The sequence below is a fragment of the Globicephala melas genome, chromosome 3 (assembly GCF_963455315.2).
Source record: "Globicephala melas chromosome 3, mGloMel1.2, whole genome shotgun sequence".
NCBI classification, from domain to species: Eukaryota; Metazoa; Chordata; class Mammalia; order Artiodactyla; family Delphinidae; genus Globicephala; species Globicephala melas.
Window position 1 is genome coordinate 36,405,577 of NC_083316.1, and position 144,179 is coordinate 36,549,755.

The 144,179-nt window shown below is 36.5% G+C and overlaps 1 protein-coding gene across 2 annotated transcripts; it reads right to left on the reverse strand.

The window, feature by feature from the left end:
* Positions 1–15,879: 15,879 nt before the first annotated feature.
* FGF10 (fibroblast growth factor 10) lies at positions 15,880–98,283 on the reverse strand. 2 transcript variants are annotated; one of them, XM_060295758.1, is made up of 4 exons: positions 97,925–98,283; positions 97,138–97,833; positions 23,002–23,105; positions 15,880–18,787 (listed from the first exon to the last, which is right to left on the reverse strand). In XM_060295758.1, exons 2-4 carry the CDS (start codon positions 97,457–97,459, stop codon positions 18,590–18,592), a joined length of 624 nt encoding a protein of 207 aa, XP_060151741.1. In that variant the 5' UTR covers positions 97,460–97,833; positions 97,925–98,283; the 3' UTR covers positions 15,880–18,589. The 2 variants fall into 2 exon arrangements, with proteins under 2 accessions (XP_060151741.1, XP_030737836.1); XM_030881976.2 differs by having other exon boundaries at positions 97,138–98,283.
* Positions 98,284–144,179: the final 45,896 nt, after the last annotated feature.

Consider the following 144,179-nt stretch of genomic DNA (forward strand, 5'->3'; position numbering starts at 1 on the left):
CGTTCTACTTTGTTTCTACTGAATCAGCTACAACCCTAAAAGATACACAGCAACATTCTCCAAACATTAGTTTGGTTTTCAAAATTCTTGGCTCCCTAGGAAAAATAGATCTTGCTATAACACTATTCACGATTTGATAGAATTCACATAACGCTGTTTGATTCTTCATTTATTCACTAATTTAAGAAATAGTTGTTGAGGACAGACCTTATGCCAAGTATGACCTACAGACATATAAAGTGCTCATCTTTATTAATAATCATGGAAATTATTTTCCATGATTATTAATAAATGGTAACAATGAGATACCATGTCACAGGACCAGGTTACTAAAAATATTTTTTAAAGTTCTCAAAGTTCAAAGTGTTGGTGAGAATGTGTTGTGATGGGAACACTGTGGGAGTATAACTATTACCATACTGTGAAAAACCACTTAAATAGTAAATGTTCATACCCCAGCAGTTCTGCTTTTAGGTGTGTGTATACTAGAAGATGTGTTTACAGGAGCAAAAGACAGAAACAAGCAAACAAGCAAAACCAAATCCTTTACTACTGGAATAAATAAATAGTGGTACCTTCATAAAACTATGCAACAATGGATATGAATTAACTGCAGCCAACTTATCAACATAGATGAGTTTCAAACCCCAGTTTGGGAAAAAAAGTAACAAAGTACATACAGTTTGGTTCCTTTCATAGAGAGTTCAAAAGTAAGCTTAACTAAACAATAAGTTGCTTGGGCATACATCCATATGTGGTAAAACTATTGTGAAAAATGAGGCCTTGATTATCCCAACATTCCCTTCCCTTAGTATCTTGCTCCTCCTTCCTTTGATGGCACTATTTATTCATTTTGCCTCTCCTCTTTCTTCTCCTCTAATATTCACCTGTTCAAATCTTACCTGTTTGTAATATTCTTTCACCACGATCCTCTTCCAGAATTTACCCAGTCTTTTCTGTAATATGTCTTTATTAAATTATTTGTCACATGATACCTTTTATAAGTTTATCTTCTTGTCTATGATTTCTTTTTTATATTGCTACCATCTCAAAGACAAAGGTCATAAGGCCTTAATTTTTACAGCCTCACAGCCTTTAGCAAAGAATTGAGAATAAATACAAATTCTCACACATGTTTTACTGAATTATATTTTGACTAAAAGTCACTTTATTATAAAACCCTTAAAGAAAGCCTCATAAAGAACTCTGATGTGTGTCTTCAAATTTTAAAATATAAAGAGGAGGATTGTTTTAGAGGCAAAGGTATGAAAATTAAAATAGTGAAAATGGAATTTAGGAAAAGGATTCACAGTGTGTGTGTGTCTATGCACACGGGCACAACTTGTTAGAGTTAAGCACAGAAATTTGAAATTTTATAAGTAATAAATATATATGTTTCAACATAAAATCATGTGACAATAGAAATATCTCCACGCCTCTATTTTCAAATTATTCTTACCACATAAGAAATATATTTACTTAAAAAGCTTTACTTTTCAAGCTCATTGATAAAACCTTACTTTGAAGAGATTTTTTTTTTAATTTTTTCAGAAACTACATGCTAGTTTACCATGTCAGATTGGATTGCACTGTCATTGTTTTTAACCTTGTAAGGAAACTAAAGCTTGTTCCAGAGAAGTGCAAGTTCTATTTTCTAGTTGTTTGTGATTCTATTAGTAAAGTTATCTTTATTCTGAAATTTTTATAGAAATCTTTTAAAACCATTTGTCCATCTTGTTAGAGTTAGTTTAATTAAAACTAGATAATATAACCTGTAAATCTAATTAATTGGCCACATGCAAATTCCACAGTATGCTAATATTTTAAAAGCAAATACATCACTGTCCACCTTCTTTCTCTGAGGGCACCTCACCTTGTAAGTAAGTGCTCATGACCATTGGACAAAGGGCCTATGGGAAGTCAACAGGGTCTGTGTATGTTAGGTATTAGCAAAGCTTTGTTTCCGTTTTACTTTTTCATTTAAAGATATAATATGCAACACACAGATTATTTTGTGGCTTGTATGCCCACTTTCTAGAGCCTATGAATTAATCTAGTGATTGTCAATGGAGGGTAGGGAGATGAAGAATCGCCAAAGAAACTTTTTCACAATCAACATGTACATATACTTCTCCACTACCCCTGGTGAGGATCGTGATATTAGATTCTAATGGCCTTTTACCCATATATAAAGAAAAAGAAAGTTCCATAAATGTAAAGACAACTGGCTGTCCAGAATTGAAGGTTATAAACAACAGTAATTCCCCCAGAAGAGTATTCTTTTTGTGTGTTTCTTCAATTCCGTTTTTTTCTTCTCCCACTTCTTAAATCATAGGCTTTCAAAAAAAATTATGTGTAGGCTATCATTCCAATACATGAGAAGAAATATCCATATGAAAAGAGTTGGGAGAAATAATACCAGAAAAGTGAAAGTGCTAGGTCATAGAATTATGAATTTCATTTTTTATGAACTTTTTGTTATTACTTTAAAGCCAGGCTGCCAAGGTCTGATCCCCTCCATCACTTAATTTCTCAGGGCCTCTGTTTCACTATCTCTAAAACAAATGTGTTGAACTAGTTGATCTTTAAAGTATTCCAATGTTAACATTATGTAAGTTGTATGTGTCTGAAAAATTTAGGGGGCAAACTACTTTTTCACTTGAAACAAATACTGGTTAAAAAAAAAACCTTTTAGGTGTTCTTCTCAGAGTTCAAATGATTTTGTGTTTATTGAGCATTTTCCATAATCTAGAATCTGTGCTAGGAGCTTTACATGTATTGTTTCCAATCTTTATAGCAATATTCAAGAAAAAAATTACAATCCCTCTTTTATAATAATTCATAGCTGACACTGAATTCAGCTAATAAGTGACTGAGCTGGGATTTGAATGTACGTATGGCAGACTCTAATGTTTGTATTCTCTCTACTACATTGAGATTGTTGAGGCTAGTTCTTTAATAGACCTGTGAAATAGATTATGAAAACCTATGTATTCTCTTACTTTATCTTGGGTGTGTGTGTTGCGGGGGGGGCAATAATGAGAAGAGGCAAAAAATGATAATGATTTTCATCATTGTACAGTATACTCCTATATTACTGAAAGGAATGGAAGATCGTTCTTTCTCAAACTTGGCCACTAAGTTTGGTTTTAGGCTGACCTGCATAACAAGTAACATGAAAAATATTTTCTACAGGTGTTTTTTATTTTCCTGTATCTTTGTAAACTATTGTGTATGTGTGTGTACACTATCATATATATTTATTCTTGAATGTAATTCCACATAGGTGGCAACAAGTCTGTTGCATATTTCATGCTCATTTAAAAAGAAATCTTACAAGATTTCCATGTATTGTGGAAAGATCGACATCTGTCCCCTATTTAATTAGGTCCATCCTGGTTATGTTAAATGTGTTCTAGCTCCCGTTAAGAAAATTCTCTAAACATACATGAAAAAGAACCTTGTTAAAAATGAATTGTCAGCAAGAAACAGGAGAGATTTAAACAAAGAAATTCCAAGGAAAGCTTAACAGAGAAACATCTCAAACCTGAATGCTTAGACTGAATAAAATTATAGCCCTTCCCCTTCACCTCTCATGACTAATCCACACCAAAATGCAAATGTAACTTGAAACCAATTGTTTTGGAGGCTTCAGAAGTTTGGTTAATTTTTCCTTCCTGTTACTTTTCACTTTGAAACACCTTTTGGCTTCTGGGATCTGACTGGAGCCAGGAGGGGAAATGCCAAAATTCTATGGGGAAGGCTTGTTCTTAGGGTAATTTAGACCTAACTTGAGGAAGTCAACTTTTGCTATAAATTTTATGTTAAAAAACTCTGAAATTTCCAGTGGGTTGAACAAATGCAAAAATTGCAGATAATAAAAGAAAATTTAGATAATAATGCAAAAGTAAGGAATTATCAGACACTTCATGGGGGTGAGGGGTGGAGTTTAAGCTTTAGATCTTGAAGCTTGGACCCTCCCCTTTGTTTTACCATTAATTCAGTTATTGTTTTCAAACTTTTCCTCTAAATGTCCCTACCTTAAATATATGCAGCAGTAAGATCCCTTCATGCCCAATCATTAGGGATATACAAGCCTTCTAAGGGTGTGCAAATACTTTTTTTTCATTCACTCAGCAAATATTTGCTTGCCATCTATGTGCCAGGAGCTAGTCTAAGTTCTGGGTATATAACAGTGGAAAAAAAAGAATCTGACCTGTGTACCTTAAATTCCAGTGGGGATTAAACAAATAAATATATGTTAGATTGTATTAAGTGCCATGCAGAAAAATGAATCTATGTACAAAAATATTTTATATACAGTGGTTGGGAAAGGCCTTTCTGAAAAGTGACCTTTAAGCAGAGACCTGATGGAAATGAGTGAGTGAGCCATGTAGATACCCTAGGGGAAGCATCCCACAAAGTAGGACTAGAAAGTCTGAAAGTCCTATGTGTTTATGGGTTTGAGAAGCTGTGAAAACAATGTGCTGGGGAGGAGTGAACATGGAGGAGAATGGTAAATGACATGTTCAGGGTATGAGCAGGAAAGAGATACTCAACTTTGAGTCTAGAGTACATGCGTATACAGAAAAGAAACAGTAACCAGCAGTCACTGAAATTGATGCTGTTCTCCTGTGACTTAGATGCACAATTGAAAGCGCTCTGCTACTTGAGTTTAGAATTTCAGTCTTCCCTTCACCAAATTTGTCAGGACAATTGGCAGGAATGTAATTTAAAAAGAGGAAACCTAAATATACAAGAAGAGGTAGAAAGCTTGTTTAAACAAGAGGAGGAGACAATTGGAAAAAATTAATTCCCCCCTAATTAAGCTATGAATTTTCAACAATTGAATCAAATCCCAAAATGATGCTTGCAATCCCTCTTTTTCTTTTCCCTTCCCTAACCTCCCTCCCTTGCCCTTCCTCACTTTCTATTTCCTCCCCTTCCAAAAGGTTACATGCTGTATGATTACATTATATAGCATTCTTGAAATAACAGAATTATAGAAATAAAGAACAGATCAGTGGTTGCCAGTTGTTAAGGATGGGGTGTAAGTGAGAAAAAGTGGGCGTGGCTATAAAAGGGCAAGATGAGGGATGTATATGGCAATAAAAATGTTCTCTCATATTGACTCTTTTAATTCCAGTATCCTGGTTGTGATATTTGTCCTATAGTTTTACAAGATACTACTATTTGGGAAAATTAGGTAAAGGGACACAAGATCTGTGTGTATTATTTTTTTTACAACAGCATGTGAATCTACAAGTATCTGAAAATACAAGTTTACAAATTTAAAATAATGAGCATCGTGATGCTGGAAGACAACCGACACTCTTCCCCTAGCATCTTTCTGTTAAGGCTGTTCTGACACCAAATCTTCTATGGCGTGTTTATCCCTTGGTGCAGTAAAGCAACAGTATCCATAATTTAAATTCACTGGTAATCTCTTAGGCAAGCAAGTTGTGATGTACCCAGCTCAGAGCAGGAAAATCACTCAGAAGAGCCAAAATAGTTTTCCGAGGAGCAAGATAATCTGAAAGTTCATATAGAATAGAAAAGGGCCACAAGGTACCTTGGAACATTTTTGATGAAGAAGAAGTTAAATAGGTCTCTGTTTTCCCCTGTTTGCCAAGAGACCAGCAGAACATGAGATTTTTCCATTTCACCAACTCTTCTTCAATACTTAGTGCTATCAGAATTTCAAATTTTTCCTGATTTGATGGGTGTGAAGTGGTCTCTTTTTGTTTTATTTTCTAGAAAATTTTAGGAGTTCTTGATATATTCTGCATACTAATCCTTCTCAATATTATGTGCTGCACATGTTTCTCAATCTGAAAAGCTGAGATTATGTGAAATAGTTTCTATACTATAGATTTTATCTTGTTTAAAATTTTGTTAAAACTTGCCTGAAACTATCTGGCATTATAAACCTTTAATTATTACAACTGTGTGTTGCAGCTGTAGGAATAGACAAAAATTTTAACAGAGAAAACTAATCAAGAAATATTCCCACACATTGAGTTTGATTTATGATTAAAATGGCTGTATGTCCCAGTTTGCATGGGACTATTCCTGGGACTTATGCCTGTTGTCCAAGCATAATTATTAATAATGCACTTTTCAGTTTCAAACACCTTTTGGTTTAGATGGAAAATATATACAGTCATCCTATATATATGAGAGAGGTGGACCTAGAAGTAAATAGAGAGATCATTGGCTATCCATACTGAAGAGAATAAAATTTTATCCCTATTCAACACTAACAAAAATACATTCCATATGAATTAAAAATATAAATATGAAAAATCTTCATAACTTTTAGAAATAATTATAAGAGAAAAGCTTTACAACATTAAGATGGGGAAGAATTTCTTTAAAATGACATGAAATTACAAACCACATTAAAAAAAATTATCTTTTGGAAAAACTTTGGAGAGCAACTTGACAATGTGTGCAGAAATTCAAAGATGCTCAAACCCATCTCTAGATACACAATGAAGAGACCTTTTGACCTTGTACACCAAGGGATGTGTATGAGACATTTACTGCGTCAGTGGTCATAAAAATTTAGAAACAACATGTATGTGCAACAGTTTGAGGATGGATAAATTGTGGTATTTTCATAAAATGGAATGCCATGTGGCAATTAAAACAAATGTACCAAGTAAAAATTTGCACAGAATTGTATAGGAGGAGTATCTTTTCCTTTCCTCTCCTAATTGACTCGGTCACTTGTTTTCTACATCTGCATCCCAAGGTTGCTGAAGACAAATGTGCACATCTCATCAAAGATTATTTTTGTGAAAGTGAGAAAAGAGGGACATTGTATACTTTTATATTTTAAGATTTATTAGCAAACTCAGAATTTAAAATAAAGCCTGTGTATAGCATGTTGTATTTTAGCCACCCAATTATATCTTAGATATAACAAAGAACAAGATCTTCAAAAAAATTCAAGGGTGTATATTAGAACTTAAAACACTTCCAAAATTTTTACCCTATCCTATGTTAAACTCATTAAGTAATATAAAAATATAGTAGTTCGTATAATATTTTAGAGCCTCCACAAAAGAAACATTGCACATATAAGGTGATTTAAATATGTACTAAGTTTTCTTGGATCAAACTGTTAGTTGTACCCCATGACTACGTGTAAGACTTGTTTTAATCTAAGTTTATTTTTACATCAAAAGTCTTGTAATCCCTGTATCTATTTCTGACTTTTGGTTATTGAAATATTTCCTCTAATCCATTAAATGAATAAATCCATTAAAATAATATTTACCCTTGTCTCATGGAGGGTTGAGTGTTTCCACTGGGCTTGAGGAGTGTTTCTATTTTTCACCTTTGGTTTCACTACTGGCCACTGTAACTTTACCTCTGTGTTAAAACTGGCTAAAGGAATTTCTGTCCTGAAGCAAATCATTTGCTTCCTGAAATTGGCAATTTGTTGTTGAGGAACCAATCCAAGGAACTCCAAGGTCTGGGTCATAAATAGTATCTAAGGTGAAGGGGAATGGTGGTCTTGTTCTTTGTCAGCTCTAATTTTGCTTCTTCATCTCTGAGCAGAAGATCTGTCTCATATGTCCCCTTATTCCTCCTTTTGCCTCTTTTCATGCCTCACAGATGATAGAGTACTTAATGGCAGGGCGTTGGGGCAGGTATGATGGCAATGAGGTTTTTAGTAGAATACTTAAGGACCTTTTCCCTTCTACTTCATATTTCAGTGAGAATTGGGTTATATTGCTGATACTATGAGTGGTCCTATTTGAGACCTATTTGAATAATTTATTTAAACATGTCTTTCATAGAAATACCATACTTTGCATTTTATTCTGTATTTCTTCAGAGGCATTCAGGGTGTGCTCATCAGAATATAAACTGACAAATACCAACATGCTAAATAACAGTGTGGAGTGCCCTTTGACTTGTGAGAAGCGCTGTACCTCGTTTCTTTGACTGGCTTTTGCTGTGTGGTAATTGTCAGGGAAACATCTGGTTACTGTCACATATTTTAGTATCCGATCTCATTGCATGACATTTTGTTCTGTGACATTTAGTTCCCACTTGGGACTTGGAACTGGAAACCTAAAATTAAGTTTCATTTCCAACATAATAATAGGGAATTGTCCTGGTTAATGATGTTTGAGGTTCCCAGTAATGGAATTTCAACATAGCACATTGGAAAAAATAATAGTAAATTTTTATCCGTGATTTTCTTTACAAAAATACAAATACTTAGACAGGTCCCAGAAACTGTTTGGAGGGGCTACTCTGGAACTTTTCTTAGTCTTGAGAATATTATCCTTTGCTTTTTAGACTCATGATAAATAGAAACAAACTCTCTTAATGCGAAGTTCATATACCTACGTATCTCTCATTTACCCTTTACATGGACATTTTTTATTCCTGTAAGGAAACATTTAGGAATATTCAATTTGAAATGTTTGAGTATACTTTTCTAACTTAGGTTTTCCACAACAGAATTGTGTCTATCAGGCATTCTCTCTGCTGGTTCTTTCATAAAATGGAAAGGAAAGATTTTAGACAAATTTCCATTTTGCCTCTGCTTGATTTTGGCCATTAGCTTAGTGCCCATGTGCCTCTAGTTCATATCCTGGACTAGATGGGAAACCCATTCTTTCCTATGCTGTTGGGTCAAGGTAGTCCTAACAACTGCTGCTTCTCTCATCAATTTTTTCCTAGGAAGTGTTGTGTGTCCTTAGGTTTCTCCGTTGGACTTATTAAACTCACATGTTATTTAAGTTAAAACTGATGCAACCATCATTCAGAAGAAGGGGTAGCTGGTTTGCTACAGTATTGTTGAATAGTCTCCACCTTAAAAACAAACAAGCTGCACTTATAGGATGTTTTAGATCTAGTTCCAGAGGAAACAGACTCTGTGGTGGAGATTTGCATGTAGGAAGTTTATTGCAGAGTGCTCTTGGGACATCTTTGAGGGGTGAAGGAAGCAGGGTTAGGCAGAGTAAAAAAAGTTGATCTGGGATGACGTCTCAACAAATGTTTCAGCTGGTCCCACAGGGCTGACCCCCATTGAATTATTGGTAATTGAGCAAGAGGACAAGCGTTTTATATGTGACAGTGAGCTGTCATTGGATGTGGCTGCCATAGAGGAGGGGCATGCAACTTACTTTCAGCATCTGGGGAATGAGTGCCCAGGTCCTGAGAAGGGTATATGGGCAGTGCACCACCTGATAACTAGGCAGGATTCTAAAAGCTGAATTGTTGTCTTGGAAACAAAGATGATAGGCATATTTCCCCTCATTTCCCAATTTATTTACAAACATATTAAGAATTTAGCAGGAGGTAGGTGGCTGCACAGTGCAGAATACGCAAGATATTTTTATCTGGTTTTTTTTTGTGTGTGTGTGCGCTCCCTGTTCCCTGTGTGTTTAATAGCTATCACTTTCACTTTCTATGAAAATGAGGCTTTGTTGGGGGGAAGAAAGCTGAAATATTGCTAAACCATTGCTATATTAAGACATATATAACTTTTCTAGAAACTATCATGCTTATAGTGCGTACCCTTAGTTTCAAGTGAATATTTTAAAACATCAGTCCCTCTTGGTTCTTAAACCAAACTTCCCACAGACAGTGTCATCTCCATAACTGAAGTAAGAAAGCTATGTCCGTTTGTAAGTTATCTTGGCCTCCTTTGTTCTGATGCCTCAGAAAGCCCATCTCTCCAGGGGAGAAAATTGAGGTTCAAAATCAAAGTACCTCCTCATGAGCTTGCCTAGGACCCAGTAATCCACAGTGCTGAGAGAAGCATGATTTTAACATACATTGATGGTGTAGTCAATGGTCAGAAAAATGTTTCCTGGGAAGAAAGAAATAATACACAAACTGAGCCTGAAACCTGTGTAATGAAGTAATCTCTTGAGTGAATGTGGAGATTTTCAAAGTCATTTAGACATGATTTTAACACATTAGGAAATGTTTTATAAATATTTACCATCGACCAGCAAGAGGGCAGAAAATCAACATGTACTGAGTACTTACTGCTTGCCGGTCATTATACAAGACTGTTAGCTAATATAGTAACATTCAATCCTTACTACTGTCCCAAGTGTTATGAATTATTATCCAAGCTTTTTGTTCATTCATTGTTATCTTAAAAGAGGTAACTTTTCTATGTTTACACTGCTAGAAAGTGGCAGAGCCAGGTTTAAAAAATAGTCTCTCTGATTGAAAAGTACATGCCATTCCTCCCAAAAGAGTATCTTATAAAGAGAAATGTGTCATTTAAAATAAAACACCTTCATTATCCTTAGAATTACATTTCTGAAAAGAATTGAAAAAAAAATGGGTTGTAAATGGTGTGGATCTGATTTTAAAAATTAATGTTTATTTTTTATTTTGGTAGAGTGCCCATATAATAGAGAGAAGAGTAATTTTGGAATCAGGAGATCTGCATTCATTTCCTGGCAGTGAGCTCTGGGAAAGAAAATGAACTTCAACTTTATCACTTACAAAATTAGGGTGTAAAAGTAGGATGTAAAAGTAGAATTTCAACTAATTTACTGCATTTCATACTGGAGACAAATCTGAACAAATCAGAACTATGTTGTGTCCCAGAACCAATCTGTGATATTTTGAATGTCAGGTACTCCTGTGGTTACATGAAACATTGGTTTAGCATTGGGTTATCCCAGAGTGATTTTATCTCTGTAGCAGACATCTATTTTGTTGAAGGCCTGTTAGCTTTTTGCTTGTTTATTGTACAAAAGAAGATGGAAGTTCAGATGGTAAAGAAAGGAGGATAAAACACTGAACACTGTAGAAATCCTGCATATTATTGGCTTCTCCAGTAAATGATCAGAGAAGGAGAAATAAATGAGGAAAGAAGGGTTGGCAAATGTGACTATAGTTACAAAATGTCCTTGTAGTTTTTTGGTACATAATACAAGCATTCCATTGTTTTATACAGCATTGGTTCTGGATGGATTTACTAAAATTTTTGGAGAGGGCACCCGTTTTACCCACCCATCTTGTAGTTGCACACAGTAGGATGACAGGAACCTATTCAATCATGTATTTGGATTCAAAAGTTGACTGTGCAGTTCTCCTGGGAAGATTAAGATTTAAAAAATGGAAGCTAGGGTTATAAATTAGTGTGTGTCCAGGTAACTACCTCTGGTGTAAACAGCTATATATGGGATGAAATGGAAAGTCACTTGGATCAAAACATGCTTGGAAGGAGGTAGGATCTGGGTAAGAGAACAGCTGATTTCTAAGGTAAAGAATATTATTAATAAAAATATAGTCTCCTAATGTTCTACTCTGAAGTGAGCAATATTTATTTTTATATATAAATTTTGATATATTAGCCAATTCTATTTGATAGTCATGTCTCCTTTATAGTCTAATTCCAAATATTTTTGAAATAAATATAATTATTTAGATGTTAACTGATAAAATTGTTATAAATTACCAGGAATTAATGGAGGCTACCATAAATAGGTTTATATTTGTATGTACTAGTTTGATTTTGTTTTTTGTTGTTTCTCTAGTTAACAGAGAAGGTCAACATTTAAAATTATAAGAACTCCCAATAGAATATCTATTCATCACTAAATTTTCTGGCCCACACAGAACTCATCTAAATTGCATATTGAGACTTAAGTCAGATGTATTTATTTGATTTCTGTCATATTTGGGGTCATTGCGAAAACTATAAAATAAATTTTTGTAGAAAAGTGTGACATGATTCTGGGTATATTACAAAAATCTATGGGTTTATTAAGTAAAGATTTATTAAGCAAAACTGTATATTGGATTTTGTGGTGACATGGCTTAGGAGTTTGTTGAGATTGATTGATATGAAGGTTAGTGTCAAACAATTCTGTTGTATTGACAAGAAAGCCTTATGCTTCCAGATGTGCCAGAGCACCTCCTAAACTTGAGTTCTAAGGGTCTTAAGTTACAGACTCTGTGTTAGTTTTCTCGGGCTACCGTAACAAAGTACCACCATCTGGTTGTATTAAGCAACAGAATTTCATTGTCTCACTGTGCTGAACGCTAGAAGTCTGAAATCAAGATACTGGCAGAGTTGATTCGTTCTGAGCACTATGAGGGAGAATAGCTTCTAGTGACTTGCTGGCAATCATTGGTGTTTCTTGGCTTGTGGACTCATCACCCCAATCTCTGCTTTCATGTTCATATGGTGTTCTCCCTGTGTGCATGACTGTGTTCAAGTTTCCTGTTTTTATTAGGACATTGGTTATATTGGGTTAGATGTTCACCCTAGTCTAGTTTGACCTCATCTCAACTAATCACATCTGCAAGGACCCTATTTCCTAATAAGGCCACATTCTAAGATACTGGGACGTCAAACCTTACTAGGGCCTATGTTTAAATTTTGTTTTAATTTTTTCCCAGTAGTAGGAATGAATAACTTAAATGATTTGGAACCATTAATTTTATCACTAGGGAATATTCATAAGCATGGAGAAAATATAACTTAAAAAAACCCATAGGAGTGTGCAACAATAATTTCAGGTACTCAATATTGTCTCCAACAATCTCTACTAATATTACTGTGGAGTCTATACTCATTTGATACAGCTGAAGTAGGTATTAGTTTAAATAAAGCCTATATTTTTCTTGTGACTCTAATAAGGAAATAGATTTGACATAGCTATTTAATGTCACCTGGAGTCAAAAATTAAAAAGAAAGATAAATTCTTGCAGTTGAAATATGGTGATTTGACTATTTCTTAGGAGATCTTGGAGGATGGAATGCAGAACTTTCCTAGGGTAAGATGAGGAGGAAGGATTGCAGATACTGACTTTAAAATACCAGTATTTTTAAAAAAATTTATTTAGTTTATTTATTATTTTTGGCTGCGTTGGGTCTTCGTTGCTTTCTCTGGTTGTGGCGAGCGAGGGCTACTCCTTGCTGCAGTGCGCGGGCCTCTCATTGCGGTGGCCTCTCTTGCTGCAGAACACGGGCTCCAGGCGCGTGGGCTTCAGTAGTTGTGGCTCGCGGGCTCTGGAGCCCAGGCTCAGTAGCTGTGGCACACGGGCCTGGTTGCTCCGCGGCATGTGGGATCTTCCTGGACCAGGGCTCGAACCCATGTCCCCTGCACTGGCAGGCAGATTCCTAACCACTGCGCCACCAGGGAAGTCCCCAAAATACTAGTATTTAAAAAAAAAATACTACTTAGTTTCATTTGTTTCCTACATGAGGGTAAGCTTGCATTGTAAAATGAATTTTACATCCAATTTTCAATTTATCAGGAAAACAAGTAAGATGTTGTTTGTATCTTTACTTATTTGCAATACCATGTCAGTGTTTCTCTTTCGTTTTTCTCAGTTGGAAAGCTCCCTAATAAACAGATATTTTTAATATCATTTTTGTAGATATTGGCTTAAATATTATTGTTTAGCATATTGATAGTGTCATGGGAAAAATGGCAATTGAAAAGTCTGGTGTTTAAATACCAGATGTTAAAATATTTTTAATGTTGAATTGATAACCCTTAACCCAAATGCCTCCTGTAACCATAAGAAGTGTCTTTTTTTGATTTATAATACCTCACGAAACACTGATTTTAATTTACTGCTCCTTGAAAGACCTGAGAATATTTGTATTGTCAGCAGCTTAAATTGACCACAGAAATTATCACTAAATAATTTCAAAAATCGTGAGATTATTTAGGCATTTAAGATGTGTATAAAGTAATTAAAACCAAACTTTAGGAGGGTTAAGGCCTTACCATAGTTGGTTATTCTGCAACTGGGGTCACTGCCTAAGTTGTACGAAGGCCTATGCTCAATTTACAGTTGTAATAAGGAACATGGGATGTCTTGATTCTTCATTTGCTGTTCTCATCTTTAGAGGATGCAATTGCCTATATTAAAACATGAACATAGGCTCTTTTGTGGAGGATAATAAAAACATGTAAGGTAATACATGCCACATGCATAGATGGTTGGCATATGGCTTTTCTCTTTGAGTATGGAATTGTTGCCCTTAGCTGCTATCATGGAACAGCCACATGGAAATGTTCATTATTAGTCACTTAGGAATGAGACCAGTTCCTTTGATCTCATTAGTTTGATCATGATTATTCCATTTTAACATGGTGTTTTGTAAAGGTGTTTTCAGTAGATTATTCACTTGCAAGGGCATTTTGTGTTTTATTATTTTCTAATCATCCGAAGAAAAGAGATATTGATGTTATAAAGCTTTTTTTCTCTCATATTGAATATATACAAGACATAGTGAGAGACATAGAGCACATTTTCACTTTTTTATTTTACGATTAAAAAAGAAACAAATGGCATTTGAGTTTCAGATTTTTCTCTTCACGTTGATATATTTGAAACGACTAGTACATACTCTTGGGATAAATGTAAAGAAATACTTATAATGTCATGTTGTGATATAGACTGATATTTAGTATGAGAACCACCTTTTGATTCAGTGCAAACTTGCATTCATCTCAATGACCAGTTTGCAGAATTATAGTGAGCGTGCCTATATTCAGGGCCCTATTCTTGGCTTTAATACAAAACAAAATGAATACAATCTCTCCCTTTTAAAAAATGCCTTTAAAAATCTTGATCTCCCTGATTTGAAGAAAAAGATGATGCTTAATTAGAATTAGCAAAAAATGCAAGATTGTTGGTAGTCTCATTTATATAGATGTAGCTAAGAACTGTTGTTGTTTTTACACCTGCCCCGCACCGCCCTTTCCTTGGTACGCTGTTATTCACCAGTTCCAGTGGTGTGGGCTGCCAAAATCCCCACGGTGTAGCTCTGGATCATGTAACTGAAGCTTGGCCAACCATAGTGTCCATATGCCTTGTCCTGCTGTTTCCTCTGAAAGTTGGTATCTTATCCAAACTTGGCCAATAAGAGGCATACCTTGGATGTTTCCGTTTTGGAATCTTGAGAAAAGGAGGTATGGGGTTTTGGGCTTTGGAGTTGGAAGAAATGAATTGGAGGCAAGCGGTAGCCAAGCAGATAAAGCCAATCAGAGGTAAGAGTACCGGAGAGGAAGAGGATTTTAGTTGCCTCATGTCTCAGTTCTGGTGGAATTCAGAATTGCCCTTTTCCTTCCAAGATCTTTCCAAAATACGCCTCTTTTTTTCTTACAGCTTAATTTAAGTTTAAAAAGTCCTGTCTGGTGAAATAGACAAGAATCCTTAATCAGCAGGATACTTGTTTGCATGTGAATGTGTTACTTCTAATGCTCTAGACATCTTCTCTTAAATATTTCATGGCTTCCTACAAATATCTTTATTTAAAGAAAGTTTGGAACAGCTAAAACATTCCCTGATAAGGCAAAGGTAATTTTTATTTTTGCTGAATAATCATAAAACCTGAATTAAGAAATATCCAAATTATTAGAACTGTGCATACTAATGATGATCTATTTAAATAGTGTCCACAACCTTGCTTGGACCCTGGACCCAACTTGCATTATTATGTATTTTTTTCTCTCTACTTTTCAAATCAAACTCATTGGCTTACTCTATCCCCTTGAAATCAGATTTTGCAGCCTCCTGGCTTTCCTCCAAAAGTCTTTCATTGTTTCACAAGCCATCCTTGTTTTTAATTCATCCTTCTTTATCCACTGTGCAAACTAGGTGGACCTGAATACTTAGGAAAAATTGAAAGCATTTGGATGTTATTAGAGTAGGGATAGCTGACTCACACATGTAAAACATTAAAGAAACCTTACAAATGTTTGAGTGATTTTTTTTTCTGTTGTTGTTGTTTGGGCCTGTGGGGCATTTAACCACATCCTGCCAAGCACACAACACATGAGCTTCTCTCTTTATTACCAGGTATAGTTTTAGGTTAATAAAACAAACAAGGCCAATATTTTCATTTTCTTTTCCCAGCATTTTTATTGATTCATTTAAATGTAACATACTATACACTGTTCAGCCTTTTGGGGGGTAGGAGGAGGGAGGGAATCTATATCTTTATGAGGAGTCTCCTCGAAATCAACACTCAGATGGACAAACATTTGTGGCTGACGCACCTTGACATTGTAGCCAGGGGTCACACTTCCTACAGAGACAGAACTCCCAAAATCATGATTTTCTTTTTAAACATATGACATTTAGGACTGGAGCTGCTTTTCCTTCAGTAGCACAATCCAGGTGCAAAGAGGACCAGAATTCTATCCCAATACCAAGCAAAGATGCCATTTTTGAAAGTGGAGAATCTCATTACTCCTTACCAAATGGTTTCTGTCTTTCTCTCTGTTAATGTGTGTGTTTTGGGGGTGAGTCAGGGGAGAGGTGAAGGAAATGTTTTCTATTTTTGGCTTCTGCAAAATTGCTAGAAGCTGTTTTACTGTTGTGAGTACTATAATGATGACTGTTTACACATAGTCTCTTGGTAATCTAAATGGCTATGTGAAATACGAATCCAGTTTGTGCCCTATTTGCTGTTACCATGGTCATCTAATACTGTATTTGTCTCACCAAACATTTAATTTTGGTTGTGGGTGGTCAATGTTCATGTGTCAGGTGCAATTATTATTTTAAAATAAAACATTAAAGATAATCTAGTTCTCATAGGAATGCATTACATTATAGCTCTCAGACTCAGTTACCAATTAAATTTTAACAGATTCCAACCACAAAATTAAACATTTTTAGAATCCCATTTGTCAAAAAGCAAGTTGAAAGCCAAGTACCATAAAATGCAACTTTAGCCATAAGGCAAAACACTCTGCCTCAAATGCATTTCCTTGGAAATCCCAACTTTTTAAGGAATGAGAAAAATATGACCTTTTGTGGGATTACTTTATGGGAAAGTTTCTTAATAAAGCTAATTCTTAAATAACAGATTAACTGGAAGTGCTGGTTAAGCATTGACACAATTAAGTTATTAGAGAGGATCACAAAACACCAGCCTTTCTAGAGGTTAAACTTTAGTAAAAAGACACATTTAGTGAGTCTTTCCTTTGTACCAAAATACTGTGTCCAAACAATAAAAATAAACAGACCTTTTCAAAACAAGAAATATGAAGGTAAAACTGCAGCATCAATATAATCTTATAGTTATCACTTAAAGTATTTAGAGCAAATAGTATTTTTCTACACTTTTAAAAATCACTACAGACACTGCAAATAAGGCTTATGTATTTATTTAGTGGAATACTATGTGATGATGACTGGTACGCTCTTATGTACTGTTTTCTATACCTGCTCTAACAAAATGAATTTCAATAAGGTTACGTTATGGAACCTTCCAAAGCTCTTTAAATTTACAGAAAATAAGTTTTATTGGGTTTTGTAAAGACTAGATCATACAGCTTGAACAGCCTGAACAGGTTGCAGTATATGGTTACACATATACCAGAATATATTTGCTCAGTTTAAGCCCCTTGGAGGGTTGCACTTCATACCAAATTCTTTGATAGTTCCTTTGGGGGAGATTCACTATGTGAGACTTATAGTGTTCTTATATATGCAGACAGCCTCTTCATCACTTACCACTGTGATATATGGCCAAAAAATCATTAGTAAATAATGAGGCTAGGCTACTAAACTGTATGTAACAATTAATTTTCCTTCTTTTAATATCTTGGAGACACACTGATGTATTGAAAGAGAAGAATTTGGCCTTCTGGTCTATTTCTTAGGAAAGGAAGCTTTAGGAGTGATGTATGGTTTTAAATGATGGCAAACATCTCTCACTCGAGCCATGCCATAGCACTGTCATATTTATTGTTGATGGTTCTTATGGCAGAAGTGCAGATTAAGTCAACTGATAGCACATGGGGCACTCACACTCTTTCCCCGATTTTATCTCCTACTCTTGAAGTGTTTGCCAAGTTTTAAAAACACTTTGTCATGAACATGCATGTGGTGTGCTAAAGAAAAAGAACAGGTAAATCAGAGGGCAGCTGATGAGGATACTCTTTAAAACCCCAAAAGATATTTAACATCCTATTAAATAAATAACTTAGAAAGAAATAGAAAGGGGTGAAGGCAGAATGCACAAGCATACCATACTATTTGTTTTGTTAGAACAGTTTTACACTACTGTGTTTATATTTTTTAATCCTATCCAATTCTTCCATGATGCCACGCCCAAAGCTCCTTTGGTTGTGCATATGATATGACCCAAGTGCTTTCCAGTAAATGCTTGCGTGTCTTACTGCTCATTGAATCATTAGGCTTGAATGAGCAATGAAAGTCTTTGATATGAGTTCGTATTCCATAAATAACTTTCCCGAAGATCATTCAACAGACTGTTCCTTGTCCTTTAAGTTCTATCTCAGAGGTTAAAAACAAAAACATAAACAAAAACTTAACCCAAAAATTCAGCCACAATATTGTTCACTTAGGAATAACTTCCATCCCATCTGATCTGCTTATATCTCAATTACAAAGCAGGACACAGAACTAATTAAGAGAACATCATATGTCAGCAGAGAGTACAAAAACCTTCAAAGGCTTCCTTTCTTTCAACCAAGCAGATACTTGCAATGTGTCTTTTCCTTTTGAGCTACTATCTTCACGAAGAACACCAACTTTTACCAACTGGTAAAAGAGCCTTTGGTTATCCTGCATCCACAAACATTGCCTTCCTCTATGAGTGTACCACCATTGGAAGAAAATGAGCTGAGGTGTTTTTCCTTCGTGTTTTCTGTCCTCTCCTGGGAGCTCCTTTTCCATTCAATGCCACATACATTTGCCTCCCATTGTGCTGCCAGTTAAAGGATGCATAGGTATTGTATCCGTTTTCCTCAATCCTCTCCTTCAGCTTACAGTCATTGTTAAATTCTTTCTGCAAGGGAAAAACAAAATCTTTTATTCCTACAGTGATGATACTTGATTCTATTTCACACAAACCATCCAGAGAACTCCAGTTCCTGGGTTTTATTTACTGTTGCCATTTGTACATAAGTTGTGCACTTAATACAAAACATCAACAACAGAAGAGTAAAACTCATAAAGACAAAACAGATTCTACATTAGAAGGCATGTGATTTATTTTAATCTATCATCATAACCACATATTGGGCCCCTTTTAAAAAGCTGATGTGCTTTGAACATGACATGTTTAAGTGCCTAGAATGATTGTTAAGAAGCAAGCATTCCAGTAACAATATTCGTGATGAGCCAATGATAAAGAATGTTGTTATAATCCTATTTTTCAGAGTAATAACTGGGGTTCCACGGGAAAAACAGAATTACAGGAAAAAAGTGGGCTTATCAAGTTTGCAAATGTTATCTACCCATAAATCCACAATAAATACACACACATTGATAAGAAAGCAGATTTTAAAGCAAAACCATAATAGTTCTAGATAACCAAGAGGCCCTGGGAGTGAGGGATGTCCCTCTCTTCCAAATACCAGATTTCTCAATTTTGTAAATTATTTACAATTTTCCGTAACTTGGAATTTTGACCAGTTTTACTCTGAGGTTTAGGAATAGTTGAACAGTAGGACATGAGACAAACTTGCTTTGTGAATTTCCATGTCAAAGAAACTATAAATCTGGTGACTAGCACTGCTTATATTGTATAAGCCTGAAGACTTGGGTCCTGGGAAATTCCACTTTACAGACACAGTCCTTTGGCTTTGTTTCAAGTGGCCAAGTTTTTTAAGGGGATCTTTTGTGACAAAGATTGATCACTCATTCATCTTAGAGATCCAGATTCTCACTCTGGAGTTAATAACAAAGAGGAGATACCTCACTAATCTCAAAACTCTGACTTCAGAAATATCTCTTTCCCCTTATACCCAAACTAAAGCAGTTAAAAAGCTAAGGAATTGGGGCTTTTGCTCTTCTGGGTCTTCTCTATGCAAATCAAGGGCATTGTAGTCATCTTTCAGCTGAAACTTCTACTAGGCAGTTCAGTTTTTCTCACCTCTGCACTTTTGGAAATTTTGACTAAATTCCCAATTCCTGAATGTGTGTATATTTAAATATCCAGGTTTCTGCAGGCTAGATCCTAATTTTGAACATTATCACAACTGTAATGAGCAGGTATATTTTATGTTAATGTTACCAGTTTAAGCTTTGTTTTCTGGAATTTATTTATCCTCTGTGCTTCTCTTCTATAAAGAATATTTAAATGTAGTGTTCAAGTAACGACTTATTTGGTTGAAAGTAAGAAGAAAAGGTAAATTATTTAAGGTAATGATTTTAAAATAAAAATTATGCATTAGAGAAGATTTGAATCCTTAATTTGAGTTTATTTATTTTCTATTTATTCATCCTAGTCTGTCTAAAACTGTATGGTTTTCAAAGCAGAGAGGGTTTTTTTACATGAATAATTGTATTTTTTCAATAAAGAAGGCATATTTTAGAGACTACAGAAGGATTGAGGTTATTTTAGCTGATTTTATATTTGAAATGGAGCTATGTATAAAAAAGTAGGAATGGATGCTAAATTATTTTTCCTCCCAAAAATTAATTTATAGAACAATGTCTCTGAAAGTGAATTATACCTGTAACAGACTCCTCATCTCAGGTATTTTGAATACTTAGACCATTGGTCAAATTTTTGTATCAGAATCTCTGGAGGAGACCTAGGAATCTATTGTTTACAGCATTTAGGTGAATCATAAATATTAAAGTCTAAAAAAAATCTAGGCTCGAGCAAGATCTCAAAAGTAGGGTTTTGGTAGTTTAGAAAAAGGTTTTGGATTTCCTCAGAATACCAGGGAAATTTCTTTGGTTTTTAAACCATGCCCTACAAGGGCTTGTCCTCTATACTTCAGTTTTATAATCTATTTACTTAATTCCATCTGTCAGGAGAAAACTCAGTATACAATAGTATACAATAGACACATTGCTCAGAGGGTGAATAATGAAAATCTAAGAGAGATAAGTTTCCCAAAAGGGAATCGAGGAAAATATTCAAGAGACTAGAATATATAGTGTTAGTTTAATCAACCCCTCTGGGTTTTTGCCTAATTGCTATTTTCAAGAAGGCTATGGAATCAATGGAAATTGTCTGAAAAAAAAAAAAGATAGGAATTACAAGAGTATGTCACCTGATATACAGAATATATAGGATGTGTACTCATGAATTTTTTTTTTTTTTGTATACCCTTTAAATGCAAAGTTCCTAGTCCTATTCTGCCCTGAATAGGGCACTGAATTTGAGTAGATTTTTAATTTAATTTTGAACAAGCCATACTTCTTTACTCTTCCTGGTGGTAATGCCAAATTACAATAACAGTACACTATGGTTAGAGAATGAGCTTCTTTCTGAGACAGGCTGAAAGTGGACTGCATCGGCTATGATGGGCTGAGCTACTTGGAAAGGTAGTTAGGTTAATGCATTGTGCTATTCCATGCTGAAGAAATCATGTGGGACAAGGCAAACCCTGTCCTCTTGAAGTCCACAATCTACTGGGAGAAGACAGTCAACAACAGACACATTATTGAGAGAAATATCTGATAAATGCCATTGTAGATCATTAAAATGGTATGATGTGATAGAAAGCAAATGAGCATCTACATAAGAAATAGAGAATGAAATAATCCATAGGCCTTAGAGCTCAAGAAGAAGCATAGGCACAGTGTGTGAGCTGTGTTGGGATAGAAGAAAGAAGTGGGGGAATGGAAGGAAAAGTATTAAATATTTTTATGACAGCTCATTTGAGAGCTATCCATTTTTCCTTGATGTCACCTTTTTAAAGAAATATACTTTATCCATTAAAAATTATTTCAATCTTTTATTGCAATTAAAACTTTTATATTTTCTCTCTCAATCTAAATTTTTATCAGGTTTTACTTTAAAGCATTGGTTTTGACTATGCATCAGTATCTCTTCAAAGAATATGTGCCCGGACCTCTTACTCAGTAATTCTTATATAAGAATTAGGGAGGGAAGGGACCTCGGCATGTTGATTGAAAGGAAAAACAAAAAATGTCTCCAGAGTGGTTATGCTGTGAACTCCCAAATGGAACCACTTTTTTAAATGGTCCATTACTCTTCTAGGCTCATTAGTAGAGCTACCTATAATGGAAAAATTTAACTAAAAATTTTCTGACCCCTTCACCCAAAAAGCATTTATCCTAGTCAAAGAGGCTCACCCAAGGTATGCCTGACTCCCCAGTTATAAGTGGATCTGATATGAATGAAATACAAGGCTATTGTATGTCCAGACCAATGATGGAATCAATTTCCAGTGACTCTCACATTGTGGGTACCATACCAGGAGCATTAGGGAAACCTGGGACCTTGTTAGAAATGCAGTCTTACAGATTTAACTGAATCGGAAAATCTGGGAGTGTGTTTTAACAAATCCACTGAGTGATTCTGACACTTACTTAAGTTTGAAAGCTGCTGGCCCGAGGCAGGCACTGCAATCATCCTTATACTAATCAACACAATAAGTTTATTTACACATTTTTAAAGTGATATTCCCTGATACTTGCTATGGAACACAGGGATGTATGTACTCAAAGAGCTGGCTGGGTACCAGCTCCGTAACTGAATTAATCATTATTGTTTAGGTAAATAAAATTCTGGAGTTGATTGAACAGCACAGAAAATGTTGAATTTCCTGATGTGTCTCCCCATTTCAGATTTTAACGGAATACAAAACACCCATGCCCTCATTTTATCTTCAGCTATAACACATACACACAGAGTATGTGGTTTTCTACTCAATCCAAGATCTTTGTTTTCAATGATTCTTCTCCAAGTTGTCTGCAGTAACCATGACAATCTAACCAGATGCTTCCGTGAGAGTCTGACTGGTTAGCTCAGAGCATTCAGAATATTAGCATTCAGAGCACTGACTGATGAATGCCAGCAACAGTCTGCATGGTAGACTAATGGGTGAACAACAGAGGAGATTACAGAGTTGGAAGAGCTGCCTTGCCAGCCCTTGAAACGCTGGTGACCAGCCCTTTGTGGTTCTATTTACTAGCAATAGAATGATAACAAAACTATTTAATGTCTGGGGGAAACATTGCAAAACTGTGGTAATAATTTACTGAAGTGGATTTTTCAAATAAAAATAGAATACTTACTGAGCCATAGAGTTTTCCCTTCTTGTTCATGGCTAAATAATAGTTGCTGTTAATGGCTTTGACGGCAACAACTCCAATTTCCACTGACGTTATCTCCAAGATACCTAAAATATACAATTCAAAAAGGCTAAACTTAAAGAGTCACATAAATTTAGTTGAAAGAAAGAAAAATCAGAAGAAATTATGGTTTATTTTTTGATGCCTCCAAAATCAAAAATTAAAATAATTGGGGGAAAAAAACCCCAACCTTTTCCACTGTGCCTAAAAACATAGCAACAATATGGAAAAAAATAGTAAGTCTTTAAATGAATTCCCTTGCATTTTACTCTGCGCATATAGGGGAAAATATTGTTTTAATTAAAATGCTTCCTTTGCTAACTCTGCATTTTCAACCCCATAAATATTGAAACAGCTCTGCTCATCTTAGCCTAGGTTTCCCAAAAACTTACCAGAGCACACGTCAGTACTATGGTATTAAATTAAAACTATAGCATATGTCAATAATATGTCAGATTTACTTCAACCTGTAAAAACAGTGGTAAACTGTTTCTTCTTTGTAGGACTTTTAGATAAACTAAATCTCTTGGCTACATTTAACTGATAAATTTATTTTTGGCAAATGTGTTGACATTCTGAAATACTGAGAGACTAATCCCAATATACACATTGTCTTTAAAATAGCAGAATCACTACTCTGCGTTGGGAGAAAATCCATTAGTATTTTTTGAAGTTTTAGTTTCTTGTTTCCTAGAAAGAATGAAAAACTAAGGGAATTAGGAACTGATAGACAAGAGATCTTTTCCCCTAATAGACAAGTTTTGGTTGGTGCATCTAAAGATAATTTTCTCTGAAAAGTTGGTAGGTGAACTATCTACTTAAAATGCCCACCTAGTTTAGGTTAAGGAGACCTCAGGTCCTAAGCCTACTTCTTAGTTTTAAACCCTTGGGAAAGCTTTCTCAGGGCAGAGAAGCAGCACTGTGATTAGCAAAGTTCTGAATCCAGACTGAATTTGAATCCTGGCTTTGCATTTAGTAGTGAATGAACACAGGAGAAGTCACTGAACTGCTTATGTCTCAATTTCATTTGCAAAATGAGCAGCATATTAGTATCTCCCTTCTAGTTTTGTGATGATTAAATGAGATAGTACATATAAAATAATTAGAAATTGCCTAGAGCTTACTGCCTCCTTAATTATTATGAGAGGAAAGTTTTCCTCCAACAGTTATAGAGTTTGAAGCTTCTTCTTCAACAAGCTGTGTAAATCCTGAACAGAACATACAAATTCCCACTGGCTTAGCCTATAAAATCTGAAAGCCAATATATGTTATCATTTATCCTGTATTTACTATCATAAAAAACACCATCCTAAATGTGGTCCACAAATTATGTTTATACTCTTCCTAGAGGGAAAGAGTGTCTTGTTCTTAAGACATGGACACTTTCTTTCCTTTCTTCACAGGTTAACAAGCCATGTCATGGTCAATAGAAATGCTTTCATGCCCCCAAAGCAAAGCTGACATCACTAGAGAGACTTGTGCCAGAACTACATGCCATAGAACATTCTGTTCTTATATTCTACAGGAAGCCTGTGACCTAACACAGCATACCTCCTCATTAATAGATTGAAAGAGATCTCATTTGGCAAGCTTAAACAAGGAAAGATTGTGAAGAGTGAGGGAGACAGTAGCTGTATTTTTTTGTTTTGTTTTATTGGAGTATAGTTGGTTTACAATGTTGTGTTAGTTTCAGGTATACAGCAAAGTGATTCAATTATGTGTATGTCTGTGTGTCTGTGTCTGTGTATATGTTCTTTTTCAGATTCTTTTCAGTTATAGGTTATTACAAGATATTGAATCAGTATCTGTATTTTAAACATCCCTTTTCCTTATACTGGTAGTTGCCCTCAAGGTACAAACACATACACACATTTATTTGCGCATTTTAAAAAGTACTTTCTTGTACTTTATTTCTTTAATTCTCCTAACAGTCATCTAAGGAGGTATGATTATTCTCAATTACAGATGAAAAAATGGATGATACTGAGGTTTTGTAACTCACAAGGTGATAAAGTGACATAGGTCTATAATGAGGGACCCAACACCTAAGCCTCTCACTTTCAGACTATTTTACTCTCCATCTCTGACTATTTTGCCTCTCCATCATATCTCCTGCTTCTTTCCCATTTACACAAGGGAATTCTGCTAGAAAACCAACTGACGTAATGACTCATCGAGATAATAGTCTTTAACGAACTAATATGCTTTTCCTCCCAAGGATCTGGCAGGCCACAGAGGATGATGCCTGAGTCTCAGAGAAGGACATCTAATATACTTTATTTATGTCACAAGCAGAAGGTATAGAACAAGATAGTGATAAGAATCTGGGGCAAAATATTTAGACTGCTATTTGCTTTGCCTGCCAAAAAGGCAAGTAAGTACTATCAGTAAATTATAAGGTGTTCCCTATGTATGCTTTGTAACTGGAAATTGTTAGAATGAAAAAGGTTGATTTCAGCAAAGAATTAAAGATTTTTGAATGTGAACACGAAGTAGTGGGATTAAGCTATAGTAACAGACTGAGTTGGCAGAAGCAAAAATGTTCTGGTGTAATAAATATTACCGAATCTTTGATTATTTCTGAGAGTGCACTGGATATCGTAGATCATATTTATGCTCAGAAGCCCTTGGGTTTCTTTCTGCTTTGCACAAAATAGGAACACAATATTCAAAGAATTCATCAACCAATTAACCATTTTTCTTACTCTGCAATCAGTTAAAGCTAGCTTGAAAAGGTTCAGTATGCTTCAAAATAGAAAGAGGAAGACCTGGATGATTTAAGTCCTTTTGAGTCCTGAAGATGAACTTTTGGATACACCATATGTCATTAAGTCATAACTGATAATCTCGTGGGTAATGGACAATGACATGTCTTTATTGTAAATATCTGTGAATGTGTGACTTTCTAAGGAACTCAAGTCTAAAGGACTTGCCTATTTTTTCATGAAGAATCTCTCCCATATTCTCTGTTCTTTGGTGAGGATGATCAAGTTTGCCTATAAAAGCATTTTTGGAAAGTATGTTTGTTGTTGGATTAATAACTTATAGTTCTATGGGTGTATAATTTGATGCAAAATTGAATGCCAACTGAAGGAAAGCCTGCCAGGGGAAAGTGAGGAACAAGGCAGGAAGTTGTTAGAAGGCTGGGGAGTTGTCAGTCTCAAGTTATCAGCCATCTTCTACAGACTCTAAGGATTTTGGCAAATATGAAATATTTTATCTAAAAATATATAACTTTTAAAAGAACATATTAGAAAAAGCCAATTTTTAAAGCAAATTCCTTTAATAATAGCAATATATTAACTTTATTTTGAACTGTATTTGAAATCTTAAATAATAAAGTTTGATAATCAATAAAACAAAAGTGATTGTGACAAAAATCAGCTCCTGTTAATTGGCAAATTCTACCGAATGAGGCAGCATCACCATAGTAATGGGGAGGATTTTGCAAACTGATGAACTCCAAATGGAAATAACGTAGACATCACAATTTTCATGTAAATCAGTTATTCTTTTAACTTTAGGGCAAGAGTTATGTTTTGATGAACCACTGAGTTGTCAGTCTGAGGACGTAGCCATTCAAAAGCATTTTTCTCAGCTTATGCCTCTCATCCTTCTCCAGAAGAGAAGCATCTGAACTGTTTTCTCTCCAGCAATTACATTTGACCGAGACTACTCTTTTTGGGCTATGACAATAAACAAGCTATTGGCCTAGATAGTAACTTTCTCCTTAAATACCTTTTCATGGATATAACAGGAGAAAGAAAGTAAAAGTCATTTAAGAAAATGGATATATACAGGGGGGAAGTTAGATGTAAAAAATAAATGCAAAATCCCATTCTGCTCTCCTAGATAAGCAGAACATGAATATATAAATAAATCCTGGGGATTATTTGAATAAATTAATTCTGCTAGCATGTACCTAGCACCAATGTGCAGGGCTTGTGTTAGCTCTCACGATGGAGGATGAAAAAACAAACGAGACACCATCTTTACCTTCAAGGAGTTTTAAAACTGGGTAGGATAAAGACAGGAATAATTTAAGTAATTAAAGCACAGAAAAATATATTAAGTGCTCTATTAGAAATAAAATATGTTGCCATGGCTTTAAGTAGTAAAGAAGTCATCCTGAAGAAGGTGGTTGGTATTTGAGGTGAGCCTTTCAGGGGGTAGGATTTTAATAGGTGGGAATTGAAAAGTCATGGGGAACATTTTAGGTAGAGAAAAGTGAAAGAGTAATGAAAGGCATGGAGGAGGGTAAAGAGCTCAGTGTGTGCCTGGGCCACTGTTGGCTCTCCCCACCGATTGCACTTTGTAGGGGACACTCAGTAAAAGTAAGGGTTCTGCTTCATTGAGTAGCAGTGATGCTCTCCCGGGTGAGGAATGTACTTTTTTTTTTTTAATTTTTAAATTTTATTTATTTGGCTGCATTGGGTCTTCGTTGCTGTGCACGGGCTTTCTCTAGTTGTGGTGAGCGGGGGCTACTCTTCATTGCGGTGCATGGGCTTCTCGTTGTGGTGGCTTCTCTTGTTGCGGAGCGTGGGGTCCAGGCATACGGGCTTCAGTAGTTGTGGCTCGTGGGCTCTAGAGCTCAGGCTCAATAGTTGTGGTGCACGGGCTTAGTTGATCCGTGGCATGTGCGATCTTCCTGGAGCAGGGCTGGAACCCGTGTCCCCTGCATTGGCAGGCAGATCCTTAACCACTGTGCCACGAGGGAAGTCCTGAGGAACATACTTTTCAAAAAATTTATTGTGAAACTTGGAAGCAGCTCAATAAATGTCAGAGCCTTATGAATTCAGAATCAGTCACATCTTACTTTTGTCTAAACATTTTAACTCAAAATAGATATTAATGCTATATATAGTTTGTTAGTTTTAGTCAATGTGCTGAAACATATCATGACTAGTGTAAGATGATACACAAATCCTATCCTCTCTAAGTCTCTTTCTTCCCCATGAATTGTTCAGTGGCCCGAATAGTTCTATTATATACTAATATAGAAAGACCTATGGAGTGCCTTGGCTTGTCATATTTACACCATATACCTCCGAGATTATGTGACCATACCCAATAGTGAGGGGCTAAATGGCTCCAAATATGGTATTCAGTTTAGAATCACTGTGGGTCTATCTCATTAATTGTGTATCTTTCTCAAAGAACTGTAGTAATCATAGTGGTCTTTTTAAGAAAATTATTAGAACAGTGCAGAGTTCATAATATGTGCTCAATATGTATTTATTGAATGAATGAACGAATCATAAGTGGTCAGTCCAATGACTGGCTGAGGAAAGAAAAACTGGGTGTTCATTAAATAATTTTTTTTTCTTTTGACAGTAATCATCTTTGTAAAATCTTGAGATTAATTAGTAATTCCACATCCAAATTAGAGGAAATGCCAAAATGTTTGCTTCAAACGAAAGTTGATGAATTATAAAATATAAATGCTTATTATTCCTTTTAGGTAAATTATAACAAAGGCAATGATAAGGATTGTTTTACCTATTTAAATACTTTTCTCCAAAGTACTATTCTATTCTCAAAGTACTATACTATTCTAGCAAACACTTGATTTTTAGATTTCAAAAGTATTTTAGAGAAGCATACTTTTTAGTCCACACAAAGGGATTCACTTCCATATAGACTAATTTTCTAGGTAGCTAAAGTTTTTCAGCTCTCAGACTTTATTTATTAAAAAAATAATAACTTGGCTCCTAAATCTTCAAGTTCACTCATTTCCTTGTTCATATATGGAGATTACTAGTTACAAGTTTGTTTTTCTTGATGACATTAGCACTGATGGCTTTCTCTGCTGTGAAAGTACATTGCTCTCATGAGCTTCTACATTAAACTGCCAAATTAATATGTGATCTTGTTAAAATTGAGTGAAAAATATGAGCAAGGTTTGGAGATTTTCTTTTCTGAGTATAGGACATGAGGCTTTATGCAGAAACATTAGTATTTCTTTTTGATAGGCTCTCAGTTATATTCTGGAGAGTGGATATCTACACAAGTGTAATGTTAAAATTCTGGGGTAAACATAAAATATATAGCTTTAAGTCTAGAACAAACTGCATTTGTTTCATTATAGACATAAAATTAGATATTTTTATGTCTATGATGAAACACATGTAATTTTTCTTATATAGTAAAAATTATAACAGCGAATTCGCAAATAACTTAATGGGGCATAATTTTGCTTTATAAACACTAGTGTTGAAAGAATTATACAGAAATTATTTCAGCTGGTAGTTCATTTACACCCTTGAATTTGTTGACAACTTGATTCCATTCATGGTTCTTGAGCATAAAATGCTACTTTACACCTAGAAAGTGCGACAGATTCTAGGTCTGCATGATCATGTCCAGAAAAAATACACAGAGGTTTTCAATAGCTAAATAATTGTCATCATATTAAGTAGAAATATTTCAAATAATGTTTTCACCTCTCTTTAATGTGAAACAGAGCTAAATTCAGTGAGGCCTCAACACATTATGTGAACTGTTGATCTCCCGCACAGCACAAAGGACTTTCCTGAACACTGTGCTAAGAGACTCAGTCAAACTTTACCCTGGCTTCCAGCCTCACTAGGCTGTGTCCCTAAAGGTGACTCTAGCCACCATGCTTAAGAAAACACAACGCTGCCAAACTGAATTGTTCCAGCCCCCCTTGCCAAACTATTTTCAGTAATTCTCCATTCCACTCCCTTCTGTAATGTTCCATTTCCACTAGCCTCTTTTTTGTCCCCCCTTTATCACTTCCCCATAATCCCTTTTTATTCCCTCTCTGTTCTCCCTTAAAAACTTCAGTCACCTTTGTCTTAGTTTGAGTTGAGCTCAATTAATACTCTAGTCTCTCTCCCTTACTGCAGTAGTCTAAATAAAATCTGTCTTGTAACCTTTAACAAGCATCTGGTGCTGGATTTTTTTGTTTGTTGGTTGGTTTGACAGTTACGTGAGATTAAAAAAAATCTCACAAGGATTATAGAGTAGAAAACTGTCACCAAAGTCAGGGGTATCATGTGCAAGCAAAATAGTTCACAACTGGTAAGTGAAGAAAAGTATGGCTTTTTGAAAACTGGGAGAGGAAAGCACCTAGCTGAAAGGTAACAGAACTATGTTAGTATCTCTTAGCTTAAGGGTCCACATGCTTTACACTTGTTTGGGATTGCATATTTGCTTGGAGACCCTAGCTTAACTGTATTGAAAGAATGTCAAAATGTACCTGAGTAATTGCTGTGTATTGAAAGTAACTGGAACAACAGCAACATTTGTGATATTAATTTTAATTTTGTATCAGCTACTTATTTTCCCATCTCATTTCTCTCCATCTACACCCCCTTCTCCCTCTCCATCCTATCCTATCTCTGTCTCTCTTACACACACACACACACACACACACACACACACACACACACAAACATGATAGGCAGCTAATAACCACACACACAAACACACACACATTTTTTAAAGGAAATAGCAAAGTCACATTTCATGTGATGAAATTAATAGAGGAGGCACTTAGATGTAAATGACAGGGAAATTAGTGGAAGCTCTAAAAAGCAGAAGAACTTGGCTTAATAGCTCTCTTTCTTAACTAGCTGTGTGACCTTGGATAAGTCAAGACTCAGAGTCTTGGTTTCCTCATTTGCAAGTTGGGGCTAACTGCCTACAGCTCATAGGATTGCGTAGAGTCTCAGACAGTGGATATTGAATAGATATTTACTGTCTGCTGAGTCAGAATGGTGTCAAGTTAACCAGTCTTCTACACCAGTGGTTCTAAAACTTGATCATGCACCAGAATCATTTGGAAGGCTTGTTTAAACAGATTGCTTGGATTTTTGATTTGGTAGACCTGGGGTAGGGCCAGAGAATTTAAATTTCTAGCAATTTCCTAGGCAGTGCTGATTCTGCTGGTCCAAGGACCACACAGTGTTTTATACACTACATTCAGAGACAGAGCAGGTCTTTGATATAGAAAAGCATTGACAGAAACATGTGCAGAGAAGCAAAACCACAAACGGGAATAGATGCAAATAATGGTAGCAACTTAACATCAAAGTAAAATTGTTAAAGAATGTGGAAAGAAGTACTGGGTTTTTCTTTTGCTTGTTTCTGATAGGCGTGGGATTCAACATCTGCATAACTGAGATAATGTGGATTTGGAATTCGTGTACAAGTATAGTACATTGTTGTCTATAGTCAGTTTTTTGAAGACTTGCAATAAGATTATTATCAGAATCTTTATTTTCTTCTCCTCAGTAAGAGTGTGGACATGCTGGTGGAAATGTAAGTGCCTTCATCTACCCCTAAAGAAGTATTTTATAGGCATTCTCATAGGGCTAATTGTGTTGACACTCTAAGAATTAAATGACTGTATGGCTCCCTTAAAATTACGCCAATGGCCAAGAAATTGCTACAGATCTATAGGGATTCACTTGATCTCCCACCCTCTAGAATAATCTCACTACCTTTAAAGGGAAGATGCCAGAGTGGGCTAATCATTGATCTACATCTGGTCCACCTTGTACTACTATTATAGACTCTGGCTGCCTTTTCAGCATAATGCAATAGAGCTATTTAGTTTTTCTCTCAGCCACAGTTCTTTCAGATATCCTTGACATTCATTTAGAATTGTAGACAGAAACAGGACCTACATTAGCAGATAATCTTTACCATCCCTATATAAGGAGATATATCTTTGCCAATTTGCTACAGTACAGAATGACCTTTTAAATTCTCACCTGGTACTTCAAGTCATAGTATAAGCTCAGTGACTAGCCTGGTCTTATTGATGAATACGGTGGCAAATTCTAAAGCATTTCTCAATTTAAGGCTATATTTTAATTGACCAGTACTGTAATTTAACCATTGTCATTGACCTAACATTAAAAGTGTCAGAAGCAACACAATCTAGAGACTTTATTCCCTAGTTATAAATGAATTTTAAAGTGTGTTAGAGATTCATCTCATTATTGTTTTTTTTTTTTTTTGCGGTACGCGGGCCTCTCACTGTTGTGGCCTCTCCCGTTGCGGAGCACAGTCTCCGGACGCGCAGGCTCAGCGGCCATGGCTCACTGGCCCAGCCGCTCCGCGGCATGTGGGATCTTCCCGGACCGGGGCACGAACCCGTGTCCCCCGCATCGGCAGGCGGACTCTCAACCACTGCACCACCAGGGAAGCCCTCACTATTGTATTTTTATTACAAATGAAATGTGACTCTGAGGTCTTCCACGATGATCATTAGTCAATAAATATTTGCAGATGGCCATCTAATGTGGCTCTTCATGACACTGTACTAGATCAATAGATTTAGTAAATGTAATATTTTCTAAGTTTTTTCCCTCACTAGCAGAGTTTTTTTGGTTGTTCATTTAACTTTATTGCACTGTGTCAGGACATAGACAATTACTAATATTGTAACAGTGCTGTGTTTTCAGACATTGCTTTTGTGTTCTCGGGGTAGATTCACAATGAGACATAAATGACATGTTTCTAAGAATAAGAATTTATTTGAAATTCTTGAGAATTTTCCATAGTAAGTACTGATGTAACTTTAATTTGAAAAATGAGAAAAAATTGTAAGCCTAATTTTGCATGAAATAAAGACCTAGAAAAGCTTGTGTGCCTCTGGAGATAGGAACCCTCGCCCTACTTCCAACTAACAGTAATCCTGGAAAAAGAACACTGGAAATACTTACATGTTTGAATCGTTTGCTGTGACCCAAGATAATTGACATTGGATCCCATTGTACAGTGGAATAAATGGTGGGAAATAGCATAAAACAAAAAGAGAGGCTGAAGATATACTCAGAAATCCCCAGCACAATGCATTTGAATGGTAGGTAATAAGGCCATAATAAGGCAGAAAGTAAATACGGAAAGTATTTCTTCTTGAAAGGTAAAGTTATTTTTGTGTCAGAAAATATATTTATATATAAAGTTATAAAGCTATTTTTCCCCCCATTTCCTTTAGTAAGCAAATTCTTCAAAAAATTCTAAAATGTTAGAATTCCTGATTTCTTGCCTGGGCATCCAGCCACACCCCGCTTCGGCCCTACTCTTATTATGTCTCCAGTATTTAACATTTGGGGAAAAAGCCTGAGGGAATCCTTATGTGGTTTATGTTTCCTCACTGAGCATTGGAGGGAAGGAAATTTTCTTTTTTTCTTTCTTTCTGCTATTCTGTGTGGAAAGGTTGGTCTAAATATCAACCATGTGAAAATAAGGGACAATCACTGCAATCTTATTGCTGCTGGAAAAATCTACAGACAATGCAAAATAATACTAGAGATGTGTTATGTACTAGAAAAAGCCAAACAACTCTCTAAATTAGATCTATCAAGATAAGGAGGCTTTGGTAAGCATATCAATTGTGATATTCCTGTTCCCCACCCCCCAAAATGAGTCATCATAGATTATTTTGGGAAATATTCTTGGTTCAAACAAAACTTCTGATCAGTCTAATTTAAAGCACAGATTTTAAAGCCTCAAAATCAACTAAAATTACAAAATAAGAAAACTTCGTGTCATTTATTTTAGTGAGAAAAGTTCAGGTCATTTAAGGCTTAAGAAAAAGCTAGGTCTTACAAATTGTAGAGTCAGAGAAGAGCTTGATGAAATCTAGAGATTGTCTGGTTTATCTCTTTCCCTTCTGTAACAGATGACACCAGGGGACCTAGGGATATCCAGGGACTTATCCAAGCACCTCTAAAAGATTACTTAGAGCCTGAAATAAATAGTTAGTACATGTTCTTTCTACTACAACATGAGCCTCCTATAAACATTTAAAAACTGTTGGCAGCCAGGCAAAAGTTTTCTATCTACTTAATGTTTTATAGCCTAATTTATCTTGCTCATTACACAGAAACAATTCATTCTAGTTGAGCTTGACCACTGTATATTTTATTTATAAAGGAAGAAAAAATTTAAAAGCCAACATAAAGGGTCAGAGGAATTATTTCATGACATATTTTGCTAAATGATCACCAAGTCAATATATTTACTCTAAAGTTATTCTTATAAAATGTCTATCACATTTACTAAAGTTTTAATGAATTTCTTGAATACAACTAAATGTAATATAGAATATCTTTTCTCCTCAGTTTAACAAAAAGCATAAGATGGGTCAGTAGAGCACATCTTTTTTTTTTTTTTTTGAATTTTTGAATTTTATTTTATTTTTTATATAGCAGGTTCTTATTAGTTATCTATTTTATACATATTAGTGTATATATGTCAGTCGTCCCAATCTCCCAATTCATCCCACAGTAGAGCACATCTTGATGTCAGACTTCTAGTAAGAAAAAGTCTTACTTGATGCATTGAAGTGTTCACAATGTTAGCTAAGCATGAACAGCCCTGAGTAGTTTAAAATACTTAATGTAGAACATATATTAGAGTTCAAACTCAAGGCTCACTTTGAACATGTATTTTGTAAATTTATAAAGCTTTTAGCACAATGTGGAATGGTATATAATTTGTTTCTTTACTCTTTCAAAGATTCTTCCCATAGTTACTTGGGTAGTGGATAATTATAATACTAAGATATATAAACACGACTATTTAGTAAGTGTATTTTTATTTGATTATGCAAAAAGATGACTTATTTATATATACTTGTCAAATTGAAACATTTATTCATTTGCCACATATAGAATTATATATTGCAATAAGGAATTCTGACTTCTGCTGAAAAGGGGAAGTTTAATCAAGATACTCAGGGAACGTCATAGCTCTCTGGACGTTGACCAAAAGGATGTCCTTTTTTGGTCAAACACCAAGGTAGAAGTGATTTTGTCTCCAAAGTTCATGAAAATGCCCTGTCATTTGCCACACAACTGGCAAAGAAAACAGATCTCTTAGGTTGGAGATAGAAGACAGCATCACACATTCATTTCTAGTCACTAGTAAAGCACACAGTCAGTATTTTGCAGAGTACACTGGAGGGAATACTTTCTTAGAAATTAATATAAGGGATTTTCCTGGTACTTAAAAAGAATATTTTGAGACAGCATAAAATTAAAATTAAAACTTAGTGTAGGGCTTCCCCGGTGGCGCAGTGATTGAGAGTCTGCCTGCCAATGCAGGGGACATGGGTTCGTGCCCCGGTCCGGGAAGATCCCACATGCCGCGGAGCGGCTGGGCTCGTGGGCCATGGCTGCTGAGCCTGCACGTCTGGAGACTGTGCTCCGCAACGGGAGAGGCCACAACAGTGAGAGGCCCGCGTACCGAAAAAAAAAAAATCAATGCTTAAATTGGTTTAAAATAGTATACTTTTGAGAAAGAACACACACCCTTTAAGAAAAAACACAATCTATTTGACCCAAGTTTGAAAGGGAAAACTGATGGGTCAGAGAACGTTATATGTAGGTGCTGGTTCCAAATAATCAACAGGACCATATAGGAGAGCTTTAAAAACTGCCGAGAGGCAAATAAGTAGAGTAATATATAATGTGTGTGTGTATAATATATATGTATTTCAGACAAGTGTTATTTCATACTCATCTTGATGCAAGTCTTAGTAAACTGTTATGAATAAAACATGCTGAACATTCAGCATTTGAGAGTAGAAAATAGATTATAACTACTATGTACTTGAGTTCTCCTGCATATAAGACATGCTTTCTGGCATCCAGATTACAGGGGAAAAAACAGAGAGAGGAAACCAAAAACTAAAAGTTAACAGAGAAGAACCACAGAATTAAAATTATTCTACCGACTTGATTTTGTATATCTTGCATTAAAATACATATCCAAACCATGCTAATTGCAAATGGCTCACTGCATTCAATTAAATTTTATTCAAAATTGTTAAAATCTTAAAAAATTTGGAAAAAGTATTCAAAGAAAAGTTATCTTAAACTTCTTTGTAGTATACTTCAGTTCAGCTGGATAAAACTCCATATATTATATTTTGAAGAACTGTTTCCACTTACGTTTATTTGTCAAAATCTGAAAGCATTTCCCCCCAAAAGAAAAACTCTCAATATTATTTAATTCATATACTCAATTGCAAGAAAGTATTTGAATTGATTTGCTCAATTCTGACTTGCTTGTTTTGTCAAATAACTATTAACTTCAACTGAAATAAAATAACTAATTTATAAAATTTATGGTGAGTAAAATTTTAGTGCATGGATATAAGGTAGAGAAAAACAGAAGCTGAAAAGGACAATACAAATTTGAAAATAATTTGTCAAATTGTCATCAGATTGGCAAAACACATTTAAGTAAAGTGGTTGGTTGGTTTTTTAGCAAGTAAGGTTAATAAATTACTGGAAACATTTGTAAAGAAGAATGAGCAACATTCAACAGTTTCATACCATTCAATTTCTATTGTAAATGTTTCTTCTCCCACTAATTCTAGTAGGTCAGAAAAAAATTGTGATTGTAATACAATTGGATTTAGTACAAACGTTGAAATATTTCAGTGTATCAGTGTATATTATTCTTGGGTAAAATTCAAAGTAAACCTTTTTTACTTGTTTTCATGTAAGAATCTTTACAAAAATATAGTGTCATAATTTAAGAAGGATATATATTTGATGCCTCCATATTTTACCAAAACAGACTCAGAAATTCAAGACCCATGAGACGACATACATTTCATAGTTACTGTTATTAAATAGATAGATGAATAGAAACATGTACATCTATCTTACATAAGCAAACCGGTGAGAAAAACAATTTTTTAAATTTCAGAAAACTAAAATAAAAATAGACATGCTCTTAAAAAGCTTGAAAAGTTTGATTAAGCTATGGCAGAACATGGAAATGGAACTCAGGGTTAGAACTCTCTTAAGAAATTTTTACTTATGGATTAGTTACAGCTGTCATGTAGCTGAACTTATTTCTTTATGCATTTTGATACAAGGACTAGGCATATTTTTATGTCAAGGAGAAGTTCAGTATGCAGATGAGAACTATAGTGAAGAAAGAGGAGAGTGCCTTTGGCTGGAGGTAGGAAGAGCCTCAAGTTGCCATTAGTTTATTGAAAGCATGACTCTTCTATTTCTCCAAATGGGCCACATCTGTGCTGTCAGCACCTAGCCCATAGCAGGTACCAAACATATAATCATGGAACAAATTAGTCATTTATCTGAAGGAACTCATGTGCAAAGTACCAGTTTCAACTTATTTTCCTCTGGAAAGAGGAAAGGAAAGCTCTTCTCCATTGGCAGGTATTTGAGTGTGCCAACTCTACCCAGAGTACTCAGTGGGGTAAAATCAAAAGCCAGTTCATCTTCACCTTCCATGACAGGAATATAGAGGAACATACCACCCTCTGCACCCCCCATCCTGTCCCAATTTGTCTTCTAACCTCAGCATGGGCTCTATCCTGAGACTGATTCCTCGCATTATTTTATGGATGTACATTCAACTCAGAGTAAAGCACAGGTACCTTAAAGGACTGATTATCAAATGCAACCCTATGAAAATCACATTGACAAATATTTGGTGCTTTCTGTGTATGAAAGCCAGCTACTGAGCATAGAAAGAACCACTGTGACATGTGTGTAATAGGAAGAGAAAGAATAAAATGGAGTCCCAAGCCTAAATTTTTCTGCTCAGTCTTTTCCTACTAAATTCTGCTTGCTTCAACCACAGCAAAAGCCAAGAACCACTCTGTTCCCTTTCCTTTCATAGGTGTACAATCATAGCAACCTGTTTTAAAAGGTTAAAAAAAGAAGTCTCCTAGCCACAAAGTCCAGTATCTCAGTCCACAACCTGGATGGTTTTTTGCCTCAGAAACTTAGTCAAGGATGTTAAGGTAATGAGGTCTGCTGCAAATGTCCAAATATAAACAATTGCTTGCTGACTCTAAAACGCTGAGTGTTTTCATTTTGAGTGCTTAACAGCTTTCTGACGTGGTGGGAGATCCTATCTTTATTCTTCTAGCCAACAAAAAGCCTTCTCATCCCTCTTTGCCTTCTCAGTCAACACTTTAAGTCTGGAGAGTTTGACAAAGTCTTTATGTTGAAAGTTAAAAGCTACTGAGGAGAGTACAACCATTTCACGCCCTTCCTCTTTCATCATCATCAGCTCCTCTTTTTATTGTTTCTCTAACATGCCAGTTGACAAAAACAGCCGCTAATAATTATGTTTGCAGTACTAGGCTATGTGATCTAATTGCACAGACTTGTGCCACATGTCTTGTCCAGTTACACAAACTTGATTTCCAGAAAGACAGCTTCAGAGACACTTTCTTAGCTGTCTTCCCACTCACAAACTTCAAGGGATGTGCACACTATACTGTTAAATGGCTGTACTTGAAAACTGTTTTCATGTTTTTTTTCTTTCACCTTCATTCAACCCCTCCAAAAATACTGACATTTCTGTAGAGTGAGCAGCGTACTACTCTTTGGAATCTGATAGTTTTCTTTTTTAATTGCCCTTGCTAGCTAACTACTTTGTAAGGTAATCACGTGAAAAGTCAGATATTTTTGACCTTTAAATTGAAGCAAAATATCAACACACTGACTTTTTTGGTAGACAAGATTTTCTGGCAAATTTATTACAGGCAGAAAAAATATATAATCAATTACTTGCTTTGCAAGATACTTTTTCAGATTCTTTACATTTCTCTTATTCCTTACTATAACCTGAAAATCTCACTATGTTAATACATAATTTTAAAAATCTAAGGAAAAAGCCATATAAGGAAAATTATTTCAAGTAGATTTCTACCCAGAATAACTTGACTTATTTGAAGAACTGATATTATTGATGAAGATTTTGCTCTTACTGTTGGCAAATAAGTGCACCAGATTGATTTCTTATGACTTGGACCAAGTCTAGTTTTCATTGTTTGTTGAAGCAGATCTTTTCCTAATTGGCTGACATATTTTGATCCTAGGCTTTTAGCTTGACATCACTGTCTTCTACTTCGACACCACTGATCTAAGCCAGCACCCATTCCACATGATAATCCAAATGAAAAATATCACAAAATGAGCATGTACCCAATATCAGAAACATTTGCTTTGACATTTATGGCTCAGACCTTCTAAGTAGTTCTGGCATGGTCTAAACTAGACCATCTAGTTTCCAACACAAAACAGCTGGTTTAGGTGGCAAAATCTTGTCAAGTTAAAGCACCCAACCCTTAATAATGAATAATTGGCAAGATGTTGTTCCAATTCATCTTTCGTCTCTACTGAATCTGGACAAATGACTGTAAATTTGCGCCAAATTCCTCTTCCTAAAATGGACAGCCTGGCTTCCCACGGAGACATAGCGTTTCAGAGCATTAGTGTCCCCAGGGTATCTGTCAGTACAAAGCTGGTCTAGGATAAGCCACATTAATAGCAGTTTCCTCTTGTCATTCTTAAGCTGTCTTTTTATATTTATGAGCCCATCCATATGAGTTAAATGTTTCACATTTTTTTTGCTACTTCAATATCTATCTGATACTTTTTCAAAAACTAAGTTTTTTCATCCTTTAGTAAATAGCATTTCAACATTTCCCAAAGTATTGGATTTTTCAAAAGAAAGTTGGCTAAAAGAACATTATAAACAAGGTACAAGGAGACACTGGTAGTTGATACTTCTCTTTCTCAACATATGGCTTATGTTACAACTGAGCAGGTTCCCAGCTTTTATCTCTGGGAGCTGTGAAGTTGACTGCTTATAAGGTCTCATTGTCTAATTAATCCTTACTTAAAATTCACCTAAGTAAGTCTAACATGGATAGGAAGTTGGTTTCTGTTACTTGTTCCACCTTTCACCCTACCACACATCTGGGAAATATTCAGTTTAAGATCAGGTCCAAGCCTTTTGGCATTAACTACCCCAAAACATTAAGATATCACCAGCAATTTGCCTCTGCATCAGAAAATTAAAAGCATATTTGAGATATAAACATGAGTATGCCACTAATATTACTGGCAATAATTGAGAGCTGTTCTTTTATTATAATGGGAAAAAAGAATGTTCTCAGATAAAATAGGTAAATTAAGTCCAAATGGTAATATTAACCTCCTAAAATAACTGCATATACACTTTTATATGAATGCTAAAAAATAGTTTTTTAAATGCTACTGTTTTTCTTTATTGTTGTACTGTTAATGGTAGAGAAAACACATATCCTATACAAATAGTATATAATTGGTGTATCCCTTAGGCAAATCAAAATTACAATTTAAGTTGTTTAAATTATAGATTATGGATTACTAGCTCAGTTGATCAGACATCATCATTCTTTTGCTAAGATTATTTCCTTTTTAGTTTAAAATGGGAAAATCAAAACCTACTTAGACCCTTTACTTTAGACTCTGCTCCAATCTTAGCAGCTGTGTTTTGCATTTATATTCTTGATAATTAAAGCGAGCTTGTGGCTAACTCATTATAAACAATTTTGATGTAAAATTATGACAGTTGATTAGGACATCATTTATACACTGCAGCTAAAGGTAACAGGAGAGATGGGTAAATCAGGACTCTGAAAAATTTATTCAGGAGCTAGATTTAAATTTCTTTGTGAAGCTAGAAATCGAGCAAGATTAGATATTCCTTCAGGGAGATCAGCTCCATGCTTTGTGACCACCTAGAGGGGTGGGATAGGGAGGGTAGGAAGGAGATGCCAGAGGGAGGAGATATGGGGATATATGTATATGTATAGCTGATTCACATTGTTATAAAGCAGAAATTAACACACCATTGTGAAGCAATTATACTCCAATAAAGATGTTAAAAAAAAAAAAGATACTCCTTAAAAAATTTATGCTCTTATTGTTGGAGCATTTTTGTTGCTGGGGTCACTCCACCAAAACTTTGCTTCACAATTTTTATCCTGGAACTTTGCTCAAAAACTGGAGCTCTGTCTAAGAAACTGCTTGTATTATATCCATCAACATTCAAATGCTTATGCCTAACTAATTTTATGTGATTTTAGTTTTTATTAAATAATTGCATTGACAAGTTAGAGAAAGAGAAAAGGAAGAGGAAATTGAAAATGTGGCTCTTTGTGCCTTTAACTGGAGATTCAGAAATTCTTCTCATGCGATTTCCATGTTTGGCTCAATGTTTTCTAAAAATGCATTGATATTTAAAGCATTCTTTAAAAGGTCATTTTGAAGACATGTGAGCAAGCTGTACTGAGGGTGTTGTATGTGCAATTAGGGTTCCTTTTTCTGTAAAGCCTTTCCAGATTCTTAGATGAATAAGGATCCACCAGCTCAGTTTTCATTGCCTTCTGTATCTTTTGGTCTGACATAATGTTGATCCCATTTTGCATGCAAAAAACATATGGGGATTGAGAATTAAAAGCAGTTACCAGCCAAGCTATTATAACAGACATAACTAAAGACCACCAAGAGCAGAAATCATGCTAGCATCATGCTGAAAGGAATATGAAACAGTACCATGAATATTATGATTACTTAATACTTAGTGATTGGTTGATATTTACATGTGGAGACTTATGGGACTGGAGCTAGAGACATCTATGCTGTGTTTTGTTTGTTTGTTTGTTTGTTTGTTTGATGTGGGCCATTTTTAAAGTCTTTATTGAATATGTTACAATATTGCTTCTGTTTTACGTTTTGACCCTTTTGGCCCTGAGGCATGTGGGAGCCTAGCTCCCCAACCAGGGATCGAACCCACACCCCCTGCATTGGAAGGTGAAATCTTAACCACTGGACTGCCAGGGATGTCCCTATGCTGTGTTCTGACAGTAATACAACTGAGTATAAATAAGTGAAGGAAAAAAAAAGACAAACGCCTCCGTTGCTATCTCCTCCCTCTAAGGAAACAGCTAACAATATTAAACCCATCATCTGTGTAAAGCACAAGTATGAACTCCATTTTACCATGAATACTACAGAGATTTGTTTAGCATCCTGTTAAAATCTTTTTACTCTTGGTAGGGAGTCTGTTGGTAGTAGTTCCAGCTTTGGCTTGGCAAACTGTGAGCTGTATGAATTTGAAAGGGGCAGTTAACCTCTCAGAGTCTCCTTCCTCATCTGTAAAATAAGGAGGTTGCCCCAGAGGTGATTATCAAAGCCTTTTCCAGCTTTACAATTCTATGATCTATGAACAAGAGCCAACGTTACAATTTAGGATTTGGCACCTGATTTTATACTATGCTAGTGCCATGGAACTGCTTATTTCATGAATCTCACATGTTGAATTTCTCTATGTAACCTGGTTTGACTTTGTTGTTTTTCCTTTAAAGGAACTAAGCGTACTATCCCTTTGGCAACTGTGGGTAGTTATAAGACTTTTTAATCATACTTGGGAAATACATGCAGTGCCTAGTGGCGCACATGTCCTACTGCCCTCTAGTGGGTGAAACCATATCTTCCCTAGATTACCTACAAGACTGGCTAAGATAGAGCTGCTCAAGCTTTATTCAAATCACCTGAGGTGGGGTCCCAGTTTCTGCAACTCCCAAGTAATTTCACTGCTGCGGGTCCTAGGACTACACTTTGAGTAGCAAGAATTTAAGTGATTAGTGTTCTTCGGCACATACTTGGTTGAAGTAAGGAAGGAAGCATATTCAGCATGGGCTAAGAAGTATGTTTCTAGCTAGTAGAAGAGGAAGGAGGAGGAGAAAAAGGAGGAGGAAAGAGAAGGACAGGAGGAGAAGAAGAAAAGAGGAGGAGGAAATCAATCCACCAGACTGAAAGGGCTCTTGTGGCAAAGCCACGTTCCTCTTGATCACTAGCCATCTCTAGGAAGTTTCTAAGTCTTAACACGACAGTATATGTGTTTGGACTTACATAGTCTCCTTCTAATATTTTATTATATTTTAGTTAATTAACAGGCCTGCAAAAAAATTAGAACTAGTTGAACCTGTCAGGATTTTACAACTCTATAATTATGTAAAAACACACATTAAAGCCAGTCTAGATAGAAAATATTCACCATATTTGTGTAACTTATTACATAAGTAGGCTGTATTGATGGAACAATGAGTACATACGGCACTGAACTCTTGCATAGTGGGATTTCTTTCCAGAAAGCAGTGGTCTAAGTTTAGCAGCAAAAAACTATCTATCTATGTTCAAAGCACTATCCTAGGTACTCAGGGTATAGAGCTGAACAAGGAGGACAATAGTGGTCATGAGTTCATTTCACAGAAGGGAAGAGAGAAAATGAACATATAACTGTGATAAAAGTTAAAACTTGGGCTTCCCTGGTGGCGCAGTGGTTGAGAGTCCGCCTGCCGATGCAGTGGACACGGGTTCGTGCCCCGGTCCGGGAAGATCCCACATGCCGTAGAGCGGCTGGGCCCGTGAGCCATGGCCGCTGAGCCTGCGCGTCCGGAGCCTGTGCTCCGCAACGGGAGAGGCCACAACGGTGAGAGGCCCGCGTACCACACACAAAAAAAAAAAAAAAAAAAAAAGTTAAAACTTATAGCTCCAGTTTATAGGTATCCCTATGTACTTGACCCTATGCTTAGAACACTGTGGTCATTAACATTGATGGCTGCATTATACGTCCCATTACATACATATGGAAGCTAAAATTGAAAGAGCTCAGCGTTAAGGTCCAAACTCTTACATGACATCAAATGTGCAGGCTCTTAAGCACTAAATGATGTTGCATTTCATTGGTTTTCAAAATGTTAACTAACAAACTCCCTCTGTGTGATTTGATTTCCATATTCTCAACAGCTGCCTCTTTAGTCTGTTAGCAATGGAAGGAGATAATGCTGAGGCTGCCAGTTTGAATAATAAAGGACGTGTGTTGGATCCCACTATCTCTGTGTTTGTATTCTATGTGTTGGGCATGTTATTGTAGGAAGAGGGAGGAGCTGGCAGGAGGAGGGAAGGCAGAGCCTGACACTCTCATCTGTATTTTAGATCTGGTCTCCCACTCCATCAGAGCTTTCCTTCTCTTACACCAAGTCTTCTGGGCCTCGCTTTTTTTTTTTTCGGAAACAAATGGTCACCTGGTGCAAAGGTGATTCTCATCTCTCTTGCTCCTACAACTAGGAAGGGCAACACTTCCGTTCAATAATAGTAAATGTTACTTCCAATTTTTCTTACCAGTATTCCGCTTTCAGTAAACCTCAGTTGCTTGAAACTTTGTGATGCCCTAAATCATTTTTCTGAATGAGGATATAAATGCCTTATCACTTTAGTCTTTGCATCTTCTCCCATTTTACCTTATTATCCCTGCATTCTAGAGGGAGAATCTAATTGAAAAATACTACTTCCCTGGCCCTTTCCTCAAGTGTGTTTGGAATATTTCTAGGCCACCTCTACAAAAGTTTCTTGAAACCCAGAAAGAACATAAGTTTTCTCCCAATTCACTAAAAAGAAATGCCTGTCACTGCCTCACCCCAACTACGAAGGGGAATATGGCCACTTCATACAAGAAGAACTGAATTCAGAAATGCTTTAGAAGCTTATCAATACACATGTTATTAGAGGTCATATTAAAGAATGTCAGTAATTTGGATTAGGCAGAATGACGGAATGGTTAAATGAATTACTTGGCTTTATACAACTGGTGGTTAGCCCAGCTGAAATTCCAATGCAAGTTTTTTCAATCCCAGCCAAATGTTCTTTCCACTAGCTATAGAAAAAAGGTACTCTGCAAGGTAGTTACCATCTGAGGCGGTAATGCCTGGCAAACAGGAGTGCTGGTGCCTGGTATTGCTTAGTTGGTTGGAAAATAAAGATACTGGTCATAAACAAACCCAGGGAAAGCTCAGTGGAAATTGATCATAAACGCTGGGGAGTAAATCATAAGTGACCATGAGAAAAATCCCCATAACAAGACCTTTTCTTTCTCTCTCCTAATCATTCTCACTTGCACATTCCTCCTGTTAATGCTGTAAGATTTTTAATAATATAATATTGTATTTGGTTTAATTGAATCCCTTCTACATAGTGCCAGACTCAGAATTTAACTTCAACGTAAAGAATGGTGAATAATAGCATGGGGATAAGTTAAAAATCTAAATAGCTTGTATTTTTCTAACCATAAGTTATAAGAACTTATGCCTACAGGTGGGAATATGTAGATCACAACATGACAAGGATATTCATAACAATGGTCACTCACCAGGAGACACTCATGCATCTTAATGATGAGAGGAAATGGCCTACTCCACTTTCTCTTAAGCAAGTGCTATTTGATTGGAAAAGTCTCCAGATTTCTTTTTTGTATCAAGAAATTTTGATAGTTTTGATAATTGAAAAGTTTCCATTTTGGCTGTATCTCCAATCCTGTTCATATCTAGTGTTCTACTTGGTACATATCTTAGCATATAATAAAAACTCTCTTTTTATATTAAGGACACTTCATCAAAATAAAAGAAAATTTAAACAAAAGTCTTCTTGGGAATTCTACTGGGAAGAAAAATTTAGATTTTATGATCCCAAAGCTACAGGCCACATACAACTAAATTTATTCAGTGATTTACATCTTGAACATCCTTAATGGAGATCAATGAAGTTCTATTTAGGTCACTATTTTAATTCATTTTGTTATACAAGCTAATCATAGAAAACAAGTCCTCTATACAAATTCACATAGTAGTTAAGTTATATGCTTAGACTATTCTTGTATGTTTAGCTGTAATTTACTGTTTTCTTCCCTATTGACTATACATATCAGAAGAGTACAAGTTGTGAAAATGGAAAAAAAAAATTCTGTAAACAAACTCTAGAGAATATTCTATATTACATATGCATACCCATTTTAAGAACTCATATAACTATTCATATTCTTGAATATTAAAAGCATCAGAATATAATTAATAAATGTTAATAATGATAATGACTTCAACACCAAAGGTGACCCTCAAACATCCTTAGAACCTATATTCTTCATTACCTGATTCAAACTGAGAAAAGGGTCTACTTTTAATGAGATAAAATACCACCATTACTACCACTACTATTGTAAAACAATTTCTCCAAGCCTAAAAATGGCTCTAGGAACCAGTGGTTATACTTGTGAAAGTTATTCAATATTCTAAAACAGGTAAACCCATGCTGTATTAATAATTCCAATTTATTTTGCCAAAAAGCATACCTCTGACACTGAAATATGCTAAAGATAGTACAAAGAAAGCTACCATTGAATCCTAAATAAACTACTAATTAGTTGATTTCAATAGCACAATATAGGAAGATGCCTTTATGATCAAGTGAGATTTATCCAGCAATTCAAATATAGTTTGATATTAGGTAAACTACACCCATTGACAGAACTAGTATTTAACATTAACCAAGAAGTTCAGGTCAATGCAATACAGCAAAATTAGACAAAGGTTAGAAGAATATGTATCGAAAAGAGTAAGCAACACTGTTATTACCTTTGAGTGATAGGATTAGCTAACTTAAATGGCAAAATAATCTACTGGAAACCTTAATATTTCTTTACTTTGGATCATTATAGGATATTTAAAATTAATAGCTTTTTTAAAATACGCCAACCAGTATTAGAAAAGAAAATGAAAATAATCCCCTTGTAAAATCATGAGAAAAAAAGCAATAAATAATCATAAGAGAAATATGCAGCACTTATAAGAAGAAACATAAAATTTTGAGAGATATAGAAGAAAGATGAGTATAAAGAGATAAAATATTGTAAACATTTCAGTTTTTCATTTATTATGTGCTTAATACAATTTCAATCACAATTTCAACATTTTAATTTGGCAAAGTGGTCTTATACTTCATTGGGAAAAATAAATAGTTAAAAATAGTCAAATTTTCCTTTAAAATATGTAATTTTGAGAACATTTTACTCTCAGGTAATAAAATATATTTTATAGATACAATAATTTAATCAATGTGAGAAAAGTACAGTGAGATTGATGGATGGAATAAATGGCTCAGACACTAATTATCCTATGTATAAAAATTTCCTCCAAGCAGAGGATGAGTGGACTTCCATTCAGAAACTTGACATGACCTTTTGACACTCTTCTATTTGTTCAAGAAGATGTCAGTTCTATCCTAACTCTTCAAATTGTTAATCCTTGTTCTGCCCTCAGCTGGCTGCATTCATTAGTGGCCCCCCTGAGGTTGAATATTCTTGAATTCATGCCTACTCAATATCTTTCAAAAGCTTGTATAAGAGTGTCAGTAATTATGAGGGATATGCAATACATTCTTAGGAATATTTTTAAAACTATACTTGAATTAAATTCATCAGAAAACTAAAGCCATGGGCTGGAAAGTAGCAGGTTAATACAACGGAAATTTTAGTGTTGTTCTGTTTGTTATAAAGATATAGTAAAAAATATATTTCACCATAGTACATAGTGTTCTTCTTTATGGTTTCACTGGGCAGAAAATTCGTGATTTTTAAGAGCATTAGTTTTTTATATCTGTGAATTCTGAATCCCATAACACACTAAACTTGCCTTTTCTCCCTAACTTTTTGAAAACCTAAGGGGCACTATTTATGGCCTATTCTTTGCATAGGTATAACATCTGAAGGCAGAAAATTTGTGTTAACTCATTCTTGACTCTATCTACAATTTCAATTATTATTTTTTCTTTGCTTCATTTTACTTATTTTACCTTTGTTTTATCCTTTATACATTTTCTTAAGTAATTTGGAACTAGACACAGTGTAAATAAATGATAAATAATAACAGTATGTCAAATATAGTTTACAATTAACATAGCATAAAAATTAGAAATAGAGTCATTATAGAGTGCTGGATAATTACCTATTTGGGCAAAAAGGGGAGTTATTGGATCCTTTTCTCAAATCAATAATAAACTCCTAGTTAATGAAAACATTACCTATGAAAAACAATACCATAATATGATCAGAAGGAAAAATATAGGGAAGTAGTCTAATCTCAGGGTATGAAAAACATAAAACACATTGACAAACTCTCAAAGTGAAAATTATGGATTTGAATATTTAAAAAGTTAGATTCTGTACATCAAAATACATAATAAAAAGAAAAGATTTAAAAAAAGAGAATATTCTCTACCACAAATTTGACAAGGGAACTAACCTAAGTCTTTAAGAGCTCACAAAAATTGATAAAAAAAAAGATAAACTCAAGAGAAAATTGAGCAAATAACATAAATATATAATTCAAAAGAAGAAAAATACAGGTTTTAAGCATATAAAATATTTAGTCCTCTAGTTAGTAAAATAGATCCAGATTAAAACAAGGTAAAATATTTTGCTTATCAAATTAGCTAAGATGAAAAAAATATAATAGCCAGTGTTGGTATTGGTTTGGTGAATTGCCGATAGGCCTGTAAACTGGAACTTTTTTTTTTTTGCGGTATGCGGGCCTCTCACTGTTGTGGCCTCTCTCGTTGTGGAGCACAGGCTCCGGACGCGCAGGCTCAGCGGCCATGGCTCACGGGCCCAGCCACTCCGCGGCATGTGGGATCTTCCCAGACCAGGGCACGAACCCGTGTCCGCTGCATCGGCAGGCGGACTCTCAACCACTGTACCACCAGGGAAGCCCTGGAACATTTTTATAGCAATTAAGCACTTGCTAGAATAGCCTTCAAACTGTTATGCCCTTAACCAAATAATTTCAGTTTTAGAAATCTATGCCGAAGAAATGGTTACAATTGCCAAAACCAAATTTATGTATTAAATGTACATTGGAATTATTACAGAATACTGACAAACAGAAAACAATCTAAATGTCCAACTAAAAGTGTTAGATAAATCATTCTTCTAACTTATGATTACATATTTTATTTCCACTAGCAATCATAGAAAATGTTAGAAATAACATTATTTAATGATTTGAGGAATTGCTAATAATGTAAGCTTTAAACATGGCACTGTATGATCACAATTCCATAAAAACGACAATTCGACATATATAGTTATATATCAGAAAGGAGGAAGATAATCTAAAATAACAGTGATTATTTCTGAGCGTTGGTTTTATTGGTGATTTTTATTTTTCTTTATAATCTTCTGTATTTTCTACAACCAGTGTTTAGAACCTTTTTCCCAAGCATAGAATTGACTTTCGGAAAAGATGACTTAACAAAGTTGAGCGATACTAAAAGAAACAGAAATTATGAAGTTCCATGTAGACCTCACAGAGTCCCTGCAGTGACAGGAGCTCCTGTCTGCCATTTAGAGGAGATAAATGCTATATCTCCATAGGAAGATGGGGCACAGATAATTCAGATTGACAAAAGCATCTGTCCAGCATACTTAGCTTCCTAAGGCTTTGATGTGTTTAAAAGATCAGCAAAGCTTTCCCTTTGCCTTCCCTCACTACAGCACAAGTTCAAAGAAACATTTATTATGAAGAGGCTGAATTGTAACAGAAGCTTCTCTCTAGCTTTGAATTACAATGTAAAGTTTATCTATAACTTTATATCAGAAATGCCCCAACAGCTGAGTTAAAATACTCTATTAATTTTCATTAGTGGTTTCTGATTTATATGTTCTGTTTCAAGTATCAAAGACAAATAATAGAGACATTTTATTGTTCTTCAGTGAGGAATGCAAGAAGATAACAGAGAATGTAGAAAAGCAAGCTATATTTAGGTTGAGATTGTCTAACCATCTACTTAATAATAAATTTAAAGCATGTTAAGAATGTCAATTAGAATTTGGATAGCTGTTCACGTAAAGCCAAATCAATGAATCTAATTTTCTGTTCTTTTAGGGCCAAGTATATTTAATTTTAAAAAGCCCCTTTCTGTTTACTATTTTCTTTTCTAAAAGTGACCAAAGAAAACAATGAATATGACTTAAATATGGTATTTTTGAAAATTCCCAAAATATCTAAAGTCTCAAAACAGATTAAAATCCAAGCACAAAGAACATTTAAAAAATCTGATTATTTTTATTTGAAGCCTGTATATCTAAGGTTCTAAATGTCATAAAGTGATGGTCAGAATAGATAAATCATTTTAGAATTCAGTAATCCAAGTAAATGTAGATTAACCCACCCCTCAAATATGTTACACATAATTTAAGTAGGGTTTAACTTTTAAATGTACAAATGATTCTGCCCTTAAAATATATTAAAGAAATGTGAGGTTGGGGAAGATAGAAAAACAAAACACAGAATAAAAATTTAGTATAAAGCCTTCTATTACGGAAATTATCTTTTTTTTATACAAATGGCTTGTGCTCTGCTCTAGCAAGAGAATTTTCCATGTCGTGTATTTGCAAATTATCTAAAATGCAGTGATAACCTCCTATCAACACTCTATATGTGAAACTGTAACCTATTCGGCCCATGCTGAGAAATTCCACTTATTTCTTCCTTTTTCACTTTTGAAATTCTTTGAAAGGTGTCCTCTTATCTGAAAGGTCTCCTCTGGCCATTTGACCCCTATCTTTAATATCTTGCTTTCTGCTCTTTGTTCTTCAGCGCCTCACTTTCTCACTTTTGACTGCATTCTCCCCCTCTTACAGACTCCTTATTATTTTGAACAAAGGACACCACTTCAGGCCATCTGCCCCCATTCTTTTTACTCTCCTATCAACACCCACATTTTGCCTCTGAAGACTCAGGTCTCCACTCTTACACACCTCTTTAAAATAAGGTACAACCTTGCTCATTTCCCTTAACTTTACAGGTCTTTCTCTACTATTTGGTTAAGAGGACAGAAAATGGTAAGAAACCAGAATTCATGGGAGACTGGGAGTGAGAGATTTTAGAATGCAGTCATATCTTTGCCCCACTCACCAACTGCTGGTCTTGCCAAAGTGACCATGAAATTTTCCACTTCACACACATCTACCACTTTGGACAGTTAAGGAGGACTGGCAATAAAGATGAGAAGGATATATTAAAAATGACATGAGCAGTTGAGACCAAAAGAGTAGGTGCAGGGAGAAAGCAGAACTATGCACCAACACAGAACTGGAAGGTGAAATGAGAGTGGCCCAAAGAACAGGAATGACATGCCTTAGATTTGCCTCTTTTCCAATTTCCTCAAGGATTGCCTGAGAGTTATCAACTTGAGTGAGAGTCATTAACCTTTGAAATCTACCCTCTACCCATACAGTTCTCATCTTTTAGGTTTTTGGTAATCCCCTTTAACTCTTTAAAAAACACACCCCACTGACATAATATTAAAATATTATGAAACAGTAAAATATTGAAAGTTTAAGAACATGGCATATACAGGCATTAAGACAAGGAGCGTTAACCCCAGGACACAGTTAAATGTTTGTTTCTTTATCATGATGGCTATAGGTATTATCTTTTGTCAAAGAGATAGTTTTTCTTTTCGTTATTCCAACAATAGTAATATATAGATTGCTAGCCTGTAGTGTTCACTTTATGACTGGAGAGTGTTACCAAACATGAAATTCATTTGGGCTCCAATGGAATAGCTGTCCTATTTCTAGGATTTTGGATCTACCACCTTGAATAAATTCAGAAATACAGAAAAGAAAATAGAAGTAGGATTTTATGTATTCTCCCTTACCCAAAAAGGAAAAAAAAAGACATGGAAGTCAAAGGTAGAATCAGCCCAGGAAGAAGAAAATGCACTTCTCTCTATATATCCTAGAAGTTAACATGAGAACCATCCAAATGGGTTTATACGATGATCTGAAATATATCGTCTATGTAATATGAGAAAAATTTATTCTAATCAGTTCTTCCTTTGTTCTTATCTTTCAGCATCTCTGGGGTCTGTCTGATATATAAGGTTCCAGAGTAAAAGTTTGCACATGAGTTCTAGGTGAAATAAATGGCAGTAAATGTTTGTTAATATAATAACTATTATAATATAATGTTTTATAATGGAATTTACTTTTTTCCTATTTATATTATACAGATTCATTGAACATGTGTTCTTGGAAATTTAATATATGTAATAAATACTGGGCTAGATAAAAATTGGTTGGATTTAGCTCTTAAGGAATTTTTAGAAAGAAGAATTAAAAAAATAGAACTACATCACTCAATTCTACTTCATTTTTAGAAAGAAGAATTAAAAAAATAGAACATCACTCAATTCTACTTCATTAGGTTATGGATCTGATTTACTGAATAAGTGAAAGACCAACAACATAGTCCATTATTTTACATATCCAGGTAGGTATATTAGTTATAGATAGATAGTCTCAGCTACTCATCATTAGAAAACAATGACACAACATTTATCAGAGTTTACAAGTAAGTGAGTTATTTTAAAACTCAAGACATTGGACGAAACAATGAAAGTCCTATAATGTCCACATTATAGACCACCCCCACTCTAAGGGAGTCATCTTGGAAGGGATTTTACACCATTATTTGAAGACCTAAATCAACTAGGGAACCGTTAGTGTTGCTCAGTACAGTCAGCATCATGGTGGATCGGTTCCAGGAACTGTTGTAGATACTGGAATCTGTGGATGATCAAGTCCCATAGTTGGCCCTGACAGTTGGCTGGAACTGACTGTCCTGCTGTTATAGGACCCAAATGTGAGAACAGAAACATATGTGAATATGAGCTGTAGTGACTGGGCTGAAATCAAGAGACAGTGGATTGAGCACAGAATTTAAAACCAGATAGACCTGTCTGCCTTCTATTATTATTTTGGGTGATATTAAACAACCCTACTTCATAAGGTTTATATAAGAGAATAAATTTTTTAATGCATGGAAAATGTTCAACAAATAATGGATATTCTTATTTCTATATTCTAACTGATCCAAAAGACTTTGCAAAAATACCTTTGGTGATGACGAAGGCAGAGCTGGGAAGGCAGCATTGTCTAACATAAGCTTTAAAAACTAGGCATGTTGGGCTTCCCTGATGGCGCAGTGGTTGAGAGTCCGCCTGCCGATGCAGGGGACACGGGTTCGTGCTCCGGTCCGCGAAGATCCCACATGCCGCGGAGCGGCTAGGCCCGTGAGCGATGGCCGCTGAGCCTGCGCGTCCGGAGCCTGTGCTCCGCAACGGGAGAGGCCACAACAGTGAGAGGCCCGCGCACCGGAAAAAAAAAAACTAGACATGTATTCCTTAATAACCCCATTATACCTTTAATATTTGTGAATTTAATCCCATTTGGAAGTTAGTGAACTTATACTTTCAGTGGATACCACCTCTTGTTAGCTATTCCTTAGTTAACTGTCTCCTCTATAAAATTATATTATTTTAGTCTTAAATTTGATATTCATAAGCATCACAGACAAATCAATGACCACGTGTGAAGTACCACATATATATTATTTACTACAGGATACAAGGAAGTGGAAGTCACACTCTAGCATCTAGATCTTACTTTTAATTAAGCCACTCAAATTCACTGGACCCTGTATTAGGCACATTCTATCAAGGGGCAAAAGAATGTTTGAAAAATTAATAAATATTAGATACAGATGTCCATATGTAATATATATGATGCCAAGTAAATTGCATAAAGAAGAACTTCAACAGGAGTTCAAGAGAACAAGGATTTTGGATTAGGAAGGTTATGGAAGGTTTTATGGGAAAAACAGAATCCATTATTCAGAGTATTTACTGACTGCCAGCTTTAGGTCAAGCACTCTAGTAAAACACAGGCAGAAGGAGGGAGGCAAGGGACCCTTACGGTAAAGGAAATGAAAATATGATGAAATTCTTTATAACCTCGCCCATGTTAAAGTTCATCTACATTTTAAACAAATCAATTACATACTTTGAGATATTTCACGAATTTTAGGTTGGGGAATGTTTCTCCTTAGAGGAGTTCAGTGATGTCTGCAGACTGAATGACATCACTTTTTACTCTCCAAGAGTAAAAATGGCTGCTGCGTGCAGACAGATCAAGGCAAGGCTATGACCAAGGAATCATAGAGGTGGAAAGATATAAATCCAGACATAGGACCAAGAGGACAAGCTAAGTTGGATGGTCAGAAATCTGGACAGAGAGCAAAGGGACATCTAAAGAGAACAATGAGAGAGGTGAGCATGACAACACAGAACAGGTATCACGTCTGAGGATGAGGCAAGCTGCTTTCTCAGCCTAAGTACTTCAATGCATTCCATTGCCATAGTCCAGTTTTGAGGCGTAACCAAACTTCATCCCTGCATGGTGACAAATTCAGGTAGATAATGACACCATGTCCAATTAAAGACTAACCATTAGCAGAATAGCATTTGGAAAAATTGTACTTCACACTAGGTTTGCTATAAAACCAAAGGATATATGATTTGAAAATTTTTAAAATATTAAATGAATGGTTTTTTTCCCTAAATTTAGAACACTGTAAAAATGACAGATTTAAGCTGAGTGATATCTTGGGTAAAAGTTCATTTTTTTCTTTTTAATAAAATTAGGGTTTTATAGTTTTGTTTTGTTTTTTAAGCAACTCCCTGACTGATTTCTTCCTGGGACAGATATTTTGTATTTTCAATACTTAGGATTGAGAGATTACAAATTTTCTTTTAAGATGACTTTCTTTGAAACATTTGCTAATAATAACAGTAAGTTTCAGCATTGTTCTAATTGTATGGTATGTGCTGGGTCAGTGGTTTTTAGGGGTCAGTAGAGGAAAGGAAGTGTTTGGACTTTCAAAGGATTTCATTTGAAAAGTAACTTTTTGAATTTGGATAAAAGCACTCATATATTCCCAGTAACTTTTCGGATTCAGGCTACAGTAGTAGATACAATTATTTGTTGGCTTCTTTTCATATTGTATATAGACCTCCCTCCAATCTGCGTGCCTAAAGGATCTCAGTTATTATGATCAATGGTCCCTTTGCTCATTGTCTGTAACCTGAATAAGCATTGTATCTAATGAGTATACACTATTTCTCAATAATTGTGGAAATTTTGTAGTGATACAATTGATTTTAAAGCATTTTGTAGTGATGAAATTTATTTTAAAGCACACCTACTAGCCTTCCATCATTAGGTAGTTATAAGATTTCATATGGGAGTCTAAAAATATATTAACCTTAAACAGAGTCTGCAAATGTTAAAAGGTTGTGAATTACAGTATATTATTTGATTGTAGAAAAATATTAAATGATAGAATGAGAAAATTTGATTTGAGAATACTCTGGGGAAAAATAAGCAAAATTAAACTGAACTAAGATTATAGTGCCTGAGAATATCAGATTTCAACCAGATTTTTTTTAGTCTTCTGTTTATAAGAATATTAATACATTAAAATTTTGCATTATCAAAAATTTTGCATTATCTTTGAACATCTGTTCATCTTAGCTCAAGCAAATGACCATTACCATCATCAATGTCTGCCCCAGTACAGGGTCATTCTCTACAGTTTGTCTGGGTATTGCTAATCTTCAAACATTCCTTTGACCTCAAGCTTTTCTCCAATTTTTCTCCATTTTTTTCTCCCCTTCTCAGCAAAGCATAAGTTGTCTACATATACCCATTTTTCACTTTTCATTCTCTTCCTCAGCTCAGTGAAACTGGGCTTCATCTTGGCACCCTTTCATCAGGCACCAACAAATTCCATGCTGCTAAGTTCCGGTGGTCTCTTCTAGTCTTACCCCAACTCCCGTGGCATTTGAGAGCACTGTTCTTCCACACTTCTAGAAACAATTTTCACACTTGCCTTCTGAGAATTCGCTCTTTGGATTTTTCTCCCATCTCTTTGGTACTCTTTCTAAGTCATTCTTCTATCTTCTCCCCTTACTCTACTGAATATGGAGATAATTGGGTTGACTTTGGACTCAGACCCAGCCAGGTATTCTATGCTGTCTCCACAAGTATCTCTCAGTTTCATGACTTCAAATTCCGTACATATGATGATGATGCCCAAACATACATCTCCAGCCCTGACTTCTTTCCTAAGCTCATAAACCTCTAACTACTTGCCAGCTGCTCTTAAATTTTAATAGTGATCTTAATATCTCCAAAATTAAACAACTGATTTTTCCTCCCAAAGCTGTTCGTTGCCCCCGCAGATTTCTTCATCTCAGTACAAAGCAGTATCATTCGCTCTTTCTCTCATCTCTTCACCTCCCACCCCCATTTACTGTCAAACACAAAGATTTGTTTGTTCTGCCTCCAAATTGTGTCTGGACCCTACTACTTCTCTACAGTGCTGTTGTTAGTGCAATCCAAAGCACTAACATGTTTTTCTACCACCATAATGTTTTCATTTTCCCTCCAGCTATCTCTTGTCCACAAATAAAGTGATTATAAAAAAGAACAAAACATAAATCCCATGATGTCATTCATATATATTAATTCATTCATTGGCTTCCTATTAAGTTAGAATAATTGTCAGACTCCCTAGTATGGGCCTCAGGAACCACAATCTACTTTTTAAACTTCACCCACCATTTTCTCCTTCACACACCATTCTCCAGCCCCTCTGGCTTTCTCTCTCTTTCTTGAAAATATTGATTTCATTCTTCAGGACTCTTGCACTTGTGTCCTCTGCCTGAGCTTTATTTCCCCTGATTTTGACATGGCTGACTCTATCCCATCATTCGGGTTTCAGTACAAGTATCATTTCCTCATAGATAAATACGTTTATATAAAGAATCTGTCTTAAAGTAGCTCTATCCTGAATTTCTGCAGTGAAAGAAATGTTTGATAATCTGTGTTGTCCAATATGTAATTATTGAGCACTTAACATGGGGCTAGTGATAATCAGAAACTGAATAATTTAATTTTCATTAATTAAATTAATCTAAATTAAAATAGCTACTTGTGGTTAGCAGCCACCATATTGATTAGTGCAGTTCTAACACAGCACTTCATTCTATTTTTAAAAAATATAATTTAAAATCATAGTATTATTTTAAAATTTGTTGATATACTTTTGAAAAAACATTTTTCTTCTCTACAGTATAAGCTTCATAGAACAGGAACATTTTTGTCTGTTTGTTTCTATGTGCTCAGAACCCAGAAGAGGGCCCTGCACATAGTAGGTACTCAATAAATATTTGCAGAAAAAATAGATAAATGAAAGAATGGATGAACCCATCCCCTCTGTTTCTGGCTGAAGTCAGGCCTGTGTTGTAGTATCTTTAGTTCAGACTATTGATAATAGTTTCCTCCCTGGATGACCTCATCCTACTTCTGCCTCACTCAAATCTCTCCTTCATGTCACTAAGTGATGATTTTGAGTTACTTCTGTGATCAAGTGACACACTCCTGCTTAAAACACTTTGGTGTAGGTCACTATCATGAGCATCCCTTAATGATATGGTGATTTCTGCATAGATGGCTCTCCCCACCTCTCATCTGACACTCAAGCAATACTGAGGTACTAGCAGTTTTCACACATCTTAGGCTGGTGGGAACAACCCTTCTTCTTCATGTTTGGCAAATCCTCACGTATCCTTCAAAAACCCAAAGAAATGTTTTGTATGATGATTCACCCACGGCAAATCTTCCTTCTCTTGCTGAGAATAGCCCCTTTGTGTGTATGTGTACATTTAATACCTTATTCATACTTTGATGGCTACATGGATATATTGTACTTGGTTTCAGGGACTTTGGTTTACTTTTATAACCTTAGCACAGAGCAAAATTCTAGCTGTAGCACTTAGTAAGTGCTCCATTGATAGTTGTTAATTAAATTCAGCTCATGTCCTTATAGCAGGGTTCCATTGTACTGATGGATGGGACTCAGTGGGTCTGGCTCAAGGCTTTTATTTTTCCTGCAGAAAAGTAATTATTTTCTTCCATTTTTACTACATAGAACAATTGTTTTTAGTGTCTGAGTAATATGATTTTTATTTATGTTGGGGCCATATTATATTTTTATTGAATTTAGAAGGTAAATATAGGAGTCTTCCATACAACCATTCTACAATATGTCATTTTTCTTAAGACTGTCAGATTTTGGTGTAAAATGTGTATAGATCCTGTCAAAGTGAAAATATTTTACAACTATGAGGATAGTTAGAAGATCTCAAGGATTCTACTTGAGCTGTACCATGGATGAGGTGGTTAGTAAGGCATAGCTAGTCTTGCAACATTTCTTTAAGGAAATGTGTGAACTATTCCAAAGAGTTGTGCATTTAAAGGTGGGCCAGAAGTGAGCTATTAATTTTCTTATATGAAACCACTGATGATAGTAGGATGAAATATTCTATAAGTATTAAACAAAGCTAATGCTAATAAAATGTACTAATGGAATAATCCTACCACAACAGAAGCAGAACTAGAGACAGAAAAAAGGACACTGTTTTATTCTAGCCGGGCAGCTAACAAAACACTACAGACCAGATGGCATATAAACAGCAGAAATTTGTTGCTCACAGTTCTGGAAGCTGGATATCTGAGATCAGGGTGCTAGTGTGGTCGGATGAGGGCCCTCTTTCCAGGTCACAAACTTCTCATGTCCAAACAGCGCACAAGGAGCTAGGGAGTTTCTTAGGATCTCTTCTATAAGAGCACTAATCACGTTTATGAGGGTGCCACCCTCATGACCCAATCACCTCCCAAAGACCCCACCTACTAATACCATCACCTTAGGATTTCAACATATGAATTTTGAGGAGACACATTCAGACCATAGCAAGCACTTAACATGGGATCTGTACTTCATAATAATTCTGACACTAACTATGCATATTTGTTTTTGCCCTATCCTCTAAATTGTAAAGAAAATTCAGCACAAATTTCTCTCACTCCTGTCCCAGATAAGGCGGAACCTGTCATCCTTCCTGTTATCTCTGGAGGTTATTAGGAGTAGGTTGCAGATTTAGTAAATAAAAATACAGAATGCTTAATTAAATTTGAATTTCAGATAAACAATGAATGACGTTTTTTAGTGTAAACATATCCCATGCAATATTTAAGACACATTACCTATGGCTCTAAATTCTTGTCTGCACTAAACTCTCAATCTTATGTGCCCACTAAAAGTTCAACCACACTTTCCATGAATCTTCTCTTCTTTATGGTCACACTGCCTGTGTGAGCTGTTTCACACTGTGAAACAGGGCTTCTTTTCTGTAATGTTCCTCTAACTCATTCAAGGCATTTGTGTATATAGTGGGCTTCACCTAACATTTACATTTGAAACTAGGGAGAGGATACAGGTCATAGCGGTTTAAATAATTTAAGATTAAATAAAAGATGTGTTTATTTTCTAGCATACTTTAATCACACTCCCTACCCCCTTCCTACTTTTCACTATGACCAGTTGCTCACTACCCACTTGTCTCCACAGTCCTTTGTCTCCTATTTTGTTTTGCCTCCTCTTTAATTTCTTCAACCTTCTCTCCTGTCTTGCTACTCAGCCCAGTAGCGATTTCTAAGTTCACATGCAATGCAATTTTGCCATCTTATCTTCTTCACCATCACTTTATAGATCACGTCTTCATGGCCTTACTTTTTTAACAAATAGCAGTTCTTCCCTAAGAGATATCATACACACACACACACACACACACACACACACACACACACACACGCACTCACGCAACTTTGGCAAAAATCACTTTATTTCCCTTGCTGGAATGTAGTCTCTTTAGTTTGAAATCAAATTAGACTTGGCCTAGGTATATATGTCATACCAGTTTGACTCATACTAGGTTTTGAAAATAGTTTAATATTCTAATTTTACTCTGGTTAAACATCTTGAGAAAAAACTGAAAAGCTGTTTGGGAATATGTGTTGGTAACTTTAAAAATTTGAATACTCTTTGACCTAAAAAGTTGGCTTCTACGAAATCATTTGAAGACAGTGAAGCTGTGGCTAAGAGCATCGTGTTTTGAATCATACGGACAATCCTTGTTTTGTCATCTACTAGCTATGGAAAATCTAAGTCATGTTTAGAGAGATTGGGATAACAAGAATATTAAACTAATAAGATTATTTTGAATATTTTAACTATTGACATATATATTTCCTAAATATATATCTAATAAATATATATTATATGTAAATGGGTAAACTATGATATAGATATGTCAGGATCTTATAGGAGTCTTAAACTAATATTTATGAATATTTTTAATAATATGAAAAAGTGTCCAAGAAGAAACAAAGTTATAACCAGGATAAAATATAGTATGTACAGTATGATATCCACTAGGAATAGCTGCATAATATAGAATTATATAATCATAGACACAGAGAAAGGAATGAAAGGAAATTGACCAAAATAAAACAGCAGTCACCTCTGGGTAGTGAAATTATGAGGAATTATTATTTTAATACCTCCTTATCTTATATATTTCTAACAATGGACATGCAATAATAATAGCAATAAGAAAATCATATATGTGTATATATAAACACAAGCATAACACATACATATGTAACATGAGTATATATAATATATATGCTCTTAAATTTTATATAAGAAATATATTCAGTTTAAAATCATCAATAATAATTTTTGAAAGATTATTTTTATTCTATCCATGGTTCCTTACTTGAAAAAAAATCAGTATCTATGTTTAGCAAATAGCTTATTAAATAACTATAGTAATTCTTGGTTTTGATTCATGTTTTAGATGGCAGTGCAGTTATATATATTTTTTTTTTAGGAGAATGTTTTTAGTAGCTTACATGTTGAGAAAACTTGTTTATATTTGCATCATTAGGTAGCTTAGAAAATAATGCTAAATGAACACTGTTATATGAATTACATTGCCCCTAAGAATTTCAAAAGTACTCAAGTAAATATTGAAATTAATATTGAAAATTAATCTTCTCAGGTCAGATTGCTTACTCTGGTTGTTAAATTAATAAAAAATAAGCTAATTCAATTTAGCCCATGTTGAAATTTGAATTCTCTTGGATTTTAAGTACTCCTATTCTCTCTATCTTGAGAGAAGATAATCCATGATATAAGTTTCTTATTTACTGACTCCAAATACACTAATCAGCTGCACAAGGCATGCTTTAAAGACATGACAGTGTCTATGAATATCCTTACATAAAAGACTGGCTTAAATTATCATCCAATGATGATAGAGACAGAGACATGGATAACAGATAAAATGAGAGACAGAGAGATGGATAACAGATAAAATGAGTTAGGGATTTGTTCTTATATTTGTAATGCTTAGAGGCTATGCTCAATGAAAGATAGTCTCTGATTTATTCCATTTGATATGATCTAACTTGTTTTTAAAGTTAAGTGGTTTTCCAAATGTTTAAAAACAAAAATCTTTGAAGAATTGAGAACTATAATTAAAATTTGAATTAGAGAATCACAAATACTGTGTGCACTTAATTAAACAGATATACATGCTACAATGTGTGTGTCCCTTGTGAAAACCAGAAGTATGTAATTTACAGGCCAGCTCATCACTGGAATCTCATCTTCTCGAGGAAAGACGGCTTCCAGGTTACCACTGGCTAAATTTCTATACCATTTCTATTGATATTTTGCTACTACCAATAGTTTGGCATTTTGCAGATACTAGACTGACTCGTGTAAATTTCCATTTTTATACATGAGATTTGGAGGAATGTAGTCAACAATACATGATTCAACCTAACAATCTGTGCCAAAAGATGCACAATGGGTGTATTCCTTCAAATTAAAACACACACACCATTCACACATATACATAATCTAGAGTTAAATATTTATTGATTTATGTCTTTTTTTTTCTTTAAGGTGTGAATTTTCCAACAAGTAGGATACTGTGTTTTAATATTAATTCAGTGGTAAAAATTTAGAAGCTAGTGGATATTTGTAGAATCAATCAATTATTTTATTACTGATTCCATCTCAGGCTAAGGAGGGCCAAAACTTATAGTCCATGTAAGAAGAGCACATTTGGGGTACACTGACATGTGGGACGGTAACTGTCATTCAGCCCTGGCCACAACATTGGGCTTGATGAACAAAAAGAACACCATGCTACTGACCCACTTAGCAGGTGAGGGCTTTGGCTTTTAGGAGCTTTTCTGAAGTTTCTGATGCACAAGTGCAGGATGTGTTGGAATCTACTGTCAGAACTCAAGGGTTCAGTAAAAGAACTACTTGTATACAGTGCAGAACCTGCCACAGAGGAAACTCATGCCTGACACTCCATGCCCCCATGCAGCAACAATGCAGAGGTGGCATGGCCCTTACCTGGGCCAGGGTACAAGCCAGGCTCTTCGGTTTTGGAAACAAAGTATCAACTGTAGGAACTCTACCTGACTCCTACCAAGCTCCTATCAGAACTTTGATTGAGATAACTGAGTTTTGAAATCGGTAGTCTGAAATCCAAGAGTATCTGTCAAGGTATTCTAAGACCCATCCCTGCATTAATTCAGATCACCAGGAGCATATGATTTGGACATTACCCAGGAAAGCTCTAGGTTCTGTAATTATGGGAACCTAGGCCAGTTGATCCCTCTGTGACTACTTTTCCTCATCCGTAAAATAGGGATGTTAATAGTATCTAACACAAGAATTTTTCTCAGGTTCAAATGAGTTAATGTATAGTATGTGCTCAATAAATGCTTGCATAAGTTGTTTTGTTACTATTAAAAATAAATTCTCAGACTTCTTACAAGAATGGATATGAGAAACTTTCTTAGCAAAAATGTTTTGGAGTTAAAAAAAATTTCCCTTAATATGACATAGTGCCATGTGTAGGTAGAATGAAACCACATAACCTCAGTGTTTTCATTTTTCTCATGGAGATAATACTAACTCACCTCATAGAGATCTTGTGACGATTATAAATTAGATTATGTGGATAAAGTATCTAGAACGGTGTCTGGTCAATAGTCTTTTCTCGGTTAACATTAGTTTCCATATCTGTAATCCATCCTCCCTCTTCAGTATCCACAAAAGAATCCAATGCCAAGAAATATTTTTATTGTCCAGATAACCTCTCTGTTATTGTTGTTGTGGTAGTGGTTGTTTGTTTTTGCTCTGTTCGTTTCACTTTGGCTTTTTGTTGAGAACTATAGGCTTTGTTCTGTGTTTTCTTTTTTCTTTACATTTTAATAAGTTTAGAGCTAAATGTTATGCTCAGTAGCAAGCCCAAACATAGTTTCTATTAAAACTATTGCAACTAAAGCCCTTATTATATATTCTTATTTCCTTATTTTAATGGTTTTGTTTACATTTGTATTTTATTTTAAATTGCCTCAAATCCTTTGGTAATTAGGTAGAAATAATAAAAGAAATCCTGAGGGTACTTTTCAAATATCATAATGAGAGCTTCTCAGATACCTTCTAAATTGGAAGACTCTGTTCGTAAAATTGGATGTATCTGGAAAATTTTTCTTTGGCAGAAGAAGCTGTGGGGTAAGGAATTTGTGGAGGCTCTACAATCTCATCCTATTAGCTTTAGGATTAAGTGAACTGTCTTCTAAGTCATCATTGGGGGAGGAAACTCAGTAATTTATCATGAAGGAAAAGGCTCTTATTTTCCTTGCTAGAATGCAGCTGAGCTTGAAAGGGTGCTTGTAGTTTATCCAGCTAACTCATACGTTGCCATTTCTAAAATGAAATGAAATTGTAACAAATGCACTTATTCCATAAATAATTTGAGGATTTTTCCCTCTATCTTTGACTCTCATACTAGAGCAGTACAGCTAAGTAATAAAATAAAGAATAAAATAAGATGGTGAATAACAAGCTATAACTCTCTGGGATTCTTAGTTTAGGTGGATTAGAGTATGTTAGATCTACATTATTTATTAAATGTTAGAAAGTTCCCTTTTCTTAGGGGAATACAAAAAAAAAGAAAGAAAGAAACAGACTGCTTAACAAAGAACATACAAGATTCTTAAATTGCATCTCTAGCAACATTTAAATCTTTTCAAGTAAAACTCGTAATGGGTGACATGTTAAAATGTCTGTGTTCTCAGTTCTTACATGTTTTTGTCTAGCATGCATATTACCTTAATATTGTAATGAATGGCATTTCTCAGAATGGCTGAGGAAGGTACACTTTTAATTAGAACTGCTTATTAAATATAAATTTAATATAATCTGTACTATATTATATTTAATATATCTTCCTTGACCCCAACTACCTCATGCTAAAGGGCAATTACATTGACTTTTATAAGTCAAATAATTCATTTGCTCTTAAGTCTAATTGTATCTGAAGACCTTAAGAGCCCTCAAATTTTGTTCATTGTCCTTGCAGAGCTGTAAACATCACCCAATGGGTGGATGTATCTAAACTTTTCATTCCTTTCAGAAGGTATCCAAGTAGACCCCAGTCTTCATATAATATTAAAATCTCTAACAGTGGTAGCATGTTTGGTTATAGCACCAGGTTGTGTATGGGAATCTGTTGCATTAGAAAAGTTATATGCAGCTGGTGTTTTAATACTAAATCTGTGATGGATAAAACCCAGGGCTACTGGTTTGGCTACTGCCTGCCCTGAGTCACACTATCTCCCCTCCAAAACACATGTAACACATTAACAATCTGATAATTAGTGCACATTCCTGCCTGCTCCTTAAAACCTCACTCCCAGATGCAGCTTCGGTCGGATCTTGTTTTTATTAGCTTTCATGATTCACTACTGTTGTAATACTAGTTCCCTTTTCCATTCATTAGGCTTTCTATCTGGCTAGGCAGTGTTGATGTAAACTCAGGTCTTAAAAAGGCAATGACTTCATCTTCTTTGCACGTACCCAGTCTCTAAATTATGTGTCCATATAGTGTGGAACTACGGTCTCAATGGCGTGAAAAGGAAAATAGGACTTACAAGAACACTTATTTCACTTGTATTTAGAGTTGGAAAAATGGTGTAGGGAAGGACACAGTTGATTCAAGAAGAACAGCCATTGTCTCCTGGACTCTTCAGCATGTGTAAAGCCTCATCCTACCAAAACACTCTCATGTATGTGGCCCCAACCTAATATTACAAATGATCTTCTATGGGGACATTTATAGAAAAGTCAAAGTATATTCGCTTTCTACATGGGATAATAATGTATTTGTTGTAGACATAATAAAAGATTGAACAGAAAGAGAAAACAGCTTACAAGGATCTGACATGAACAGAATCAAGTAGAACAGGAAACTTGCTGAGGACTCAAAAGTGTGGGATATTCTGGTATATATTTACAATCTACATTAAAATGGTACCATTTACTAAGACAGAGAGAACTAACAAGCATCTCAGATTCCTGAGCTCAAAACAAAGAATGACTTATTAGGTATTAGTGCACAAAGGTATCATAAAAACAAGGAGAGTGCAATGGCCCATATTTTTCTGCAATACTTTAGCAACACTAAAATGATAACAGTAAGTACAACATAGCATAGAAGAGAAAACTTCTTATATATGACTCCGTGTGGCTATTTTGAGATTAGGGTGTGTTTATATTTAAGGCATCATGATTCTGTTTTCCTAATCTGAATTTTATAAGTAGGATAAATTGAGATAAATTATCTTAATGGTACTTTGGGCCAAATATGCAAAGCACATCACTGCTTTTCCCAAGAGGCTTGAACCACTAATGCTTTAACAAGGAAATGCTGATCATACAACTCTCAGTGTCAGAAAAGAGTGGGAGGTGAAGCTGTTACAATCTCCCTTAGGAAATCAATGATTGGAATCTAAGGATTTAATTTCATCTCCGTTCCCTAACTTTTACCAACTCCTTTCTGACTCAGAGTCCATAGGTCAGCCAACAGGGACAATAAAGAATATTTTTTGCCAACTTCATTTTAACAAATTTGAGAATCAAAATCAATTAGATAGATGAGCATCAGCAATTCAGTTGAGATTGGCTAATTTCTCCCACTGAAAAGGAGTGCTTCTCATGGGCAACATCTAGGTAAGAGATCTCACCGTCTATTATCAATAAAAAGTTGAGTATGTTTCAGTTTATTGAAAAATCAACTCTCTTTGTCCCCTTTGGGGGAGAGAATTAGACCCAAATTCAACTCAGATTTAAGTCTAAAGTAATTTTATTAGCTGATCTACCAAACACTTTATTACACTATGCATTCAGTGTTGTAAACATGATTTTTGGCAATCTCTTACTTTAGCTCAAGAACTGAGTTGGAAAACACTGGACAACATTTGGATAATGGCAATCTCATCTTGTCTTCTTTGGAGAGTAATAATGTAAACAAAATGAGATCTTCACTGGCAGCCAAATGCAGTGGAGCTTGTGTCTGTTCCTTTTCTAATATCAATGTCTCAGGGATATTTTCGGAGCATGTTTCTGGAGACAGAAATGTTCCATGTCTTTATTCAGTAAGGGGATCTTATATGGCATTATCAACTGTTTCTCAGTCAGACTCTTCTAGTGAAAAGAATTTCTCAAGAAAATCATTAATATATCTGCTATTTTTAAAAGCAGTTCTAAAGTTCTCTGATACTTTAATGGAGGGAGTGTCCATGAAAAGGTGTCCAGGATGGTTTTAGTTGTTAGGAAGGGCAAGAGAGCCTTATCAAACTGATGCAATATTACTCAACTGCTACTCTGAAGAAGCAAGAATGAGGTGAGAGAGAAAAGAATTACACACTTCAGACTAACCGGGTGACCTTATAACCCTTTCCCTGCAATATACTTTGCTTTCAAAAATCTAATGTTTCACTTCTTCCTGCTCCAACTGCCAAAACTTTTAGAAAAAGGATTGTTACAAAGAAAAAAATGTATGGGCGTGTAGGTGAGGGATGGCATTTAGATCACTAACACTTATCTGTAATTTCCTAAGATTTTATGAAAAAACAAACATTCTGATGCAATTTGGAAACATGATGAGTTATTTTGGCTGGACAACAACAAATCTCTTGAGTTGGAGTAATTGGATGTTAGACCTGAAAGGGGCCATAGACGTAATCTACTTCAACCTCCTCATTTTACAGCTGAGGAAACCTGAACCTCAAAAGACCAAGTAATTGCATAGTCACACAGCTCGCCAGTGCTGGGATAGGGCAAAAACTTCTACATCTTGTCATCTGTGTGTGTTTCTTTTCTCACTAGTTTACAGATGTAAAAATTGATCTATATGTGAATTCTAAAAGTGAACTTGATATCAGAGAAGTGGATGAAATTAAAAATTTCCAGTTGCAATTTTGTTTAAAGCGTACCAGGTAACACAGATCAAGTCATTTAACCGTCTAACAGCCCTATGAGAGAGATACTATTAGTATCCTATTTTACTGAAAGATAACATGCACCTGAGGTTCAGTAATGTGCCTGAGGTCACGTACCTCATTAAGGTGAAGCCAGGATTCAAACTCAACATCAAATCCAGTGTCCTTGCTCTTATGGTATTTCACCTCTCTTTATACGGTGCTTAAGTAGCTTAATGACAAAGATGCCAATTGGGGGCAAAATTCTCCTGCTTTCTCAACGTCTTGGGGAATATAGGTTTCTGTTTATAGCTAAGTACAGTCTCTTTTTCCTCACAAGCTACCCAATTTTTTTTTTTTTTCTGCCATGGAGGTTCCTAGGAAGACCTGTAGGAATTATATATTTCCCTCTATTGCCTTCAGAACTTATCATACCCACCAAATTATAAGATAATGAAACAGAGGCCATGTGAGGAAAAGTGGAACTGGTGTACCCCAGAGGCTGAGTGACTTCAAAAACAGGAGGCTTGATGGAAGACAGTTGTATTTCCAGGTCAAATTAGACTATTGGGTCCCCAGGTTTTTTTTTTGTTTTTTTACCCTTCCTTTGTTTAAGAACTGAAAGAGTGTTACAGATAAGAGGATTGTGACTCATTGAGAATTAGGAGGCTTCTACATGCAGAAATTCCGATAGATAAGGCAGAACATACTCAAGGGAGAAGATCTTTAACTTATGCTTGTTGGCTAACTTCTTTATAAAACTCCTGCAGGTAAGGAAGGCTCTTAGCACTACGCTATGTACTTTCAAGTTTTGGGTCAATACTGGAATTCTTTCCCTGTGGTGCATTGAACTGCTGTCCTGGGGCACATAATCTGAAATTAACAACTGTTCCTTGAGATAGAGAATTTATATTCAAGGTTTTGATCCTCTTGGCTCTTCATTATTTGGCTTAATAAAGCATACATTAAGCAAACAGAAAGGCTATTGGAGTCAGAAGCTCTGAAAAACAAAAGGACATTATAGAACACAGACAGCTAGCTGCTTTCTTGCTCTGCTAATAAAGGACTCCCTCCAGATTGTTTATTTAGTGAGCACAGAGTGTCAACTGATGTGAATTGTCCTGGAAACTTTCAGATGTAATTAACCTCAGTAGCCTCATAATGCAGTTTCACCTATAATCCACAGCCCAGTCTGTACCCCAGAAGAATCTCACAGCTAACTCACCCCAGGATTGCAACATTTCATGAAGAATTTGTGATTAAAGCCAGACATATAGACAGTAAGAAACCATGTGGTGCATATTATCTCCACACATCAATTTTAATGGTACATGCTCTACCCATGACAACACTAAAAGTTAGTACATTGTATCTTAAATTGATGTATCTATTTTTAAAGCCATGAAAAATGGAAATTATATAATGAATAGATTTAGCTCCCCAAAATAGAAAATTTCAGAATGATATTCTCTAAGAACAACTCTGTTTTTGCATACATTTGTTTTTCGTGTGAGGCAATACACACAACCCCAAACGTCCAAACCTCAGTGCGCACAAAGGCTCAAGCCTTTCACCAGTTGATTATATGCAGTCTTATTATACCCCAATGAGAGCCTCCTACTAAGATTTGAAATCTTGTAAAGGTCGGGGGTTGGGGGCAGGGTACCATCTTACACTGCTTTTGAACCATCCACAGTATCTTGCAGAGTGCTTATATCTAGTTTATGTGCTAGTAGTCTTGAGATTTTTCTCCCTGCTATTAGGTATGCTCTGAACCTGCACATTTTTACATAAAGGATCTTGCAAGGAAAAATTATATTGAAATGCATTGGCAAGATAGTATTAAAAATCAGATGCATATTCAATGACATATGATATTCTGGATCTCCTAGGGAAAATAATCCTTAATTATTCTACGTGGCATTGTGCAGCCTTCTAAGGAAATCACAAAACCTTCCACATTACCTGGGAGAGGGGAATTCCATAGTCGATAAGCCTCTTTTGGGGCAGTCCTGCAGACTGAATCAAAGCGAGGGTGTTGTTCATTGGACTTTTCGGTAGAGACCTATCCAACAGCACATGGAATCATTTGCATATGGCAGATACTCTTTAATGGTGGGTTACTTTGCCCCTTGGTTCCCAAGGTAGCTTGTGCTGGCTAAGTAATGGTGGTCTAATTTGACTAGACTGGAAAACCTAACTCCATCTTGAAAATTTGTGATCTATGTTTAAACCTGTGGTTGTTTAGAAAGTGCCACATTCCTGGACTGAACCCCCTTCTTGGGATACCTGTACCCTTTTAGGAACCCTAAGAGTTTCCCCTTTCAAATCATCCCAATCCTCACAGTCCAGAAAACCACAAAAAGGCTTTGCACTGACAAGTGTTCATTTGATGCTTTGGCTCATAGTGACATATAAAACTTCATGGGATGATGTTTGTCAAGACACATTTGGAGAATTTTGAAGTCCAAATGTTACAATTCATTGTTCCACTATAAAATGACATTATCTTAATCACATAAGGATCATCTTTAAAACAGACTCCACTTAATTGTTTAAAATACTCCATCAAGAAGTTTTGAAGGGTAAACATTTAGTGTGTTGATTGAACTTTCCTACTTAACCTTACATTTGAGTTTCTCTAATGGCTCTTGATATGCCCGTTTAGCTTTGCCTGCCAATCTCCCACACTCTCTTCCCTGTGGCAACCATTCATTCTCCTACAAGCGTCTGTCCTTGAACCCTGCGCATACTGGCCACATTTCTCATTTAGGCCATGGCCACCACCTTGTGTTCCTTGCCATCTCAGACACTTGCCTAGATTGCATATTTCCTTCAAAGAGCATCTCTCAAGTGTCTGCCTCTATGGCTTCTTCATGCCTGCCTCTCTATTGATTTTATATACTATCCCTTTTGTACTCAGTAATTAGGAATTTTTATAGGTACTTATTACATGACCAACTTCAATCTTATAAACTAGATTGAAGACTCAAGCTTGGGGGCTGGAATATTATGCCTGTTTATGTTATGCCTGCAATCATTACTATCACTGCCATTAAAAGTAGCAAGACACCTCTAGCAACCCTATCACCAATTGACTGATTGTCAAAGCATATTAAGGGTATGACTTTCTCTAGAAAATATACTGTCTTAATGATATTTCAAGATTTGGGTCTTCTAAGGAGGCCTGGTGCTGATGAAAACATAGGTGAATTCCTAATTTTTGTCTAGTTTAAACTTCCAACTTTTTCTGAATAAATGTCCTCCTAGTTATCTCAGTGGCCCAATATAGAACACAAACCCACGTGCCCCGAAATATCTATATGAAAAGGTATTCTGTGGGCTTACAAGCAATAATAAAAATTTTAAATGGAAAGGCTTGCCTTGCAGAGGCAACTCTGTGTCAAGATTATTCTTCAGTGTTGAAATCTTGACTGGAATGATGACAATCAGAGTTTGCTAGTTCAGCTAAAAACAGCTTCTGCTGTCCCACAGAAGCTCTATGGGCCTTCTTAGCTCGTAGTTTATTGCTTTCTGAGTTCAAAATTTTTTTTTAATTTGGAGAAATAACAGCTGAGATTTTTCAGACACTCACAAGAGACTTCTATTTTAATACTGCGGCATTTGAAGGCCACTCAAGGGGTCCACCCAACCCTATCCTCCCCAGAGGCAGTGTCATAGATTTGAGAATCTGACAGTCTCCAAGAACTACTGGGTGCATGGAGATGACCCATAGTGTTAATGAGGAGAGTGAAGCCTGGTGCATCACTCTGAAAACCCAATGAAGAGTAGAGTTCCACTCCAGATGACTGTTCATCAAATAAGAATTTGGAAGGGGTCAAAGCATCTGGAATTATCTCTCCAGATAATAGCTCTGTTTAGGAGCTGAGCCAGGGAGGAGAGAGAAGTCTGTCTTGCACAGTCTGGCAAGACTTAGAAATGTTGGGCTTCTACAGATTCTTTGTGCCTTACAAACTCATTATTATGTAGCACTTAATAAATCTGCATTTGATATTTTCTGTAAGTTTACTTGAAAATTTTCACCGATTTTGGTTTGTCTGCTCAGCAGTTTTGTAATTCCCATTTCCGAAGCACCTAGATACTATTTCTCATTCCCTTTCATCTGCATTTGCAAAAAGTGTCTCAAGTATACCTCCACACAAAGCCACCTCCTAGCACTCTCTCAGTTGCTCCCTTTACCAGAAAGGTGATCTGTATTTATTTTGTCCAAACAAATCCTATGCTTTTATACCTTCTGCTTCCATTTCTTTTAGGTCCCTTGAGAACACTGTAATCTCTAAAAAATCTTACTAAATCAGATAACACACACAGAAGAAGGACAGTATTCCATAGTGGTTGGGGTCATGCAGATGCGGCTTGACATCGTGGCCCTGCTCCTCACTGTCCTCATCAGCTTTCACAAGTGATCCTTTAATTCTTCTGAAAAATGGGAAGATATCAACTGTTCCGTGGTTTTTTGTTTGTTTGTTTGTTTGTTTTTGCGGTACGCGGGCCTGTCACTGTTGTGGCCTCTCCCGTTGCAGAGCACAGGCTCCGGACGCGCAGGTTCAGTGGCCATGGCTCACGGGCCCAGCCGCTCCACGGCATGTGGGATCTTCCCGGACCGGGGCACGAACCCGTGTCCCCTGCATCGGCAGGCGGACTCTCAACCACTGCGCCACCAGGGAAGCCCTGTTCGATGTATTTTTGATAGAATTAACCTAGACATATGTAGAGTTCCTGTTACCCAGCATACAGCATAGCAGCTATTCTTATATTTCCTCATATTTGATAACACTAATATTATTCACAGTAACCGATCCTGTAAACATTTTGTCATATCCTCTGTCCTACATAGAGATATCAGAGTATCAATGGATGCTATGTGCTAGAGGATAAATATTGATAATAAGTAAGGAATTTAAAATTTTCCTAAATATGACGAATTATTTCAATCCTATCTGCCCTTATATGTGCTATTCTCCCTCCATTTACAATGCCTCTAATATCTTGGAGATATTCTATATATGCTTTATCCTCTGCTGAAGAGATTCTCCCTGGAGAAACTTGAATTGACATTACTCATTTCTGAGTGTTCCCGCCCAAAACGCTCTGAGGCAAAGTTAACTCTTCCCTCTTTTTGTGCCTCCACTGCACTGTTCTTTCGCACGAACAGTATTATACGATTATGTGTTTATGTGTCTATTCCTGGTTCTAGACTGAGTTCCATGTGGGAGACAGCAGTGACTAATTTTGTTGTCCCCAAAATATTTCACAGGACTTGGAATTTAATAGGTAGTCAATAAACATTTGTTGAATAATGAATGTACTCCTGAATAAGTGTGCTCTGTGACTTTTCCAATTGTTCATGACAATATCAATTTTCCTGGACTTCATTTTGGGGAAAAACAACAGATGAATGTAATTTACCTAAAAATTACATGTTATAAAAAAACATGTAATTTTGTTTCACTTGCCTCAGATCTCTAAATGCCCATCATTTAATGCACTATTAATACAGTTTTAACTTGCAATACAAAAGATAATGGCTCTTCAAGTGAAAACTTGCATTAAAATAACTGGTGTATCTCAGTTAAACATAATTCTCATTTAATAGCTAATTGTGAATGTCATCAGGACACTTAGATAAGTAGAAGTAATGAAATGGGTATTTAACCTTTCATAAGGATGTAAATTATTACTTACAGTGAACCAGCAAGACTTAGCCGTTAGGCATTTTTGAAATCAATAGCAAGTTAAAAAATATAGATTGGAAGCTTTTAAAGACATCTCAGATAAAGCTTGACCACTCTAAATTTTCTGTGAGAACCTTGGACCAAGCACATTTCACAGAGCTTGGACTTTCACACCAATGATCTTATACTCCCAAGGAGCACCAAAAAAAGATGTTTGTTGAAAAGTGAAAAATGAACATAAAGGGTTTGTGACTTTCCAATGAGGTTATTGACAATATCTTTCCAATGAGGTTATTGACAGTATCTTTCTTCATTGATTAATGAGACCCTCTTTAAAATATAAAGGAAGTAATTTTTGGCAACCTGGTATTCGTTCTTTGTAATTAGAAAACTTATTATTAACTTCGAAGGTAGAGTGTCACTGACTACATATTCACTTGAAATCACTCATAATTTATATACCCTTGTGGTCTATGGGAAATCTTAATTATTCTTTTTGCTTTCATTAGCTATTTTCTAGGTCACCCCGGATAAATTTTTCCTTCATAGTTTGTCTCTTCAGCTCTTTCATATGCCCCCACTTACACAAGTAAGATAGCCCTGGATCACATAGTAATGAGACAACAAATTATCAACTGGTAATAAACACAACTTCTTTATATTTCAATTGAGTTGTAGAATTCACTCTACATGTCAGAAACTGATAGCTTCAGAGAGTACTGCAAAAAGGAAAGAACACTTCAGGGCTCAGATCTTGGCTACACACTGAGACCTTGGCTTTGGAGCCTAAGAGACTTCCAAACTCATCTGAGTTACATCTTCTTCTTTTGTAGTTTAAGAAAACAAAAAAAAAAACTTTTAGAAAAAAAAAAAATTTTACTGTGACTCTTTCTAAAGTACAGATGGAAAATTAGGATGGGAGGCTAAAAGCTTTAGAAGTATTAAGGGAAGATACTAGATTATATCCTCTGTGAGTGGACAGGCACTCATTATTAAAAGATGACAACGCAACAATCCTATAAATATTAATAGAAAGATACACATCTTATATTGGGGGAATTTCATGATATCTAACAGTAATTGAATACAGTTATTCTCCAAATAGGATCAGATTGTCAGTCTCCTAGCCCACGGACTATGACGATGACAATTTCTGGTTGTCACAAGTGGGAAAGGACTATTACTAGCATCCAACGGGAAGAGGTAGTGGATACATTGCTAAACATCCTACAACTCATCGGGCAGCCTTGCACAGCAAAGAATTATCCAACCCAAAATGTCAGAAGTGCTGTGGCTAGGAAACCCTATTCCAGGAGAAATATAATAGTACAGTGGAAAGATTATTAATTAGTAACCAAAGGAAGAGAATTCTAGATTAAGTGCAATAGGATTAGTTTTTTCACATATATAATGAAGATATTACCACCTACCCTGCCTAATTCAAAGAGCTATTGTGAAAACCAAATAAGATCATATATATGAAAGAGTCCTGTAAAACAAGTAAAGTATCTGAGTGAATTCAGCCACAATATAACTCCTTTTGATTCAAGGAAATCAAGATAGAAATGTGGCAAAATAATCTTTGTGGATGGTTTTCCATGGATGGTTTTTACATTGAAAATGTAAAGTTGCAGGATACAAAACCAACATACAAAAATAAGTTGCATTTCTATACACTATCAACCAACTATCTGAAAAAGAAATAAAATGATCCCATTAACAATAGTATCAAAAACAATAAAATGCTTAAGAATAAATTTAACCAAGGAGATGATAGACCTGTACACCGACAATGATAAAACATTAATGAAAGAATTGAAGATACAAATAAATGGAAAATGTAAAGATTTTAAGTAGGTCATTATAAAGATATTAAGTAGGTTACTCAGTTATTTCTCATGCTCACTGAGAAACCAAGACATAATGAGCTAAAATTAGAGAACCAGAGCTTTAAGATAAAAGTTTAATATACATCCAGATATTATATCCAAACACTAGAATTGGCTATTAATGAGTGTTATAGATTCTCCAATTATGATGATTATTGTCAAATACCAGTATGGGCGTGATATGTCTAAAATGACATAGAGTGGGTTCTGTGGAGGGAGAGTGGAGGTGATGTAAATGGCCTCTGAAAGCTCCTTCCATACCTCCAACCTCCACTCAGACTTTATACCCCAAGATTAGCTGTCAGCAGGCTCGAGCAGATTGTCCTGTAGGATTCCAGACATTGCCACATTAAGGAGCTCTTCAATCAATTGCCTCCTTTTCGCCTCTTCATGTTCCTTTCCTGGTGGTCAATCCAGTTCTCAAATAATTGACCAAAAGAAAAAGCTCTCTTCTCGTTATTGTCTTCCTTTCTTCATAAATCATGATTCTGTAACGTTATTTTAAAAATACATTTGGAAGGAAACTCAAAACCTTCTTTTTGCACCTCCCCCTTCTTTCTCCATGAAATTCCCACTCCTCTGAGCCATGACTAACATGTACAGCATGCTTGCAATGAAAATTGTTTTTTCCCCCTAAATGTCCTAACTCCAGATTTTTATTCTTATGACTCTAAGCCTTGATTAAGACATATGTTAAAAGTAAAACTCTGTTTCATCCTAGGAAGTTTTCATCCCATTCCTAGGTTCCTTCCTTTGTCACTAGGTACTTGATAGGAAGGTCTAAACTTACTAAACGTTGCAGATAATTTCAGCATGGAGAACCACAAACAGATAATGCTATTAAAGTGGAAAAATACACAAGGTTAGAAGGGGGAAATTAACTACAGATATAATTAGCCAAAAATGTGTGGGTTGTGTGTATCTGGGCAATAAGAGAGAACATTTGACTGTCCCTCCAAAGTACAGAAATAAATGAGAAATGTTAAAAATAATATAGCTTGGGCATAATTGCCCACAGTTGGACAATTTCTGGATGCACAGAATCAATATAAAGTCTTTCCCTCCCTCCTATTACTATTATAACAATCATCTTTGATTTGATCCTTTTGAAAACTGCTCTTCTATCACTCCGACCATAATATTTCTAGATTTTAGCCAATCTACCGTAAAAGTTCACTCTCACACCTCTGTAACAATTGTTTCCTATTTTGTACTACTTTATTTTTTTCCTCCCTCCCCCTAATGGAAGCCAATTAGGATAATGAGGGCAAAAGGTTATATATACATCTGGTTCCCTCATTTAACATCTTGGTTTATCTTTTATGCTTTGTTGAGAACAATAGAGAGAAGTGGGCAGAAACACCTCCTTGTACATATTTTCAATGCCCCCCCCCCAAGAAAAGGATTCTACATTTTGTACATATGTGACATCTGAAATAACTCAGACGTGGCAACATTAAGGAAATCATTGCTTCTTAGTTTCATGTTTAATTGTCAGAGCCAGGAAAGAAGGAGGTGAAGAAAGAAGGCAGGACTTGCATGGGCTGACACTCTTTGAGGGACCGAGCTGGAGCAGGCATGGCTTTCGTTATATTTAAGTGAATTAGTCTGTTTCCTTTAAACAGGAGAGATTAACAAGCCACCAAGGGCCTGCTGTGGGATTTTGACACTTTTAGTGGCTTGTGACATATGATTTGTGAATATCAATTCACCTTCAAAAGCAGAAAGCAAATCTACCATTAGCATGAGGTATGTCAGAAGCTGATTTTTGGTTAGTTTGGTTGAAATTCATTAGGATAAGATGAGAAAATAAATATTTTATTTGATTCAATATTTGGATCGTTTTTAAGTTCTCCTCTGAGCTTAAAAAATGGCTACATGTAGATGTAGGAGTTTAATATGGATGACTTTCTTTGATAAGGAGAATACTTCAAGTCTTGAACTTGGAAACTATTGAGACCTTAAGTAAAAGGGAAAAGATCAGCAATTCCAAGTAAACTTGTCTTAATATTTTGCTTTCTTAGTGAAAGAGTATGTCTTTGGGCAGTTTGGCATCCAGACAACTATTTCCCTAACTGCAAGAAAACAGAATAAATATTTTCTTTTCATATGTGATTAGATTAAAAGTATCATCTTTGATATTAAATGAATGATATAAAGAATTTTAAGCTGAAAGAATTGATAGAAAAATGAACTCATACTATAAAATTTATTTTTGAAACATTTCCAGTTTGTCATTCTTTAAAAAGGCTACTACTGGAAAGCTTCATATATTTTTTGATCTGTTTCTTATTTTAGTCATTGTGAAGACAAAAGTGATCGGGGCCAGATTTTTTCAGCTGCAGGTACAAATCTGTAGATGGCAAGAAGAGATATTCTTTGGTCTTTGTGTAGACAAAGTTGAGTCAAGAAGCATAGAATACTATATAAGGCTCCTCCAGCTATAAAACTTAATTTGCTGATGTACCACAATGCCGTTTGCCTCTGCTTGACTAAAGGATTTCAAATTGGACTAGTTAAAGGTTGTGTCTTATTGAAGGGTGCAGTATTATGGTGTTTAAGTATATGTGCACTAGAGCAGCTCTACTATGGTTCAAATCCTAGTTCCACCACTTATTAAGTACAATACTTCAGTGAAGTTACTCAGTCTCTTAGTGGCTTCAGATTTTCCCATCTGTAAATTGGGATGACACTAGTATCCATACCCTAGGGTTGCTTGAAGATTAAATGAATACACGTGTGAAGTATTTAAGACTGGCTATTCAGTATCATTAGCTGTTATTATTATTTTATCTCATTCTAAAAACAGCTGAAACAATGTCTAAAACCATGGAGCTTGATATCAGTAGTTGAGAATATTCACCCAGTTTGCATCAATCATTCAATGCTGACTAATAAAATCCCTGTTACCTTAAAAACAAAACAAAACAAAAACCCCTGTATCTGTTTATTCAATGGATTCTGCTGATGTCCAAAATGATTTTTTAAAAAAAGCACAATGTCGGATGAAGAACCCATATGTTAATTAAAACTGAACTACCTCACAACATTTTCCATGATCAACATAGAAAAACAAAAAATGTTTATGTAGTCAGTCCAAGAGATTTTAGAATATTACTGAATGCTTCATTTATTTTTAATGTAAAATAAGAATAAAATTAATAATAAACTTATTCCAAGTTCTAATTTTTCTTTCTAGTATCTGGCTCTGCTCCATCAAACAATTTCACTGTTACTAGTTGAAAACATTGTTAGTTCCATTAAAGTGTTAGTCACTGAATAAGGACATGGGACAGTAAGAAGGTCTAGAACAAGGAGCTTTTATTCTATAATCATTGTCACCAGAAAAGAAAATAATATGGCAATTGATGGTGAATAAAATCAGCAGTGTTCAGTTTCAGATTCTTTAATAGTTGAAATAATTTGATGCCTTCTTTGGAGCACAAAACATTAGGGCAAAAACGCCTTGGGCCAATTGCTTCATATAGCACGACAGGATATAACAAATAATTTCAAACCCCAGGAAGTCTTTTTGGATTGTGAAAAGCCCAACCACACTAGCTTAGGTTGCTCAGTACAATAATCATCTCAGACTAATAAATTATGGCCGGTGTCAGTGGTTACACACTGCTAAGCTCAGCTGAACATATGCTGATTAATCTTATTAAATGATTTTGAAGGCTTCAGTACAAAGAAAAAATATATAAAAAGAAAAAAAAATACACAGAGGAAAAAAAAGATGCCTCCAAGGGTGTGCTAAGTGTTTTCAATTTTATTAACATTTCCAGATACATATTCCCTGTGAGTTAGCAGTAGACATTCCATATGGACTGTAAATCTGGTCCAAGGTGTCTTTTGTAAGTATAAAGAAATGTCACTGACACCTGGAGGAAACCTATAGTTTGCATACTCTGGAACATCCAAGGTGGACATAGTCACAGCTTTTACTGTAGTGCCAGTCTCAGTCATATGAAGAGAGGGTCATACACAGGAACTGAAACAAAGGTACTTTCCACAGCTGAAAGAAAAAATTCCTCACGATAAAGAGAAATTCCTCCCAAGAACGCATAAGACATTAAGGAGCTGTGTAAGTTTGAAAGATCATTCCCGAGGAAACTATAGAATCTCACCAGTATTCCTTTTTCACTTTTTCAGCTTTGGAAGCTGTACTACAAACTCAAGTGATTACTTTGAAGGCTAGGTTTCTGCCAACACGCTTAGGATTAGAAGCGCTTATGAACAAATTCCTGTGGCTTAAGAAAAAAAACAAGCGAGAAGGGTCCCTGAATCTCTAAAAGTTTTTTTACGTAATTGTCATTTGGTGTAGCACCCCCAGCTCTTCCTCATATATAGTAGTGGCAGAGTATACTGACATGGTGAGAACACAGCCAGTGTTAGACAGGTACCGTCTCTTCTTGCCCATCACCCCAGATGTAGCATACACACAACTCATACACCTACTGTAGTGAGCTGAAAACTGACTAATCTCAGATTTATCAGGAAATCTTCCACCAACCAAGGGGTATTTAACTTTAGCATATGTCTTAACTTTAAAAATTACTTTCTCTTTACAGAATATACTGTCGCTTTCTTCTTTCACAGAATATGTGCAAAAATGGAATCTGTCCGTGAAATTCGTTCTGCCAAATTTTTCAGATTATCCCAAACTCAAAACACCTTTGGCCTTTCATTCCTCACCACTACACTTAACTTAGTGTCACCCTTAATTTTATTGTTTCTTAGAGGTTCATTGGCATTAAGAATTGCTTGGGGTGTTTAATAAAGTTCAGATTCCTGTGTGTCCCCTCTTATCCGTCTCCTCTTCCCTTGTGCAGTACTTCTGGAATAGGACTCCTAATGTGCTTTTTTTTTTTTTTTTTTTTTTTTTGCGGTACGCGGGCCTCTCGCCGCTGTGGCCTCTCCCGTTGCGGAGCACAGGCTCCGGACGCACAGGCTCAGTGGCCGTGGCTCACGGGCCCAGCCGCTCCGTGGCATGTGGGATCTTCCCGAACCGGGGCACGAACCCGTGTCCCTTGCATCGGCAGGCGGACTCTCAACCAGTGCGCCACCAGGGAAGCCCCTAATGTGCATTTTGAGCAAGCACCTGGTTCGTTCTCATCATGTGGTCCATAGGCCCAACTTTGAAAACTACCTAGCATTACCTATTATTATCAGCTGTTTCAAATCTGGCCTCTCCTTTTGCCTCAGATCTCTTTTCTAATGACTTATTAAAATGAATCTTATTTTAATTAAGAGAAATGGGTAGGGGACTTCCCTGGTGGTCCAGTGGTAAAGAATCTGCCTTACAATGCAGGGGCTGTGGGTTCGATCCCTGGTCAGGGAACTAAGATCCCACAAGCAGCGGGGCAACTAAGCCCGTGTGCCACACCTACTGAGCCCAAGTGCCTCAACAAGAGAGCCTTCGTGCCGCGAACTACAGAGCCCATGCCCCCTGGAGCCTGCACGCCACAACTAGAGAGGGAAAACCCACACACCATAACTAGAGAGAAGCCCGTGCGCCACAACGAAACATCCCGCGTGCCGCAGTGAAAGATCCCACATGCCTCAATGAAGATCCCATGTGCCGCAACTAAGACTCGACGCAGCCAAAAAATTAAATAAATAAATAAATAGAATAGTTTTTTCTTTAAAGAAAAAAAAAGAAATGGGTAGGGGCTGGATCTCAAACCATAACTCGCAACTGTCTCTCTGTCCATTCTACTGCTAAGAAAATTTCAGAAGCCTGCTGTAGATCTGTATGTACCTATATTATTTGCCAGGTTTCAGAGACTATAAGTACCTCCAGGGGTGGTAGGATTGATCCTCCCCGTTAGCATGCTCACTGTGCTCGAGAAAGTCCTGGGTCAGATCTTATACCCAGTTTTCATGTACCAGAGCCCTATTCCTAATTGCACTCACCTTTCCCATTTCACCACCATTACTTCTCTTCTCAAAATTACTATAACCCCAGCACTCAGTTAACAATGAGTGTTAAGGATAAAAAGGAGTACGCTCCATAACACTCTAAATTAGGAGGTGCCACTGTCAGCCTCAGCTTAGAAAAAGCCCCATTACCCTAAGACATGACAGTAAAACATTTATCTATTGTCTACCACTTCATAGCTTCTATTACTGTGAGAGAAATTAATTTTCTGGAAGAGGAAATGCCAGTTTTAGAATCCTGCTTTTCCAGGCCTTACCTTAAAATTTCAAGATACAGAAACAGTCATGATAATAAACTTTAGGAGGGTTATACTAGTATGGAAACATTTTGAGATGTGAGAGGCTTAAACATGGGATGTTGCATGAATTCTACCCATAGTGAAAGAGGATAGGTGATGCAGGGTATTGTTTCAATGAGAGCACAAGTATAGTAACTTCAACATATTTAAACATGAAATATTTCAGAAAGTACCACTTGCTTACATTTTAATTATACTAATTATCCATTTATAAAATAGATCTTTTATCATCCTTAACTGTAAGTTGGAAAGGTTCCCATGGTTTAGCATGCATCTCCAGGACAGTGGCTCTTGGACAAGTGAAGAGGAAGAGAACAAATATTCTTTAACCCAGATTGAATTTACAACCCAATGGAAAAACAGACCACCTTTATAGCTAGGTTCTATGTCAAACAATCAGAGCTCTTCCTTTGGTCCTGTAGTGCCCAGCAGTCAAAGTACTAGGTGCAAATAAACTATATTTTTAGAACAATGTTTTACAGATATATAGTCATTTAAACTTGTCATCAATTTAGATTCAACTAAAATATGGGGTTCCATTATGAGCCTAGTACTTTTCTAGATATTTTTAGATAAATTATTTTAATCTTCATTGGTCAGATGAAGAATCAGAAGCTCTGAGACCTATCTCAGTCACACAAGTAGTAAGTGGTGGATAAAGTGTTAGAACTTAAGTCTATTTGATTTAAGAAATCAAGAAAGCACTAAGAAAGCTTAGTGCTTTCTATTATAAGATACTGTTTTTGTCAAATCACCATTAATTTGGGCCACATAAATCTGTCATAGGTTACTGTATTATTTTCCTAGGGCTGCTGTAACAAATTAACACAAAGTTGGTGGCTTAAAACAACAGAAAGGTATCCTCTCACAGTTCTGGGAGCCAGAAATCCATTATCAGTTTCATCAGGCTGAAATCAAGATGTTGGTGGAGTCATATTCCCTCTGAAGACTCGCTCAGAGAGAAACTCTTCCTTGCCTCTTCAAGGAAGGCACATTTCTTGAGGCACATTTCTTGGCTCATGGCCTTTCCTCTATGTTCACAGGCAACGGTACAGATCTTCAGATCTCTCTCTGCTTCCATCATCAAATCACCCTCTACCTTCTGTATGTCAAATCTCCCTTTGCTTCTATCTTATGAAGACATTTGTGATGGTATTTAGGGTTCACTTGGATAATCCAGGATAATCTCAATCTCTTCATCTCAAGATTTTTAATCTAATCATATCTGCAAAACTTTACTACATAAGATAACATTCACACATTTCAGTGATTAGGACCTGATACCTTTGTTTTTGTTTGTTTTTAAAATTTTTATTTTATATTAGAGTATAGTTGATTAACAATGTGTTAGTTTCAGGTGTACAACAAAGTGATTCAGTTATACATTTTCATGTATCTGTTCTTTTTCAGATTCTTTTTCCAATTAGGTAGTTACACACTACTGAGCAGAGTTCCCTGTGCTATACAGTAGATCCTTGTTGGTTATCCATTTTAAATATAGCAGTGTGTACACGTCAATCCCAAACTCCCTAACTATCCCTCCCCCCCACACCCTTCCCCCTGGTAACCATAAATTTGTTCTCTAAGTCTGTGAGTCTGTTTCTGTTTTATAAATAAGTTCATTTGTATCATTTTTTTGTTTTTTAGATTCTGCATATAAGTGATATCATACGATATTTCTCTTTCTCTGTCTGACTTACTTCACTCAATATGACAGTCTCTAGAGGACCTGATATCTTTGAATGGTCACTATTCAGCATACTACAGTCCACCTTCTGGACCGCCAAAATTTATATCCGTTCCATACATAAAGTATGTTCACTCCACCCCAACATCCCCCCAAATTTCCACACATCATAGTATGAATTTCAGTCCAAAATCTCATTTAAATATCATGAGCTCAAAAATCCCAAGTCTCATCACCTAACCTAAATTAAGTATGGGTGAAACTCTAGGTATGATCCATATTGGGGCAAAAGTCCTCTGTATCTCTGGATCTGTAAAACTTGAAAATAAAGTATCTATTCCCAAAATACAACAGTGGGAAAGGCATAGTACTAGTGCTACAGACATTCCCATTACAAAAAAGGGAAAGGGAAAAATGAAGGAAGAAAAGGGTCACCAGTCCCAACTAATTTCAAAAGCCAGCAGGACAAATTCCATTAGGTTTCAAGACTTGGGATTAGTCCTTTGTGGCTGGAGGGTCTTGCTTCTGCATCTGTGGTTCTGCCTTCTCTGCCCAAGGATCTGCCCTCACCATGACCCTTCCTTTACTTGAAAGCTAGTATGTGTTTGCAGCTGAATGGTTTTGTCAGCCTGTTTCCTGCTTGTAGAATTTGGGGAGTCTGACAGTTTTCCTTCATTTTGTCCTATCTCCGTTTCCTTCAGTCCAAGCAGGCAGTGTTTCTGCTGATATAACATTCTCAAAAACTTTGTGGGTCTCCTGTGTATATCACACGCATTCATATCAGTAGACAAGATGGTGCTCCCCAGATCTTTGATAATTTCTCTTTCTTGCTTCTGTTGAGATGGCTGAGGGAACCCGTCAGTCACACGCACTAGCATAAGCTGTTCAGTCACACCATTGGCCTTTTCTTTAGAGCATACTTTCCGAATAATGAATCTTTTAATTTAGCATCTTTTGCAGTCTGGATAAGTTGAGAAGTTCCCAGTCAAGTGTTGGTTCCATTTTACTTAACAGTTCTTTCTTCACTTTGTCTCTTTCCTCTCACGTTTTACTGTAAGCAGCAAGAAGAAACCAGACTGCACCTTCAACACTTTCCTTAGAAACTTCCTCATTTAAATTTCCAAGTTCACCACTTACTGCTTTCCACACAATTATAAGACACAGTTCACCTAAGTATCTGCCACTGTATAACATGAATTTCCTTTCCTCCAGTTTCTAATAACGTGCTCCCTATCTCTCACCAGCAGCATTTTTAATATTTCTATTTCTACCAACATTCTCTCTATGAAGATACAGGTATTCTCTAAGATGACACAGGCTTTCTCTACTGTGCTCTTCACTTCCTTCTGAGCCTCACCAAAGGGCCTTTAATATCTATATTTCTCCCAAAAGTACATTTAAGGCAATCTAGGCTTTTTCTATCATGTGCTTCAAAATACTTCCCGCCCATACTCATTACCTAGTTCCAAAGTCATTTCCACAGTTTTAGGTATATGCTATAGCAGCACCCCACTCTGAGGTATCAAAACCTGTGCTGGTTTCCTGTGTCTGCTGTAACAAATTATCACAAATTTGGTGTCTTAAAACAATAGAAATTTATTCCTTCACAGTTCTGGAGGCTGGAAGCCTAATATTAGTTTCACTGGGCCCAATTCAAGGTATCAGTAGGGCCAAGCTCCCTCCATGGGCTCTAGGGAGAAAATCTGGTTTCCTCCTCTTCCAGCTTCTATAGCCACATTCCTTGGCTCTTGGCTCCGTTGTCTTCACAGCCAGAGCTTTGCATCTTTATGTCTCTCTTTGTCTGCTTCCATCATCAAAGTGCCTTCTGCTATCTAATCACCCTGTGGGTCTAATCTCCCTGTCTCTCTTTTATAATATGAACAAGTGATAGCATTTAGGACTGACCTTGATAATGCAGGATGATTTCCTCATCTCAAGATCCTTAACTTTATTACATCTGCAAAAATTTTATCATATAAATGTCACATTCACATACTCTGGGGATTAGGACCTGATATCTTTGGGTGACTGTTTTTCAGCTATAGTTATTATCTCCTAAAATAGGTATGGTCCTAGAAACCAGTCCTTAACCTTGGAAACGATTGAACAGAAATATTTTAATAATTGTATTTGGTTTAATATACTCATTTCATAGATTAAGTTTCTGAGGCCAAGATAAAGTAAATGATGTGCCTGATTGCACAGCAAATGTTTTGACACAACCAAGACATGAACCATATCTCTTTACTCCCACTCTTTTGCAGTATGTTCTTCTCTAAATGAATCACCAAGAATTGCTCATTTCTTAATTGTCACCAAATTACCCCAGAACCCAAATACAACTCTGAAGCTATAAATAACTATCCCACAGTCAGCATCAATTTTAAAAGAGAGTAAATTCATCATGTATCTCTACTGAACAGTCAGTAGTAACCTGAGGCAAATAGGAGAAATATGGGAAACAACCCATTTCAAGGATTACACAAACTTTCATTCGGAAGTTTGTATGAATGCAAGTATTTAGCATTTAGTTAAGTAATGAGGCCTGATTTATCTTCTAAGTTCTCAGAATTGTAGAACTTAGAACTCAATGGAATTTTAAAAGATAATTTACTTCAACTGCATTTTTCAGGTGGGTAATACGTTAATCACACTTTCCAGACCAGGTGACGAGACCAAAGAAAGTCTTAAGTGTCTTGGCTCCAGGACACGTGGTTAAAAAGAGAAATTTATCTAATAAACATATAGAGAGGACCCATTATATTCCAGACAGTATATTAAGGGCTGGCAGGCAAAGGTCGGTGTGATGCATACAGTGTTCACCCTCAACAAGCTTTCTGTGTATGAGGAAACTAGGTGGGTAAATTAATCAAGTGTGAGATGGTGTTAAAATACTAGATACTGAGCGTTGGGTTCGGTGGAGACAGTAGAGTGGTCAGGAAGGTTTCCTAGAGATGACATCTAACTGAGACCTGAAAGAAAGGGGACAAGGGGCAGGAACATCACTCCAGCCAGACCTAGGAGTGTGTGCAAAGGCTGCATGTGAAGGAACGAGGTATGTTCGGGAGCTAAAATCAACTCAGTATGTCTGTGATGGGGAGTATAGTAAGAAAGGAGGTGGGGGTGAGGGCTTTACATGACATGCAAAGAGATGAAGTTATTATTTTGAGGGTACTGGGAAGAAACTGAAGGATTTCATAGAGAACTGGTTTGTGTAGATTTGTGCCTTACACAGATCAGAATGGCTAAGACTAGGGTGATTTTGTAGTGCGGTACTTTAAGAGTGAGTAGGCTGCTACTGATAACATGCCAGAACAAGAGGCACATCTGAGACTGCTCCAGGCAAACCGGGATGGAAGGTCACCCTAGCCAAGGCTGTCCTAGGTTTGAATTCTGCCTCATGTATGGTAACTATATAACTTCAGTCTGGCACCATAACTTTTAGACTCAGTCTTCTCATCTAAAGATAGTATGGGGGTAACAGTGACTCTTTTACCCATTTCACAGAATTTTTCTACAATCCAACTGATGAAAACATTAGAATTCTTTATAAACTATAAAATAAAGTAAGGTGGTATATGATATCACTTTTCTGTTTAATTTTTTATTATCTTATGACTTAGGGGTCTTTTCAGAAAATGGGATTATTAAAAACAACACAGTAGTCACAGCATAAAACAGTAATAAGAGCTAACATTTTTGAACTCTTAAAATGTGACAGGCCCTATATTGAGAAATTTACATTTATAGTCTCATTTGTAAATTTACAAACTCATCCTTCTAACAGTGATCAGGTAGGTGATATTATTATCCTCACTTAACAGTTGCACAGATCAAGTCCCTGGGAGTCCTTTGTCCAAGGCCACACAACTATGCAGTTTTAGAACCCAGATTCTACATCAAGAAGTTTGTCTGCAAAGCTCACGGTCTTAATAGTGGATGCAGTTGCATATATGCTGTCAGCAGCCTGCTCCCTTAAAAGACTTAAGTATACTCTTTCACAAGAAAAAGAGCCGTAGTCGATTTTTTTTTTCCCTAATCACCTAAACGAAGTAAATCTGAGACAATTTAGAATGGCAATGACAAGAAAAAATATACAGGTGGAGCAAGTAATATTGATGCCTCAGTAGTTCCCTTTGGGAATCTGCTGTGAAGTTGTAAAACCCCTTCCCAGGGATATGTGTAAGTTAAGAACTTCTGCAGGAGGAGCTATTTTAAAATTTTAAGTAGTGATCATTTAGCAAATCAGGAATGCTAAAGATGAAGCCATTGGTATAGATCACAGGAACTACTTTTTCATGTCCCTAGTATGAAAGTAGTTCTGGGTTTTTTGTCAGATCAAGCTACAGTTTTAATATTTTTAGGTTATGTCAATTATACTGTAATTTATACCCTTTTCAAATATCTCTCTGCCTTCTCTTTTTTCTTTACTTCAAAAAGTAAAGCAAATATAAAATAGAGAAGGCCGATTTTAAATGCAAACTATGTAAGTGTAATATTTTAGCAGAGAACTTAAGTCCTCAAATCTAAGTATATTTACATACTTCCCTCTCACGTGATGACACATTCTAGTGTATTTTGCTTTGTATTTCATAAGATACCCACCAATTTGTAAATTCTGCTCCACCCCAGTGGCCTGCCTGTTGTTTCCTGAAAACTTCATGTAAGGTTCTGTGCCTTCTTTTAGAATATTCTTACTCCTTTCTTCTTATCTAATTCTATCTGGAGTCCCTTATCCTCAGTGTGATACTCCCCTTGTCATTCATCCCTCCCTCAGTTACAGGTTGCTGTTTACTTAAATTCCACCCTGCTTCTTTGGAATCTAGTATAAACTGCCTTATATTACCTTCCAGCCGCCTGGGAAGATCTGTCTCTATCTCTAGATTGCAAACCCTTTGAGGGTATGGGCCAAAAAGCTCACAGTCATGGGATGAGAAACAAGATTAACTACAGAATATCCTGAAAGCTGAGCATCTGTGATAATCCTGGTTCAAAACCATATCATAACTTGAAATATAAGATTTATTTTGAAATATTTAAAAATTGAGTCACTTTTATTTTTTCCTTTCATGCAGTAATCTGTCTTCTTCTAGTCTTCATGGTTACCTGTTTTGTCCTTATTTTGTTGTTGTTTTTCTTTCTTTTGTTCTTTTTTATTGTTCTGTCCTTGAACACATTTGTTACCTTCTATTCTTTATTTTTAGTTCTTCACTCTCTCCTCATCTTCAATTTTCAAATGTCTGCTACTAGTCTCTTAATGAAACTCTATGCTTCCCCCAAACTTCAGAACATTATGGATACTACAATTCCAAACCTTAAATTATTTCAGGTGTTCTAATATTTCTGTTTTTTAAAAAATGCCAAGTGCATTCCTCATTCCTTCTTTTTTCTAATAGTTTTAGTTTCCACTTCATCAAGTAATCTGCTGGTTGCTTTCCTGATACTTTCCCTTGAAATAAGAGAAGCATCACATTTACTTTTCCCTTATATAATACCCATCTGATGAGAGCACCGTTAAGCTACTACAAACACTAACTTCAACTTCTCCAAACTTCTCACCAAACCCCAGGCTCAGTGTGCCTTTTCTGTACTTCTTGGAGGACATACCAAACTCTCCCCATGCTGTTCCCTTCCTCCTACCTCCCATCTTCAGAAGGCTTCTCTAGCCTAGAATACTTCCCAACTGTTTTCTGTTAGAGTGCCCTGCTTGTTTTCCATACAGTTACCCCAATTTTTCATCACATATCTCTTTATCTGTTTGTTTTTTTTGATATTGTCTGTAGAGTGAAGCTCTGAGAGAGCAAAACCAGCATCTTTGTTCAGCATGTATTTAAGTGTCAGACAGTATCTGACACAAAGCAGGCACTTAGTATATTTCTGTTGAATGAATAAATGATCTCATTTAATCTCTACCATGTAGAAAAGAGAGATAGGTATTGTTAATATCCTTGTTTTACTGATGACAGCTTGCCCAAGTGATACACTATTGTCTGGCAGTTTGGAGCCTCAAATGCACCCACTTCTGTGTCTACAAAGCTTACTTTTGATCCAGGCCCATAATTGTAATCACTTTTAATCAAAGCCCACACTTTTAACCCCTCTACCCTTCTGCCTCTTTAGCAGGAACTCAGATTTAGCCTTCCTTGCTCTGATACCGTGGCTGCGATTACTTCTGCGGGATTCCTTTTAGATCACAGGTTCTCATTTCAGTTAATTTAACATCCAGTTGAATGCCAGGGATTGGGTTATATTTCCCTCACACCTTTCTTGTCATGTCAGCCCTTTTGCAGCGCTACTCATTAGCTTGATCTCCTTCCTGAGAGTTCAAAACCCTTGTCTTCATCACTCCAGCAAAGCATCTCCTCCTCCTTTCACAGTCTATGTCTAAATGCTCTATGGCCTTTTCTGCTTTTCCTCTGGCTTCTAACATTCTAATTATATGTTCTTTACCATCTCTCTTGCTTCAGCTTTAAAGCATTTATGTAGTTTCATTCGCCAGCTTTTTATACCATAATCTGATTAATATCCCTAGCACTTTTTCTCTTCATCTTTGTGGAATCACATCCTTCTATAGAGACATTCCAAAAAATGCCCTAGAAATCTGGCTTACTACATTGCTAATTACTGTTATTAATAACATTGTAAATATATCTCACTTCAGATCATAAATAGTATAAAAATTAGTGTCATGTTTCCTCATGTTGCAGAATATTAATTTTTCTTTTAATAATTCTATCAATAAATCAAAGCTATCCCTATAGATAGATGGAAATCCATCTGTCTATATCTGTATCGATCTATCTATATAATTTGAAACAAACTGTAAAAAGAAGCTTGGCTTTTAATTATTATTACAGTAACAAACCAATCTAACATACGTAAATAGTCAGATTCTGCATATAATAAAGATAAATCTAATTCAGCAATCAGTGCCAAAAGGTTCTTTCTTGAGAGAAGTATGTGAATACACATATGCTATGAATTTAAATTTTAACTCCTGTCAGTGTCTCAGTGTTTTCTAATAAAGCTATGTGCATTTCTATATTTGGTCAACCTGAAATACACATGCATGTACGTTTTACATTTTTCCCCTTTGATAACCAGTATTAAAATGAGAACATTCGTTTCATTTTAAAGAGCTACAGTTGGCAGGGGTGTACAGAGAAGCTTTATAATCTAAGTGAGGTTCTGGAAGTTGGAAATATTAAAGACCTCCAAATTAGTGTTCATCTTTTTGAAGTAAACGATGACTTCAAAAAGAAGCAAAATAATTATTTGATTTCCTAAATCATCTTCACTTTCTTTCTCTTATAGGAGTCTAGACAAATGCCAAAAGGTCAGAAAATTGACAAAGTAATTAGTAAGTGTTGCATATACTGAAACAACTTTTAGAAGAAAGGTGAAATGAATGTGTAGGGAGAGTTACTGGGAACAGAATATTTAACCTGAAGGGAAAATGCAGATTGATGGTTTAGTAACTAGACAATCAGCGTCCATTCTCAGAAGGTGCTTATTCGTGGTTTGCCCAGTTCACGAAAGGCAAAGCTTTAAGAAATTGGCCTGAGTGCTGGGATAATGGGACTTCACTGGAGATTCAAAATGAGAAGAGGCACCTGGTGGAGTATGTTGAATTTGCATTGCTGAAGACTTTTTTGCATAGAATATAAACTACATGTTTTGGTTGTTGATGTGCCCAAGTGATACATCCAAAAACAGCTAGGCTACTGGTTCTAAATGTAACATGGGATGCTAAGGAATGATAATGGATGACTTTCTCTTGCTTAAGTGGTATGTAAGGGGTTTAGACATGAGGGAAAAGGAAAAAAAAAAAAAAAAGAAAAGAAAAGGAGGAGAAAATAATGAAGTGGTGAAGGGGTGATAAAATATCAGGGATTCACAATGCCTCGGATGGCTGCTATTTCAGACGTATAACTGCCTCAAGATAGAACTATTAGAAAGCAGCTGATGGGTCTTGAATTGTAGATTCTATGAATATGTCAAGTTATCCTCAAACAGGGGCAGTGCCTCAAAAAAGATTAAGGATGAGCTAACACATATGTTTATCAGTAAAACATGTTAACATAAGGTCCTTGAAAGAAAAGAATAATGATGATAGGAAATAATAAGTATTATGGAAAAATGCCTGTTTAAAAGAATTCTTAATTTGCAATTAGGATTAATTAATTAGAAGTATTAAAGTTAATAATATTTTTAAAGTTCTTAATTTTGCTCTTTAGAATTAAGTTCCAGTTAACCCCTGCTATTCATAATTAAGTTATCACTGTAGTGAAATTATTAGGTTATATTTAGTTGACGGTTACGTGAAGTTGGGGATATATTGACTTAATATTTTACCTCATCTGTTATGGTTAATTAAATGATTCATTAATATCTTAATGTCATTGCTCATTGTAGGAAGCATGCCAAACATTTGAAACTTCCTCATTAATGATAACACACATACTGACAGATTAGATATAGGTAAAGGTAGACAGGTTTAGGCTGAAGAATTATTAGGTGAAGTATAAAATGAGGCAATACTTTACTGCCAGCACCATGAATCTATCAAATGGTAATTGGATGCACGTGTTAGCAGCAGTAAAAAGTCACTGTCCAGTTGTCCACCTTACATGGGAATCTACTCTGAGTGTCACCTTTGATTTATTGTTCCAATTAGGACACAGCGTTCAAAGAAAGAATACAACTGACCTGATTTAAAAGCAAGGAAATCTTTAAGGTCATTATTTTGTGGGTGACCCAGCTCCCTTTTAGATATCTTGAAATTTTCTATTTGTGCAAAATCCGGACTAAATAAATACTTGGTTTTAAACTAATTCTGTAAAACATTGACACATTTTATTCATTAATTCGGTACCAGAGTGTCACTGGTGGCTTCCCAAGGTGCAGGTATATTTTCTTACACTAATTTTATAAGGCACATTTCTAGGTTATCACTTGTTATACCGACTGACCAGCACAGGTAGAGGTAATAGGCGCTGAAAGAACAAGTCCCAATTATGAAAAGTAAATATTTTTAATCTGCAAAGCCAAGTAACAAACACCATTTGTCAAATGGCAAAGGTAAATGATCTTAAAACATTGCAATATATCAATACATGAAAAATTAAGATACTTCTGCATAAAAAGCTTGAGACAAAATGAGTTTCATTACTCTGCTAGATTGTAATAAAACTGTATTAAAATTATCATAAATCTTATGCCCAATTTTACTGGAAAATTAAAGGAGAACTTTAATTTCTGGGAGGGAAATGCTAATGTTTTACTTACACTAAGCAAACATCAACTATTAATGCTGACAAATGTTGGAACAGTAATACTAAAAACGTCATCTGAATTACTCTTCATTGCAAAGTTCACAGAATTAATGTTAAGATAGATTAAAATCACTTTGAACTAATACGCATGTATTATTCTTCCTTCTGAAGCATAATAAAGAAATATCATTTGTACTGCAATTTTGGATAAGTGTACAGACATTTAAGGCTTAGGAAAGATGGAGATATTCATAGGCAGCTCATAAATGTGAGGAACATTAGCTCCATTTCAAATGAGCCGTCAACTTTTTTCCAACATTTTGGCTTGTGGAAAGTCAGACGTTTGGATAGTAAATGGGGTTTGCCTCTGAACATTAAGGTAATTGTGTAGGAATTTAAAGTGCTCATTCCGGTTCTACCATAAGTTCATTAAAAAATGAAGAAATGAACTGGAGTAAGGCTTTTCGCTCTAAACTGGGTAGTAAAATTGTAGAGGAAAAGTGCATGCAGTGGAGTTTCCTTCATTGTATAAGGCACAATTCTTCTTCTTTTAAGCTCTGTGCTTAAACATCATTTTGAAAACACCTGTTTTTAAAGAATGGTGCATGCCTTTCGGTAATAGATTACTAAAATACTCAAGACCTAGAGATTGGTGTCTCTGAATTCTCATACTCCAGTATTGGCATGTGATTTCTGCCAACTGTTTTCTTGAGTTTCGTGTAGTAGACGGTTATAAATCAGGTTTATAAAGAGGAAACTCTCTGTAATTGTGCATTTTTAATGGATTTATGATAAATCCATCAAAGTGGAGGGTCCATATGGTAGGAATGCCGTAAAGGTAACAGGACAGTGTCATGTAAACATTAAATAGTGCCTTCCACCTTCATAAATCCTCGATCCTCATGATTTAATGCTGCCAGTTATAAATTATGCAACCAAACTCTAGAAACAACCACAACTTAAATAAGACACCAGTGGAAGCCATAAGTTTTATATAGGTTTTTCTTCCCAGAAAACTGTTGTATATTTATTAGGAGATAATATTCAAGTCCTTATTTTCCTCAAAAATTATTTTCTTATTTAACTTCCTAAAATAAGCTCTAGTCCTGATTAAAAAGTAATAATGTAAACCTTATTTACAAGACAATAATCAGTCATTTCTATGTGTTGGAATACCTTTTTGATTTGCGGAGTCATTTTAAAGCTTCAGGTCTCTAAGATTTGCTCCTTTTAGAGTCATACATCAGAAGTTTCTTCAGCAGCCCAATTTCACACTTGTACTTACAATCAAATTGTTTTATTACATGTGGGAACAATTAAACATTTGGCCCTCAGCTGTAAACAATTACTATATACAATCATATTCATGGATTTTTCTTAGTCATGTATTCCTAATGCCTTCTGTGAGATGGATGTATGTGTACATTGTGTGTCCATGAGCAGTTATAGTCTCAAATGTAATATCAAAAGAGAGATTTCACCCAGAGAATGCACTAACATTGTCTGATAACATGCAGACACCTGCAATAATAACTTTAACATACTCACTCTTTTCCACTGTCATTTTACTGCTCTTCCAATTTCCTTCTGATGAACAGTTGGTGTGCATAGCAAAAAGGCAATTAAGGATCTGGATAATTTGGTTTTTAGAGTTTTGTGGTGTCTACTTCTGATATATCGACAGCAATGTTGTCAGTAGTAGCGAGGTAGAAGAAATAAGTAATGATAAAACCAAATCGACTTGGGCTTTAATCTGGCTGTCAATTTCTAGTTGAATGACCTTGGGTAATTTACTTTTTTTCAGGGTTAGTTTTCATATTTGAAAAATGTGGATAGTCCTATCTAAATCACAGAACTATTATGAGTGTTAAATGAGATATATATTTAAAGAAATAGGGCACATACTGCATACTCAGTGCACACTGATTTCTCTAATGTCTCACATACTCCTTTCCTGAAAAGACTCATAAGCACTGTGGCTTTCCATTTTGAGAGTATCTATCCTTGACTCTCTCAAGTTTAGGGATACATTTTCTTTTCACTAGACTCCCCTTTTCTATAAGTGACAATCAGGGGAGTAGCCCACAGCTGTTTTACTCACATCCAGAAATAAGTCCACTGGTTCCAGTTGCACGGGTACCTAACAGCTGTATCCAGCCTTTCTAGTAGGCCAGAACTGGAGACGAGTGGTAATGTTTCAAGGGCAAAGCTCTAGATGTAAAGAATGATATAACAAACCTAAATGAGCCCGAGCATATCTAGTGACAGATACGCCACAGCTATTCTAAATTATTCAAGCTTTCTCAGACTTCTAGCAGGAGAAACATAATTCATCACTGCTCCCTTTATTCTACTCTCATATAATGGCAAAGGAGCAAACAAAAAATACCCCACCCCTAAAAATTTATAATAATCACTCAAAATGGAGAAGAGTTTCTCTAGCACATGTAATATTTTTAGAACCATCCAATTTCTGGGAACCAACTTTGGAGGTAGAAGTTAAAAATGATTTTTCAGTGCTCAAGGGTGATTTCCTTACTTCTCTTTTGTTAGCATTTTGCTGGCAAAAAGCCAGTAAAACAGTTGTTTAATTACCCAGGACCATCACAAACATGTAACCTCTTAGATAAGCTGTTACTGTATTTTAGCAGCAGTAATACTAGGGTCAAAAGTAACAAAGAAAATTAAGCTTCAAATAAGCAAACCTTAAAAGAACAGCTTTGTGTATTGAGAATAATTAATAACTTGTTTAGGAAAATGTCACTGAAATGTGGTTTTTGGACAAGGAACTGACACTCTTCAGAGGTTAGATACCCTAATATTTAACAGGCTACCATTTGGTGGGCTGGCTGGCTGGTTACCCTGTAGGCATAGCAAAAGTTTGTTCTCATGTAATTATGCAACATCTAGACAATATCTTAATGATACCATGTAGTTCAGCTGAATCAGTCCAGCTGGAAACTGTAGCAGCATTCTGATTACCCAGCCACATGTGAAATGAAAGCTGTTTCAACCTCTACTATTCACTTGCTATGTCTTGATACAGATGTTCTTGGAAAACCTAAATTATTTATGGTTTGACATTATTTAACATAGCAAGCTCCACCCCTTTCATTTTCAACCATTGATTAGGATTGCATTACTATATGATATTATAATTTTAACAGGGACTATTAGTTATCATTTATCACATGGAAGACGTATTAGTATATTTTAAACAGGATGAAAATTTTCCACACTTGTTTTTACACGATAAAAATCATATACTTTTCTCTTTGCAGATAATTCTTACTGTAAAAAGATATTTTAATGTGTACACTGGAAACCATTTGCTAAATGGTTAATCACACAGTGATCATTATTTTAGAAAACGGTAATTTAAGTTGCATAAATAAACTACTATAGATTGCTCCTTACATCACATCATAAAGACACTTAAAATACAGCAATAGCAAAGTCAAGTTAGTGTAAAAAAAAATTTGCTCAAGGTTAACACTCTGAAATTTTATTATATTTCTTTGAGTTATTTCCATGAACTAAAAATACAAAGAATTTCAGTCCCTGTGAATTTTTTTTTTTTTTTTTTATCTCCCAGCTCACTCTTCAGTAAGTGTTTGGGCCACTTCTTCCCCATCGTCCTACCTGGATGATATCACAACTCTTGTGTTTTAGAAGTGAATAAAAGTATTAAAATTTTAAATTAATAACCATAACATCTATACATCATATCTAATAAATTCAGGTAACAAGTTACTTTGGAGCAAAAAAAAAAATGACATTACTTCAGCTACTTCTTATGAATAAGAATGGAAAAAATATAGGTAATGGACTATAGGTACATCTCTGGTAGTAAACATCAAATGGAATACTTTAAAACACTTACACAAATCTTTTTTATTACTTGTAAACATATTGTTAATTTTAGTAAATGGAAATAGCAGCTGAGGAGGAACAGAAGTTAATGTTGAAGGTATGTGAGTCCCCAAGTAAGAAATATGTCTTATTTCTTGTAAATCTTTATTTTAAAAAGATAATGCTAAGTTCTTCTTAACTGTCTTTCCCATTAATACCAGATACTTTCTGGGCTAAGGAATCATGAAGTATATGACTCATGTATTTAAGTTAGCTAGCAAATATATGCTTGGAATTCCCAAACAACTGACACAAAAAAATCCTTTGAAAAGGTGACTTGGAACCACCTTTGAGATAATGCAAAATGGTCATTAAAGATGTTTAAATGTTATTGTCTTCAGTGTGCCATTACATAGCCTCAGGGATCCTTTCAAATTGCAATCAATAGAGGATGAATAAGTCTCACCACTTGAAAGTAAGCAGGAAAGGAAGCCAACAGAGTAATCTGGCTTTGCTGTACTGATTCAGGAAGAGACACAATGTTCACTCCTCCTCTTCTGGTTCTCCCTCCCCCTACCCAACCCACATCCCTGCAAGAAAGAAAGAAGAGAAAGAGCTAAAGAAGGAAAGAGGGAGGGAGAAAGGAAAAAGGCAAGAAATCCAAGGATGGAGCATAATTTGTACTGAGGTGAAAACCTCATCCTATGGGATAAACCAACACCATGGAAACAGACTTATGACTTTTACTTTGAAAATAAAAGAATGACAATGAAATTTGTGTGAGGTCTGTGTGACTCCAGTCCCAGATGTTTACAGTGCTGTAGTACTATGGCTCTGCAATATGAGAGGTTTGAGAAGAAACGAGTACAACAGGACACCACAAAGCAGCGCATATGCTATTGACAATGCAGACATGAGCATCATGTTACCAAGAGAGAAGGCAGGCAGAAGACAAATAGCAGCGGTGGTGCCTGAAAAGCTAACTTCATGGACTGCAATCACTCAAACCAACATGAGGGACCAAAAAAAAAAAAAAAAAAAAATCAAAACCAGAAAAATGCTTTTGCTCCTATCTAGAGGGGTGGTAGGGTAAAGGGATGGGGGTGGGGGAGAGTGAAATTGACTTTTCTTTCTTAAATAAAGTTCCCATAAAGTCCCTATAATTGACAGCGGATAATTATTTTCAGCTTGAGGAAACTGTCCTGAAACTCTTAATAAGATTGCCAGCCAAAAGAACAAAATGTGTTTACTTGAGCCATTTCCAGAAGGGAGGGAAAGGAGACCTTGGGGTGAGGTGGGGAAAGGCGATGGAGACAGAGAGGGGCATCTATGCACTGCAACAACTCTTGGACGCCCTGCGTGGTCCCGCGAGTGACAAGCCAGAGAGACGGGGCGGGCAGGGTGGCAAAGAGCCTGGGTGGGGGGTGGGAGGGAGCGCGCTACGGGGAGGGGGTTAGGCGGCGCAATGTATACACCCGGGGGGGGGGGTGATTTAGTGTGAAAGTATTCCACTTAATCATTTTACAGGAGTTGGGGACGTAAATATTTAGCTGGCCACATCTGGAACAGATTCCCCCCCCCTCCGTGGGGTGGGGTGGATAATTGGAAGGAGGGGAGCGCGCATTTGTTACTTACTGTACGGGCAGTTCTCCTTCTTGGTACCGCTGACCTTCCCGTTCTCAATCTTGAGAAAGTACTTGGTGAAAGAGAAGAGCTTTCTCCAGCGGACATCTCCTTGGAGGTGATTGTAGCTCCGCACATGCCTCCCCGCACTGGAAGGAGAGGAGAAGGACGAGGAAGAAGAGGAGTTGGTGGCCTCTGGTGACACCATGCCCTGACCAAGGGCTTGGCAGGTGACAGGGACGGAAGACACTAAGAACAGCAACAAGAAGCAGCAGCAGCAGCCGGGCAGGTGGGGAAAGGCTGAGGCACAATGTGTCAGTATCCATTTCCACATTGTACTGAAACTCTCGGCACTGGAAATTGTCTCATCAGAAGGAACATACTGGAACGGTAAGACCTGGTGCGAGGCAAGGAGACAGCTGGAGGTGGCGGCCGCTGGTTAGCTCCCTCTGGGCTCGGATCTGGCCAGAAGTGAAAGCACCAACATCCATAACTCCTCGGAAGGGCCGGCTGCCTCTTCTCGCTCCTTTCTCGGATCCGCTGCCGCGCGCCCCTCGGTCTCCCGGTGAATGTGGACGTGGGTGGCCGCAGTAGCAGGAGCTGGTGGTGGCCGTCGTGGTGTGGGTAACCCTCGATCTTCGCTCCCCCGGGAGTTACTTTGTTCTCTTCTTCACTCCTTTCTTCACCATGTTAGATGCAGAAAAAGGTCTGAAAAACAGATGACAGCACGGTGAACAAAACCCAAAGGGGCTGGGGTGGGAGGCTGGGGGAGGTATCTGCGCCCTTCTGCGGTTGGCACCTTCTGGTCCCTCTCCGCACAGCCCCAGCTTGCTGGCCAGTTCTAAAAGTGAGTCCCTTTGAGTTGTCAGAACTGGAGTCAGCTGCCCGGTCGCCGTTGTTCTCTTCCCCCTCTTGCTTTCTCTTTTTGGTGGTGCCTGTTGATTTGAAGCCTCCAGAAAGTCACTTCTTGTTTGGAGGGGATGGCGGTTGGTGTTTTGTTTGGCCCTATTTCCCTCCCCCCGCCGCCCCCCTTCCTTTGGAAAGCCCGCTTGTAAACAGGTTGAAGCCTGGAGTCTAAATGTCAGTGATTCTAAGCCAGAGGTGGGCTCTGCCTCTGCTGGCCAAACCTCATTTGCAGGGGTGGAGAAGCGGGGGGCGGGCGGGGGGAAAGGGGGTCAAACGGCGGTGGGACATCTGAAACCCTCGGCTGCTGGGAACGCCGAGGAGAGGGAGGGGGAGGGGGCAGGGAGTGGGGAGAGCAGGGGAGCCAGGAGAAGGGAGCGCGATGCCTCTGCCTGGAGCTCGGGGGCTGCGGGTCCTTTCCTCGCCACCCGGGCCGCCGCAGCCTGCAGCCTCCGCCAGCGCCTCCAGCTTGGGCTAATTGCTGCGAAAGCGTCCTTGTGCTCGCAGCGCTGGTCACCGGAGCGAGCAGTATCCTCACGCTTTCCGAGTTTTGCTGTCTTCCAGTCTGAACCAATCCCCTCTGGGGAGCCCCTTTCTCACTTGTTTTCCAGTATAGGATTTTTTATTTATTTTTTCCTTTTGGCAGTGAAGTACTTGAGAGCCACCTGGAGCCTGGGGTTTGGCTGACTTTTTTTTCCCCCCTCGCTCGAAGAAGCAGGGGAGGGCTGAGGGAGAAAACAGAAGATGCTGAGGATAAACCCTCCAAGGCAGTAGATTATAAACTGGTGGGAGCGAGCAAAGAAAAGGAAGACATAATTAGCTTCCTTTCCTCCTCTTCTGCCAGCTTCCAAGGAGGTCTCTGCTTTAATGAATCACTGATTTCTCGCTTCCTTTGCTGAAGTAAAAAGTTCACACTTTGGCCCTCTCTGACTTTTAAGCTCAGGGAGATTTATCACCACCCCTAAAAGTCGCCTCTCTCGGCGCAAATGAAATCAGGGACCGAAATGACCGATTTCTGATAGCTAACAAGGGTCGTTTACAGAATAACGCGTGCACTTCAAAGCGAACTCACTTTATTGAGATTGTGAAGATTTAACCATACGATTTTGCCGAATATTCTGCTGGTTCCTAGGCAATTTCCTTTGCACTTTGCCATCAAGAGGTATTTTCTTTCTTCTGTCTTCAAATTTTAATGTTTAAAGGGCTCTATTTTATAAAATAACTGTACCACCAGCCTCCCTCTCTTTTTCACATTCACCACCCTGAAACTCCTTCATTGCTAATAAACTTGCTCATGTCTCAGGTACAGACAGAATCAGGTCCCTGGCTAGGCAGCCTTTGCCAAGGATTAAGAGGCACAAAGAAGGAGATACTGTGATAATCCGTTCCAATCTGAGTAAGAATTCCTAGAGAGTCTCTTTAAGAATTACTCTAAACTAGGGACAGCCTGACTGGAAGAAGTGACTGAAGATGTATTGGTATAAAGTATTTATGTTCTGTAAGGCAGTTGGACCTTTGTGTTATGTTGAAGCATGTGAAATTGCCAATATTTTATGGTTTTTGACCTTCAAAAGTGGCAGTTTCATATGGTTCAACCTAATTTTTAGGCAGCTATCCTAAGAGGGTGGATCACTTCAAGGTGAACTTGGGAGTTTGACCTCTGCAACTGTAATTCGGAGGGAACTAATCAGGCGAGCTTGTGTATATACTACAAACCAGAGTCCCAGCAATGTACGTTTGGTCTCAGTCTTCATTGAACAGGAGAAAAGACAAAGAAATTAAAAAATCTACCTTTGGAAATGGGCTTTAGGAATATTGCCTAATTATGTTGTTTGGTGACTTGAAAAATGACTTTACACCGTGCTCTTATAGTTTCCTGTGCATTCAGAGCCTTTGAAACAGAACATTTTAATACTAGAATCAGGATTTTAACTGCATTATTTATAAACCATTGCAATGCTCATTCAGAAGACTTTGACAATGTGGTAAACACAGTAGATTTTTATATTCAATGTAATTAGCTCTGATTTCTGTAGCTATTAATTGGAGAGTTAAGCAAATAAAGAGCATATGTCAAACAAGTCTGGTTCTTTCATTAAAGCATGGATATTTAAAAATAAACTCACAGTGCTAATTTCAATTTTCTAGTTCACTGTTTTATACCTGAGCTGAAAAATGCCTAAAAAAGAGTGTAGTGTTTCTAAGGAAATAGTTTCAGCCCAGTTGTTCAGCAGAATCCAAATGTTTGAATTGACAAGTAATTAAACCTACATATTTTTTTGAAAATAAAAATATGTTTGATGAAACCGTACAATAAAAATCCTGCCATGAAAAGTTACAAAACACATGAAGTTATTATTTTGAGGTTTCTCTGCACTGGGCACCAACAGTATTGGTGCCAGCTTGAGATCCTTTCAATTCTTTTAACTCACAATAGACAACCCCCCACCCCAAACCTCAAAAGTAGTCTCTCTGTCTCTCTCTGTCTCTGTCTCTCTCTCTCACACATACACACTCTCTCGTCTCTCTTTCACACACACACACATCTACCAACTTTCTTCTCCAGTAGAAGAAGCTGTTCAGACATTTAAGTGAGAGGTTTTGTGTTTTTATTCTGTCCTAAATGGGAAAAATACATCTTTAAAACTTCCATATTAAAATCTGCTTGCGGCAGGTGCAGTGTTTAAAAGTTCTAGAGCCCTTTTGCCTCTCTTCTGTACAGCATGATGACAGGAAGGGCATTTACAAAACAGCCCAAAGGAAAAGCTGACATAGCTTTTTAGATTATATCTCATTCTTCTTTCTCTTTTCTGTACAGCCTTTCTTTTATAGCACAGTTGAATCCCTAAATACTCCACTGCTTTGCATTGTTAGGTCACCTCTTAGGTTAGCCCGAGAAAGCCTGAGAAAAGTTCCACAGGAAAGATGCACTATTTAACGGAATTCAATCTCTCCCAATAGATTTGAATCACTAACATAAATGTATGAATGTAGATTATATCTCTGTAATGAGGCCTGAATCATTCTCAGTTACTTCAAAGGACTGAAATTCTACCTTCCTTTTTTAGCAGCAATAATCAGGTCTTAATGGATTCCTTTATTAATTGTTTCTCTGCAACGATTGAAAAGGACAGTACAAGCTTCAGATTAGAATGGTACCTACTAATTCTAAAAGGCAGTTTTTCTCTTCTTTCCAACCTCTGGAAGGCATGCTTTATTTCTATGCCCTAAACATATCCAGTAATGTTAGGCTAAATCTTTACTGGGGGAAATAGATGTGGCCTTTTGTTAAACACGATGTCTTGAGAAATTATTGAGGCTTTTAAAAGCAAGACTGTGGCAGCAGCCATCGAAGAATCCTAAAACGTGGTTATTTGACCTCAGAGAAGCAGTTTGTGTATTTGCTTCCAGATCTTTCAGTAGCTATTCTGTTGAAGCAGTTGGATTCTTTATGTTGCCTGGCACTATCTGTGGTTCACTTACAAGATGTGTGTTCTATTATGTGCGATGTTATTGGCAGTGTCAGTAAGCTGCTTTAAATAATACCAAGTCAGGTCAAAAGTCAGCCAGGCTGTTCTGCAAAGTAGACATGTGCAGGCCTCATTTTTGAAGTGTGCAGTGCAGCCTTTATGAGTACGTACTCCGGCTCGTTTTTTCTTTGGGATACGGAAGATGCCAGTTTTAAAGCTTTGTTGGGGCTTGTGGTCTTACTAGGATGCCGCTAGAGGTGATGCTAATAGTCATAATATCTGGGGGAAAATAAAATAGTGATATCTTATTGGTTTTTAACTAGGGGTTTCAAATGAAAGGACAAGAGGTCTTACCTCATGGAGAGTAGTGTAATACTGCAGAGCCAATGGGACTCTTAGCAATAATTGAATCTAACTCATTCGTTTCATAGGTGAATGAACAACTGATGCCCAAGTCACTCAGTGGTAGAACAGAGTTTGGAACTCAGGTACTAGGTTATGGGCTATTGTCCTAATTTTTTGGTAACACCTGTCTTGTCTATTTTCTCTTTTCCCCTCTCTGCTCCTCTTCTCCTTATCATTGACCACTCATCACTCTAATGTCGGAGATGCCAGCGGGGAAATGATAAAAAGGGTTAGGAGGCTTTACTTATGGAAAACCAATATTTCTTTGTTACAGTAGATTAGCCAGAGAAAAGTAATAAAATAGTTTAGTGTTGAATTATTAAGTACCAGTTGACTAGCCAAATAAATATTGAGATTTATTTGGCAAAGGGGGCTATTTTATCAAAGCCTGTGAAATGAACACAATTGGAAAGCAATGTATATACATATTTCCAGAATATTCAAGAATTTTTTAAAATATATAATCTGAATTTATAAGTTATCCTCCAGAAAATTTATGGCAACTTCTAGAAAAGTAGATTTATAATTTGATTCTTCTTTCTGTATTCTACTATTAAGTTTCCGTAAAGCAGTATGATATTTCAGAGCATAAGTATTGGCTTAAACAATGTTTTTCAAAGTTTGAAACTAATGTAAATTTCCTATTCCCTAGCTTTCAGACAGACTTAATGATCTCTTATTGAGAAGGAAAAATGGTCAAGATGGTGAAAAGGACCTTTTGAAGGAAAATATATTCTATATAAGGATGTTTAAATCATATAATAAATCACCAAAAATTCCTGGAAACTGAACTCTGCATCTTGGCACCAAACACAACAAACATATTTCCACAAAGCTGCTGTTTGTCTCCTTCCAGCTGATGGTAAACAGAACCTTCCCTTGACAAAGCTGTGAAGTCTCTGAAGAGTTCTGTTTGTTTTCTGTGTTCTCAGCTGTCCCTTTGTCGAAATGTGCCTCCTTTCACTTCAAGCTCTCTAGGTTTCTTAGTCATATATCCTAGATCAAAATTTTAAGCATTTTCATCTCAGTCATTTATGTTTGTGAATTAATTGGCAGGTCATAGCGTTTTCTTTAAAGTTGCAATGCTTTATAACAACAGACATTTGTAGTATCTTCATTTCTCCATCCATTCACTGATTGGTTTTTATTCAACTAATGTTTATTGATACCTATTGTGTGCTAGCTGGGCATTGTACATTTTTCAGGATTTTACCAATAAATGAGAGCAATTTACCTTGCAAAGAGCATGAATGAATGAATGAATGAACAAATGAATGATTTTAGGCACTTTATTATTGATGGAAAAAACAGGGTTATCTTAGGACTCAGACAGCAAATGGAGAGATTGAGAAGAGAAAGAAGAGCCCCTGAAATTTCTTTCTGGTTGTTCTACTCCTTACAGGAAGAGCTGAAGGAAACCCTGAACTCTGTTCTCAGCTTCATGAAGGAGCAAGACTCAATCTTTGGCGGCTTTATGGCCCTGGCACAACCCCTACAGTTTCTCCTGCACTCTGGGGATTTTGGCTATGTCCTTCCTGCTAACTGAACCTAACTCGGTTTCTTTTCCTTCTGTTCTCAGATTCCTGGATGCACATTTTGTGTTTTCTAGCTCTAGAAATATGTTAATTATTTCCCGCTAAGAGTTCCCTAATCTATCTGCTGCTGTGTGCTTCCCATTAAAACATACATATCATCAAATATAATTTGACCTAACATCCGTTCTCCCTATTTGACAAATTTTTCTCTGATAAATAGACTTTGACAAAGATTTATTATCAATGAATTAGTATTCATAGAATATTACAAATTAGTATTAACAGAAATATTATTGTTTTGGAGGAATGCAATATGCACGGTGCTGGTTTTTCTTGGGTTGGTCCCCAGACCGATTTTCTGCCCTTTTCTGCTCAGCTCTGTTCTGACATCTGTGCATCACCAGTGTCCCTTGGACGGATGGATGACTTGCAGTTGGTTTTGGCAGTGGGAGAATGGGATCTTCAGAAGATTAGAGAACTTCTGGGTATTTCTTCCTCTCCTCCTCTTTGTTTCAGTGTCACTTTTCTAGGAGTGGCTGTGTCCCTCCAGATCCTCTCCTCCAGGGCTCCAGCTACCACTGGAGTTCCTACAATATTTCCTCCCCTCAGCCCAGAAGTGCAAGGAGTGGTAACAGTTCCTCTCTATCGCTAATCTGCATCATCCTTTGCTCTTTCCTTTCACATACATACACCTCTATAACTAGTAATTTTGTTCAAGTCTCTTCACATGAAGCAATGAGGGTAAATTTTGTGTCCTAGTCAGGACACCAACTACGGTATATATATTCTGATAACCAGCGTATAATAATATACATTTTGTATATATGCAAAACTCCACAGGGGAGTGTAATTTAATACAAAGTACCTTGGGGAGCATCTAGTGCTTGCTTGACGTGCTATATTCCTTGAGCTGTACGAAAGATAACGACACATGTCATTTGCCCTCAAGAAGTGTAGAATCTAGTATTAAGTTTTGATTGATTATCGTGGAAGTTTTTTGATTTGGTGAATGATTTTGAAGTACAAAATTAAAGAGTAGAACATTTTGGTTACCAAATGTGCAATAGAACACTTTTACATAAATAAATTTAGAAAAGGAATTCAGTAAAGTAGAAATTGTGTTCATAAAAAGGATATGTATTTGTGGAAAGCTATAAAAAGCTCTATATTAAAATTAGCTTTCTTCTTTTTAGTTTGGTATGAAAATTTAACTGTTTCCTAATTTAAATCTTTACTAATCTTTAAAAATCATTAATTTTTTGTGAGTAAATTGGTTGTACTAACTGACCTTTGCTTATAGTTTAGTAAAGAAAGGAAGGAGGGGAATTAACAGTATTATTTTCTGGCCTACTTTGTTTTTATATAAAAACAAATCTTTAAGAACAGAGATGTAGGCAGGCTTGAAATATACAGTTGGGCATAAAAGCTGGTTATGGTACCAAAACTCCCCAAATTAAATACATATACAGATAATTTTGTGAGCTGACCACCTTTCAGACAATTCCACAAATTTGACAGAAGTATAATTTGTTATAGAAATCAATATAGCCTAGAATATATGGAGTGCAGATCAAGGATTTCACTTTTATCCTCTCACTTTATCACCCTGAACAATGATAAAGCTTTATAGCTGGAAAAGACTTTTAACTTCCTTAGTTCTTTATAGGTGAAAAAAGAAGAAGAGAAAAGGCCTGGGAAGATGAAGCAAGCTGTTCAGGATGACAGTGATGAGCCAGTACGTATGCACTAAAATAGCAAATTGCAAGAATTTCAGCTTTCACATACTTAATGGATGTAGTCTCCTTGCAAGAACAACAGTGGCCCCTGCTGAGGCTGTGGGACAGGGAGGGAGAAAAGGAACATTTCAGAATCTCCAGGGCATTTAGCATGCTGTTTGGAGAATTCTCAGGGTTTATTCCAATGCGTGCCTTTAGAAGAGCGAGTCCCTGTGGTTAACATATGAAGTTACCCCCGAATTAGGAGAGCATCTACATAAATCCTAGCTAAGGGGTAAAGAGATTGCTCTTGGAATAATAGTTCAAAATATGTCATTTTAAAATTAATCAAGAATCTATAATGGCTTCTTCTTGTCCCTGCCATTCTGGCTTTTATGTTCCTATTTCAGTTATCAGTGGAGGTTTGGATAATTTGGTTTGATATATTTAAATTTTATGGGCAGAGAGAAAAAGGACTTAGAAATATTTCTTTGGCTAACTTGTGAGAAAGAAATATTATTTTGTCTTTAACCAAAATTATACTCATTTGTGCATGGATTAGGGTATGCTCTTCCTACTTTATAGCATTACATTTTCTGGATTTATGTATTTATCTCGTATTGGTTTTACCTATATTTGCCATGGTTAAAAAATAGGAAAATATATATGAGAAATATTTTAATCTCATATTTTCTGCAATTAGAAACTTAATTGTGGGAAATCACCTTACCCATTCCCTCATTCCTATCATTACACACACACACACACACACACACACACACACCTTTAAGCACTTCTTGTTAGCTATCTAGTTTTGTTTTGAATTATTGAAAAATAAACCTGTCAGATCATTTAGAATTGATTGAAAAATAATTTTTTTAACTCCAAAGCTTGAATTAGGAAGATGGCCAAAAATTACAGTGGCTCATTTTCATTATTTTCTCTTTTATTCCAGTTTTATTGAGAAATAATTGACACGCATCTCTGTATAAATTTAAGATATACAGCATGATGATTTGATCTACATATATTGTGAAATGATTACCACAACAGGTTTAGTTAACATCCATCATATCATATAGATAAAACAAAAAGAAAAGAAAAAGAAAAAAATTTCTCCTTGGGATGAGAACTCTTAGGATCTACTCTCTTATCAACTTCCCTGTATATTATACAGTGTTAGCTATAGTCATCATGTTGTGCATTACATCCCTACTACTTATTTATTTTGTAAACCTTTTGACCACCTTCCTCCAAACACATAAACCACTTTTGCACTAGTTCAATATTTACCTATAACAGATTTTTGTTATTTATACAAATTAGTACTGGATGCTCTCTGTTTTAGAGGTCAACTTCTAGATTGACAGAAATAAAACTAGCAAAAGAATTACTTAGTGGAACAGAGAAAGTAGTCTATTGTAATTGGAAGGCAACTATGAACATTTGGTTTATCAAAGAAAGTTAAATGTTACAGTAATAGAAACTGTAGACAAACTGTGAGTTCTTTGTCATCAATGAATAAGAGAGCGGAGGAAGTAGAAAGGAGTATTGACCTTAGAAGTACACGTTGAAGTCCAGGGAGGTGGAGTAACCTGCCCAAATGGCAGGATTCCCACACAATCCTGTGAATAGAAAAACACTGGGTACACAGATTGAGTACTTTGAACCTCAGAAATGCCAGTTAGCAAAGTTCGGGGGTATCTGTTGGGAAGATCCAGTGGGTAACAGCAGTGGTACTTTGTAATGATGTCTTTTTGTAGTTTTCTTTTTTAGATACCTCATTTTATTATTTCTTCCAGAAAGTTCAGGGTTCTGAATGTAGGCTCAAATGAAAGCATGTCCTCTGCTTCTTTATTCCTTTTCTAAATGCAGACATTTGTTCTGCACAACTGCTTCTTCTGCTTCATTATTGATATTGCAGCAGTAACGGTAAAGAGAGCCTTTTCCCATAACTTGGGGGATGTGCTTTATGTGTTAAGTTGCCCTTCTCCTTTTATCCCTTGGGGGCAGAGACCTGACTTCTGAGCTAATTTTGTGCCAAGATAAAAAATAATTTGGTTATCTTACTTAGGAATTGAAGGCTGATGGCTGCACATAGATTCTACATAATTAGTAGAGAAAAAAAATTTCACACTATTTGAGGACATTCCCAGTGAGCAACTGGAACTTCCTTTGGTGAGGATTCTTAACACAAGACCCCAATCTGACCATTAAAACCTGAGGCATGATGCCAAATCATTTTTTCAGAGAACAAAGGGAGCCATGGGGGTAAAAAATCCGTATTTACTCACTGCTTAAGAATTAGAATTTAGGTAACAAACTGCTGTCATTTTCAACTTTGCTTTTGTATTTTGAGTTTGTCAGATGAATTTTTGTTAATGTACTTTTAAATTAAGTAAAACTTTAAATTAGAACAAACATGGAACACCTAAGGAGAGGATCTCCCATTATCAAAATGCAAAATAAAATTGACTGTGATGTTAAAAAAATTTATAACTAAGCAAAGCCAGTGAGAAAAAGTGACTAGTTTATCTTTTGGTAAATAAGCAAGGGAAATGAAATACAGACAGCAAGGAAGCCACATATTTGGTAAAGACAGAAACCTCAGATTTTTTTTTAATAAAGCAATTTTCAGATTTAGCAACATAAAGTATAATTAGTTTTGGTACGTAAGAACATTTTATTGATAAACACTACCCTTTTAGGCCTACTGAAAATACACAAGGCTATATCCACATGACAGCAGATAGATGTTTTAGGAAGAAATTAATTGCTGTATAAAGTTTTGGGAGCCAGTTTCGTTTACATCATTTTTTGTCTTGAAGATATTTGCTTCTGTCACTTGGAAGGAATTCATTTTTTCCTGTTTGAATTGTCTTTATCACCAAGTAGATTTTCCAAAGCTATTCTGCTGAGTGACTATTAGGGAAAATTGGAAATCTGTGCCTGACATTATGTTGGTAGGTGGAGAAAGAAAAAGCTCTGTACCCTCTAACTTCCATCAGGAAAGAGCAGAATCTGGAAGTAAATTACTATTAAGAAGGGATGAAGGGAAGGTGAAATATTTTGTCACACAGGCTGTTCCCTCCTAGGGCCCAGTGGTGGGGGATGGAGAGAGCCCAGCCACTCTGCTCGCATGCAAATGGAGGGGGTTCTGATCCAGATCCCTGCCTTTCATCAAAGCAGCTGTAAGACCAAGAGCCTGAGACCTGGCACTTTCCTCTTTTGGTAGAGAGAAGTAGACGAGGCACTGTTCTCAATTCTAAGGGTGTGTAAGGTTCAGTGGAGGAGGCTGGAAGCTTAGGTAGGAGCATGACAGGAGGGAGTGGTTGCTCCTTTGGTACACATTTTTTAAAAGCAAAACCACTTTAAGAACCCTAACATAAGTCATCACTCTTCTCTTGTAATGTTTTAGTTTCAGCACTGTTGTATGGATATTATCAAAGTTAGTAATAGTAACATGCTTTTGTTTAAATGGGAGAGAATCTTTTATAGAATGAGAAAGTAATGTGTTTGAAACTGGGCAATACATGGAAACTCAAATCAGTCTTTGCCTCAGCAGATGTTGTGTATGCTACGTGCTGTTGAATATTATTTTGGGTTTATTTTCTGACAGAGGTGTATTTCTTGGAACTGTCTCTTATAGGAAAATATGCAGTTTCTCAGCCTTCACTTTCTATACTTTCACATTGCTGGAGACTGCCCAAGTCTGTCCAGATGCAAGTTAGATGTAGAATGGCAAATGCTTGTTAATCTGTGTTTTAATTATCTCTTCTAATAGTATCTTCTACAGTTGTTCATGTGGGGGGAAAGAATGACTCAGAATATTTGTCAGGCTTTTGTATGTTATTATGTTTATAAGTGTAATCATTGTAATTATTACATTTGCAGGTGAATAGGAAAAGAGGGAAGGGCACTAGCCCTGGAAGTTAGGAAATCTAGATTATATTTCTAGTTCTAACACTAGTAATTTTGAGGCCTAGCATTAATATTTAGGTAAAAGAGTAGATACCCTTTGGTTCTAAAATTCTCTAACATGTGAGACCCAGAATAATGAAGGATGTATTTTACCAGTACTGCATATGGCACTAGTAGGAACAAATAGCATTTAACATTGAGAGTCTGATCTTGTCACTTGAATTATTTGTGGAATAATGGAATGATAGAACTGAATGCCCATTTACTATCATACTCTATTTTCATTTTTCTCCCTACAGTGGCACAGGAGGCAACTACGGTCCAGAAAGGAAAAATTACTTGCCCAAGATTATCCAGCTAATTAGTGACAGAACCTGTAGAAGCTGTGTGCCCCAACTTTCCAATATTCTTTTCTCTATACCCATCTTTTGAAGCAAATGGAATGTAAAATTTTTGTTTTTAGCAAGATAATAAGTAATAGAGTGAGAAATGTAGTGAGTAAATGCAAATGTAGATAAAGGGGAACTCTGACTAAATGGATTTTTTAAAAAAATCTTATGCAAGTTACTATAAAAAAGACTTTGGCATAAATCTGGCTACTTAGGATGGAAAGGGGTTGGAAGTCAAGTCCATGGTACTTGATGAAAGATAAGAAATCAAGAGTAACCATAGGTGACCCTGATGGGACAAGACAATTATGATTACTTATTTATAATTATATTTTACAGTCCTCAATGACACTGAAGTAGTCTGCAGTTGAACGTTCTCAGCCAATAGGAATTAATTGAAAAGAAATTATCAAAAAACTACATGAATGAGCAGAAAAATGATGAATTATTTTTTAATTTTTTTTTTATTTTTTAACATCTTTATTGGAGTATAATTGCTTTACAATGGTTTGTTAGTTTCTGCTTCATAACAAAGTGAATCAGTTATACATGAACATAGGTTCCCATATCTCTTCCCTCTTGCGTCTCCCTCCCTCCCATCCCTCCCTATCTCACCCCTCTAGGTGGTCACAAAGCACCGAGCTGATCTCCCTGTGCTATGCGGCTGCTTCCCACTAGCTATCTATTTTACATTTGGTAGTGTATATATGTCCATGCCACTCCCACACTTTGTCCCAGCTTACCCTTCTCCCTCCCCATGTTTTCAAGTCCATTGTCTAGCAGGTCTGTGTCTTTATTCCCGTCTTACACCTAGGCTCTTCATGACCTTTTTTTTTCTCCTTAGATTCCGTATATACGTGTTAGCATATGATATTTCTTTTTCTCTTTCTGACTTACTTCACTCTGTATGACAGACTCTAGGTCCATCCACCTCACTACAAATAACTCAATTTCGTTTGCTTTTATGACTGAGTAATATTCCATTGTATATATGTGCCACATCTCCTTTATCCATTCATCTGGTGATGGACACTTAGGTTGCTTCCATCTCCTGGCTATTGTAAATAGAGCTGCAATGAACATTGTGGTGCATGACTCTTCTTGAATTATGGTTTTCTCAGGGTATATGCCCAGTAGTGGGATTGCTGGGTCATATGGTAGTTCTATTTGTAGTTTTTTAAGGAACCTCCATACTGTTCTCCATAGTGGCTGTATCAATTTACATTCCCACCAGCAGTGCAAGAGTGTTCCCTTTTCTCCATATTCTCTCCAGCATTTGTTGTTTCTAGATTTTTTGATGATGGCCATTCTGACCGGTGTGAGATGATATCTCATTGTAGTTTTGATTTGCATTTCTTTAATGATTAATGATGTTGACAATTCTTTCATGTGTTTGTTGCCAATCTGTATATCTCCTTTGGAGAAATGTCTATTTAGGTCTTCTGCCCATTTTTGGATTGGGTTGTTTGTTATTTTGTTATTGAGCTGCATGAGCTGCTTGTAAATTTTGCAGATTAATCCTTGGTCAGTTGCTTCATTTGCAAATATTTTCTCCCATTCTGAGGGTTGTCTTTTCATCTTGTTTATGGTTTCCTTTGCTGTGCAAAAGCTTTGAAGTTTCTTTAGGTCCCATTTGTTTATTTTTGTTTTTATTTCCATTTCTCTAGGACGTGGTTCAAAAAGGATCTTGCTGTGATTTATGTCACAGCGTGTTCTGCCTATGTTTTCCTCTAAGAATTTGATAGTTTCTGGCCCTACATTTAGGTCTTTATTCCATTTTGAGCTTATTTTTCTGTATGGTGTTAGGGAGTGTTCTAATCTCATACTTTCATATGTACCCGTCCAATTTTCTCAGCACCACTTATTGAAGAGGTTGTCCTTTCTCCACTGTACATTCCTGCCTCCTTTATCAAAGATAAGGTGACCATATGTGTGTGGGTTTATCTCTGGACTTTCTATCCTGTTCCATTGATCTATCATTCTGTTTTTGTGCCACTACCATACTGTCTTGATTACTGTAGCTTTGTAGTATAGTCTGAAGTCAGGGAGCCTGATTCCTCCAGCTCCGTTTTTCTTTCTCAGGATTGCTTTGGCTATTCGGGGTCTTTTGTGTTTCTATACAAATTGTGAAATTTTTTGTTCTAGTTCTGTGACAGATGCCAGTGGTACTTTGATAGGGATTGCATTGAATCTGTAGATTGCTTTGGGTAGTAGAGTCATTTTCACAATGTTGATTCTTCCAATCCAAGAACATGGTATATCTCTCCATCTATTTGTATCATCTTTAATTTCTTTCATCAGTGTCTTATAATTTTCTGCGTACAGGTCTTTTGTCTCCTTAGGTAGGTTTATTCCTAGATATTTTATTCTTTTTGTTGCAATGGTAAATGGGAGTGTTTTCTTAATTTCACTTTCAGACTTTTCGTCATCAGTGTATAGGAATGCAAGTGATTTCTGTGCATTAATTTTGTATCCTGCTACTTTACCAAATTCATTGATTAGCTCTAGTAGTTTTCTGGTAGCATATTTGGGATTCTCTATGTATAGGATCATGTCATCTGCAAACAGTGACAGCTTTACTTCTACTTTTCTGATTTGTATTCCTTTTATTTCTTTTTCTTCTCTGATAGCTGTGGCTAAAACTTCCAAAACTATGTTGAATAAGAGTGGTGAGAGTGGGCAACCTTGTCTTGTTCCTGATCTTAGTGGAAATGCTTTCAGTTTTTCACCAGTGAGGCCGATGTTGGCTGTGGGTTTGTCATATATGGCCTTTACTATGTTGAGGAAAGTTCCATCTATGCCTACTTTCTGCAGGGTTTTTTATCATAAATGGTGTTGAATTTTGTCAAAAGCTTTCTCTGCATCTATTGAGATGACCATATCGTTTTTCTCCTTCAATTTGTTAATATGGTGTATCACATTGTTTGATTTGCATATATTGAAGAATACTTGCATTCCTGGGATAAACCCCACTTGATCATGGTGTATGATCCTTTTAATGTGCTGTTGGATTCTGTTTGCTAGTATTTTGTTGAGGATTTTTGCATCTATGTTCATCAGTGATATTGGCCTGTGGTTTTCTTTCTTTGTGACATCTTTGTCTGGTTTTGGTATCAGGGTGATGGTGGCCTCATAGAATGAGTTTGAGAGTGTTCCTTCCTCTGCTATATTTTGGAAGAGTTTGAGAAGGATAGGTGTTAGCTCTTCTCTAAATGTTTGATAGAATTCGCCTGTGAAGCCATCTGGTCCTGGGCTTTTGTTTGTTGGAAGATTTTTAATCACAGTTTCAATTTCAGTGCTTGTGATTGGTCTGTTCATATTTTCTATTTCTTCCTGGTTCAGTCTTGGCAGGTTGTGCATTTCTAAGAATTTGTCCACTTCTTCCAGGTTGTCCATTTTATTGGCATAGAGTTGCTTGTAGTAATCTCTCATGATCTTTTGTATTTCTGCAGTACCAGTTGTTACTTCTTCTTTTTCATTTCTAATTTATTGATTTGAGTCATCTCCCTTTTTTTCTTGATGAATCTGGCTAATGGTTTATCAATTTTGTTTATCTTCTCAAAGAACCAGCTTCTAGTTTTATTGATCTTTGCTATCGTTTCCTTCATTTGTTTTTCATTTATTTCTGATCTGATCTTTATGATTTCTTTCCTTCTGCTAACTTTGGGGTTTTTTTGTTCTACTTTCTCTAATTGCTTTAGGTGCAAGGTTAGGTTGTTTATTTGAGATATTTCCTGTTCTCTTAAGATAGGATTGTATTGCTATAAACTTCCCTCTTAGAACTGCTTTTGCTGCGTCCCACAGGTTTTTATGAACTCTTTCATCAGGTGATTTCTAGGAATTTACCCCAAGAAAGTAGTCCTTGGGCTTCCCTGTCATCTGTGGAAAGGTGACTTACGTTTTAGTACCTATCTCACTTTTGCACTAACTGGACTTCAACCTTGCATATTTTGGTCCTGTCTCCTCTAGGATACTTCTTTAAACACAGAAGTTTGCTTTTATCATCACTTTGTGGGTTTTGTTTTTAATATGCTTTTGTTTTGCTTTATTTATTTTGGGAAAACTTAGACTTTTTATAAAATCTTCCTCTAATGATTTGTCTTTATCCATATATTTTCTCAGTATGATTCTATACTACTCTGTGTACTTTCCCCTTAGAATGCTCTCCTTATTTCTTATATATCCATGCTTAGGGGGTTCATACATTGAATTCTTAATCGACACTAATCTCACTTCCATTTAAGTGGTTCTTCCATTAGCTGGAAATAAAACTGATTTTCACTTTATGAATTTCCCAATCCCATTTTCATAAAATTTTCTAGTAATTAATTTTAACAGCACCACAGTGCACAATTCTGGGGTCCATCATTCCTGTGTTAGTCTATGTGAAAAATGTCTCCTGGTATTTTGCAATGCATTCACAATGCTGAGATTTATGTAGCAGACACTACCGGCTGCCAAGCCAAGAACTATTGCCAGCCTTTCTCTTTGTGACATAGTTGCTAATTTATTTGGTAAATCCACCCTCCTCTTCAGGACCATATAACTCTCTATATACTATTGTTTTTGTTGGTGATTGGTTTTAGGATGGGCATGTAACATAGTTCTGGAATAAGGGAAGACTTCTGGCAACCTTACTAATAAATAAAGAGATGCCTTTTTTCATATGCCAGCCATTGTCTTATGTAGATGAGGTCTCTGGAACAATGGCAGTTTGTGTCTATGAAGGGAGGTGTAGACTACAGTAAGCAGCCATCTGCAGTGACTGAAACTCTGATGAAACCACAGGCTTTCTAGTCTGAAACACCAAAATACAGAGTGATGACCTTAACCATTGGAAAGTGAAGGCAGTTCTGGAAAGTGAAGAGTCAGAGAACTGTAGTCCCAAGTTTTCTTTACAAGCTCTGCATAATTACCTGGCTAACCACTGAAACATGCATGTGTGGAACAAACCCTAGCTGAAGATAAAATAACTGAGCTGAGATCTGAGCTACTGAAGAATTTGTACTTTGAATCCAATCAAATTAATTAGCCAGGGAAATATAATAGATCCACAGCGTATCATTTCCAATGTCTAATATATAACCCCAAATCACTCAACATATGAAAAATCAGGAAAATATGACCCTTTCTCAAGAGAAAGGACAATTAGCAGATACCAATACCAAGATAACCCAAATGTTGAAATTAGCGTAAAAGGACTTTAAGGAGTTACTCAATGAGGCAAATTAAGGTAAAGAAAAATATGCTCACAATGACTAAAAAGGTAAGAAATCAAATCATAGAGGTAAAAACATTCAAAAGGAAAAACAAATAGAAATTCTGGAGCTGAAAAATACAGCATCCTCAACAAAAATGTCACTTAATAATATAATGGATATTTCAAGGAAAATAATCAGTGAGACTCAACTGGGTGAAAGCAATTATCTAAAGAATATAGAGAAAAAGATTTTAAAAACATAAAAGAGACTCTGGGGCTTATAGAATAATGTTATTAGTTCTAATATATGTGTAATTGGTACCCCTAAGGAGAGAAAAGAGAAAATATGGCAGGAAGAAGGAGGAGGCAGAAAAGGAGGAGGGAGAAATAGTGGCTGAAATTGTGAAAGACAAAAATTTATAGATTCACAGCAGCTCAGTGACTTATATGAAAAATATCCCTAGATCTCTTAAGTAGATTGAATTATTATAGAAAATTTTATCATGCAATAAACTGCAGGCCCAGAGGGTTTCACTGATAAATTCTAAGAAACATTAATGAAGAAATAACCCAATATTACGCTAAACATTTCATGAAAAAGGAGAAAAATTTCTCCCGAATTATGATGAGACTAGTAGAAAGTCTGACTAAGGCACTGCAAGGGAAAAAAAAGAAGAAAGAAACTAATGAACAATATCCCTTTTGAATATAGATGAAGTATATATGCTAATAATGAAGTATTAGCATAACAAAACATTAACATAAAAAGCACATTAAATCTTGACTAAGCAGTTTATCTTAGGAATGTCCATTTTAACATTTAAAATCTATTTTATTAACTATATTAACAAATTACTATATTAACAAAATAAAAATTATTTCAATAAATGCAGAGAAAGCATTAGAGAAAATTCATCACCAATTTATGATAAACATTCCCAGCAAACTAAGAATAAAAGGGGATTTCCTTAATCTGATAGAGGACACATGTAAAAATATACAGCTAATATCATACACATTGGCAAAATATTGAACATTTTCTCCCAAATATTGGAAACAAGGCAAAAATACTCACAGTCACCCTTTGTATTCAACATTGATTAGAAGTCCTAGTCATTGGAATAAGACAAGAAATAAAAATGTTAAGATGTAAAGATCAGATAGGAAGAAATAAAATTGCCTTTAATTCACAGATGATATGATTATTTGTATAGAATATCCTAAGGAATCTACAAAAAATACCAGATATAATAGTTAAATTTGAGAGTGATGCAGGATACAAGCCTGATAGGGAAAAAAACACAAACAACAGAAAAAAACAACCTATTGTACTTTTACATACTAGCAGTAAATAGTTGGAAAATAAAATATTAAAAAACTGCATTTGCAATCATGTCACAATACACATAATACTTAAGGATGAATTAAACAGTAAATGTATGAGATCTCTGCACTGAAAACAACAAAACATTCTTGAGAGAAATTAAGAAGAGCTATATAAAGAGATACCCCATGTTCATGAATTGGAAGATTTAGTTTTTGTTTTTTTTTTTTTTTGCAGTACACGGGCCTCTCACTGCTGTGGCCTCTCCCATTGTGGAGCACAGGCTCCAGACATGCAGGCTCAGCGGCCATGGCTCACGGGCCTAGCCGCTCCGTGGCATGTGAGATCTTCCCGGACCAGGGCACGAACCCGTGTCCGCTGCATCGGCAGGTGGACTCTCAACCACTGTGCCACCAGGGAAGCCCAGGACTCAGTATTTTTAAGATGTTAATTCTCCCAAAATTGATGTATAGATTCAGTGCAATCCCAACCATAATCTTAGCAGATTTATTTGTAAAATCTACAAATGATTCTGAAATGTATATAGCAATGCAAAACAATTTAAAATACTTAAGGCACTCTTCAAGAAGAACAAAATTGGATGATTTAAAGTCTTACTATAATTCTGCATATCAGGACAGCATGGGACAGAGAAAAAGACTGATAATGGAACAGAATAGAAATCTCAGAAATAGACCCATATTTGTATGGTGATTTGATTTTCAGCAAAGTGACTTAAGCAATCCAGTGGTAAAGGAAAATATTTTCAACAAAGCATGTAATAGCTGGGTATCCAGATTAAAAATAAAAAGAAACTTAGTTGAGATTGAGGGTTTGGAAACCAGCATGTAAGCTGTTTAGAAGTTACCACTCCATCCTAACAACAAGTAGAAAGCTGAACAAACTGAAAAATCAACAATTCTTCTTAGATCTGTTAGAGATTCCGAGGTCACAGTCCAAACCACTACCCCAAATATTGAAGAGACAGACAGGTAGATTGAGAGTCACAATTTATGGAAGCAGAAATCCATCAGCAGAAATCTCCACAGGAAGAAGTGCCTAGGGTAGAAAAATGTAAAGTAATTGGCAAGTTGCTGGATGATCAGTGTGTATGACTTTGAGAGTTAAAAACTCCATGAGGACCCAGTCATAGGAGTGTTCCCACACTTCTGGAAGGAGTTTTACTTCCAGAAGCTCTACCATATCCTCAGAGTAAATTTTGAAGAAAAATCTTATGCTTCTGCAAGGGGAGGAAAAAGGAACCATTTTGAAATATGCCAGAGCATTCTGGTCTTCTTAATGAGGACTTCTCAGGAAAAACCATTTTATCAGAGCCTAACCTTCTGGGTTTTATCAGAACCTAATCTACCCAGGGGAAAGGAAATATCCAACTCTGGCCAGCTCTAGCCTTCCAGGTAGGAGAAGGGAAATACCCAAATCAATTTTCCTATAGCCATTCTGTCCCACCTAAGGTCAGGGGGATGTAGAATTTAGAAGTAATGATGAAACTCACCGTACAGCAGATAGATTCACCAAAAAGCTGAGACATAATCATAGAATGCTTCTTCTCCCCTCCACACACAGAGGGAACTTCCAAATTTTGATAAAGAACAATTACCAAAAACCTACAGCTAACATCATTCTTAATGATCAGAAACTTGAAGTTTTCTCATTAAGATCAGGAACAAGGGAAGAATGTCCCCTATTACCTGCTGCTTTTCAACATTGTACTATCAGTCCTAGCTAGTATAATAAGACAAATAAAATAAAATAAAATACATAGAGATTAGGAAGGAAGAAATAAAACTGTCTTTGTTTGCAGATGACAATTGTCTATGTAGAAAATCTGAAGAAAAAAAATCAACGACAACAAAAAACACCTCATGGAGATTATAAACATTTATAGCAAGGTTGCAGGATAAAAGATTAATGTACAAAAGTCAATTGCTTTCCCATATACCAGTAATGAACAAGTGAAATTTGAAATTAAAAGCACATTTATATAAGCATCCCCCAAATAAAATACTTAGCTATAAGTCTAACAAAAGATGTACAACATCTATGTGAGAAAATCTACAAAATGATGGTGAATGAAATCAAAGAAAAACAATAAATGGAGAAATATTCCATGTTCATGGATAGAAAGACTCAACATTGTCAAGATGGCAGTTTCCCCCACTTGATCTACAGATTCCATGCAAGTTCAATCAAAATCTGAGCAAGGCTATTTTTTGGTTACTAACAAGTAGTTGTAAACTTTATATTTATATAAAGAGGCAAAAGACCCAGAAGAGCCAACACAATATTGAAGGATAAAACAAAGTTGGAGGACTGACACTACCTGACTTCAAGAATTTTTATAAAGCTACCAGTAATCAAGACAGTGTAATATTGGTGAGTGAATAGATAATATATCAGTGGAACAACCCAGAAATAGACCCACATAAAATAAATATAGTCAACTAATCTTTGACAAATAAGCAAAGACAGTAAAATGGAGCAAAGATAGTCTTTTTAACAAATGGTGCTGGAGCTGGACAGCCACATGCAAAAAAGTTAATCTAGATATAGACCTCACACCTTCCCCCAAATTAACTCAAAATGAATCATAGACCTAAATGTAAAACACAAAACTATAAAACTCCTAGAAGATAACATAGGAGGAAACAGATGACCTTGGGTATCACAATGACTTTTTAGAAACAACACCAAAGGCATGATCCATGAAAATAAACTATAGATAAGCTGGACTTCATGAAAATTATAAACTTCTGCTCTGCAAAAGACAATGTCAAGAGAATGAGTAGGTAAGTACAGACTTCGCAAAAATATTTGCAAAAGACATATGATTAAGTACTGTTATACAAAATATACAAAGAACTCTTAAAACTCAACAATAAGAACATAAAAAATCTGTTTTAAAAATGGGCAAAAGACTTTAACAGACACTTCACCAAAGAAGATATAACAGAGAGCAAGTAAAATATAAAGAGTTGTTCAATATCCTATGTTACAACTACATTGCAAATTAAAATCCAGAATGCTAACAATACCAAATGCTGATGAGGATGTGAAGCAATAGGAACTCTCATTCATTGCTGATAGGCACGCAAAATGATACAGCCACTTTGGGAGACAGTTTGGCAGTGTCTAACAAAACTGACCATATTCTTAACATATAATCCAGCAGTCATGCTCCTTAGTATTTACTCAAATCAGTTGAAAACTCACGTCCACACAAAAACCTGCTCATGGTTGTTTATGGCAGCTTTGTTCATAACTACCAAAACTTTGGAGCAACCAAGATATACTGCAGTAGTAAGTGGATAAATATACTGTGGTACATCTAGACAGTGGAATATTATTCATCACTAAAAAGAAATGATCTAAATCAAGCCATGAAAAAACATGGAAGAACCTTAAATGCATATTACTAAGTGAAAGAAGCCAATCCAAAATGGCTACATACGTATGATTCCAACTATATGACACCTTGGAAAAGGCATAACTATGGAGACAGTAAAAAAATTAGTGGTAACCAGGCTTTAGGGAGAGGGAGAGATGAATAGGCAGAGCACAGAGGGTATTTATGGTAGTACTGTACAATGCTGTAATGGTGGGCATATGTCATACATTTGTCAGACGCCATAGAATGTACAACACCAAGAGGGAGCCCTAATGTTAGCTGTGAAGTGTGGGTGATAATAATGTGTCAATGTAGATTCATGGATTGTAATAAAAGTACTCTGGTGCAAGATATTGATAGTAGGAGGAGGTTATGCGTATGTGGGCTTGTAAAATGGAATTATTGAGAAATACAGACTCATGCATTCAGTCTTTTGATCCCTCACTCAGTCACCAAAAATGGGCCTTGGTCCTGGAATTCTTCCTTACCAACCGGTAAAGGGCCCACACAGCCCGTGCAGGGCTTATAGCTTTGTGTGGAACTATCTTTCCCTTTCAGGAGCAATGAGCGTTCCTTTATTCTGCTTAAGCATAGGAGTCAGTTGCCCTCAGGTATTCCCCCAACTTTCAGTATTTCATATTCCACAGGAAGGGGTCAGGGTTTCTTCCACCAAGGCTAGAGAAGGATGTGAGCAAGCAAATTGTTCTACCAGGAGAGACCTGTTGGCTATGGGATACCCACACCAAATATTGAAACTGATCTTGCTCTGTCTCTTCTCTATTTAAATAAAGTATCATTCTATCCAGTGCTTGGCTGTATTGTGTTTCCCTTGGTGACTGATACAAAGATGCAATGGGCAGAAGTGTTTGCAGTCTTGCCCTGTGATTGGTAATTGGTGGTACGGAGTACTTTGACCAACAGGAACTGTCTGTACTTTCTGCTCAATTTTGCTGTGAACCTAAAACTGCTCTAAAAAATAAAATGTATCACTTTAAAAAAGCAGCTTAATCTCTACCTCACCTTACACACAATAATTAATTGAAGATGGATTATTGACCTAAATGCAAAAGCTTAAATCATCAAACTTTTAGAAACAATATATAAGAATTTTCTCATTACGTGTGTATAAGCAAAAGGCAAGAAAGTTTCTAAGGTTAAGAAACAAGTTTCTAAGGTTAAAGCAGTAACTATAAAATTGACACATTATACTTTATCAAAAGTTAAAAATTATGCTTATTGAAATACAATTAAGGAAATGAATAGTCAAACCACAGATGGGAAGAAAATATACACAAACGTATGTCTGACAAAGAAGTGGTGTCTAGGATATACAAAGAAAATCTGTAACTCAATAAGCAGAAAAGGAAACAGCACAATTAAAAATCAGCAAAATATTCTAATAGACATTTTACCAAACAAGATATACGAAAGGACAGTAAGCACATGAAAAGGTGTTCAACATCGTCAGGCATCAGTAAGATAAAAATTAAACCTGATTTCTGAAATTTACTGTGAAATGTATCAAAAATAGGATAGCTGATTGGCTGGATGGAATGAGGAAAGAGATGGAGACATGTGATAAAGCAAGTAAAGTAAAATATTAATGGTCAAATGTAGGTGATGAGTACTGAATGTTTACTGCAAAATTCTTGCCACTTTGTTGTATGTTAAAATTTTTCATAATGAAACCTTGGAAAATGTAAGGACCAAAAAATGCAATGATAAGAATTGAACATAAAAAATCATTTTCATTCAATTATAAGATATCCAAAGTGATCTGGAATACATAAATTATACATTTTATTTAAATGTGATAAATGCTATAAAAGAATAAAGTAGGAAAGAATATAGGGATTGGGATGTGAAAGGTGATTAACAATTTTAAATAGGGTTGTTATAGAATTCATTCTATATTCACTTTATCTGTCTTAAGTTAAAAAGAATTACTCTTGCTATGTGTTGAGAATAGATTGTAAGGTAACAAAGGTAAAATAGACCATTTTGGCAGATAGGGCCATGATCTGGAAAAATAAATAATAGCTTGGACCAAAAGTTGTAATATTAAAGGTAGTGAGTGAGAAGTGGTTATATCCTGTATACATATTAAACTATAATCAACCTGATTTGCTGATTTATTGTATGTGTAGCATGAAAGAAAGAGAATAGTCAAGGATGGGGCTAAGTTTTTTGTCTTGAGCAAATGCAAAAGTTGAGGAGAGGGAGAAAGAGCGGAGCATTGCTAGAGTAACAATGTCCTTGAGTAGGACATGAGATTCAGTGCATGAACAGAGAGATCAGATTTAGAGAGGAGAATGAATACATCATTTATAATGGGAGGGAGGACATGGTATATGATACAGATCCTGGCCAGTTGTAAATCTTAAATCTCTTTGAAGCAGTTTGTGAAGGTTCACCTCTGATTGCTTCTATTTTCTCAGTAAAATGGGAGGAAAGGTCATCAACTGAATTTCTTTTTAACTTTTAATATTAGAAATCAGCATATGGGCTTCGCTGGTGGCACAGTGGTTAAGAATCTGCCTGCCAATGAAGGGGACACAGGTTCGAGCCCTGGTCCAGGAAGATCCCACATGCTGCGGAGCAACTAAGCCCGTGCACCACAAGTACTGAGCCTCTGCTGTAGAGCCCATGAGCCACAACTACTGAAGCCTGCGTGCCTAGAGCCCGTGCTCCGCAACGAGAAGCCGCTGCAATGAGAAGACCGCGCATTGCAACGAAGAGTAGCCCCAGCTCGCCGCAACTAGAGAAAGCCTGCGCGCAGCAATGAAGACCCAAAGCAGCCAAAAATAAATAAATTTATAATTAAAAAAACCCACCAGTGACACTAAAAGAACTCAAAACCTCCACACTGTTTAAAAAAAAGAAAAAAGAAATCAACATACTCTTTGACCCAGAAATCCCACTTTTAGGTATCTATTTACAGAAATAAAACACTGGCCTATAACGACAACACATGTACAAAATATTTTAGTGTAGTATTATTTATAGAAACATCTTTAATGTTAATCATTCATAGAAAAATAATTTAATACATTCTGGGTTATCCACGTTACTGAATATTTTCTCTTGGTCTGGTGCGATGCAAGGGTATGAAAGGCAGCTTTCTCGCCCTGGAACAGGATAACTCAGGTATAGCCTATAGGGGCAGGGTCTTTGCTGAAACTGCATTCCTTTTGCTCTGGACACGCAGGCCCAGCGGCCATGGCTCACGGGCCTAGCCGCTCTGCGGCATGTGGGATCTTCCCGGACCAGGGGCACGAACCCGTGTCCCCTGCATCGGCAGGCGGACTCTCAACCACTGCGCCACCAGGGAAGCCCTGAAACTGCATTCTTGCTTGGCTTTTCTTCTCCGTGTCCTGCTTCTCCCACTCCCTTACTGGTTTTCCTGGGAGTACTTTCTTCATAAATCACTTGAACATGTGTTCTTGTAGCTGTGTCTATTTCAAGGAAATTTGATCTAAGAAAGATATACTCAAAAAATATGCTTTTAAATTCTCACCCTGTCATAATCAAATCTTCACTCTTTAGTCTTCTGTCTTGATAGCCAACAACTAATTAAACTGTTCCAAAAAGGGCTTGATGACTTCGGGTTCTTTGAAGTTTCTCAGATTTTATATAAATTTGCTTTTAATAATTGCTTGTTGTCCAGCAGTGACTTCAGTGTTTAAAATTCAAAGCTCTATTCGAAAATGGAGGCAATAAAGCATATGTTTAGGAAGAGCCAAGTCTATCAGCTTTTTTTTAAATGAAGTTACATTTGTTACCACTTATTTGACATTCCTAGAAATCTTCTCTGGTAGAATTAATTTCTATACTAGATAATTTTTAAAGCCAATTTGCTTGCTGTCTGCTATGTCTTAGGTCCTTTAAATATACTGGTTTGTCCACCTTATACCCCACCTAGAACAAGGATAGCCAAAGGCATTAATCCTGGTCATTACCTCCCAGTTCCTAGTTCTGTCCTGTTGTCTCCTGGTGTAGCCCTGCCTGGATTCTTGGCTGTCTTAGATTTGACTATCAGGCTTTTTTGGTTTGACAGCACATTTGGACACATTTCTGCAAATTGACCCTTGGCATCTCTTCTTGGAACACAAGTGGTATTTGGACTCTGGTGCCGTGCACCACAGATGCAAGCAAAGGCACTTCTACCTTCTGAGGCGGCCCCTCAAACTCCAGCCAGCTGGGCCAGGCCTGTCTACGCTGTCCTTCAAGAGGAGGATTGGAGAGTTGCTGCTTGTTGACTTTCCCAAATGTCATTGCTTAACCAGTGTTCTGAGGACTGAGTTTCATGAACCTTGGACTGTTGCCTATGGTTATAATTCTAAAATATATTATCCTTATTTTCAGCCTTATTTTTAGTTGTTTGTTTCCTGAATCTTGAAAACACCTATAATCTATTTACATTTGTTCTAATCTTATGATCTTGATTTTAAGAGAAAATCTAATATCTAAGATCTGTAAAGCCCCCAAGTGTTATTTTTGAGTTCTAAGATGTACTTTTAAATTTTTAGTGAAAAAGGCTTTGTAATCAATTCTCTGAAGATTACCGAGAAGACAATAGTTAGCACCTACCATAAGGTAGTTTGCAGTCTATATAAAGAACATTATATCTGGTTTATAAAGTGACAAGTCATTTTCTTTTTCTGAGCCTCAGAGCTATACATATTTGATGAATAAATGATTTCTTCTCAGTCTTTTTTCAAATTTTTACCTCTCACCTGGAATTCTTTCTTCAGCCCCTATGCCTACATAAGTTCCAGTTAATATTCAGGTTCATCTCAAATTTCTAGCAAAGATTCCAGAAAAGTTGGAGTTGAGGTATAAGGTAGAACTGGCAGGTATTTTTTAGCAACACGATTATCAGAACACATGTATTTGCTCCAAGTGATTTTTTTTTTTGGAGGGTTGAGAAGTTTCCTTGGGGAGTGGAAAACTGTACTTCATCCAAAATATTAAACATACAGGTATAATTAATGGTTCAATAGAAAGCTCCAAAAGCCAGGGTACACGGAGAACCTTGAACCCTTGCAAACGTTTTTAGATTCAGCAGCAGGCACTGAAGAGCAGAATGGAATGGCGGTTCTCAGTTTGGTGTGGTGCTCAGTCCTAAAACCAGTCCCAATCTAACTACCCTAGAAGCATGTGTAGAGCCTGAGGACATGAAGGGCTGCTTGTGTGGATGGGAAGAGCTATTCCACCACCTTCTGAAACACTATGAGCTGTGGCAGGCATAGTCAATTATCCTTCAAAATTTCATGAGTTGTTACTGGAAAGTGACGTCTAGCATAACATTTCCCAGCTCTCCATGTCTTTAGGTATTAGCATGTGACTGAGTTCTATCCCACTGCATATGATAGGAAGTGATAGTGCTACCTCCAGGCCTGGCTCATAAAACTTCCTGTGGTGCTCCTCTGTGTTCTGTTCTCTCTCCTGCCACCTATAATGGGCTTCCCAGGAAACTTTGCAAGCCACGTGCTGAAGGTGGCAGAGCCTTCATCAGTCCGGGTCCCTGAAAGACTGTATGGGAGATGGATGTCCTGCCAAGCTGTTGTCCCATCTAGTACTGTCACATGATCAGAAAACACGCTTCTATTGTTTTGAGCCTTTTACAGTGTTGAATCTACTTGGTATAATTGTGAGTTTACTCTTACTAGTACAAATGCCCAACCCATCCTGCTGTGGAACCCCATCTCTTCCAATTGACCTTAATATAGTGGGATGGAACTGCAAAGGCTGTTGACATATTGCAGTACTGTTAGGGTTGAGAGCGTTAATGTTGGAAATGAAAAGGTAAGGATATGCACCTTTCTGAGATTAGACGTTTATGTGAGATAATCAGCAGTGATGGTGAATGTAGAGCTTGGAGTAGCAGCGAACAGTGGGGAGTTACAGCTCAAACTGATGTTGGAGCGTATAGAAGACCCTTCTTATTGCCATAGCAGTGGAGAGGGTCAAAGCATTTGAGTTCCCGAATGAGCAGATGGGATGTTGGAAATAGCAATATCCAAGCACTAATATTAATGCGACCTAAGATCTGTCGTAGCTTGGTATCATGCTGTCCTATAATCAGGCACAAAGCAGGCATTCAACAAGTGCTTGGATCAAAAGATGAATGAGTGCTGTGTTGATGACAACTGAAGACATATACTGAGAGTTTTCTAGTTACATAGACCTGCACTCTGCAATAGAATCTATGCTCTTAGCAAAACCTAGGCATTCAGATCATTCTATTATTTATAGACGTAGTAACATGTCAGAACCTAACTACTCATTCATTCACTTAGGTGTTTAAAAATATTCAATGAACATTTGTTCTGTGTACGACATGGTGCTAGGCACTGGTGATACAAGGAGGATTGGCATAGTCAAGATCTCTGTCTCTGCCTGGGGGGAGCTTATTTGCTAGTAGGGAAAGTAGCATAAAAATTATTAAGTGAGATGATAAATGTTGACATTGGTATTATGAGGGAAATAAAAATGACTCTTTAATAGAGAATATCAGGAAATGTGAAAATGAGAAGGTATCAGACATGAGAAGAATGTTCTAGACAACAGCAAGCACAAAACCACTGTGACCAGAAAAAGTTTGGAATGTCCAAGGAACTTGGAAAAGGCTGGTGTGGGTGGAACATGGTATATAAATGCTGGTCAATATAAAATCGCAAATGTTGCTGGGACCAGATCAGTAAAGACCGTAAGTCATGGTGAGGATATTGAGTTTTATTCTAAAGAAAATGAAAGATTTAAGCAGAGCAGTGAAATGATCTGAGAGTAAAGTAAGCAGTTAGGGGTCTATTGCCAAAAATAAAACAAGAAATGATGGTGACCTGAAATGGTAGTAGTAGAGATGCTGAGAAGTGGATGAACTTGAGGAATGTGTTAGAGGTAGACTCAGTAGGATTTATCATGCTGGTTAAAGGAAAGGGGGAAGTCTAGGATTCCTCTGAATGTCCTGCATTGTAGCTGGGTGGACAGATGATTGGGGATGGATCAGGTGTAGGACAGAAAATCAAGTTGTCTTTGACATGTATTTTCCGAATTGTCTCCCAGCAGAACATAATGATGTTATCATCACACCTGTGCTGTCTTTACAGAGAAGGTTTAGCCTTATGATAGCCTGTATCTATTAACTCCATTTAAGTTTGTTCACGCATTTAACTCAAGAGGAAAGATAGATGCAATACACACACACACACACACACACACACACACACACACACACACACACACACTATTGATTCTGTTCCCCTTGAGAAACTTTACTACCATACATAGCTACAGGTGAGGTGGCTGTCTGTATCTCCAACCTCAGCTAACTATCTAACAAATTAATGTGCGACTGCAGATGGTGTAGGGAAAACTCCCACTGGCATTTGAAAAACAGCTCAGTGAATCGGCTGTATCGTAAATACATAAATTACCAGCCCATTCCTGTAAGAATTAACATCTCAGCAGAAAAACATAAATATTCTCCATGTGATACAATAAAATTTATTTATTAGATCTCAAATCTATCACTGAGACCAGAGTGTTCTCAACTTTGGCAGACATTAGCATCATCTAGGGAACTTTTAGAAGACACCATTCTCTGATCCCTACCCTGGACGAATTGATCCAGATTTCTGGAGGAGGGGCCTAGGAACATGTAGTTCTGTTTTGCTTTCACTCATGCAGTGACTCTAATGTGCAGCCAGTCTTTAGAACCATGGATTTAGACTAAAAGTTGTGACATGGTAGTCATTAGGCTTAACCAAGCCTGTTAACCTGTCTTGCTGAGCTAGCTCTGCGTTTTTTTTTTTTTTAATTTATTTATTTATGGCTGTGTTGGGTCTTGGTTTCTGTGCGAGGGCTTTCTTTAGTTGCGGCGTGCGGGGGCCACTCTTCACCGCGGTGCGCGGGCCTCTCACTATCGCGGCCTCTCTTGTTGCGGAGCACAGGCTCCAGACGCGCAAGCTCAGTAGTTGTGGCTCACGGGCCTACTTGCTCCGCGGCATGTGGGATCTTCCCGAACCAGGGCTCGAACCCGTGTCCCCTGCATTGGCAGGCAGACTCTCAACCACTGCACCACCAGGGAAGCCCTAGCTCTGCGTTTTTAAAAAATAATAATTTGAATGCTTTGCAGTATGTATCTATTTTGCAGTTCACCATAGGTCCTGCTCCTCTCTGTACCTCGCACCTGCCGGTTTACAAATTTACCTTCCATGTCTCTGATGGCTTTTGAGTTCACGATCCTCGAAATCAAAACCAAAAATTATATCATTCACAAATAAATGTCTCAGTTGAAATTTACTAAAATATAAAGGATTGCAAGATAATTTAAAGTAATTGTTTAGCATGCTTACATTAATACCCTAAAGATCTTGGTTTTCCGATGATGATACAGGAGGAGGGGATGAATCCTGTTCTAAAACAGGATTGTGTTGGCTATTAGTTTACTCCCTGTTTATTATATAAGTTAAATCTGATGGAGTTGTAATAAAGAATGTATCAATTCTATTGTCTAATAAAAAATACATTTTTGTTAGGAATGTGTGGTTAAAAATCTTTCTTAGTGTTTAAAGAGACTCAGAGGTGACATTGATAAGACGGCTTAACAAAAAAGATGTAAAATCTGGGGTAGTTACAAATCTCACAGCTTTGTCATTTGACCATTCTTTGCCATTTTGGCAATAAAATCTATCCAAAAACCTGAGAAAATTCAAAACTGAATTAATGACAGCTTTTATCTGGACTTCCCAGGCAGTCCAGCGGTTAAGACTCTGCCTTCCAGTGCAGGGGGTGTTGGGTTGATCACTGGTCCGGGAACTAAGATCCCACATGCTGTGCGGTGCAGACAAAAAAAAAAAAAAAAAAAAGATAGCTTTTAGCTGAACATTGTTCACAGAAGTTTTAGTTATATAGCGTTTCCCTAAATCAGGTTGGTACCTGTCATTAACAACATTTACCCATAGTACTGCTTTATATCTATAAAGCAACAAATTATATTATAATGATAGTTAGTAGGGGCTGTAGTTAGTGGTTTGGTCATTATTTTTGATGATATGAAAAGAGTTTCTCAAATTTTAAAAACCTATTTTGACACCAAGTTCAAAATTATCTATTGTATAATGAGTTAAATCCTATTACTTATACTGCATTTTAATTAATGGGGAAGGGCCACATAAAATGCTCTTTGTTTAGAAAAACTTAAGACTTTGGTGGGCTCAGTGTAGCTGACCCCAGCCAGAGCTTTGGTTTAATTTTCTAATGGTATCAAATAAAAGTCGAGGCTATAGTTCTTGATATCAGTTCTTCTCCTAGATCTAATGTTGGCAAAATAATCTGTTGCATTTCATTTCAAACTAAAAGCATGTGGGGGATTCCTGGACAATTCATTTTATGCAGTTGCTCGTTTATCCATATAGAATGAATCTTTGAAATTCTGAATCATTTTGTTTAGTCTCTTCATTCAATTAATAGCTATTTGCTTTGGTAATCAGTGCCTCCCTTCCATGCTTAAATATCTCGTGAGCATTATCATCAAGTTTTGGAGCTTTAATATTGTCTTGGCCCTGACAGCTATAATAATCTTTTCAAAACAAAGGAAATAAATAATTCATAAACTGGAAAACAGGCCCCTGGATAATTGAGTTCATAACATATTTGAATAGATATTAGGAATCAACAGACCACATTCTGTTTTAAAGTCTCATCGTTGTACATAGATATTAATGTACACTGTATGACTCAGAGACCAAGACACAGTTATTTAAACTTAGAAGTATAACCTTTCCAAGAAAGGATATTTTCCCCCTACTGAGATTCTTCTGAGTTTGGCTCTAAAACTAATTGGGAATTTATCTGTTTAATCATGATGCATATTGATTAACAAATTCTCTGAATTTTTATTAGGATTCAAATGGATAATTGAAGCATCATGATATGGTATCTTCTGTCTAGCATTATTTAAAATGTATGCAATATGTTTGGGATTAAGAAAAAGATTCTAAAGTACAGTTATATATTCTATTTTCCTTTAAATTGCAAATTATTTTAAAAGTATATAAATAAAAACTGATCATTAAAATTCAAATGAATACATCTTTTCATCACGTTGCAAATTATTACTAATTAGCTCAAAAAACTTTATTTACATAATGTGACTGTATATTGGTTGTCCTTTTTCATCAAGCAGAATACTTATTCCAAAAAAAAAAAGGCATTTGAAGAGCAAAGAACTCTAATATCATTCATGTAGAGGATATTTAATAAGTATGACAAGCAATTTTCCAATGTCACCATCCTTTGCCAGAAACCAAGAGTTTCCAAGAACGAGGTGTTCCCAATTATAAGATGATATGCTAAGATATAAAGGAATAAAGCTGGTAATGACTCTTTCTCATTTCTAGATTTTGGCTTTACTTTTTATTATATTATTATCTTTATTATTTCCCTCTGTAAATTATAATAATAATACTAATTTGTTTAATTATTTCTCAATTAGGATGAAATGGGAAGAATCTCAAGGCTGATCAGAATGTCTTATAAAATTTATATAAAAAATATATTGTCTGTATTCAACTCATAAGAATTTTCATTCACTTTTCTGGGAATCCAACAGAACATCTGTATTTTTTTTTTTTAATTTTTTTAATTTTTTGCAGTACGCAGACCTCTCACTGCTGTGACCTCTCCCGTTGTGGAGCACAGGCTCCGGACGCACAGACTCAGCGGCCATGGCTCACGGGCCCAGCCGCTCCGCGGCATGTGGGATCTTCCCACACCGGGGCACGAACCCGTGTCCCTTGCATTGGCAGGCGGACTCTCAACCACTGCGCCACCAGGGAAGTCCCATCTGTATTTTTTAAATCTTTCACAGCCAAGATTGAGAGCCATTGGATTAGATTATCTAGAGTATGGACAATGAAAAAGAGGGAAGATACAGTTACATAAAAAATGAAAATTTTATTAGCTGAAAGATACTTTTAAAAGTTGATTACATATGTTTACATATTCAAGAGATAATACTATGAGAAACAAATTAAAGGGTAAGTGAAGTAAGCCAAGGTGGCCAGTTGAGTGTCGCTCACTACCCCTGGATTCCAGGAAGCAGCAAGGAGGAAATTGAACATTGGTTTCTGGCAGATTTGGAATATGATCTCATTAGAAATGTGAAATGTGTATTTCTATGGCAAGAAAGCCCAACAAAAATAGTCTTATATCTTTAACCGTTACGCAAGACTATTCAGGAGGGTGATTTTGGCAGTATGTTGGGAGAGAGATTTTAGAACTGTATACAACAACATCAGATTAATGCTGCTAAGCAGAGTTTTATGCTAATTACATTTATTAACATAACTCTGTTCTAAGAGAACTTGAGAAATATTGCATATATAGAAAGAATATTAACTAGCTTAGTATACTAGATATTTTAAGCCATAACATACACTAAACATTTAATCTGGGTCTGTTACTCTGGATCTATTCAAGCAGTTGATGACAGGGAGTTCTAATATAACTGTTAAACAGCCAATGTTGTATAAAACATGCTATTCTGTGTTAAGCAGATCTGGACTGTTTAACAGATCCAGAATGAATGGATCATTCTCCATTTTCAATTGATATAGTCTGATTAAAAGCAGCTGAGACAGTGATATCACAATAGTCTTTTAGAATAAAAGGGAAAAATTGGGGGGATGAGGCAGCACAGTTAAACAGAGTTAAACTATTATAATCAACATTCTGGAGAGGATTTTGAAGAAGCAGGTTGGGTGGGGGAATAAACAATCAAACATAGAGAGGAGATATTGCTTTTCAAGGAAACTTCTTAGGCTAGGCTCTTCCAGAAGGGATGATGTTTCTTTAAAAACCAGAGTAGTCTATCCAGCACAAGACCAGGCTTCTAACAAGAGTGACCAGAAGGACAAAAAGCTCACTGGAAAAAGACCCAGCTATAAAAAATGCTGCTGCTAATGATGATGATGATGATAATGATGATGGAGGATAACATTTACTTTGTGCTAGGCATTATTCCAAGCTCTTTACCTATATTAACTCATTGAACCTTCATAACAGCACTATGGCATTAGGCACATTATTATCCCCGTTTTACAGAAAAAAAACCTGAGACATTATTTCATTATTTTATTCATTAAATGAATATTAAGAATGTATAAGCGAGGGCTTCCCTGGTGGTGCAGTGGTTGAGAGTCCGCCTGCCGATGCAGGGGACATGGGTTCGTGCCCTGGTCCGGGAAGATCCCACATGCCGTGGAGTGGCTGGGCCCGTGAGCCATGGCTGCTGGGCCTGCGCGTCCGGAGCCTGTGCTCCGCAACGGGAGAGGCCACAACAGTGAGAGGCCCGCGTATCGCAAAAAACAAAACAAAACAAAAACAACAATGTATGAGGGAACAGAAAAACATTCTGATGAGAAGTTAACTAAAAAAGATAGAAAAGATGGTGACACTCCTATTTACATTTCATTTTGTCCTAAAATTTGATTCATTCAATGAATAATTGAGTAGCTAATGTATACCAGAATCCAATCACGCAAGAGGTACATGATTCAGATATGGTTCCTAAAATTCCTGGGATTTACGATATTTTTAGGAAGACATGTAATTTCACAAATAATTAATATTTGTTCACTTTTTTCATTGCTAAATTGAGTCTCAAAAGATCAGGAAGAGTCACCAGCTTAGGAGATCAGCGGTTTGCTTAATATTTAGAAAATTGTCAGGTGTATGGTTCTTAGTGTCAGTGAATTAAAGAATTCTGTTTGATGTTTTGACACTGTGAATTGTTTTTTAAAATTATTTTTTTAATTTTTATTTATTATTTATATTTGGTTGCATTGGGCCTTTGTTGCTGAGCGCGGGCTTTCTCTAGTTGAGGCGAACGGGGGCACTCCTTGTTGCGGTGCACGGGCCTCTCACTGCGATGGCTTCTCCCGTTGTGCAGAATGGGCTCCGGGCGCGTGGGCTTCAGCAATGGTGGCATGTGGGCTCAGCAGTTGTAGCTCGTGGACTCTAGAGCGCAGGCTCAGTAGTTGTGGTGCACAGGCCCTGTTGCTCCGCAGCATGTGGGATCCTCTTGGACCAGGGCTCAAACCCGTGTCCACTGCATTGGCAGGTGGATTCCCAACCACTGCGCCACCAGGGAAGCCCGATATTTACTTTTAATGTAATAATTTGTTAAGACTCCATATGAAACCCAAGTGTAATGCCATGCTTGCAGCCAATAGCAACAACTCATCCCTAATGGCCTCGAAGTAGAGAAGGACAAAGTATAGAAAACACTTAAAAGCTGTTTTAGGGTTTATCCCGAAACACACACACATATGCACATGATAGGATCGGTCATAACATCTTTGAGTCTAGCAAGATTTTAAAAAAACAAACTTTTATTTGTGCTTTTTTTTTAAAATTTCTTAACATCTTTAGAGTATAACTGCTTTACAATGGTGTGTCATTTTCTGCTTTATAACAAAGTGAATCAGTTATACATAAACATATGTCCCCATATCTCTTCCCTCTTGCATCTCCCTCCCTCCCACCCTCCCTATCCCTCCCCTCTAGGTGATCACAAAGCACCGAGCTGATCTCCCTGTGCTATGCGGCTGCTTCCCACTAGCTATCTGTTTTACGTTTGGTAGTGTATATATGTCCATGCCACTCTCTCACTTTGTCGCAGCTTACACTTACCCTCCCCATATCCACAAATCCATTTTTTAGTAGGTCTGCATCTTTATTCCCATCTTGCCCCTAGGTTCTTCTGACCATTTTTTTTTTTTTTAGATTCCATATATATGTGTTAGCATACAGTATTTGTTTTTCCCTTTCTGACTTCCTTCACTCTGTAGGACAGTCTCTAGATCGATCCACCTCACTTTGGAAAACTCAGTTTCATTCCTTTTTATGGCTGATTAATATTCTATTGTATATATGTGCCACATTTTCTTTATCCATTCATCTGGTGATGGACACAGGTTGCTTCCATCTCCTGGCTATTGTAAATAGGGCTGCAATGAACATTTTGGTACATGACTCTATTTGAATTATGGTTTTCTCAGGGTATATGCTCAGTAGTGGGATTGCTGGGTCATATGGTAGTTCTATTTTTAGTTTTTTAAGGAACCTGCATACTGTTCTCCATAGTGGCTGTACCAATTTACATTGCCACCAAAAGTGCAAGAGGGTTCCCTTTTCTACACACCCTCTCCAGCATTTATTGTTTGTAGATTTCTTGACGATGGCTATTCTGACGAGTGTGAGATGATATCGCATTGTAATTTTGATTTGCATTTCTCTAATGATTAATGATGTTGAGCATTCTTTCATGTGCTTGTTGGCAATCTGTATATCTTCTTTGGAGAAATGTCTATTTAGGTCTTCGGCCCATTTTTGGATTGGGTTGTTTGTTTTTTTGATGTTGAGCTGCATAAGTTGTTTGTATGTTTTGGAAATTAAACATTGGTCAGTTGCTTCATTTACAAATATTTTCTCCCATTCTAAGGCTTGTCTTTTCATCTTGTTTATGGTTTCCTTTGCTGTACAAAAGCTTTTAAGTTTCATTAGGTCCCATTTGTTTATTTTTGTTTTTATTTCCATTTCTCTAGGAGGTGGTTCAAAAAGGATCTTGCTGTGATTTATGTCATAGAGTGTTCTGCCTGTGTTTTCGTCTAAGAGGTTGATGGTGTCTGGCCTTACATTTATGTCTTTAATCTATTTTGAGTTTATTTTTGTGTATGGTGCTAGGGAGTGTTCTAATTTCATTCTTTTAAATGTAGCTGCCCAGTATTCCCAGCACCACTTATTGAAGAGTCTGTCTTTTCTCCATTTGTATATTCTTGCCTCCTTTATCAAAAATAAGATGACCATATGTGCGTGGGTTTATCTCTGGGCTTTCTATCCTGTTCTATTGATCTATATTTCTGTTTTTGTGCCAGTAACATACTCTCTTGATTACTGCATCTTTGTAGTATAGCCTGAGTCTGGGTGCCTGACTCCTCCAGCTCCGTTTTTCTTTCTCGAGATTGCTTTGGCTATTCGGGGTCTTTTGTGTTTCTATACAAATTGTGAAATTTTTTTGTTATAGTTCTGTGACAAATGCCAGTGGTACTTTGATAGGGATTGCACTGAATCTGTAGATTGCTTTGGGTAGTAGAGTCATTTTCACAATGTTTATTCTTCCAATCCAAGAACATGGTATATCTCTCCATCTGTTTGTATTATCTTTAATTTCTTTCATCAGTGTCTTATAATTTTCTGCATACAGGTCTTTTGTCTCCTTAGGTAGGTTTATTCCTAGATATTTTATTCTTTTTGTTGCAGTGGTAAATGGGAGTGTTTTCTTGAATTCACTTTCAGATTTTTCATCATTAGTGTATAGGAATGCAAGAGATTTCTGTGCATTAATTTTGTATCCTGCTACTTTACCAAATTCATTGATTAGCTCTAGTAGTTTTCTGGTAGCATCTTTACAATTCTCTATGTATAGTATCATGTCATCTGAAAACAGTGACAGCTTTACTTCTTCTTTTCCGACTTGGATTCCTTTTATTTCTTTTTCTTCTCTGATAGCTGTGGCTAACACTTCCAAAACTATGTTGAATAATGGTGGTGAGAGTGGGCAACCTGGTCTTGTTCCTGATCTTAGTGGAAATGGTTTCAGTTTTTCACCATTGAGGACGATGTTGGCTGTGGCTTTGTCATATATGTCCTTTATTATATTGAGGAAAGTTCCCTCTATGCCTACTTTCTGCAGGGTTTTTATCATAAATGGGTGTGGAATTTTGTTGAAAGCTTTCTCTGCATCGATTGAGACGATCATATGGTTTTTCTCCTTCAATTTGTTAATATGGTTTATCACATTGTTTGATTTGCATATATTGAAGAATCCTTGCATTCCTGGAATAAACCCCAATTGATCATGCTCTATGATCCTTTAGTGTGCTGTTGGATTCTGTTTGCTAGTGTTTTGTTAAGGATTTTTGCATCTATGTTCATCAGTGATATTGGCCTGTAATTTTCTTCCTTTGTGACATCTTTGTCTGGTTTTGGTATCACGGTGATGGTGGCCTTGTAGAATGAGTTTGGGAGTGTTCCTCCCTCTGCTATATTTTGGAAGAGTTTGAGAAGGATAGGTGTTAGCTCTTCTCTAAATGTTTGATAGAATTCGCCTGTGAAGCCATCTGGTCCTGGGCTTTTGTTTGTTGGAAGATTTTTAATCACAGTTTCAATTTCAGTGCTTGTGATTGGTCTGTTCATATTTTCCATTTCTTCCTGGTTTAGTCTCGGAAGGTTGTGCATTTCTAAGAATTTGTCCACTTCCTCCAGGTTGTCTATTTTATTGGCATAGAGTTGCTTGTAGCAATCTCTCCTGATCTTTTGTATTTCTGCAGTGTCAGTTGTTACTTCTCTGTTTTCATTTCTAACTCTATTGAGTCTTCTCCCTTTTTTTCATGATAAGTCTGGCTAATGGTTTATCAATTTTGTTTATCTTCTCAAAGAACCAAATTTTAGTTTTATTGATTTTTGCTATTGTTTCCTTCATTTCTTTTTCATTTATTTCTGATCTGATCTTTATGATTTCTTTCCTTCTGCTAAAATTGGGGGGTTTTTGTTCTTCTTTCTCTCATTGCTTTAGGTTTAAGGTTAGGTTGTTTATTTGAGATGTTTCTTGTTTCTTACGGTAGGCTTGTATAGCTATAAACTTCCCTCTTAGAACTGCTTTTGCTGCATCTGTAGGTTTTGGGTCATCGTGTTTTCATTGTCATTTTTTTCTAGGTATTTTTTGATTTCCTCTTTGATTTCTTCAGTGATCTCTTGGTTATTAAGTAGTGTGTTGTTTTGCCTCCATGTGTTTGTATTTCTTACAGATATTTTCCTGTAATTGATATCTAGTCTCATAGCACTGTGGTTGGAAAAGATACTTGATACGATTTCAATTTTCTTAAATTTACCAAGGCTTGATTTGTGACCCAAGATATGATCTATCCTGGAGAATGTTCCATGAGCACTTGAGAAAAATGTTTATTCTGTTGCTTTTGGATGGAATGTCCTATAAATATCAATTAAGTCCATCTTGTTTAATGTATCATTTAAAGCTTGTGTTTATCTATTTATTTTCATTTTGGATGAGCTGTCCATTTGTGAAAGTGGGTGTTGAAGTCCCCTACAATGATTATGTTGCTATCCATTGCCCGTTTTATGGCTGTTAGTATTTGCCTTATGTATTGAGGTGCTCCTATGTTGGGTGCATAAATATTTACAATTGTTATATATTCTTCTTGGGTCAATCCCTTGATCATTATGTAGTGTCCTTCTTTTCTCTTGTAATAGTCTGTTTTAAAGTTTATTTTGTCTGATATGAGACTTGCTACTCCAGCTTTCTTTTGGTTTCCATTTGCATGGAATATCTTTTTCCATTCCCTCACTTTCAGTCTGTATGTGTCCCTAGGTCTGAAGTGGGTCTCTTGTAGACAGCAAATATATAGGTCTTGTTTTTGTATCCATTCACCCAGTCTGTTCTTTTTGGTGGGAGCATTTAATCCATTTTCATTTAAGGTAATTATCGATATGTATGTTCCTATTACCATTTTCTTAATTCTTTTGGGTTTGTTATTGTAGGTCTTTTCCTTCTCTTGTCTTTCCTGCCTAGAGAATTTCCTTTCGCATTTGTTGTAAAGCTGGTTTGGTGGTGCTGAATTCTCTTAGCTTTTGCTTGTCTGTACAGCTTTTAATTTCTCCATCAAATCTGAATGAGATCCTTGCTGGATAGAGTAATCTTGGTTGTAGGTTTTTCTCTTCCTGCACTTTTAATATGTCCTGCCACTCCCTTTTGGCTTGCAGAGTTTGTGCTGAAAGATTGGCTGTTAACCTTATGAGGATTCCCTTATGTGTTACTTGTTGTTTTTCCTTTGCTGCTTTTAATATTTGTTCTTTGTATTTAATTTTTGATAGTTTGATTAATATGTGTCTTGGTGTATTTCTCCTTGGATTTAGCCTGTATGGGACTCTCTGTGCTTCCTGGACTTGATTAACTATTTCCTTTCCCATACTAGGGAAGTTCTCAACTATAATCTCTTCAAATATTTTCTCAGTCCCTTTCTTTTTCTCTTCTTCTTCTGGAACCCCTATAATTCGAATGTTGGTGTTTTTAACGTTGTCCCAGAGGTCTCTGAGACTGTCCTCAATTCTTTTCATTCTTTTTTCTTTATTATGCTCTGCAGTTGTTATTTCCACTATTTTATCTTCCAGGTCACTTATCCGTTCTTCTGCCTCAGTTATTCTGCTGTTGATCCCTTCTAGAGAATTTTTTATTTCATTTATTGTGTTGTTCATCTCTGTTTGTTTGCTCTTTAGTTCTTCTAGGTTCTTGTGAAACGTTTCTTGTATTTTCTCCATTCTGTTTCCAAGATTTTGGATCATCTTTACTATAATTATTCTGAATTCTTTTTCAGGTAGACTGCCTATTTCCTCTTCATTTGTTAGGTCTGGTGGGGTTTTGCCTTGCTCTTTCATCTGCTGTGTGTTTTTCTGTCTTCTCATTTTGCTTAACTTACTGTGTTTGGGGTCTCCTTTTCCCAGGCTGCAAGTTCGTAGTTTCTGTTGTTTTTGGTGTCTGTCCCCAGTGGCTAAGGTTGGTTCAATGGGTTGTGTAGGCTTCCTGGTGGAGGGGACTGGTGCCTGTGTTCTGGTGGATGAGGCTGGATCTTTTCTTTCTGGTGGGCAGGTCCATGTCTGGTGGTGTGTTTTGGGGTTTCTGTGACCTTATTATGATTTTAGGCAGCCTCTATGCTAATGGGTGGGGTTGTGTTCCTGTCTTGCTATTTGTTTGGCATAGGGTTTCCTGCACTGTGGTTTGCTGGTCGTTGAGTGGAGGTAAGTCTTGGCGTTGAGATGGAGATCTCTGGGAGATTTTCACCACTTGATATTATGTGGAGCTGGGAGGTCTCTTGTGGGCCAGTGTCGTGAACTTGGCTCTCCCACCTCAGCGGCATAGCCCTGACACCTGGCTGGAGCACCAACAGCCTGTCCTCCACATGGCTCAGAATAAAAGGGAGAAAAAAAAGAAAGAATGAAAGAAGAAGATAAAGTAAAATAAAGTAAAATAAAATAAAGTTATTAAAAATATTTATTAGGAAAAAAAATTTTTTTAAACAACAACAAAAAAAACGGACAGATAGAACCCTAGGCCAAATGGTAAATGCAAAGCTATACAGACAAAATCACACACAGAAGCATACACATACACACTCACAAAAAGAGAAAAAGGGGAAGAAATATATATATTGTTGGTCCCAAAGTCCATGTCCTCAATTTGGGATGATTCGTTGTCTATTCAGGTATTCCGCAGGTACAGGGTTCGTCAAGTTGACTGTGGAGATTTAATCCGCTGTTCCTGAGGCTGCTGGGATAGATTTCCCTTTCTCTACTTTGTTCGCACAGCTCCCGGGTTTCAGCTTTGGATTTGGCCCTGCCTCTGTGTGTAGGTCGCCTGAGGACGTCTGTTCTTTGCTCTGACAGGACGGGGTTAAAGGAGCAGCTGATTCCGGGGCTCTGGCTCACTCAGGCCGGGGGGAGGGAGGGGTATGGATGTGGGGCGAGCCTGCGGCAGCAGAGGCCAGCATGACGTTGCACCAGCCTGAGGCACGCCGTGCTTTCTCCCAGGGAAGCTGTTCCTGGATCACGGGACCATGGCAGTGGCGGGCTGCACAGGTTCCGGGAGGGTCGGTGTGGAGAGTGACCTGTGCTGGCACACAGGCTTCTTGGTGGCAGCAGCAGTAGCCTTAGCGCCTCATGCCCGTCTCGGGTCCGCGCTGATAGACGCGGCTCGCGCCCGTCTCTGGAGCTCCTTTAAACAGCGCTCTTAATCCCCTCTCCTCGTGCACCAGATAACAAAGAGGCGAGAAAAAGTCTCTTGTCTCTTTGGCAGCTCTAGACATTTCACGGACTCCCACCCGGCTAGCCGTGGCGCACTAACCCCCTGCAGGCTGTGTTCATGCCGCCAACCCCAGTCCTCTCCCTGCGATCCGACCGAAGCCCGTGCCTCAGCTCCCAGCCCCGCCCGCCCTGGCAGGTGAGCAGACAAGCCTCTCAGGCTGGTGAGTGCCGGTCGGCACCGATCCTCTGTGCAGGAATCTCACCGCTTTGCCCTCCGCACCCTGTTGCTGTGCTCTCCTCGGCGGCTCCGAAGCTTCCCCCCTCCGCCACCCGCAGTCTCTGCCCGCAAAGGGGCTTCTAGTGTGTGGAAACCTTTCCTCCTTCACAGCTCCCTCCCACTGGTGCATTGCCCATCCCTATTCTTTTTTTTTTTTCGTCCCTATTCTTTTGTCTCTGTTTATTCTTTTTTCTTTTGCCCTACCCAGGTACGTGGGGAGTTTCTTGCCTTTGGGGAGGTCTGAGGTCTTCTGCCATCGTTCAGTAGGTGTTCTGTCGGAGTTGTTCCTCGTGTAGATGTATTTCTGATGTATTTGGGGGGAGGAAGGCAATCTCCGTGTCTTACTCTTCCGCCATCTTGAAGCTCATCCCAAACTGTGCTTTTAAAGAGATTTTGCATTTATCCCTTTTTGATTAAAGTTTTATTTTATTTTTTAAACATATATATTGTGGTTTCTTTATATGTAGTAATATAGTCTTGGAAAAAGTTTATTTCGGCCTTTATCATAGGTAAATATTGATGATTTCACATACTCTTGCCATTAGTTTTTTTTTTCTAAATGTAGAGTTGCCAGATATAACACAGGTTGGTTGGTTACATTTGAATTTCAGATAAATTATGATTTATTTTTATTATTATAAGATTTTTAATTTGTTAAATCTGGCAAACTTAAATTGGCTTTCATAAGCTATCTTTCCACTATCACTTGTCAATTCATTCTTTTTTATTCATGTATTTAACTAATATTTATTGAATATCAATTACATATCAAGTACTCTAAGCACGTGGGGATATATCAGTGAAAAAATAGAGATTTCGCTCTCATGAGGCATATATTCTTATGAAAGGAAAGACAAAAGAGAGGATTCATAATACTGAACCTTTTGAGAAATTAGAGGATCAGGATAATTTCTAAAACATTCTTATCTTTCCCACAGTGAGCAAAATATCTTCTAATTACAAAACTTACTTGGAATATACAGTTTATTGCTCACTTAAGATTTGTTAATTATTTTATCCCTAATAAACTTGGAATATCTAATGTTTTATCAATCAACCCATTAATCAATATTTTATTTTATTCTTCATATAATCGATGCCTGAAAAAGTAGAATAAACTCTTCTATAAACCAATTAGGTTTTATGTGAAGGAAATTTCTCTTCTTCGCTCAGTGTTGTTATTACTGCTCAATATGGTTTAAGTGGGGTGACAGCTCTTGAGATATTCAAGCACAGGCTTTTTGATGCCCTGGTGGAAGAGTCATAGAAGCGATCAGATGGGCAAGTGTCCTGAATGGCCCATGAATCTCTTTTGTAGGAAAAAAACGTATTTGCACAGCATTCCCCTGAACCCAATGCCAAAAAACTTCATCAGGGTGGTATAAAATTTATGTGTTCATTCTAGGTTAAGTCCACATATTCTAGTTGCTTGTTCTAATCTTTCAATTAATTCCCACATGAAAATTGAACATAAAAAAAACCCTGAATAAAACAAAACTGAAAATTAAATAGTACTCCAGCATGAATCATTTTAAGTGATGCTCACATTTTTGTGCCATAGGTATTACTGTTATCTCCATTTTACAGAGGTGAAAGCTGAGATTTTAGAAGTTAAGTAGTTTTCCTAAATTCAGAAACTGAATGTAGGAGGTCTGAACCCACAGTTGCTGGCTATCAATCACCAGGACCTATCATCTCTCCTAGTGAGGGTCTTTGTACCACAAGCTTGTATTTTTCCAAATGATTTTCCCAAAAAGCTTAAATATCACATGTATGTAGGCAAATAGATAGAGAGATAAATCGATTTACTGATATAGGACCATTGAACTGAAGCCTAGCATACATTTATTTCAGATGAAAATTTGGGACATATGGTGCAAAATTGGCAAGTACATTCTCAGATTTATATAGTCTATACTCATTAAACTTTACATTTTAGAGTGCTCTGTGCAGACACACATATGCAAATAAACTCATGTCTGGGAATAGCATAAAAAAAGTCACCGAGAAGCCCCAGACATTATATATTCAAGATGATGTGACTTTACTCCACATGGTTTTCGCTACTTCTTCTTTCTCAAGTACTCCACTTTATACTCCTACTTGTGAGCACACCCCTACTCGTTCTGTAAAATACTTTCTTTTTGTAAGTGAGAGAACTTCTTTAAAAAAACAGCTCTAGAGGAGGAATTTGGCAAGCTGGGTTCTAGCTCAGGATCGGCAGTTAATTAATTCTGTGTCTACCTAGGGTCAAATTTCTTCATTTTTCTGGGCCTCAGTTCCTCGGCTGTAAAATGAAGGGGATAGAATTCAAGCACCATATGAAACAGCTAGCCTAGCCTTCCTGGCCATTCAGTGACTCAATCTCATGTTTATCATCCCTACCAGTATGTTCTCTAAATCCTGCTTAAATACCTCTAGAGACATCATCCCATTCTACTTACTCAGTATGAGAAAGAGTTTTTCTTGTTCTTGTTTTTTAATTTGAACCTAAATCTTTCTCTTTGTCGTTTCCAATTTTGGTTCCATTTTTGTTCTCTTGAGTGTCCTAGATCAAGGGTATTCATTTTCTTATTTTTGAAGACAGCTATACTGCCTCATGTACCCATCACCCTTCTCAAATATCAGTTCCAGCCTAACAGCTTGAGATATTTTAATTTTCCTTAAGAAATGATTTTGAATCTTTTGCTCTCTTGATCATTTGTCTCTGGACTGGGCTACTTATCAATGGCGCTCTTAAAATGCAGCACCCAAAATGAATCATAGTAATACTAATAGTAGTAAACAATAGCTAATACCTAGTACTTATGTGCTAGCCACTGTTTTTAAATATACGTATATATATTATCTCATTTAATTATGCAGCAGTACTATCATTGTTCACATGGAATCTGAGAACGAGAGAGGTTAAACAACTTGCCCAAGTATATGATGTAGCTGGTAATGTCATGAATCCAACTAATCTGGGCAGCAGAGTCCATGCTCTTAATTACTGGGATAAACTATGTTTTCTAAAACTTACACTTGATATATAGTTTGTGCAACACTCGGTTGACTAGGACTTAACATCTCTCTTATTCTAGACATTATATTTCGATGAGTACAATTTACGATTGAATCAAATGTGTATGTTCTATGTGTTCAGACTCCAATTTTGAAACCTCTATTAAATATCTACTATATATCATGTACTATGCAGAACATAAGGATTTTAAGGATAAAAATAAGCCATTCTCTGTCAGGTTGGAAAATAGATATGCGAATAAGAAACTAAAATATAATGTTAAATACAGCTAAGTTGTTAAGTGAAGTAAGAAGTTTATTCTAAGGTTAATGAGAATACAAAGAATATAACCAACTCTAAGAAAATGGGAAATTACTTCTAGGAAGTCACATTTGGATAAGTTATTTAAGGATGAATAGGAGTCCATTGAGTAAAGAAGAAAAATATTGGAAAAAATACTTTGTCTTTATTAATTATCTTTTTAAAAATGTCTTAAATCCAGCCAAGGATTAGCATTATGTCTTTTAGACAATGCTTCATGGAAACTGCTATTAAAACAAGTAGCACAAGTTTTAGTGATTTAGGGTCTTCTAGAACTTTTATGTTCATCATGGTTTCACAAAGATTCTGTTCAGCAATTTCTAATTAATATGAAATATAATCTGTTGAAACAGAAACTCTTGACCTCATTTAGTGAAATTGTGTGCTATAATGCAGTAGTCCCACCACTAACTAGCTTCTTGTCCATTGTACCAATTTTAATTCTTTACTTTCTAGAGTGTAGATCATGGTTAGAAGCAAGCTGAAAACTGAGGAGTTTGGTATTCTTTCTATAATGTGTTGACAAGTTAATCTTTTTATAGAGAGCCTATTTCATTGTGTTCTTCTTATTGTAAAAATATCTCTAAAAATTAATTTTATAGGAATGATATACTGTGTCTAAAATACGAGTTGTGAACAGACACATAGTATGACTAGGCTACTCTTTTCCTCTTACAATGGATATCTTCAAAATCTTCATTCCATTGGTTATTTAGATTGGGGGGTATATTAAAGTGTGCTTAGAGATTATTAAAAATCTCGGGTTTGCCAGTGTTAAGGAAGGGTATAGGGTATAGAGGAATGTGTGTGACTATAAAAGAACAATATGAAGATCTTTATGGTGATTAGTGTCGTTATAAAATATTTTCAAATAAGGTCATATTCTGATATTCTAGGGGGATATGAATTTTGGGGGGACATTATTCAGCCCTTTATTCCTAGTCTGCTTCTTTTCTTGCCATGATTCTTCCTGTGGTTGCTCTCCAGTCCTTAAAATAATTGCTTTTATATGGTTTACATATTTTTATTATTGTTTCTGGATGAGTGGTTAAGTCTAATACAAGCTACCTTTCTATGAACAGACCTGGACTTTACACTCCAATTTTTCTTTTTGCAAAGAAAAAAGAAAAGGGGCACCTGATAGTTGCTGCTCTCTATCAGCTACATTCCCCAGAGCATGTCGCACAATGCAATATATATGATAAAGTCTCAAATAGAGTAGGTGCCTCTATGCATGTATCCATTACTAAATTAAAATATTGTATTGCAAAAAAAATTAATTTTAGGTGGCTTTAGAAAC

Coding starts and splice junctions, on each gene's coding strand:
- FGF10 (XM_060295758.1), bottom strand. CDS start 97,459: ATGTGGAAATGGATACTGACACATTGTGCCTCAGCCTTTCCCCACCTG. Junction 23,106..97,137: donor GAAGGAGAACTGCCCGTACA/GTAAGTAACAAA, acceptor TGTATATTTTAG/GTATCTTGGAGATAACGTCA. Junction 18,788..23,001: donor AGGGAAAACTCTATGGCTCA/GTAAGTATTCTA, acceptor TTTCCCTTGCAG/AAAGAATTTAACAATGACTG.